The 135,239-nt window shown below is 60.3% G+C and overlaps 5 protein-coding genes and 2 long non-coding RNA genes across 26 annotated transcripts in view; 4 read left to right on the top strand and 3 right to left on the bottom strand.

The window, feature by feature from the left end:
* SRMS (src-related kinase lacking C-terminal regulatory tyrosine and N-terminal myristylation sites) overlaps positions 1 to 4,406 on the top strand; it is an 8,580-nt gene extending 4,174 nt beyond the window's left edge. Inside the window, exons 2-8 of one of the 3 annotated variants that reach the window (XM_001492784.5) lie at positions 397 to 518; positions 1,151 to 1,317; positions 2,053 to 2,194; positions 2,298 to 2,456; positions 2,918 to 3,099; positions 3,192 to 3,348; positions 3,582 to 4,406. In XM_001492784.5, the coding sequence (XP_001492834.1) occupies positions 397 to 518; positions 1,151 to 1,317; positions 2,053 to 2,194; positions 2,298 to 2,456; positions 2,918 to 3,099; positions 3,192 to 3,348; positions 3,582 to 3,775 (1,123 nt within the window). In that variant the 3' untranslated portion in view covers positions 3,776 to 4,406. Of the gene's footprint in view, positions 1 to 396; positions 519 to 1,150; positions 1,318 to 2,052; positions 2,195 to 2,297; positions 2,457 to 2,917; positions 3,100 to 3,191; positions 3,349 to 3,492 lie in introns of all 3 variants that reach the window. The other 2 variants (XM_070247530.1, XM_070247529.1) reach the window with 2 other exon arrangements.
* Positions 4,407 to 7,011: 2,605 nt separating this feature from the next.
* PTK6 (protein tyrosine kinase 6) lies at positions 7,012 to 24,242 on the top strand. Of its 2 annotated transcripts, none has more exons than XM_070247524.1 (8): positions 7,012 to 7,369; positions 16,551 to 16,672; positions 17,037 to 17,197; positions 17,802 to 17,955; positions 18,583 to 18,744; positions 19,973 to 20,154; positions 21,714 to 21,867; positions 22,180 to 24,242. In XM_070247524.1, the coding sequence occupies exons 1-8, from the start codon at positions 7,140 to 7,142 to the stop codon at positions 22,182 to 22,184; spliced, it is 1,170 nt and encodes a 389-aa protein (XP_070103625.1). In that variant the 5' UTR covers positions 7,012 to 7,139; the 3' UTR covers positions 22,185 to 24,242. The 2 variants fall into 2 exon arrangements, with proteins under 2 accessions (XP_070103625.1, XP_001492818.1); XM_001492768.5 differs by having other exon boundaries at positions 22,095 to 24,242.
* LOC138920184 (uncharacterized) lies at positions 9,103 to 15,289 on the bottom strand. 2 transcript variants are annotated; one of them, XR_011430945.1, is made up of 3 exons: positions 14,326 to 15,289; positions 10,450 to 10,719; positions 9,103 to 9,992 (listed from the first exon to the last, which is right to left on the bottom strand). It is a non-coding gene; the product is annotated as an uncharacterized lncRNA (long non-coding RNA). The 2 variants fall into 2 exon arrangements; XR_011430946.1 differs by having other exon boundaries at positions 15,088 to 15,279.
* PPDPF (pancreatic progenitor cell differentiation and proliferation factor) lies at positions 24,090 to 25,746 on the bottom strand. The gene is made up of 5 exons (XM_023626929.2): positions 25,537 to 25,746; positions 24,996 to 25,076; positions 24,703 to 24,780; positions 24,525 to 24,621; positions 24,090 to 24,447 (listed from the first exon to the last, which is right to left on the bottom strand). Exons 2-5 carry the CDS (start codon positions 25,048 to 25,050, stop codon positions 24,333 to 24,335), a joined length of 345 nt encoding a protein of 114 aa, XP_023482697.1. The 5' UTR covers positions 25,051 to 25,076; positions 25,537 to 25,746; the 3' UTR covers positions 24,090 to 24,332.
* A 6,196-nt stretch (positions 25,747 to 31,942) lies between these two features.
* LOC106782444 (uncharacterized) lies at positions 31,943 to 45,485 on the bottom strand. Of its 5 annotated transcripts, XR_011430942.1 has the most exons (5): positions 44,912 to 45,485; positions 42,847 to 43,014; positions 41,588 to 41,771; positions 39,346 to 39,612; positions 36,391 to 38,653 (listed from the first exon to the last, which is right to left on the bottom strand). It is a non-coding gene; the product is annotated as an uncharacterized lncRNA (long non-coding RNA). The 5 variants fall into 5 exon arrangements; XR_011430944.1 differs by lacking the exons at positions 36,391 to 38,653; positions 44,912 to 45,485 and adding an exon at positions 31,943 to 32,224 and having other exon boundaries at positions 42,847 to 42,981; XR_011430941.1 differs by lacking the exon at positions 44,912 to 45,485 and having other exon boundaries at positions 42,847 to 43,165.
* Positions 45,486 to 47,026: 1,541 nt separating this feature from the next.
* EEF1A2 (eukaryotic translation elongation factor 1 alpha 2) lies at positions 47,027 to 56,314 on the top strand. Its single transcript, XM_023626927.2, has 8 exons — positions 47,027 to 47,296; positions 48,661 to 48,882; positions 50,517 to 50,696; positions 51,157 to 51,453; positions 52,573 to 52,723; positions 54,121 to 54,377; positions 55,041 to 55,275; positions 55,921 to 56,314. Exons 2-8 carry the CDS (start codon positions 48,739 to 48,741, stop codon positions 56,046 to 56,048), a joined length of 1,392 nt encoding a protein of 463 aa, XP_023482695.1. The 5' UTR covers positions 47,027 to 47,296; positions 48,661 to 48,738; the 3' UTR covers positions 56,049 to 56,314.
* A 12,241-nt stretch (positions 56,315 to 68,555) lies between these two features.
* KCNQ2 (potassium voltage-gated channel subfamily Q member 2) lies at positions 68,556 to 133,142 on the top strand. 12 transcript variants are annotated; one of them, XM_023626918.2, is made up of 18 exons: positions 68,556 to 68,999; positions 87,286 to 87,376; positions 88,507 to 88,633; positions 89,006 to 89,181; positions 90,340 to 90,465; positions 93,886 to 93,996; positions 95,149 to 95,244; positions 101,234 to 101,328; positions 102,557 to 102,586; positions 105,011 to 105,079; positions 107,966 to 107,995; positions 113,808 to 113,861; positions 117,447 to 117,670; positions 118,397 to 118,502; positions 118,935 to 119,066; positions 121,337 to 121,444; positions 124,161 to 124,284; positions 126,573 to 133,142. In XM_023626918.2, the coding sequence occupies exons 1-18, from the start codon at positions 68,704 to 68,706 to the stop codon at positions 127,299 to 127,301; spliced, it is 2,724 nt and encodes a 907-aa protein (XP_023482686.1). In that variant the 5' UTR covers positions 68,556 to 68,703; the 3' UTR covers positions 127,302 to 133,142. The 12 variants fall into 12 exon arrangements, with proteins under 12 accessions (XP_023482686.1, XP_023482685.1, XP_023482687.1 ...); XM_023626917.2 differs by having other exon boundaries at positions 118,394 to 118,502; XM_023626919.2 differs by lacking the exon at positions 102,557 to 102,586 and having other exon boundaries at positions 118,394 to 118,502.
* Positions 133,143 to 135,239: the final 2,097 nt, after the last annotated feature.

The raw sequence follows: 135,239 nt of genomic DNA, 5'->3' as shown, positions 1-135,239 counted from the left end.
TCTGCCTGTGGCCAGGGCTAATTGTTAGTTCATGGCCAGGGCTGGTGGTCACTTTATGAGCAGGGCTAATGGAGAGCCCATGGCTGAGGAGAGTGGACAGTCTCACCTGACGCAGGTCACTGCTGGTGGCTGTCAGCTCGGTGCCAGCCCACGCAGTCCTTCTGTTCAGTCCCGATGACCCCAGAGTGAGCACTGGAGGCTGGGGCAGGTCCAGATCCTGGACTGCGATCCCAGCATCAGGCACCTGGTGCCCCTTCTCTCTGAGAGACAGTGAGACAGTTGGGGCTCCGCCCTGCTGCCTGCATGGAGCAGGCCTCTGGGACCCCTGACCGGTGTGGGGGCAGTGGTCACTCAGGGCTGGGCCTGTGTGGTGACCGCCACGCCTGTCCCTTGCAGCTGGTACTTCAGTGGCATCAGCCGAACCGAGGCCCAGCAGCTGCTCCTGTCCCCGGCCAACGCACCAGGGGCCTTCCTGGTTCGGCCCAGCGAGAGCAGCCACGGGGACTACTCGCTGTCAGGTATGGGGGTGGCCCTCGCACCCCCGTCCCCACAGGAGGCACCTTGCCCAGCCCCCGCCAGGCCGGAATACCCTTGACCCGGGGGTGGTGGCTCCCCAGGTAGTCCAGCCCCCGCATGCCCGGCCCTACCTCGGGCCTGATGGCACCCACGCTGGTCTCCCCCAGTTTGCTCTCTCACTCACTCACTCATTTATTCACTCATTCACTCATTCACTCATCTATGGGTTCACTGACTCGCTCACTCATTCCCTCATCCACGTGTTTACTCACTAACTCTCTCACTTGTTCCCTCATACACATGTTCACTCGCTCACTCACTCACTCTTTCGCAGTCCCCCCTTGTTTCATTCACTTAGTCACCGACTAGTTAATTCACCAAGAATCCGTTGAGTGCCTACTCTGTGCTCTGTGCTCACTGTTGGCAGAGCCTCCCAGGGCCCCTCTCACTACCCCTCTGGCCTGCACTGCCCACGCTCCCTCCTTCTCCACGCAGCTCTGGTCATCTCAGGGCCCACAAGGCCAGATCTGAGCCAGGCCCCCCGGAACGTTGTAGGGCTCATCTGGCTGGGATGGCGGGAGGATCCGGGTCAGGCTGCAGCCAAGACACGGCCTCCATCTCTGTGCCCTCCCAGTCAGGGCTCAGGCCAAAGTCCGCCACTACCGCATCTCGACGGCAGCTGACGGCGGCCTCTACCTGCAGAAGGGCCGGCTTTTCTCCAGCCTGGAGGAGCTGCTCACCTACTACAAGGCCAACTGGAAGCTGATCCAGAACCCGCTGCTGCAGCCCTGCGTGCCCCAGGTGGGCCCAGCCCTGCCCCTGCCACCTGCCAGGCTGCCCCTCACCAGGCCTCAGACACTGCCCAACATGCATCCAGGGGGGTGAGCAGGGCAGCCGGCCTGGGCCTGACTCTGGGTGCTGCTGCGGGGTCTGATAAGGCCTGGGAGCACCCGGTGTCCCAGCAAATCCTCCGCACTCCGGTTGGGGGCCCTGTCCCAGGGTTGGGTGTGCTCTCTGGGGATCCGAGGGTGGAGGGAGATGGGACTTGTGGTATGCCCTCCCTCTCCATGTCCACCTCTGCAGGGGAGCAGCAAGAAGAGCAGGGGCGAGTTTGGGGAGGTGTCTGGGGAAGGTGCCCACAGCAGCCCCGGGCCCCAGGGTGGAAGCTGTGGGAGGAGACGCTGATCAGGACGATGCCGCACCTGGGCTGGAGCTGCAGTATTCCCACGACTGTCCCTGAGGAGCAGTGCTGTCGAGGGGCCGGGATAGCCATCTGGTTCCTCTGGTCTCTTAATGACAGCCAGGAAGGGGCAGTAACGAGTGTTTGTGGGCGGATGTCCACCTCCAGCAAAGGTGCCACTTGGCCCGGAAGCAGGTGGGGCCAGGCCTCTGGCAGTCGGCACCCGGCCAGGGCCGGCGTTGAGCCTGTGGTGGGGGCGGAGGTGCCAGTGGCCTGGTGCCCCCAGGAGACACTGCCTGCTCTGCCGGGGGAGCAGCAGGCAGAGGCAGAGGCGCTGAGTGCCCCCACCCCTGCAGCAGCCCCCCAGGCAGGACGAGTGGGAGCGGCCGCACTCCGAGTTCACCCTGAGGAGGAGGCTGGGCGAGGGCTACTTCGGGGAAGTGTGGGAAGGTGTGTGGCGTGGCTCCGTGCCAGTGGCGGTCAAGGTCATCAGATCAGGTGGGTGAGGGCCCGCCCACCCCTGCTGGTCCCACCCTCTGACCCCAGAAGCCCTGGGGACGGTGGCGATGGGCAGGCTCTGGAGCGGTGCCCTCTCCCGCAGCCGACATGAAGCTCGCTGACCTCGCCAAGGAGATCCAGACGCTCAAGAGCCTGAGGCACGAGCGCCTCATCCGGCTGCACGCCGTGTGCTCCACTGGCGAGCCTGTGTACATCGTCACCGAGCTCATGCGCAAGGGCAACCTGCAGGCCTTCCTGGGCAGTGAGTGTCCGCCCCTGCCGGCTGCCTGGGGTGGCCTGCATCCCTGCCGCAGCCATAACCACCCGGCCCACGGTTGACGGTGGCACCCGCTTCCTTCCCTGCAGGGACCTGCAGTGGTGCACCAGGCCTTTTGGTTGGACGTTTGACTGTCCAGGCCCAGAGGGCTGTGGTGGGCTCTGGTCAACAGCAGGTTCAGGGTCCCGGGTCTGGGCCGGGCCTGGGCCTTACAGAGGGACAGTGAGAACACTGCGGTTCCAGGCTGGGCAGAGTGCGGGCGGGGAGGGCCCAGTCCCCGAACAAGGTCAACGTGGACCCAGCCCAGCCTGGCGTGCCCCCTCTCTGCTTTGGCCGTTCTCTGTCCCTGGTCCCTGCTGGAGGCCCGGGCAGGTTAAGGAGCAGCTTGCACAGAAGGACGTGACGGGTGCAGACGCCTGCCCCTGACTGTCGGCCCTGCCCTTCAGGTCCCGAGGGCCAGGCCCTGAGCCCGCCTCTGCTCCTGAGCTGTGCCCGCCAGGTGGCCGAGGGCATGAGCTACCTGGAGGAACGGCGCATCGTGCACCGGGACCTGGCCGCCAGAAACGTGCTCGTGGGCGATGACCTGGCCTGCAAGGTGGCCGACTTTGGCCTGGCCCGGCTGCTCAAGGTCAGTGCGAGTCGCTGCCCCTGCTGGGTGGCAGAGTGGCTGGGAGAGGAGGGGCCACTCCGCCCACCCCTCCCCTGTCTCCCCTCACCCAGGACGACATCTACTCCCCGAGCAGCGGCTCCAAGATCCCTGTCAAGTGGACGGCGCCCGAGGCGGCCAACTATCGCATCTTCTCCCAGAAGTCGGACGTCTGGTCCTTCGGGGTCCTGCTCTATGAGGTCTTCTCCTATGGCCAGTGTCCCTATGAAGGTGGGTCACGAGGCAGCCCTGGCGGGGAGGTGAGGCCTCTCCTGGAAAGGGGTAGTGTGAGGGAGGAAGCGAGGGGTCCAGCCCGAGGGCGGAGGCACACCCCACCCTGGAGGTCGCTGACCCTCAATGCTGCCCACTTGACAGGGTCTGGCCAAGGGCTGGGGGGAGGTCTCCACGGTGACCCCGGGCAGAAGCAAGGCAGCCCCTGCCTAGCCCCTCTCCTCGGCTCCCAGGAATGAGCAACCACGAGACGCTGCAGCAGATCATGCGAGGGTACCGCCTGCCGCGCCCAGCAGCTTGCCCGGCTGAGGTCTACTTGCTCATGCTGGAGTGCTGGCAGGACAGCCCCGAGGAGCGGCCGGCCTTCGCCGTGCTGCAGGAGAAGCTGGGTGCCATCTGCAGTTGCCTCCACCCTGCCCTCATGTGACCACCCAGGCTGCTGAGGCTGCGGCCGGGCCCCTCGCTCCCGTTGGGCGTACCCCTGCATGGTGGTTGCCGTCAACATGTACGGGGGTGCCAGACCGCCTGGAACCATTGCCAGCCTGTGGAGCCTCTGGCTGTGGCCTCACGCCCTGACACAAACACTGACATGCACATGTATGTGCACAGGAGGCAGACACACAGACACCCACTCAGACTGGGGACAGGCTCATGTCCTCTGTGCAGTGTGACCATTGTCCCTGGTGAGGGACAACTTCAGTATAGAAGGCCAAGTGGAGCCCAAATTTTCCTTGGCCTCAGGGAGATGCTGGCGGGAGAAGCCCTGGGCCTGGGCCGAGGCCCCTCCACGCGTGCCTGCTGCCCTGTGCCCCCTTGACCCCTCCCAGGGTTAAGAACGAGGGGCAGGGCTTCCCAGTTTTCTCCAGAGTCCTGCCATGGCCTTGTTGCAGCAGTGGTGCTGGGCTCCCAGGCAGCCCTGGGCACTGGCCCACATGGCACATACTGGGCATATGCTGGGGCGTGGCCACCATCTCCCACGGGCACACAGGTCCCCGTGTGCAGACCCCAGCACGTGGGAAGGCCACACTCAATAAATGTTATCAACTGACTCAGACGCATGCAGGCTTGGCTCACTCATGGGCAGCAGCCACCCGCACGAGAGCAAAAGCTGGGGCTGATCTGGGGGCCCTCCCCCCAGCTGCCTTATCCTGGCGGGGGGCAGCCGACCCTCATATGGTCCAGGTTCCCACCCAGGGCATTTTGGTGTCCAGAGCAGGGACCCAGAGGCAGCACTACCCCTGGGCCGTGGGCAGGACCCAGGCATGAACAGCCAGTTCTGTCTCCCTGGGGTCTGGAGCAGAGACGACCGCTGGGACTGGAGGAGGGGCCTGGGTCAGGCCGCAGGGAGGTCAGTGGTGGCCAGGCGGCTGTTTCTGGGGTCGGGTGACCCTTGAGGTCAGTTCTTTGGGGACGGGGCAGAGGTCAGAGAGGCAGAGCCTTTGTCTCCTGGTGCCAGTCCGGGAGCCGCCCGGGCTGTGCAGAGGCAGGCGGGGTCAGGGTGGAGGCCGCCGGGTGGGGGCAGCTGGGTGACAGCTAGCTCTTTGAGAAAACGGAAGCAGCCTTGATGCGTGGCTTTTGGGGTTTCCGGGGTGTGACTGCTCCCCCCGGGGGGATTTCAAGCCACTGCTGACACCACCAAATGAGGAGTTGGGCAGGACGTGAGCTGTTGGTTGTTGCTCACCCTGCCTGGCTCTGGTCACCACGAGATGGACAAATGGAGGGGCCGGGGGACTGGGCAGGTGGGGTCTGTGTTCAGGGTCCCGGACCACCACCCTCCTGGGAGCCCCACGCTGGCAGCTGTGCCCCAGAAGGCCTGTGGGGATTGAGGGGCAGAGCATGCAAGGCCTCACTGAGCTCACTTTTCCCTGGAGAGAACAGGCACCATGTGCAGTTTGGGCTCAGCTCTGGGCCGTCAGAGGCCGGTCAGCCCCTCACCACTGACCACAGGCCCCGCCCATGGGCTGGCACTGGAGGGAGCTGGGACCCTCGAGAGATAAGTGACCCACCCAGGGGCCACTTAGATGCTCCGAGAACAGTGGGGGATGTTCCCAGAGGGGAGGGCAATGGGGGAACCACAGGTGGGGACGGCACCCACGGGTGAGGCCACTTCAGGGCCCCCATGACCCTGGCTGTGGGTCAGGGTCGAGTGGGGAGAGGGCAGAGCCCCTAGGAGCCCTGGGCGTCGGGCCGGAACTGCTGTGACTGGGGCAGATGGTCAGACCAGGAGAATTGAGCCTGAGACTTTTGGGACCCCGGCAGCTTAGCTGAAGCCATGCCCTGGCCTGTGGCCCTTGACCCCTTCCATCCTGTCCCAGGACAGCTGAGGGCCAGCTCTGGCTGGTGGCTGAGAGTATGAGGGCTGGAGCTGAGCTCCTCGGTTCTAGGCGTTTCCTCGACACGTGAGCAGCGGTGTGGGACCAAGGGGCTCCAGCCTCCGCGAAGGGCTGGCCTCTGCTTCCTGCAGCTGCAGTGCGGAGTGATGGGCTGGGCGGGCGCCTCCAGGGAGGGGATGTGCTGGGCGCGGACCAGCTGGAGAGGCGGTGTGCGTGGGGGTCACTGGCTCATTCCTGGGGTGTCTCGTCAGCCACAGGCTGAGCAGGTTTGGTGCTCTGGCCTCCGGGAGGGGCCGGGGACTTTCGGTCCTGACGCTCTCCTGCTTCCTGGTGCAGCTCAGGCAGAGTTGGGGCACATCTGCGCCCAGCGACACGCCTCGGCCCCCTGGACATGGGCTCCTGGGCCAGCCCGAGGGCTGAGGGGACTGGAGCATGTTGCTGAGCGGTGAGGGCAGGCACGCAGCAGCCGGGGGGCACCTGGGAGCCCCCTGGGCCCCGACACAGGGCCCAGCTGTCTGTCCGCCCCCTCTAAGCCCTCCCTGCACCTCCCTCTGCTGCCCCTTCGCCACCTGGGGCAGAACTGAGCTGGGCTGCCCAGCTCATAGTATGTGCATGAACTTGTTAAATGACACACTGTCCTTAAATAGTAATTCCTGTCCTTAGCCTCGAATGGAGTGAGTGGCGCCACTGCTGTCTTTTCAGTCAAAGGGAAGGTGCCAACATGTAGGTTTCATAGGTGATGCTCCCCTGGCCATTTGTCCTCACGGCCCTCCCACCTGGGGGCAGGGTCTCTGCACGCCCTCTCCTCCAGAGGCTGGTGCACAGGACAGCTGCGAGTGGGGTGGGCTCCGTGGGGGAGGGAGAGGCAGCCAGGACGCCGGGAGAACCTTCGGGGATGGGAAGGGAGGCGGCGCTCCTTGGGGGGCTTCTGGCAGTGATTGCTGGGAGCTTGCTGTCCTCTGTCTGGATCAGGCCCAGCAGCCCTGGGATGTTTGGGAAGGGCCTTGTCTCTCCCCTCGCCCTCCAGCTCCAAGATGCACCCCGCCTGGGTTCCATTTTCACCTGAGTGCCCACCAGTCCCAGCACTTACTCCGCCCTCCTTCCCCCTGGCCTCAGGTCCAGCCGTGTGGCCAGGGGCAGCTTAGTGGCTGGTTGGTGAGCAGGTTTCCCACAGCATATGTGCAACAGCAGTGCCAAGACTGACCTGGACATGGTGGGTAGGAGGACAGGTGGGGCTGTGGGGCCCTTAGGGTGGAGCTAGGGTGCCTGGGGAAGCCCTGGAGAGGCCAGCCCCGGGGCATGGGTGTGGCCGACCTGGCTTGGCTGCCTTGTCACAGGGAAGTGGGCTGGCTCCTTGGCTGGGTGGGGATGGCCCGTCACTCCCAGCCAGTGGTGCCGGCAGCCGGCACAGTGACAGGTGGTGAGGCCAGGTGACCAGGTCCTGCCACTGCACCCACCATGGCGTCCTGGGGCCAGGCACACCTGGGACCCAAGTACGTGGGCCTCTGGGACTTCGAGGCCCGGACAGAGGAGGAGCTGAGCTTCCGGGCAGGGGACCTCTTCCACGTGGCCAGGAAGGAGGAGGAGTGGTGGTGGGCCACACTGCTGGACGAGGCGGGCATGGCCCTGGCCGAGGGCTACGTGCCCCACAACTACCTGGCCGAGAAGGAGACCGTGGAATCTGAGCCGTGAGTGTCCCTGTGGCCCTCGTGGCTCACTCCAAGGTGCCCCCACTCCCTGGGCCCTGCGGCCCCTGGAGAGCTCTGGGCAGGGTGACCATGGGACAGAGCTCTGTGCCGCTGTGGCGGTGCTTAGGGCAGGGCAGGTGTGCTGGGCTGGCCCCTGGGAGGCCAATGAGGGTAGGGACCCATAGCTCCATCTCCCTGTGTCCCCCAGTCAGGACTGGACCCCTGGGAGCGCTAACTGGGCTTTTGCTGAGTGACATATGGGGATTGGGGGCTGTTGAGGCATGTGGCTTCTTCCCTGGGCTCCACCAGGGTGCCAAGACCCAGAGAGGACAGAAGGGTTGGCAGTGGGCTTCCGGGTGGCTGGCTGACAGAGATGAGGTACGCAGGGGAGACTGAGGCAGGAGTGGGACTTTTGGGGAGGGAAGCTTCACTCACCTTCCAAACAACCCAAACCAGCTGTGTGACCCAGTTGGAGGGAGCCCAAAGGCCATTGTGCCAGGTCCGCCCAGGGCGTGGGCCAAGGCGTTTGCTCCCTGCATCCTCACAGCTGCCTGGTACTGGCTAGGCGGCTCCCGGAGGCGGTGGCCAGCCCTGAGGGTCTGCCCAGGAAGCTTGGACCACAAGGGGAAGCCTGGCAAGGGCATGTCCATGGCGACCTGAGGTGGTTCCTCTGAGCTCTGGGTGGGGTGGGTCCAGCAAGAGGAACACTCGTTGCCTGCCAGTGCTCCTGTGATCCCCATTTCACACTGATTGAGACCAGCTGTGTGCTGGGAGAGCACGTGAACACATGCAGGGGCTCCCTCCTACTGAAGGGAGATGAGCAGAAAACAAGCACAGTCTTAAACAGGACAGTTTCAGAAGGTGGAGTTCCATGCAGGGGTAATGCAGGGTCGCCATGGCTAGTGCAAAGGCCCTGAGGCCCTGAGAACCCAGCACATTTGAGAAGCTGGAAGGAGACAGGGTGGTTGGAGGGGTGAGTCAATGAGAGAGATTCGAGAGCACTGGATTGGTCAGGGGCAGGGCGTGGACCCCCAGGGGCTCTGTACAGACAGTAGCCTTCTGTGAAGGGGCCCAAGTTCCAGTGATGCCTAAGAGAGCTGGCGGACCAAGGACAGAGCAGCGGGCAGCAGAGGTCACCTGGGGAGCTCCAAAGCCCTCACCCTGTAGTCCAGAGTCAAGAGCTCATTCATGCCCTGGGGCTGGGAGCTGGTGTGTGCGAATTCCTGTGAGTGTGTGTGCGCGAATGCCTGTGAGCGTGTGTGTGAATGCCTGTGAGTCTGCAGGTGCATGTGTGTGAATGTGTGTGTGAGCGTGTGTGTGAATGCCTGTGAGCCTGCAGGTGCATGTGTGTGAGTGTGTGTGTGAATACCTGTGAGCCTACAGGTGCATGTGTGTGAATGCCTATGAGTCTGCAGGTGCATGTATGTGTGAGTGTGTGTGAATGCCTGTGAGCCTGCAGTGCATGTGTGAGTGTGTGTGAATGTCTGTGAGCCTGCACGTGCATGTGTGTGAGCATGTATGTGAATGCCTGTGAGCCTGCAGGTGCATGTGTGTGAGCGTGTATGTGAATGCCTGTGAGCCTGCAGGTGCATGTGTGTGAGCGTGTGTGTGAATGTCTGTGAGCCTACAGGTGCATGGATGTGAGGATGCGGGTGGGTAAGGCTGCACCACCAGCTGGGCTAGGGTAGCGGCGTATCGTGCCGAGAGACTGAGGAAATGACCTGGAGACAGCGGGCGAGACGCATAGATTTACTGGGGCTTATGTATAGGGAAGGTGCAGTGGCAGCCGGCTGGACAGGCAATGTGCACCCGCTACCGCCCCGCAGAGAGAAGCCAGCTTAAGCAGGCAGAGGAGCAAAGGCTGCGTGCTTGCCAAGGGGGATTGTCCCTGTATCCTGCATTCCGAGGACCAGAGCCCCCCACCCTGCCCCCTGCTCCAAAGGGCCTCTGCTTTCCTTCAGACCTTGATGGTCTCTGTGCCAACTATCACAGGAGAAAGCCGCTGGGTCGGCCAAGCCCAGGACTGTTGTCATCGTGAGTGCTGGCACATAGGCCAGATAGGAGCCTCATGGACACATGGTTTTTAAAGGGGCACGCCAGCTAGTGCCCCTACGCTCCATCCCCCACGTGTCCAGATGGCCCTTACAATCTCATTGTGCCAGTCTTCTGTGGTTTCCCTCAAGTCAGACACAGAGAGGAGCACTGTAGGCAGAGTCCACAACAGCAACAGAGAGCACAACATGAAAATAAAAGAAGCGGTAAAAAGGCAAGAATACCAATGAAAACATGTCACCAGCTGGAGGGGAGGGATTGTGTCCAAGTGGATGCTGGGTCGGTGGACAGGTTGTCAGTGACCCGTATGTGACCAGTAAGGAGGCCATTGCGCAGGAAACATTGTGGGCATAATCAGGGATACATACACAACATTCTACTGTGATCAGGGCACAGGTCCCCCCTCGGGCTGCAGTAAGCATGTCCAAGGCCATCTCTTTTGCAACACTGCTTCTCTCATCTGGGAGGTTTCTTCCTTTAGTAGAGTTACTGCATGTCCAGTGTCATTGAGGGCTGTTGCCATATTTTGGGCTAAGGCAGACACTTGCCGTTCTGCATCCACAACTGCAGCCTGTGGAGAGAGGATGGCGAGGGGTAGAACCACTCTGCGGTGTGTTGCACACGATGGTGTGCACGGACTGCCTCCCCGTTAGAAGGAAGCTGTGAAGGGAGACAGGATGCGTGCAGGGTCGTAGGGGCGCCCCATGTGCATCTGCCCGTCCAATTATAGGGCAGACAGGGCCAGCCGCGGGTGCCACAAGCCCACAGCCACCCCGAGGAGAGACATAGGCTCCTCTGATGGTGTTGCCTTGTTTTCCCAGCCACATTTCAGCAGGAATGATAACTGTTTGGTTGCACATTGCTTTAGGTGTCCACCCCACATTTTTTGAAATGCTTTCGTTTGACGGTGCAGAGTTGTTGTGACGTTCAATGCACCAGGGAAAGGAAGCACTTAATTCTATTTGCACAGCAGTTAACCATCCTATGCCATCAGAAACAGAGCACCCCACCCTTGGGGTCGTACTAACCTGCTCACACACAAGCTGGAGGATATACTTTCGAGAGGCGGCATAAGAGGGCGAGGACAGGTCGCTTGGCGGGAGAGGAGTGGGAATGGGAAGGTGGGCGGCATTCCTCCACTCTCGTGGGCTCTCCAGGGGGAGGTGCGGGCTGCTTGGAGGTGCCGTGGTGACCCGGTGGCTGAGGAGAGGGAGCTTGCTGCATACCAGCCGCTGGAGGGACTTTGTAAGTCAGCAAAGATGTGTGCCCGGGCAGTGAAGAGGTTGGCAGACATCATCCTAAGGACAAAAGTAAGATGTTTAGAGGGGACCAGAACAGGGAGGTCATGACCGTCCAGCAGGACGTATGTAGTTGCAGTGTCTTGGGTCAGTGTGATACCGGCCTGTGGTTTCAGACGAGGCTGACAATACCACACCGCTTGTCCAGTTGGTGTGGGCACTGCAGGGGCAGTGGAAAAGGATAAGGGAGGAGCAAGAACACACCAGAGGCAAAGGATGAATGTACCTTGGGGAATCGGAGGCCCTGGAGTGGTAAGTTTGGAGGTTTTGGGTGGCCCCCCCACAATGAAGTGTCTCACTGTGATATCCTGTTCTAAGCCTGTCCCCAAGGGGCTAAGAGACCACACCAGCAGGGCCCCACCTGCCAGTCCCAGGGCCAAGTGACCGCGTGGGTCCCGGCAGCGAGTTCCCGTGGCAGAGGCCGTAGTAAGTTGTTCTGAGTGCCCCTCTGTGGTTACCGTTTCTCTCCTCAATGAGCTCTTGTCTGTAGACGTGCTGTCACGTCAGGTCCTCGTGTCAACATCTGGTATGTACTGGGTTGGGTGTGGCTCTCACTTTCATTCAGTTGACTTATTGCCGTTGTCAGGCGTCTCATCCAATGAGCTAGGGTCCTGTCTTCTGTCCTTAGTTGTTTCATTTGTTCCACTAGTCCCGCGGCTGTGGGGTTGTATGGCAGGTGGAAATGCCAGTGTACGTCCATTTGATCAGCCCACGTCTGTACTGGGTGGCTAGGAAAATGCGTCCCTCAGTCACTGTCAGTGTCGGTGGGAACACCGTATACAGCACAGAGGTGTCCCAGGCCTCTCATGGTGGTCTTCTGTGTGGCCCTCTTGCTGGGGTACGCCTGCAGCAGTCCTGTGTACGTGTTCACACAAGTGAGGGCATACCAACATCCATCAGAGAGAGGCAAGGGCTGGATGTAGTCCACCTGCCAGTGTTGGGCAGACTGGTTACCTCTGGCTATTTGGTCTGTGTCCTGGGGAATGGCCTGGGGTCTCTGCAAGGAGCAGGAAGGGCACTCCTGACAGACCTGCACCACGTCCGCATAGCGCAGGAGGAGGCCCCAGGCCTTGGCAATAGCCCAGAGGGTTCTTCGTCCTTTATGTCCAGACTTCTTGTGTAGCCATTCTGCCGCTGTCTCGGCTCATGCTTCTTCCAGGAGGTGGATCTCAGCTAACTCGTCCACCTGTTGGTTTCCTGGCAGTATTTTTGGCTGATGTGCAGACACGTGGTACACTGTTATCGTCATTCCCCGAACCCGCTGCCAGATATCACCCCAGAGCTCTAGCCCACGCAATGGGCGACCATTAACAGTCCACTGTTGTCATGCCCACTGGGCCATCTGCAGGGTGAGCCCTTAAAGACCGCCTGACTGTCCGTACAGAGGCACATTGGATGGGACTCACAGGTCAACACCATCCAGGCAGCCCACAATTCAGCCTGTTGACCACTGTTTCCAGAGCCAGAGTCCAACCACATGCTGTTGGTCGAAGGCTAGCCGGCCCCTGCTGTCCACGTGGCTGATGGTCACCCCTTGTGGAGCCATCCGTCTATGAGGCCTCTGCCGGGATTGGCCTTGTACGTTGGGCAGGGTTTCAGGCACGGACACCCCGTCTGACGGGGTTGTTTCCTCCGGTGTATGTTCCTGGCCCGAGAATGTCATGCAGTTCTGCAGAGGGGACGACTGGCCAGGGTCCCTCGTTGTTGTAAGCATGCCACTTTGTTAGTGTCCGTGTTTGGGCTATTCCGAGTGAGGCTTCTGGAAAGTGGCCCGCAGCCACCCCGCAATGGGCAGATGAGTGTGGACAGTGACCGGCAGGGCACGGGTTGTGGGCTCCACCTGCTGGAGGGCTGGGTAAGCTGCACACAGCTGTCCCAGGCGCTGTACCAGGTGTCAGCCCCTTTCCACACTGGGACCAGAGCCAAGGGGCACCCGTTTGTTGCCTTGCCTCTGCCAGAGACCCCATCTGAACCCCTCTAGGTGACTGGAAACATCCAATTCACATGGCTGTCCTTGTGTTGAAACACCCACGGACAGGATTTGTCTCACTGCTACTTTGGCCTGGGCGAAGGCCTCCTGCTCGGTGGTCCCCCAGACCCAGATGGCCCCTTCCACACCGACTTATGAGGGGGGCGAAGCAGTTGGGCTGGATGAGGCATGACCTCCTAAGCCCAGAAAGCTCTGCGGTTGTTTCGGGGTGTTGGATGGTGGGGAGACCTGTATCTTACCTACAACAGCAGCAGGAGCCACTTTTGTCTCCCCGACCAGACAACACGCAGGTTCTGGACAGACAGTCCAGGCCTTTGCACTTTGTTGTCCTCCCCAACCCGTCCTCACTGGCTTAGGTGGGCGGCGAGGGAGCGGGAGGCTTCCCGGAGGTCTGCAAAAGACTCAGAGGCCAGCATGGCATCCAAAACATAATGAAACCAGGCGACATCAGGGGGTTTTGTCCATTGAGCCAGGTCAGCAGCCACGAGACCATGACAAATTGTGGGGCTGTGGAGACACCCTTGAGGCAGAGCAGTGAAAGTCCCTCGTGTGCCCTCCCAGGTGGAGGCAAGGTGGTCCTGGCTACCTTCCTCCAGGGGATGCTGAAAAAGGCACCAGCAGGGTCCAGGACAAAATGATGGGTCCAGGGTGTGCCCTCTGTGCTCTAGGAGGGAGGCTATCTGGGGACAGCAGCAGACACAGGCCGTGTCACTTTGTTCAGTTCCCTAGAGCCCACAGTCAGTCGCCAGGACCTGTCTGGCCTCCACACAGGCCACACTGGGCTACTGAATGGGCTGTGTCTGGGTCTAACGGTTCCTACCTTTGCCAACTCCCGTACGGTTCCTGTGATTTCGTCTTATGCCCCTGTAGATGATGCTACTTTATCGTCCCACACGATGCAGTTGGGGCAACCTCACTAGAGTCCACCTGGCACAGCCCCTTATTACAGCTTTTAATCGTGCGGACCCAGAGGCGGGATTCTGCAGCAGTAGTCTGAAGAGTCAGGCCAGCGAGGACATCCACGCCCGATGTATTCCGCTGTGGGGGCCATACGAACCATGTACCGTCTTGGCAAGAGACGCCCTACCTGCAGCATCAGTGTCACCTCGACTGTGCCCCCACCATAACCATCTATGACAGAAATAGGGCCATCAAAATGGGATAGATTGCCATCAACCAAAGCACATTCTGCTCCTGTGTCTACTAAGGCTAAAACAGTCTGTTTATTGTTGGCAGACCAATAAATTGTCAGCTCTACATGTGGCCTCCACTCCCTCGAAACTCGTGCTACATGCACACGGTTACAGGGATGAGTCGGGGTCCCTTGGCTTGTTCCCTGGTCAAGGGGGCTGGGATGTTCCCATGTTGTCACAGGGGCTGCCATGGAGTGGGCAGCCCAGAAACTTCCCCAGAGGGTGGCTTGGTGAACCTCTATTTTGGCCCTAATTTCTGCCACAGTGCCACCAAGACAGGATTTGGCTGCTTATCTATTTTCTCCAGAGGGGCGCCCATGGCCACCAAGTCTTGCCACATCTGCCTGTGAGTCACCCTAACTGGACCCTTTGCACTTTGCCCCCTTTATCTTCCTTCCCTCCGGGAACCCTGGTAGTGCTTACCTTCTTCTTTCTGATTTTGTCTGTTTCTCCCAGGTCGGCTGCAGCTTGGGCCACCTGGACACAGGTTGACCCACAAAGGACTGAGCATAGAAACCAAGGCCCATACATTGGTCAGGTGCTGTGTGCAGCACAGTGTCTTTTGTGCCTGCTGTAAAAATCTCATTGTCAGCCCCTCGGACATATTCGGCATAAACAGCATGTTTAATTCCCACTTCCCTCATGGTTCCTGTGCTGGTTCCATGGTCTGCCCACAGGGACGGGGCACGGGCATGTTCCTCTCGTTGGGCCAGGCACCCCTGCAGGCAGTGACTGGCCAGGTCAAGAGAGAGACGGCCCCGTGCTCATTTACCGAGGCTTAAGGGCATTGCCGCAGGTCAGGGTGGGAGGTGACAGAAGCCATTTTGCTCATCTCCACCCCCGATGACAAGATGCCTTTTGCACCGGCGACCCAGAGGTGCAGAAACCAGCCAGGGACGCTTTGTCTCTCCTTCTGTCTGAATTTGTTCCCCGGTTCCAGCAGTTCTGTGGCGGTTCAGTCCCTCGTGGGGGAATGCACACGCCAGACAGGCAGAGGCAGGTCCAGGGCATCTACCCCACGAGCGGGGGCTGGTCAGACTTTAACTGTCAGGTTAGGACGAGTGTGGGGCCAGTACGGGACCTCCAAGGGTCCATCCCAGCCAGCAGCTCCTCACCGTCACTGCTTGAATCTCACGAGTCCCATTGTTCTGGGCTCCAATCTCGTTGTGTCACGAGAGCTCTCACCTTTGCCTGGGGCAGCTGTTGCCCTTTCATCCTGGCGAGGCGGCAGGCTAAGGCCACTGTCCTCCCGTCAGACTCCGTAGGTGTGCTGACAGAGCCCGGGTAGTTTCGGCTTGAACCAGCCCTGCTTCCCTTTCTAATGTTAACTCCCCTGGCAGCTGCCTCACCGTCGCCTTAGCTTCCATTTCAGCTTCTGTTGCTAAGCGAACAGCAGCAGGGAGGGGCCACCCCACTGCAGCAGCTGCCACCCGGGCTTCTGACTTTCAGTTCCTCACATCGGCCATGCCCAGGACTTCCCCAAGGCCCTTTGGCATTTTTGGGGCGTCCCCGTACTCATGCGGTGAGCCCCGTCCATCTAGGATGGCAGTGACCCACTCCCACATGGAGGAGGCCTGCCAGCCGGGGATTCCCTCCCTGGATTTCCCCTTCCCATCCCCCATAGTCTCGGTGCTCACGGGGGTTTCTTTGGTCTCCTGGCTGGCTCGCCAAGTGTAAGGCTGCACACCCAGCTGGGCTAGGGCAGCAGGGTATCGTGCCAACAGATGGAAGAAATACTCTGGAGATGGTGGGCGAGACGGATAGATTTATTGGGACTTACGTACAGGGAGAGAGTCTAGGGGTGGCTGGCTGGACGTAGACCTGCACACGGCCACCGCCCCCTGTGAGAAGCCAGCTTAAACAGGCAGAAGGACAAAGGCTGCATGCTTGCCATGGGGGAACGTCCCTGTATCCTGCATTCCAAGGACCAAAGCCCCCTCCCCAAGGGCCTCTGTTTTCCTTCAGACCTCAAGGGTCTCTGTGCCAACTATCCCAGGAGAAAGCAGCTGGGTTGGCCAAGCCCAGGACTATTATCATTGTGAGTGCTGGCGCATAGCCCAGACAGGAGCCTCAAGGACATGTGGTCTTTAAAGGGGCACACCAGCTAATGCCCCTGCAGGGTGCATGTGTGTGAGTGTGTGGATGCATGCATATCAGTGCAAGTGCACATATGTCAGTGTGTGGGCGCATGCATGTGAGCAGGTGGGTGCACGTGTGAGTATGTGGGTGCATGTATGTGAGTCCAAGTGCACGGGTGCATTTTCTTGCTGCTCAGACACCCAACCCTAGGTCCCACAGAGCAGGAGCACTGTGTCCATGGCCCAGGTCACAGGAGGTGGCCACAGAATCACAGAATGATGTGGTTGCACACGATGGGACGGCATGTCTCTGGGATGGGGCCATCAGGGCAGGTGGTGGGAGGTGTCTGCCCTCTTCTGGGCCACTAGGGCCTTTCCTGGTGTCCAGAACTGGCCATTTGAGACATTTGGGGTCTATGATGGGCAGGGAAGGGGTCTCTGGGTGGGGGACTATCAGAGGGCAGCTGTGGGTCTCGGCTGGGAGCACAAGGAGGCAGAGGGTCAGGTGAGGGGCTGGGATTCAGGGTGGGCAGCGTGGGGGTCAGCAAGCTCAGGACACACTCCCCCCAGGTGGTTCTTCGGCCGCATCTCCCGCTCAGAAGCCTTACACCGACTGCAGGCCGAGGGCAACAAGCCGGGTGCCTTCCTGATCAGGGTCAGCGAGAAGCCGGGTGTGGACTACGTCCTCTCGGGTACAGTCCCTGCTCCTCCCCTCTGTGGCCCAACCCCGCCTGACTCTGGGGCTCCTTGCCCCTGAACCCTCCCTGCATGCAGAGAGCCCGGCTCCCTCTGGCCTGTCCCCTCTGTCTTGCTGTGGCATCTCCAACATCCCGGCCCTCCTCAGGGGAGCTCTGACCCCTGCCAGTGGGCATGGCTTGCCCCTGGGGTCCGGGGTCTGCGTTTTGTCCTTTCCCTGTTGGTAGCACCCTGGGGGCAGAAAGTTGAGCATGGTGCCCACTTTGCCCCTTGACCTGCAAGCTCCTTTCTGAGGGGCCCCGGGGTGCGCGCGCCTGCTCACGTGTGTCCCTCCTTCTGCCCGTGCTCCCTGCGCTTCAGTGCGGGACACGCAGGCTGTGCGGCACTACAAGATCTGGCGGCGGGCCGGCCGGCTGCACCTCAACCAGGCCGTGTCCTTCCCCAGCCTGCCTGACCTCGTGGACCACCACAGGGCCCAGAGCCTGTCCCACGGCCTGCGGCTGACCGTGCCCTGCTGGAAGGTAGGGCTGCCCTGCTGGACCCTCGCCCTGCCCGTGCCCACCCACAGCCATCTCTCCTCGACAGGGACCCTCAGGGTTGCACAGGGTGGGTGTGGGTCCTGATGCACTGACCCCCTGGAGGGGACTGGGCCCCGGGGATCAGGGCTGCCTGGAAGCTGTGGCTGCACAGAGCCGGGTGTGGGAGCAGGAGGGTGTGCAGGAGAACTGCCCTCCTTTGCCGGGTCACTCTCACCCCCGGGCCAGTGAGAGGTCAGCTGTGCCGCTGTCATATGCTGAGTCTCTCTGGGCTGGTGGGAGCCTGGGGACAAGGGCTGTGTGCCTTGGCCAGCAGGCGGACAGTTTTGTCTCAGTGGCACTCAGGCCAGTCACTGGCCCAGAGAGGGCGATGAGGGTGGCGTGTGTTTGCATGCACAGCAGGGGCAGCCAGGCAGGGGCAGCCCCTAGGAGAGCCCAGCCACATGCAGCACTCGGGGACCATCCAAGCTGAACGACCCAGCTGACAGAGCGGGGCACCCCCTGCTGGAGGCAGAGTGGGCTTCCTGGAGGATGGGCTGGGTGACTGGACAGCATTCCCCCGCCCCACGTGCCCTGCCTGTCCCTCCAGCACGAGCCGGAGCCCCTGCCGCAGTGTGACGACTGGGAGCGGCCGCGGGAGGAATTCACGCTCTGCAGGAGGCTGGGCTCTGGCTACTTCGGGGAGGTCTTCGAAGGGCTCTGGAAGGACCAGGTCCGAGTGGCCATTAAGGTGATCGCCCGAGGTGAGTGGGCCTCAGGCCGGGGGGCCTGCTTGACCCCACGCCTCCCTGCCAGTCCCACCAAGAGGGACTTCTGGCCTCGCTCACCGGGGTGGGGGCAGCCAATCCAGCCCAGGCCCTGATGTCCCACGTGCTGCACGCTGCCTTAACTTGCGCCCTACGTGGCATCTACAGCGGCATCAAGGTAGCATTTTCCTTTCAATTGTGTCTGTTTTTACCTAAACTCATTTATTTTAAAAGGGAATTTTAAATCCTTGATGTAAATGGAAAGCCAGTAAAATAAAGAGGTCACTAGGAATCTGAAAAGGCTCATCTAATGTCTCCTTGGGACCCACTGGAGTTTGGATCCCACTTCAGGAACCAGGGCCCAGGGGGCGTGGGGACACACTTGGGGGTGTTTAGGCCCTGCATCTGGCTCCAGCAGGTGCTGGCCACGCGGGGGCATTGGAGGTGCCCGGGGTGTGGTGAGCGCCATCTGCTCCTGTGAACATGAGGCTGTGGCGCTGGGTTGCCCTGGGGCTGGGCTGCGCCTGCCCTGGCATCCTGGCCTGGGGGCTGCCGCGTATGGGGGAGCGACAGGGGCTGGCCTTCTCCGTGGGGCCGCACCCACTGAGGCAGCCGGCCCTGCAGATGACCTCCTGCACCAGCACACATTCCAGGCGGAGATCCAGGCCATGAAGCAGCTTCGGCACAAGCACATCCTGGCGCTGTACGCCGTGGCTTCCGTGGGAGATCCCGTGTACATCGTCACGGAGCTCATGCCCAAGGGGAGCCTGCTGGCGCTGCTGCGGGGTGAGCAGGCCCCTTCCCGGGGATGGAAGTCACCCCTGCTCGCAGCCGGCAAGGGGACACATGACAAAGAAAAAGGAAACCCAGACCACCCCCTGCCACGTGCAGACAGCCAGGGACTCAGATGCCTTCGCCAGCCCTTTCCCGTTTAAGGAACGACTTACAGTATGTGATAAATGTACCATCTGTTCATTGTAGGAATTTGAGAAGACACGGATAAGTACAAATAAGACAAGAGCCACTCATAATTCCTGCACCCACAGTTAATGCCTGGAGCGGCCTGCCCACCCCCACTGCTTCTGGAACTTGCAGGCCTGGTTCTCACTGCTTTTCTCTCTTCTTAGAAGGCACCGCCCCTCCTTCTTGGGTTTGAGTGTGCATGTACACTTAAACAGCCACCTATACTCACACACACGTACACACGTGAACACTCGCATGCGCACCACACACGTACAGATGCACACAAGACTCACTCACACACATGCACTCACACCACAGTACACACTTACACATGCACACTCAGACATGCACACTTACATGCATGCTCACACACTGGACGTATCCGTTGGCTCAGAGACCTCATCATCCGTAACAAACCCCATTATTTTATTTAACTCCCAAACCAAAGACAACAGCTGTGGATGAGTGGAAGTGCCAGTGTGTGTGGACGCCACCCGTGTCCTGAGACGGTAAATGGGAAGACGTGCAGGGCCGGGTGAATGACACCCAGGACGTGTGTGTGCACATCTGGGAATATACTTAGACATCAACATTGGGAATATTCTGAATGGAAAATTTTTCACATAAGCTTGATTGCCGCAGTTTCCCGTGTCATTAAATGTTCTTCAGAAATTTTTGAGGGTCTGTACACGACCGCGTAGATAGGCTGCGTCCATTTAGCTCGTTGCTGGAGGCTGCACCTTTTCAAGGTTCGCAGCTGTGTAAACGATGCTGTGATGAACACCTCTGTCCTGACGTCTTTGCGTTCCTGTTGCTTTCGTGTAGATTCCCGGAAGGCAAAATGTGGGGAAAAGCACATGTTTGCACCGTGCTTTGGCTCAGATACCTAACTGCCTTTCAGAAGGGCTGCAGCGGGTCCACTGTTCCAATTTTAAATCAGCCAACTGCCCTTTGCCCCAGCCCTTCCCGAGCCCAGGAGCCTGAAGAGCCCATGGCAGAGAGAGCTTGGCCCCAGCCAGCCCCGCTGACCCTGGCCTCCTCTTGTCTCCAGACTCTGACGAGACAGCCCTGCCCGTCTCAGAGCTGGTGGACATCACATGGCAGGTGGCCGAGGGAATGTGCTACCTGGAATCACAGAATTACATCCACCGGGACCTGGCTGCCAGGAACATCCTCGTGGGGGAAAACCACATCTGCAAAGTCGGGGACTTCGGGCTGGCCAGGCTCGTCAAGGTGGGGCCCTTGGAGGGTAGAGGGCAAGGGGCAAAGGGTGGAGGGTGCGGGGCTTCCTCTGTGCATGAAGCTGGGGATTCCCGTGGGTTCTCTGCCCTTGGGGAGCTGAAGCAGCTGTGGCTCTGACAGGTGAGTCACAGGGCTGCGGAGCCACACAGACGACTCCAGGAGCTGCAAAGGGAAAGGGGAACCACCCAGGGCCAGAGGCTGGGGTGGGGGGTCCACGGAGCAAAAGGTCTCTGCTGAGTGGTGGGCTGTGGTGTAGCAGGGGCCGGGTGCTAAGGGTCCCACTCATTTGCTCATTCGTCCACTCAGTGTCACTGCCCCGGCCTCCTGCAGGCTGGTCTGTGAGCTCAGGGTAAACATCTCCCCAGCTGCCCCCCACATAAAGGAAACTTGTTTCTTACGGAGGATTCTGAAGACAAATGGGGCCAGAGGAGAGCAGCGAGCTTCAGTACCACCAGGGGACAGCCCGCACGGCCCTCCTCCCTCCATGCTTACACCAAAGTCCCGCGCAGGTGCACACCTTGGCATCTCTATAAGGACTCCAAACAAAACAGCCACAATGCCATCATCACACTGTTAACATTAGTGGGGACTCCTTAAAGTCATCACGTCCCCTCAGAGCCAAGTTCCCAAATTCTTGCAAATGTGGTGAGTTCACTTCAGTTTGCCCCTCGAGCAGACCCATGTGTCACAGCTGCTTGACTGCCTGTCTCTCAAAGCACCGCTCTGCTCCGTCTCCTCGAAACTCACGTTTGAGACTCGTCGCCCCTCCTCCGTGAAGCCCTCTGCTCTGGGTTTGTCATTCGGTCCTTTGGGGTGCGGTCTGCTGGTATCCGGGGCACAGTCTGTTGGCTAATGGGGTGCGGTCTGTCGGCTGGTGGGGTGCGGTCTGTTGGCAGATGGGGAGCAGTCTGCTTCTTTTTTTGTGACACTGCCGGCCGGCCGCGGACAGCAGGCATCAGGTTGCTTCGCTCACGGGGGTGAGGTGCTGATGCTGTGGTTTTTTCCTCATCGTGAGCTGGATGCTTCTAGAAGACACACGACTCTCCTCCACTCTGCAGCCAGTAGTGGGCCAGGTTGGATGGAAAGGCAGGCTTTTCTGAGTTCGTCCAGTGGTAGCCAGTCCACCTTTTTTGGCATCTCTGTGAACTCATGACTTTGAGAACGTCTGCGGACTCCACATGATGGTCACTGTCCACCTCTGGGCTCCTCTGACATGACCCAAGAGGGCCATGCTTTTCCTGACCCCAACTTCCCAGCTCTCTCCTCCTCCTGTCTCCCCCACACCTCCTGCTCCCTCCCTCCACCAATCTGAGGGAAAGCAGCTCTTCTTGGGGCCCTGGGCCTGCTTGTCTCCAAGTGAAGCAGCAGCTGCCTGTAGTGGCAGCCGTGATGGCGGTGTGTCCTGACAGCATGTCATCAGTGTCCACTCTCCAGGCGAGGCGGCCGCACACCTCCCACCAGGCCCCTGCTCCCCATGCCTGTCCCTGCTGGGGGAACGGGAGGGGTGCAGGCTCCCCCAAGGCCCACCTCCAGCATGTGTCTGATCACAGGAGGACATCTACCTTTCCTATGACCACAACATCCCCTACAAGTGGACGGCGCCCGAGGCACTCTCCCGAGGGCATTACTCCATCAAATCTGATGTGTGGTCCTTCGGGATTCTCCTCCATGAGATCTTCAGCAGGGGTCAGATGCCCTATCCAGGTACTGGGCCCCCAATGTCCCCCACTGTGGGCAGGGTGGGAGGGGCCACCTCCCAGGGGCAGCCGTCCAAAGGATGGTGTTAACAACGTGTGCAGGGGATGCACGGCAGGCCCAGGCTTCCTGGGAGGGGCCGCAGGCGGCAGGGCAGGACTTCCTGGTGGTGGGTGGAGGGCAGATGGGCACGGTCCCTCAGCCCCCGAAAGCCCCTCTCATCCCAACGCTGGCAGGCATGTCCAACCACGAGGCCTTCCTGAGGGTGGAGGCAGGCTACCGCATGCCCCGTCCCCCCCAGTGCCCTCCCACTGCACACAGGCTGATGCTCTCCTGCTGGCACAAGGACCCGGAGCAGAGGCCCTCCTTCAAAACCCTGCGGGAGCAGCTCTCCAGCTTCACCAGATACGAGAATCCGCTCTGAGTGGCCCTCCCTGCCACTGCCTCCCGGTGAGCAGGGGCCTGGGGCGACAACATGGACCTCGGATCAAGGGCCTGGCCTGACCCTCTGATTCATGGATTTGCCTAAAGTGCCAACAGCGCCCAGAGCCAGGCTGTGCATTCCTTAGGAGAAGATTCCTTAGTAGGAGCTCCTCGGGCTGTGGGCCTGCCCGGTCCTGGGGTGGGGAAGCGCACTCTGTAGTCTGGACTGCAGGGGAAGTCTGCCCCCTCCTCCCACTGGCCCCAAGACACCAGCTCCTGGAAAGCACCTGCCCACCCGGGCCAACTCCAAATCTGGAGCCCTCCAGGAGCTGGGCTGCCCCTCTCGCAAAGGGAGCGGACCCATCCCTGGTCCTGACCCGAAGCCCACTAGCTCAGTCAGGACCAGGGCTGAGCCTCCCTGGACCACACACGGGCACCACCTTGACTTCGGCTGCACTGGCCCTTTGTTCCCTGGACCCCGCCTGCCCCGTGATTTCAGGGAGCACAGACTCCCCAACACTCCACGGAGACGGGTCATTTGGTGGTGGGGCACCACCGCCTGGCACCTGGGTCCAGGCAGCTGTCCCTGGCCTTCTGCCACACCAAGCAGCCGCTGCTGCCAGGGGCTCTGGGGCCTGCTCTAGACCCTGGCCAGAAAGACCGGGTGGGCCTGACTACACTTCGGGGCACCACTCCCCCAGGCCCATCCAAGGGGATGGGAATGAGGGTCTCCCCTACCCAGCCTCAGCACTGACCACTGGCCTCGGGGAGCCTGGGAGAGGCTGTCCACCACCCTGCAGCCTGCTTGGACATGCCGAAGGCAGTAACGGACAAAGGCTGAAGCCTTTTGGGGTCACAAACTGCAGACACCTGGAATGGACTCGCTGCTATTTATAGCACAGAGCAGGGCCAACTGGCAGGAAGAGGACGGCCCCCTCAGGATACCTGAGCTCTGCCCACCAACCAGTGGAGGCCACTCCCCTCACTGAACCCCAGACCTCACTCCAAGTCTGTCCCGTCCCCCAAGCTGCCCTCTTCTGGGGCCCTCGCTGACCAACAGACCTGGGTCAATCTCTGCTGGCCACTGGAGGCATGTGGCACAGGCAGTCCTCCACCAACACCTGCCGCTGAAGGAGTCCAGCAGAGAATACACAACCACGCCCGCAGCTCCCTGAGCTGGACTGTGCCCAAAGGTGGGGACTGCCTGTGGCGGGGAGGGCCCTCTGGAGCGCCCCACACTCCTGCCCCTCAGCCCCAGGGTTGGGAGCCCTGACCAGTGAGCCTCACCCCAAGCTAGAGGAAGTGACACCCTTCAGGAACGGCAGCTGGCAGGCAGTGTGGCCCAATGCCTGCCCCCATGAGCTGCCTCACCCAGCTGGGACACACATGGCATCTGTCGTGTTCCCTCATCTCCCTCCCTGGTATCAACTGGGGCCTCATCAAGGTCCCTCCAGCTGAGGGCTCCTGAATCCTTACCCAGAGGCCCAGTCTCCAACGGCGGCCACGGGAAGCAGGGATGAAGCCACTTAAAAAACCGTGACCTCAGTGGCTGCCCTCGAGGTTCCCTGTCCAGTTCCTAAACTGCCTGCTCTCCCATACTCCTCAAAATAGCAAGGCACCCCAGCCCTTCTCAGGAGCAAGACCCTACACCTGTGAACCTGGGCCAGGCCTCAGACATGGCCTCCAGCGAGGGGCCCCAGGAAGCAGAGCCCGCTCCCCACCCCCAGGAAGAAGTGAGAAGGTTGGGTGGGGTTCAGTGACTTCACCCACAGGCCTCGGGGCACACAGCTCACACACACCACCAGGGCTGCTGGCCACTTGGAGTTTATTTTGCACTTGGGGCAAGGCACACGGTCACTGGGTGTCAGGAAGGCTCTTGTGCGGCTGGGGTGGTAAAGAGCTGGGTTCTCTCATTTTCCTTTTTGGTGTTTTGCTGTTTCAATATACAGGAACCCAACTGCTTCTGCTTCCACCAGCCTGCCTAGTGTAGGGGGTGGGCGGGGCAGGGAGGGGCTCTGAGGAACCCAGGGCCTCTGGAAGGTGGCGGTCACTCAGGACCGGGGCCCAGCATTGGCTTTGGCAGGCTGGCCACCAGGCTGCTTCCTCGAGGCTTCTGGAGCCAGGTCACACGTGATGGTGCTGCTGGAGGCCTGGGGGGACTCCGAGCTGGGGGAGAACCGGTGGTCAGAGCCTGCCTCCGCCTGCCCCCTCTCCCACACTGGCCCCCAGAACGGGGCACTCACTGCTCTGGGGACTCCAACACTGTGGCCATGAATGGGAGAGTGGACTTCCCAAAAAAGAAGCTCGTCCACCAGTGACCCGGGTCGGCCTTGGGGAGACCTGAGAAAAGCAAAGCGGGGTCACGGTGCTGCCGCCCACTCCTGGTGGGGCGCTCGGGCAGGACCGCGGACCTGCACTCACCGGGGTGGTGGGGGATGGCTTCCCCAGGGTACTCGGCGCTGCCGCAGGAGCTGTTGCTGGAAGTGGAACCCAGGCGGCCTGGGGAGGAGCCGCGGTCAGCCCCCAGCGCGCAGCCCAGGCCCACCCACCCCTCTAGGCCAAGCGCTGGCTCTGCTGGCAGCACAGGGGCAGGGCCGGGGGCCCGCGCAGCCCACTCTCCACCCAGACAGGGGTTCTCAAGGGGCTGCAGACACCACAAGCTGGGAGAGGGCCCGGAGTCAGACCTGTCGGGCGGCGGGAAGGAGCTCACTTACGCCGGTAGTAGTCGTGGGTGGCCACGAGCGAGCCGCTGGAGGGGATGGCTGCCATGCTCCTGTTTGTGGGCCGGCGGAAGCCTGCGCAGGGCGTCGGGGAGCCCCTGCGGTCACCGGCTGCCCCCCGGAGGGAGCGCCCACTCCGGGGGGACCCCGGCCGGCCCCGAACTCCCGGGCGGGCGGCGACCCGGGTTTGTTTACCTCGCGGGGGCGGGGCTCCGGAGCGCCCGGTCCGCCTTCGCCGCGCGGGGCGGGGCGGCGCCAACCGGCCCGAACCGGCCGCGCGGGCGGAACAAAGGCGCTTTGTGCGCAGGGCCGCCAGCCGGGGGCTCCCGGAACCGGCCCACGCCGGCCCAGCCCGACCACCCGCCCCGACCCGCGCCCCTCCTCGCCGCTGCCCGGTCCCCCGCGACCCCGGCTCGAGTCCCCGCCCGTCCTTCCGGCCGCCGCTCGGTCCGTCCGGCCGCCCGTCGCGCTGAGGGCCGCCCCCGCCGCCCACTCGGGCCCGCTCGGCCCCACCACGCGCCGCCCCGGCCCTCACCTCGGCGGCGACCCCTCGCGCGCCTCGGCGCGCGATCACGGGTGGCGGGGACGGGGACGCTAGGCCACGGAGCCCATTTGCAGAGAAGACGCGAGAGGCCGACCCACGACCGGGACGCGCCGGCTGCGCATGCGCGGACGCGCCTACTTATATCGAGGCGCCGTGCCGGCCCCGCCCCAACTCGGCCCGGCCCGCCCCCAACCCCCGCGAGGCCCCGCCCCGGCCCGCCCCCAGCCCGCGAGGCCCCGGCCCCGCCCTCGCAGGCCGGTCCTGACGGAAGTGCCCCCCCGGCGTCCGTATGACCTGTGCAGCTTGGGAAGCGCGTCCGGCTGGCCTGGGATTGGAGCCGTTAAAGGAGCCCCCGTCCCTGTCCTAGAGAAAAGCCTGTCTCCCTTCCACCTCCCCTACCCTAAAGGAGGCCCCGCGCTGTCCTAGAGCAAGGCCCACCCGCTTCCCCTGCCCCGGCCATCCTTTCCGATCGGCCCGGCTGTGTAGCCTGTCTCGACCTCTCCAGCCCTGTGGAGGTGGCGAGGACCGTGGCCGTGGTCCGTTCCTGTGCCTCTCAGCACCCAGGGTCAAGCCCTGTAGGCGCAGCCTCCACTCAGGATGGGGCCTGCTCCGCTCTCACCCAGGACAGGTGGGGGCATCTGCTGGTGCGCACCCAGCCTCCCAACCAGTAGTGGGCTTGGGGCGTAGGCCACCCCCAGCTGTGGGCACTGGTGGCACCCAGAAGTGTTATGTGCCTCCAGCTCTCCAGCCACGGGTCTGGTGGACTCAGCCCTTCAGGGACCTCACAGTGGATAGAAAGCTGAGGATCCCACCCGTCTCCCTCGCAGCTCTGGTGGCTCTTGAACCCACATCCTGGGTGCCCAGCTCCACCCTGCACCCAGCTGCTGCAGCCAGGGGCAGCCTTGTTCGAGTGGGATGGGGTAGAGAGCTGCTGTCTGGGGATGTCTCCTGTGGCTGGAGGCAGAGGCCCCATGTTTTGGGCGGCCCCAGAATGTTCACCTGCTGGGAACAGGTGCCTGGGGTCCTGCTACACTCTGGCTTGTCAATCAGGAGGAGGACTTCCTTCCTGGTGTGGAGCCCCACTCCCAGCCTCCTCAGCAGGCCCCAAGCCTCAACCTCCCTCTGCAGGAAGGGAAGTTCACAGCTCCAGCTGGGCAGTCTCTTTCCTGGTGGTTGGGAGGGTCCCAGGAGGTCTGTAGTGGTTTCAGGGGGGAGCCACCAGGAAGATCCCATAAATCCCTCTGCTGGGCCCTCCACATCTTCAAACCCCCTCAAGGACTCCTCCAGGATTCCTGGACCTCACTCTAGCTTCTCACTCAGCAGAAGCAGGGGGAGAACCCTGGTCACCCCTGGATACGACCCTTTATTGGGCTAGGTGGGGGTCGAGGCTGCCAACCTTCTGACTGTGACCTGGCTTGGGCAGTAGTAGGGCCTGGGGGTCCCTGGGAGAAGGTGCAGTTGCCTGTCCCAGGTAACTCTGGTTCCTTCTCCACCTCCTCCATCTCTTCCTGGTGTCCCCATGGACTGGGCCCCTGCTGGTCCACTGGAAAGAGGACAGTTCCAGGGGCTCTTCTGGCCACTCATCTGGCCAGATCTTCCAGGGCTTCCAAGATAACTGTGTCTCATGCAGGGGGTTCAACTGGATTGCACACACGAGTAAGACAATGCAACCATGCAGGAGAGGCGTGTGGCATCCGCCAGCCTGCTCATGGAGTGCTGCAACCCCAAACCTCTCTTTATAGCCCATGAACTCTCATTACTTCTCAGTATCTCCAGGTCAGGACCCACGACCATGCCCCAGCCAGCTTCCTGCTCCCCTCTAGGGGTCAATTCTGGATCATAAAACTGGGTATGACTTTAGAGCAAATCGAATTTAATTCTTAAAGGGCATCTGCCACCCCCACATCCCCCCACACTCACCAAACCCAGAGCCTCGCAGTGGGCCAGACGCACCAAAGCCACGTTGTCGGGTTATTGGCTGTCTAGGGCCCATGCAAGGTTTGGGCCATCAGCTCTGCTTAGGGCCTCGCGCAGCTGCCTGCTGTGCAGAAACAGCCTCTCCTTTCTAGTCTCTGCCCTGGTGACGGTCCTTGACCGCATACTGGCCTGGGATGGGTGGCATAACAGCCCCCTAGCAGGCCAGCGTGTGCCCCCTGACTTACTGGGTGCCTGTGCATCTGTGGTGCGTGCCCCACCCTGAGATGCATGACCAGATGCTGGCACTGTCTAGGCCTCACCCCCAAATGAGAAGCAGCCCTCAGTGGCTTGGAGTGTGATTGGTTTTGGGGTTTTGTGGTTCATAGAGATGGCTGGAGTGCCTGAGCAGCAGCCTGGCGCTGCGTGCTGTGGGGGAAACAGGCCAACAGCACCTGCCTGCACAGGGTGCACAGTAAGGACACAGAGAGCTAGGCAGGGACACTGGGGCGGGGTGTCAGAGGGAGACATGAGGAGGAAGGGCTTGCGTGCCCCTGAGGATGAACACGGGGGGGGGGTCCTGCCTCGGACCTTGCCCTATTCTGTTCACTCAGTGCGTGGGCTTGTGGAGCATCTACCATGTAGAAATGGCTGAGTCGAGTGAGGAGGGTTCGGTGAACTAAACGGGAGCTCCTTCCAGGGGACCGGCCAGTCCAGCAGGCAGAGGGACCCACTTGGTGAGGCGGGACAGGAGAGGGGTATCGAGTGAGAGCTGAGGCCTGAGGAAGGGGGAGTTGGGGGGGGGGGGACCTGCACAGATGCCCTGAGACCTGGTGTGCAGTGCTGCTCGGAGAGGCCCCGGGCCTGGATGTGGAGCACAGTGGCATGACCTGTGACAGGAGAGGCAGCCAGGCCTGCTCACCAGGGCCACCAAGGGGTCACCGATAAGGCAGATTGGTCAGTGTGGTGGACACCAGGAGGGCGGAGCATTCGAGCAAGACCCAGGCCTTCTCTCTCTGAAGGACCCTCGCCTGCAGGGCCCTGCCCCTTCGCTGGACTCCGTGTCCCTGTGGTGCACGGCCCCGTGTGTGGCGTCTGGTGGTGTCTCCAACAGGACTGTGGTTTCAGGGCCTGAGGTCCGAGAAGCCTGCGTGTGCTCAGGACCTTGGACAGCTCTCACACACAGGAAGTGGGGTTGGGGTGTGGGGCCAGGGTGGGGGCCAGACCCCCATTTCTGAGGCAGTGAGGTGCCCGCTCTGAATCCTGGGCACGGTGGTTACTTGGGAGGGGTGCAACTGGGGGGATGAGGGCTGGTGCCATCCCTGGGGCCTGAATGGGATGCAGAGTACTCCTGGGCAGAGAACAGCAGTGTGACAGAAGTGGGAGGACGCGGTCAGGTTCCCTGGGGCAGACCCATCCCATGGGGTATCTGAGCAGAGAGAGCTGGGACTTGGGGCTGTCCTGGAGAACAGGGCCAGCTTAGGGGCCCTGTGGGGCAGGAGGGCCACCAGAGTTTCTGCTGGAGGGACTCGAGGTTGGACGCCGGTGCTGGCCTTGCTGTTGTGGCTTCTGTCCATCCAGAGCTTATCAAGAACCTACTGTGCACCAGGTATGCAAGGCCTGGGTGTGCTTCTGTGGGTGAGCAGGAGCTCCCGCCTTCTCCAGGCTCAGTCTTCGGAGGCTGAGAAAGTGCTGTTGCAGCACCGTCCCAGGGAGGTGCAAAGGCCCCAGGGCCTGAGGGAGCCCTGGTAAACTGGGCTGTGGGTGTGGGGAGGTTGAACCTAGCTCCACCTCCTGTCAGGAGCAGAGGGCGAGGGGTCCCGGCCACTACCCAGGAGTGGGCATGTTTACAGCACAGCGGTCATTCCTCTTGGGCCTCACAGTCTGGGCAGTGCTGCCTCTGGGCCCCCTGCAGCTCCTCTTTCTGTGGGGCTCACAAACAGTGCCAGGCCCCTAGGGTGCCCTGTCGCGCCGCATCCAGCATCTGCTCCCTGGGACCCAGGCCCTGTGCCTCCCTGGGGCTCCCTGGGCCCAGCCAGGCCTGGCAGCTGGGGGTGGAGGGCTCTGGGGGAAAGGAAGAGGGCCAGGCAGTTGGGGCCATGACAGCCCTGCTCCGGACCTCAAGAAACCATGGACCCCCCCACCCCCGGGCAGAGCCGCCCCTCCTTGGATGGATGGGAAGCTCCAGAGCTTCGGGAGAGATGAGAAGTTCTCAGCCAGTCTTCTCTCCAGCGGAGCTGCGACTTCCTGGGGCTGTGTCTTCTTCCACATTCGAGAGCCCATCATGCCACTAACTAGTGACAACCCATTCGATGCTCTTCTATCTGATTTGATTAGATTCGGTTTCGTTCACTGACCCCTATCTCCAGCCGGCCAGACTCTTCCTTAGCCCATTCAGGCCACATGACACTCTATGCTCGCTGGGTGCAGACGTGTGCTGGGTGCGGACACTTGGCAGAGCCCACGACCCCGTCCTCCACGACTGAGGGCAAGGCCAGCTGTGCCCTGGGGTCACCTTGTGGCAGGCCAGGTCTGGCAGCCTGGGCAGGCAGGCACTCAGCCACGACCTGGCTGTGGCCACCTCCCACCCGAGACTCCTGCTTGTAGAAGTGTCACAGTCAGGCCTCGGGAGCAGACGCTGAGATGGAGGTTGGGGTGCAGGATGCCTGTTGGTGACCAGTACCTGGGAAGGGAGCCGAGAGGATGGAGGACGGGCAGGGGGAGGGGCCAGCTCGGGTGGCGGGGCCAGTGGGCTGGCCCAGCGGGGAGTCCTGGAGCCGGGAGGGACCACTGGGGTGACCTGCCTCAGGCCCAGGTGGCAGGGCCTCTATCCCACCTCACTAGGACAGATGCAGCCGCTCAGGGGAGGGAGCCTGTGGGTGAGGCAGCTCTGCAGAGGAGGCCTTCCCTGAAGGAGCACTGAGGGGTGCATCTCCCTTCTCTCAGGTCACCCTCCAGCCCGCTGGGCCAGCCTGACCCAGTCCACCCCATTCTGAACCTCACCAATGACTTCAGTAACAGAAAATCAGAAAAGGGGGTTTTTCTTTTAAAGTGAAAATGTAAAAACTGCATTTATCAAGCCAGGAAGATGGGGGCTCTGCCAGTCCCTGCCCATAGCAGGCGTCAGGGACCCTGAAGAGGGGATCATGGGACATCTTGGTTAGAGTGGGGAAAGGGGTGTCAGTCTCCATCTGGCCCACCCCCAGCCTTGGTGTGGACCACATGGGATGACCCCAAGACGGGCTGCGCACCATGGGTTGGTGTCCTCCGAGGCGCCACTGGAGGAACCAGGGTCATTGTCCTGCTGGCCGGTCCCCCTCGTGTGGCTCCTACGGTTGGGGGACTCAGGCTTCAGAGCCATGAGGTCTGGGATGGAATCGGCCTCCACGTGCTGCTGGCTGCAGGACCGGCTGAGCCAGCCGCCCTGTCTGTAGGGTGGGCAGTAACAACAGTGTCTGGAATAGGGGCCTGAGCTCAGGAACGGCCAGGCCTTACCTTCTACTGGCTCCGAGGGGTTGGTGGCCTGTGTGCTTGGGGGGTTGTCGGGGGCTCAGGGTGGGCAGGGCTAGGCACTGCGTCAGGAAGCAGCACCTGAGCCTCCAGCCACCAGGTAAATGGTGACAGAAAACCATTCAATGGGCCGGAGACCTGCTTGCTGCACCAAGCTGGTCACACCCAGCTAGCTCCCTGCCTGGATGCCTCTGCTGGAGAGGAGACCTCGTAGCTGGACCTTGGTGGCTGACGGCCACAGGTTCCCACAGGGCGGGAGGGAGAGGCTCCGGCCCTGGAGTTGCTGGGACTGGGGTTTGAGTCCCAGTTGTGCAGCAGCTGTGTGGCCTTGGCAGGTCTCCTGCCATTCCTGAGCCTCCACTCCCTCCTGTGCAGAATGGGGGTAAGGAGGTGCCTTCCTAGCAGGTGTTCTGTGAAGACAAGACGGGAGAGACAAGGTGCTGGTGCCCGCGTGCACTGGGAGCTGTTAGGGTTTCCTGTATTGTCCCTCGGCCGGAGGTATTGGGGGTGAGGTGAGAGGCCCAAGCCCAGGGCTGGGGCCCTCAGCCTGCTCCTGAGAATGGGCTTCCCTAGCAGGACCCGGGCGGCTGTTCCCGGCTCCCTTATCTGTAAAACGGGAGGTGACTCACGGGGCTATTTTGAGGTTGAGACGCTCATGTAACCGCTTAGATTAGCACCTAGCACAGACTAGGTGCTCAATGAGAGTTAGTTATGATCAATATTTACAACACTTTTTACTACTGGGAATAACCTAATCTATGGGAACAGAAATTGTAATTATTCTGTCCCCAGTGGCTAAGAAAGAATTCACCATGTCGTAGGCGTTCAATGAATGTGTTTGATGACAGTGAATCACCTAACAAAAGACATCACAGGTTTCCAGTGTGAAGGAGTGAGGAGGTCAACACACTCTCCAGATGCAACTGTAAATCTGGGAAAAACTGTCAGAAACAACCATTTCAGTGCTCTGGAATTCAACCTTAGTCGTACAACAAAACAGAGTGTTTATTCATCAAAAATACTGAACTTCATGGTAAAATCCAAAATTATTTGGCATAAAAGCACCAGGAAAATCTCAGGCGGCACAGGATGGGACACCCAAGCGCAGATGCGGAGACGACATGGACGCTGCAATGATCTGACAGAGGCTTCGAAGCAGCTGTTGTAACAATGCACCAACAAGCAACTCTGAGCACTCAGATGAAATGGTGGAGGATGGACTTCGGCAAAATTTAACGTCCGTTCATGGCAAAAACTCAGCAAACAAGGAATAGAAAAGAACGCTTTCAATCTTAATAAAGAGCATTGATGAAGAACTTACAGCGAGTACGGCCAACATTGTATGTGATGGAGGAAGACAGAATGCCTCCCCCAGGAGTGGGAACAAGGCAAAGATGTCCACATTTGCTACAGTTATTCAACTTCTACTGGAAGTCTTAGCCAGTACAATAAGGCAAGAAAAAGAAATAAAAGGCATGCAGATTGAAAATGAGAAATGAAGCTGTCCCATTCCTTGACGATGGTCTGTCACCAATGAATCTATGAAAAAGCTAACTGAACAAATTGAACAAATGAGACTAGCAAGATAAAAGGCAACACACAAAAACCGCTTGTATTTCTATACATTAGCAGTTTATAATTAGAAGAGACAACTTAAAACATACTATTTATAATAGCTACCCTCTGCCCGTGAAACACTGAGGTATAAATCTCGCGAGACATGTACAGGATTTATATGCCAAAAAAGAAGAGCTAATGAAAGAACTCAAAGAAGACCTAAGTGAGTGGAGATTCAACACAGTGAAGACGACTCCTGTGAGATGGGTGTGTAGACTTATACCCTTCTAATAAAAGTCCCAGCAAGATTTCTGAAGATATAAACAAGCAGATCCTAAAATTAATACGGAAAGCCAAATGAACTATAATAACTAAAACATTTTTGAAAAATAAGAATATCGAGAAATTGTAATACATAAATCTTTTTATTGAGGTAAAATCCCCATAAAACTAACCATTTTAAAGTGTTCAATTTAGTGGCAAACCTTTAGCACATTCACCGTGGCGTGCAGCCACCCCCTTTTATGTAGTTGCAGAACGTTTTCACACCTCAGAAGGAGACCCTGTACCCACTAAGCAGTCCGTCTCCCCCTCCCCTACCCCTGGAAACAGTTAATCTACTTTCTGTCTCTGATGATTAAGCTATTGCAAACATTTCATATAAATGGAATCATGCAACACGGGGTCCCTTGCGATTGGCTCCTTTCACTCAGCACAATGTTTTCAAGGTTTATCCACATTGTACCGTTTGTCAGTACTTTCTTTTTTAAAAAGTTTGGGTTTTTTGGTGAGGAAGATTCTCCCTGAGCTAACATCTGTGCCAATCTTCCTCTATTTTGCATGTGGTACGCTGCCACAGCAGGGCTTAAGCGTGGTGTAGGTCCATGTCTGGAATTCGGACCCACAAACCCTGGGCAGCTGAAGGGGAGCGTGCAAACTTAACCACTATGCCACCGGGCCAGCCTCTCAAAAATTTTTTATTGTGGTAAAATACACATAACAAAATTTACCATCTTAGCTATTGTTAAGTGCAGAGTTTAGAGGTATTAAATGCATTCATAATGTTGTGCACCCGTCTCCACCACCCGTCTCCACAGCTCTTTCATCTTGTAAAACTGAAACTCTGTCCTCATTTCCCTCCCCAGCAACCACCACCTGACTTTCTGTCCCTATGATTTTGATTAATCTAAGTATCTCATACAGGTGGAATCACACAGTATTTGTCCATACGTGTCTGGCTTATTTCATTGAGCATAATGTCCTCAAGGTTCATCCATGTTGTAGCAAGTGTCAGGATTCCTTTCCTTTTTAAAGCTGATCGATATTCCACTGTATAGATACACCACATCTTGTTTATCCATTTGTCTGTCAGTGGACACCGGGCTGCTCCCATGTTTTAACTATCGTGAATGATGCTGCTGTGCACACGGGTGTGCAAATACCTCTTCGAGACCCGGCTTTCAGCTCTTTCAGGATGTGCTCAGAGGTGGAATTGCTGCCGCATATGGTCATTCTGTTTTTAATATTTTGGGGGAACTGCCATGCTGTTTTCCATAGCAGCTGTACCATTTTACATTCCTACCAACAGTACACAAAAATTCCTATTTCTTCGCATCCTCTCCAATACTTGTTATTTTCTGTTTATTTCTTTTTTTGGATAGGAGTCATCCTCTTAAGGATGAGGCAACATCTCACTGTAGCTTTGATTTGCATTTCCCTGATGAGCAGTGATGTGGAGCATCTTTTCACGTGCTTATTGACCATTTGTGTATCTTCTTTGGAGAAATGTCTATTCAAGTCTTTTGCTCATTTTTGAATCAGGTTGTTTGTTTTCTTGTGGAGTTTTAGTAGTTCCTTATACATTCTGGATATTAATTCCTCATCAGATACATGGTTTGCAAATATTTTCTCCCATTCTGCAGGTTGCCTTTTTACTCTGTTGACAGTTTCTTTTGATTAAAAATTTTTAATCAAAAAAATTTTCATGAGGTCCAATACATCTATTTTTTCCTTTTGTTGCCTGAGTCTTTGGTAATGTATCCAGGAAATAATTGCCAAACCCAATGTTGTGTAGCATTTGCCCTATGTTTTCTTCTAAGAGTTTTATAGTCTTAGGTCTTACATTTAAATCCTTGATCTATCTTGAGTTAACTTTTGTATGTGGTGTGAGGTAAGGGTCCAACTTCATTCTTTTGCCTGTGGACATCCAGTTTCCCAGCACCATTTGTTGAAAAGACAGTTCTTTCCCCATCGAGCGGTCTTGACACCCTTGTCAAAAGTCACTTGACCATGTATGCAAAGGCTTGTTTCTGAGCTCTCTGCTCCGTTCCATTGGTCTGCCTGTTCGTCTTTATGTCATTATCACGTTGCTTAGATTGCTGTAGCTTTGTAGTAAGCTTTGAAATCAGGAAGTGTGAGTCCTCCACCTTTGTTCTTCTGTTTCAAGATTGTTTTGGATATTCAAGATCTCCTGAGATTCCAAGTGAATTTTAAAATGTATATTTTCTACTTCAGTAAAAAAACGTCATTGGGATTTTGACAGATTTCATTGAATCTGTGGATCACTTCGAGTACTACTGACATTTGAACAATATAAGGTCTTCCAATCTGTGAACATGGGATGTATTTCCATTTATTTATGTCTTGTTTAATTTCTTTCAGCAATGTTTTTGGTTTTCATTGTACAAATCTCTCACCTCCTTGGTTAAGTTAATTTATAAGTATTTTATTCTTTTTGATGCTAATGGAAATGAAATTGTTTCTGTAAAATTTCTTTTTCAGGTTGTTCATTGTTTATAGAAGTGCAACTGATTTTTGTGTATTGACTTTGTACTCTGGTACTTTGCTGAATTTATTTATTAGTTCTAATAGGGTTTTTTGTGTGTTTGTGTGTAGAATCTTTAAGGTTTTCTACATATAAGATCATATTATCGGCAAACAGAGATAATTTTACTCTTTGTTTCCAATTTGGATGCTTTTCTTTTTCTTGCCTAATTTCTCTGGCTGGAACTTCTAGTACTGTGATGACCAGAAGCAGTGAAGACGGCATCCGTGACTTGTTCTCGATCTTAGGGGAAACGCTTTCAGTCTTTGACCATTGACTATAATGGTTGCTGTGGGTTTTTTTCATATACGGCTTTTATTATGTTGAGGTAGTTTCTTCTAATCCTAGTTTGTTGAGTGTTTTTATCATGAAAGGGTGTTGAATTTTGACAAGTGTTTTTTCCACATCAATTAAGATGATCATGTGGGCTTTGTTCCTTCATTCTATTAATGCAGTGTATCACATTGATTGATTTTTGTGTGTTAAACCATCTTTACATTTCAGGAATAAATTCCACTTGATCATGGTGTATAATCCTTCTAATATGCTGCTGAGTTTGGTTTTCTGTATTTTGTCGAGGATTTTTGCATCAATGTTGATAAGGGATATTGGTCTGTAGGTTTTTTTTCTTTTAGTGTCTTTGTTTGGCTTTGGTATTGTTTGGCTTTTGGTATCACTATGCTCACCTCATAGAATGAGTTAGGAATTGTTCCCTCCTCTTCAATTATTTTGGGAAAGTTTGAGAAAGATTGGGAGTAGTTCTTTAAATGTATGGAATAATTCACTGGTGAAGCCATCCCGCCCAGGGCTTTTCATTTTTGGGAGATTTTTAATTACTGATTCAATCTCCTTACTAATTATAGATCTATTCAGATTGTCCTTTTCTTTGTGATTTAGTCTTGGTAGGTTTGTGTTTCTAGGAATTTGTCCATTTCATATAGGTTATCCAATTTGTGGGCATGCAATTTTTCGTAGCTGCTCATAGTTCTCTTATAATCCTTTTTATTTCTGTAAAATAGGTAGTAATGTCCCCACTTTCATTTCTGATTTTAGTAATTTGAGTATTTTCTCCTTTTTTTCTTAGTCTCTCTAGGTAAAGATTGGTCAATTTTGCTGCTCTTTTCAAAGAACCAACTTTTGGTTTCATGAATTTTCTCTATTTTTCTGTTCTCTTTACAATCTATTGAGATTTAATTTGTGACCTAACATACGGTCTAGCCTGGAAAATGCCCCATGTGCTCTCGAGAAGAATGCGTGTGCTGCTGTCGTTGGGTGGGGTGTCTGTGCGAGTCTGTCAGATCTGGCTGGTTCCATTATTGAGAGCAGGGTATTGATGTCACCAACTATTATTGTAGAACTATTTCTACCTTCAATTCTGTAAATTTTGTTTCTTATTTTTTGATGGTCTGTTATTAGGTACATAATGACTAATGATGTTGATCATCTTTTCATGTCCCTATTGACCATTTGTATATCTTCTTTGGATAAATATTTATGCATATCATTTGCCAATTTTTAAACTGGGTTATCTGCCTATTATTATTGAGTTGTATGAATTCTTTATGTATTCTGGATACTAGACTATTATCCAATATGATTTGTAAATATTCTCTCCCATTCTGTAGATTGTGTTTTCACTTTCTTGATAGTATCCTTTTTGATGAAGTCCAATTTACCTATTTTTTCTTTTGTTGCTTGTGTCTTTAATGTCATATCCGAAAATTCATTGCCAAATCCAAGGTCATGAAGATTTATACCTATGTTTTCTTCTAATAGTTTTATAGTTTTATTGGGCCTTGGATCCACTTTGAGTTAATTTTTGTGTATGGCATAAGGCAGGGGTCTGACTTCATTCTCCTGCATCTGGATGTCCAGTTATCACAGCACCATTGGTTGAAGAGATTATTCTTTCCACACACTACCTCATTTTAGCAATTGCTGTAAAACTTCAATAATCAAGTCAGGGAAGAGACAGACATATAAATCGATGTATCAAAACAGAGGGTCCATAAATAGCCCCGTACACATGTCCAATTGTGTTTTGAGAAAGTTGCAAAAGCAATTCAATGGGGAAAGTAAAATCTCTTCAATGAATGGTACTGGAAGAATTGAACATCCATACGCCAGAAAAACGAAACCTGGCCCTCACACACTATACAGAAACTAACTCAAAATGGATAATGAATCTAAATGTGAAATGTAAAACTTTGAACTTTTAGAAGAAAATATAGGAGAAAATCTTTGTGACCTGGGGATAGGCAATGTCAAACCATGATCCATACAAGGAAAATATGGATACGTTGGACTTCACCAAAATTAAAAACTTCATACTACGACTGACACTGTTAAGAGACTAAAAAGACAAATCTCAGACAAGGAGAGAATATTTGCAGATCAAATCTCTGACAAGGACTTGTACCCAGAATACACAAAGAACTCTCAAAGTTCAACACTAAGAAAATAAACAACGCAATTAAAAATTGGGCTGGAGGGCCGGCCCCATGGCCTAGTGGTTAGGTTTGGTGCACTCCACTTTGGTGGCCTGGTTTGGTTCCCGGGTATGGACCTTTATGACTCATCGGCAGCCATGCTGTGGCACGGACCCACATACCAAATAGAAGAAGATCGGCATAGATGTTAGCTCAGGGTGAATCTTCCTCAGCAAAAAAATAAAGGGCTAGGGATCTGAATAGACATTTCTCCAAAGAGGACATCCATATGGCTAATGAGCACGTGAAAAGATGTCCAACATCATTAGCTATTAGGGAAATGCAAATCAAAGCCACAGTGAGATACTATTTCACACTCATACAATAACTCTAATGAAAAAGACAGACCAGGGGCCCGCCCAGTGGCCGAGTCGTTAAGTTCGCGCGCTCCACTTTGGCTGCCCAGGGTTTTGCCGATTCGAATCCTGGGCGATGACATGGTGCCACTCATCAGGCTATGCTGAGGCAGCATCCCACATGCCACGACTGGAGGGACCCACAAGTAAAAATATACAATGATGTACCGGGAGGCTTTGGGGAGAAAAAGGAAAAATAAAATCTTAAAAAAAAAAAGACAGACCACTAACAAACGTTGGTGAGGATGTGGAGAAACTGGAACCCTCCTACGCTGCTGTTGGGAATGTAAAATGGTGCAGCTGTTTTGGCAAACAGTCTGGCAGTTCCTTAAAAGGTTAGATACAGTCGCCACATGATCCAGCAATTTTACTCCTAGATGTCTACGCAGGATAAATGAAAACATGATCCACACAGAAAACTCCGACATGAATGTTCATAGCAGCATCATTCACAGGAGCTAAAAAGTGGAAACAACCCAAATGTCCATCAACTGATGAATGATAGATGAAATGCGGTATAACTAGACAATGGAGTATTATGTGGCAATAAAAAAGGAATGAAGTGCTGACACATACTACAACATTGACGAACCTTGAAAACACACTAAGCCAGTCACAAATGGTCACAGAGAGTGCGATTCCGTTTATATGAAATGTCCAGAATACGCAATGGAGACAGAACATAGGTTAGACGTAGCGTAGGGTGAGGTTGGGGGTAGGGAGGAGTGAGAGTGACTATTAAACGGTGTGAGGTTTCTTTCTGGGGTGAAGAAACGTTCCGAAATGAGATTTTGGTGACAGTGGCATAACTCTAAATATACCAAAACCCATTACACTACATCCTTTAAGTGGATGAACTTTATGGGACGTAAACGATATCTCAATGAAGCAGCTGTTTTTTTAGAAAAGGGTAAAAGACTTGAGCAAAACTTCACTAAGGATGATGTGCCAGTCAGCGCATGGAGGGCCTGCATTATCCTCAGCCATTAGATGTCGTTACACACCCATTCATACACGGAGGTCAGTGTGGAAGTTTCTTACAAAGTTAAACACACAGCCACCATACGACCCGGCAACGCCGCTCCTGGGCATCTTATGTTCACACAAACACTTGTACACAAACGTCTGTGGCAGCTTTATTCAGACTTACCCAAACTGGAAACAACCCAAATGTCGCTGAGTGGGTCAATGAATAGATGCACAAACTGTGGTCCATGCACACGTGGAAGGTTATTCATCGATGAGACGGAGTGAAGCACCGATGCACGCAACCACCTGGATGAGCTGCAGAGGCGTCACGCCGAGTGAAAGCAGCCAGACCCAAAAACTGACACACTGTACGCCTGCACTTACACAGCAGTCTCAAGAAGGCGGAGTGATGGAGAACAGACCGGCGGGTGCCAGGTGAGAGGACGGTCTGAGTATAAAGGGAGAGCCGAAGGGGGCTGTTAGGGTGACAGAACATTCTGTGTCCTGAGTGATGTGCCTACAGGAATCTATACGTGTGTTAACATTCATAGAACTGCACACCTTCCAAAAAGTCAATTTTCTGTGTGATAATTCAGAAAACAAAAATAGGTAGATAAGTGATTTAAAAAGCGCAACCATCACAGTGAAGATTGATTTAGGTAAGAATCACCAATGCGTGCTGACGTGAGGGAGGGGTTCCCATGAGGAACAGGATATTTACAGAATCCAAAGTACATCCTCATTAGCTACTTAATAATCACAAAGGAGGAAACAGTAACTTCACTGTAGAGAAAGTTGTGGACACCTTCACGGGTGGTCAAGGATAACATCACCACTAATGGATAAACTGACACCTGGCACCTGCCTGTCTGATGTATCAGGAAGGATACACACTGCTCTGGTGGTATCTCTGCCAGAAAAATAAACTGTGAACCGATTCATGCAGAAACATCAGAAAACCCAAATAGAGGGACATCCTACAAAACAACTGGCCTGCACTCTTAAAAAATGTCAGTGTCATAAAAGACACAAGTGGCTGAGGAACTGTTTCAGATTAAGGAGACTAAGAGGCTTGATGAGTGAAACCGACATGTGACCCTGGATTGGGAAACAACAGAGCTGCGAAAGTCTGGTTGGGACAGCTGACGCGGTCAGAACAGGGACTGTAGGCAGAAGTACCGTGTCCACTGGAATTATACACTGAAGCAGTAAGGAGTAAAGGCAATGATTTATGCAACCTTTTCTCAAACAGTTCAGAAAAAAGAATATAACCAGACACACGCAGAGAAAGAGGATGGGGAAGGCAAGGGAGCAAAGAGGAAGAAGCGGTGCGTGCGGACGGAGGGCACGAGGCAGTGTCCTCGGTACGACTCCAGCAACTTTTCTGTAAGTTTACATTCCTTCAGATAACCGTGGAGAAGTGGCAAATAGCAGGCCATCCCTGTTCCATAAAGAGCGCTGGCACTGGACCCAAGATGGCAGCAGCCGCTCCAGTGGGGAGAGGGTAAGGTGGACGGGGAGGGAGCTCTGGTGGGCCCACGCATGCCGGCCCCGGGGGACAGTCTTCTGGCCGCGCTGCTGCAGCAGAGCATGGTGTGCAGGTGAGCCCAGCGGCTGGGGGTGGAGTCCTGGGCAGCTGAAGGGTGGGGAGCTGCTCAGGGGCCTGGAAGTTCATATGGGGTCCCCTCCAGTCTGTGGCTGAGGGTCAGGGGAGGCCACTGGAGGCTTACCAGACAGCAGCCACTGTGGGCTGTGCACTAGTTGTCTATGACTGCATAGCGAATTGCCACAAATTTAGTGGCCTTAAAAACATACAGGGTCAGGGGTCCAGGTGCGGGTTTCAAAAGCATGCAAACAAGGTGTCAGTGTTTCTTCTGAGGCTTGGGGTCCTCTTCTAAGGTCATGTGGCTGTTGGCTGATCTGTTTCCTTGTGGCTATGGGACAGAGGTCCCTGCTTTCTTGGTGGACAGCTAGGGGCCACCCTCAGCTCTCAAAGGCTGCCTGCAGCCTGACACGTGACCCCTCACAGGCCTTCTCACAACCTGGTGGCTTACTTCTTCAAGGCCAGGAGGGAGTCTCTTGTTCCAGTCTGCCAACGTAGGCCAGTCGGGGGAGTGATGGCTCACCACCTTGGCCATAGTCTGTTGGCTAGATGCAAGCCACAGGTCCCTCCTGCACTCAGGGGAAGAGGTCATGCAAGGGCAGGACTCCTTGGGGGTTGCCATGCATTGAGATGGGAACAAAAATGCTGCAAGACAAGCTGTGCTGGGCAGCACTGGCATGTGGGCCTGGCCAGAGTGGAGAGACCTTCTTACTTACTTTTTAGGAGAAAAGACTACAACTTACTCCAGGCCCATCTAAGAAAAGTTAAAGATGAGCCTCACAAGGAGCCGTAGGGGAACCAGATTGAAGCTGAATCTTACCAAGTTGAGGGGCTTTGGAAACACCGGGCGTTCCACAGATCGACACCAACAAAGCGTGAAAACAAGCCTACACAGGTCCAGTGATCGAATGGCTGCTAAAAGAAGAGCCAACAGTCTTCAGAGGAAGACAACAGAATCCAGAGTCTTTACAGAATGTGCAGTATTCAGCCAAAAATCATTAGACCTGCAAAGAAATAGGAAAATATCCTCAGAGTCAAGGGGAAAAGTCAGTTATCAATTAATTTCCTCTCAGCTGTAAATTCACACTTCATTGCCTGCCCTGCAAAGATGGATCTGCTCGTTCTAACGGAGAAATGCTTAAAGTAATTTTGTTCATCATCACAGAGCAGGTATTGAAGGCTGAATTTAGAGGCAAGAGGCGGTAAACAAGTGACTGGCATGGTGCACAGACCCCATGGCTCGAAGCTCTACCCCTGAGGGTGGAAGCCAAGTAGAAACACTCGCACAAGTGACACGCACAGGAGGCTCCCAGCAGCGTTATCTGTAGCAGCTCAAGACTGGAAGTGGCACGCTGCACCGCAGGGAAGACAGACAACGGACGCCCAGTGCAGCAGCATGGATGAACGGCGCAGACACAATGGCAAGTGAAAGAAGCCAGAGCAAAGAGCACAAGCCATGTCTACCATTTGCACAAAGACTAAAAGCAGGCAAAGTGACCTTGGGTGTGAGAAGTCAGGGCAGCGGTCCCCTCGGGGCAGGAGGGGGTGCTCTGTTTCTTGATCTGGGTGCTCAAGCACATTTGTAATTTGTGCACTTTTCCCTCAGCACCTTCAAGGACAAGGCTGAGCACTGTCCCCTCAGTCCCCGGTCCTTCCCCAGCCGAGGTCCAGGCTCCTGTCTTGCAGGTGTGGGGAGAGTCTCTCCTGGGGCAGGGGAGGCTCCGGGTTTCTGCCACCCATGGGGAGAATGGTGCTGCCCGCAGCCTCCAGTGTCAGCTCATCCCACAGATGCCCACGAGGGCTCCAGCTGTTGAGGCAGGTTATTCCCAACAGCCCAGCTCTATTCAAAGAGGTGAAAGCAGGGGCTCCGAGTTGCTAAAGAGCTTCAGGTTCCCCAGGGCAATTCCAGCCTGGAGATGCCCCCACTGGGTGTGGGGAGGCTGGGGGAGCACTGTGGACTCTCCCGCTGCCACTGGAGGCCAGGATCTCAGGAGGGCAGCTCTGCTTTCGGTGAGCCCCCAGGGGAACCTGGATCCAGCTGCAGAAAGAAGAGCAACCCATGACGCAGCAAATGCCCACCTGGCCTCTCTTTCCACCCGGCCTGGAGACGACTGACTTGAGCCGGCAGTGGGGCCTGCAGACCCTCCCGGGGTTTTTCCTCTGTCGCTGGGCGGGATTGCAGTGGCTGCCCCTTCTTGGCCCCTAGCCGCTGACGGCTCCCCTGGGCTCTCTGGTTGGCCTTCCAGCCTGCAATGGGCCAAACGGATGGGGGGGTGGGGCCTTGGCCACTCCCTCCTCCTGGCGTCAGGCTGGAGCCCCCGATTGTGTGCGGCGCAGAGCTCAAAGCCCCAGACCCCCTCCCCCGCTACCGCAGCAGGGAAAGCGCCGCCGGCGGCTCTCTGCTCCCCGGAAGCCGTGGGCGCTGGGCTTGCGCGGGGCCGGGGCCAGCTCCGGCGTTGGCAGCCGGCTGCCCTTCGGAGCGCAGGTGCCACCTACCGCGCCGCTGGGAGCGAGGGCCTTGAGGGAGGAGCCCGCGGGGCTGCCTGCGCCCTCGCCATGGCAACGGGCCGCGCCGCTGCGGCACCGCGACAGCTCCCGCGGCCGCCCCTCCCCCTCGCTGCGGGCTGTGTCCCCTCCGCGCCTTCCCCCGAGCCCCGCCTTCCCAGGCTGACTCAGGTCGGCCTCATACCGTCCCAGACACGCGGGGTTTGGTGGGGTGGCGTGTTTGGGGGCCTGGAGTGTCCGGTCACCCCAGCTCCCCCTGTCACTTGGGCCCGGCACCGAGCACAGGGCTGGCCGGCTCGTGAGGCCCTGGGCTGGCCTTGGGGTCTAGCTGATGTGCATGTGGCCCGACCCCCCACCCCTCGTCTCAGCCAACCTCCCATCTGGACCTGAGCCCAGGCCCCATCCGCACCCCCCACCCCCCAGCACCATGACAACTGCTGGGCCTGGCCCCACCCGGGACCCCAGCCCCTCTGGGCCCGCTTCTCTGATTTAGGGCCTATGACCTTGCTTTTCCGGAGAAGCTCCATAGGTAAGAGCTCCTATTCGCCATGGAGACTGATTAATTTGCAGCCTTCTGGGCAGCTCAGTGCCCTGGGTGCCCGGCTCAGAGAGCTGGGGGAGGGGAACTTGTCCCCGAGGCCATCCAGAGTCCTGCTGCCCAGATTGTCTGGGAGACGAGATGCAACTGCCATGGACGTGAGGGTGCGCACCAGTGCCCTGGGGTCAGAGGGCAGCCTGTGGTCATTCTGAGACACCCAATGCCGAGGGTGCCCCGGGCCCTGGTGCCCACTCTGCCCTGAAGCTGCCATCTCCATGGTCATCTGGGTTGCCAGCCCCCTACCCCCACCCCCACTCCCCTGCTCGGGAGGGGGCCCCCCAGAGGAAGGCACACGCACAGGTGGTTAGTTACGCATTCACAGGTTATTATTAACTGGCAGTGACATCACCGGCAGCCAATGGGAAACGGGTTTATTTCCAGGGCTGACAGCTTGATAATGGTTAATTTTAGCTGGATCTTCTTTCTCCAGGCTCGTGAAACCCCAGCCAGCCAAAGAGGGGGCTGCCGGTGTCTTCCCGAACAGCTCCAACAGCTCCTGGCTGGGCCAGGTGGTGGGGGGTGGGGCGCTACGAGGGGGCTGGGGGGACGTGTTCTCCTTCCTCCTGCCCAGCTCCCCACCTGGTTGGCTGGTGACCCTTCCTTGTTTGTCCTGCCCCCATGGCCTTGGCTGCAACATGGGCCATTGTGGCCAGTGGCTCAGATGTGGGAGAAGGGAGCCTTGGGGGGGCAAGCCTGACCTGGGGGGAAGGGCGGGGAGCACAAGTGGGACCTGGGCAGGCTTCCATCCAGAAGTCACACTGCCCTGGCTCAGCCCTTCCAAGCGGACTGCGAGCTCTGCCCTCCTTACTTGGTGACCTTGGGCACTGTGCTCTGCCTCTCTGTGCCCAGTAGGCTCTTGGTCCATGGGTCCTCGGGTTACCTGGTAGCCCTGCCTGGCACATGGTAAACTCGCAAGACTAGGCGACTGTGGCTGTTCAGTACGTCACATGGCATTAGTATTGGTTAGCATTTCCTAGTCATTCAGTGCTATTCTGTGGTTAGTGGTTATCCCGTAACATTCAGTGCTTATCAAGGACTAACCAGTGGTCAGTGGTCGTTAAGCACCGTTCAGTAGTTAGCAGTAGTCCAGCAGTTGCCTGGCCCTCTGCAGGGGGTAGCCGCTGTGGCAGTCCCATGCTGCTGCTCAGCGAGACACCTCTCCAGATGGCCGCGTCCCGGGCTCCAGGGCCTCGGCGCAGCTCGGCCGTGAGGTAACAGAGCGCATCCTGGGGACATGGGGCTCTTTGGAGAAACCAGCTGAGACCCTCCCAGGGTCGGTGTGCAGGCCCTGGGGAGGACGCCACCTTCCACCAGCAGTGGCTGCGGCTCTGGGCAGCAGGCCTCCCAGCACGGCCGGCCCCTGGTGCAGGCACCTCACCGTGATCTGGTTCCAGGCAGCTGACAGCTGTGGGGGAGCCAGGAGCGGAGGGTGAGGCTCAGACCTGTGCGGTGTGTCTGACAAACACCCTCTGAGGCTGCACGCAGCCCAGGGTCCTGGGCGTTCGTGGTTCCTTGGGGGACGTCGGGGTGGGCATCCCCAGGGACCCTAGCCTCCTGCCCTTTGGTCTCGCCCATCCCAGCCTTGGCCAGTCACAGCGTCTCCCAAATCCCACCTAACCTTCAGGCAGGACAGGACGCATTAAATATAGAGACCAGCTGGGCAGGGGTGGGGTGAGTCTTGCTTTCTCGCCAGGCGGTTATTTTTAATTCCTGGCTCCTGTTTGACGGTATCAGCAGCACTCCAAAGTGCCAGGTCATCCTCGAGCCCCTCCCTGCCCGGGACGGCTCTGAGTCCCTTGGTCTGTGGGTGCCAACCTTGGTCCTGGGGCAGACACAGGGAGGGCTCGTTCCCTCCCTGAGACCCTCCTCATGGGCTGGGGAGACCTGCTTGGCCCCAAACACTGCCCTGGGCCCCCCTCTACTCCTGCCCCGCTGGGGGTCCCATCTCTGGGGGCCTCCATCGGGCGTCACCCCAGCAGGAGGTGCTGCATGCTGGCTTCCTCTCTCACCCACTCAACACAGGTTTCTTGAGACCCCGCCCACCTTCTCCTGGACCCTGGGTCACAAAGATGAATAAGACCCACATGTCCTTGGGATCCAAGCCAGATGGGGAGACGGCCATGGGGAATTGTGATAACGGGTGAACTGACAAGGTCAGAGGTCCCAGGGCCTCACACAACACACCGCTGCTCCATTCCCCTCCTTAAAACCCAGTTTAGTCATTACCCTGGTCTGCCCGGGACCCTCAGGGACCCCCACTTCCTGCAGAGCAGGGCTGTCTGTGGCTCCACCCTCTGACCCCACCAGGCCCAGGATGAGGGGAGGCCCCAGGGCCACAGACTGGAACTGTGCCTGGGAGCTGACCTGGGGCAAATTCTGCTTGCCTGGGAATCCGTGCCCATAGTGTACCTAGGGCCACCCTCGGTATCCGGGCATTCTGGGGACACACTTCAGCTGTTCCCCACACGAGAGGGGCTCAGGGTGGAAAACAGCCCTTTGTAGGGGCCTCAGAGGGAGGATGATCTGGGTGGATCTGCTGGCAGAGCCTCAGGCCATTTGGCCAAGCTGAGGGGACCCTGGAGGCACCCTTCTCTGGCCACACCATGGGCCAGGTGAGGAGAAGCCTGGTTTTGGGGGCCTGCTGGGGTGAGCCCATGTGGCAGGCACCTGGGGGCCAGGGCCTTGAAGCAAGCAGATTCTGGGTCCTACCGGGAGGGCTGCACCCCTTGAGCCACATCAAGGAGACCCACAGAGTACAGCTGCGTTTGTTCACAGGGCACCAGCGACACGCAGGGCCAGGCCCAGCTCTGGGAGATGCCGGCTAGGACGGCCGTGTGGGCCTGACCCACACCCCCTCTGCCTCACTTGCCCATTTCCCGGCCCTGCAGACTGGCCCCGTCCCCGGGGACCTGCTTTTATGTTTGGAGGGTCTTTCCGTCCTCTCTCCACCCCTGTTCTCTCCGAGTGTGCCTGGGCCTGGCCTCTCAGTCTCTGCTTTAGCTGTGCTCCGTCTCTCCTGAGTTTCTCTCCTGGTGCCTTTCTCCATCTCTGCCCCTCCCTCCTTCCGGCCTCCTTCTCCAGGCCCCCAGCCCTCCGCCCCCCGCCCCCCGCCCGCCTCCGCCTGTTTTTCTGTCTCTGCCTGCGCTCCCTCCGGGTGCGTCTCGTCTCCGCGCCTTTGTAGCTCCCTCCCTCGCCGCATCCTCCTCTCGCGTCCCCGTCGCGCCCGCGCGCGTCCGCTGGTCGCCGTCCCCGTCTCCCTGCCTCCCTCGCATCCCCGCCCCCGGCCCCGCCCGCCGGTACCGCAATGCCGTACTGCAGGGGCGCAGTGCATTGCGCTCGCTCCGTCAATAGGTGGACCCCCTCCTGGAGAGATAAAACCGGCGGCGCCGGCGCCACCAGTCCCTCTGGCTGAGACCTCGGCTCTGGGTAAGGACGCTCGGCCTCTGGGTCCCCGCCGCTGCCTCCAGCTTTCCGCAGAGGGTTCCTTCCCCGGGGACAGATCCTGGAGGCAGAGAGGCACCCGGCCCCGGCGCCCAGGGAGGCTGCACTGCTCGCCGCGGGGATCAGCCACCCACGCCTTGCGCCCGGACCTGGCACCGGGGTCGGTCCCTGCGGGCGGCAGGGGTGGGGTGGGGGCACCGCGGTGGCCCTTGTTTACACGGCAGCGGCGGCAGCGGAGCCGGTCTCCTGAGCGGCGGCGATCGCCCTGCAGCGGTGACCTTGGGACCGCCCGGAGCTCTGCGGGGTTGGGGCAGGGTCGTCAGTACTGGCGGCTGGTGGGTTGCAGCCACTGGGGGTGCCCGGGAGACGGAGCTGGGGACAGGGAGTCGGTGAGATCTGGGGGGCCCTCGCCACCCCGCCCCCACCCAGAGTCGGTCCAGCGGTGTCCACCTGGTGTTCGCACCCTAGGGTGCGACGCTGGTGCCCACTTTCCCTCCCCCAGCCACCTGTCCCCTCCTGTGCTGCCTTGGTTTCGCCAGGGACCTCCAGGATGGGGCAGGGGCTGTGAATCTGGGCCCTGACCAGAGGGAAGGGGGAGGGGTGCCCCCCTGTCCCTACCAGGCTGAGAGCATCCCTGTCTGGGACCTGCTGAGCTCGGCTGCTGGGGCCAGATTCTCTCTCCTCTGGACAGAGCAGAGACCCCCCACCTCTCTGCCCTGCTGTCTGCCCCCTGCCCAGATCTGGGGAGGACCTGAGCTATTCTGGGTCCCTGATCCCAGCACTGCATTGCCCTGTCGGAGCTCTGGCCCAGCCTGTCTCCCCAGTGCCAGCCTGCCAGGCAGGGATGAGAGGAAGATGGCGCCCTCGCTGCTTGAGGAGGGGAATGGGGAGCACTGACCGTCTCTCCACCATGGCAGCTCTGTGGGTGGGGGTGGGGTAGGGTGCAGCGTCCTGGCCCAGGACTCCGGGTCGGGGAGCATCGGGGACAGAGCAATGGAGAGCTGGGCAGGGTGAGTCATCACCAGGCTCCTGACTGGTCATGGGGCTCCCCCAGCCTCATGCTTCTCGGTCTTTCCAGATGGGGGTTAATCTCCTTCCCTGGAGGGGGCTCTGGGGGCATGACTCCCAGACGTTTATGGCAGATTGGGCTGTTTGGGCTTGCCACCTGTCTCGGCTGGGCCGGGCACAGGCTGGGGGGCTCTTCCCTCCCCACCAAGAGTGGGGACTTGTCCCCAGCCATGGGGCCCGCGTCTGCGGGCAGGCATGTGCTCTCGACCTCGGCAGGGAGTGTCTCTGCTGGGCTTCCCTCTGAGGCTCTCTGTTACCTGTCCGCCTGCCCCGACCCACAGAATCACTGCTCAGCATCCCCCTCGTCCTGAGCCAGAGCACCCCAGGCCGTGCCAGCCCCTCCCCGCAGCCCGGGCAGAATGGGCAAGGAGAAGACCCACATCAACATCGTGGTCATTGGCCACGTGGACTCCGGCAAATCCACCACAACAGGCCACCTCATCTACAAATGTGGGGGCATCGACAAGAGGACCATTGAGAAGTTTGAGAAGGAGGCAGCCGAGGTGAGCCCTGGGGGGGCTCACACCTTTGCCTCCACCGTGAGGACGGTTTCCCATGTGGTGGCTGGGCTGGCACTTATCCAGCTCTGGGGCATGTGGCTCAGGGCAAGAGGGGCGTGGGCCCTAGGGGCCCCTTCCTGAGGGACAGGTATCTCCGAGGGTCCCGATGGGAGTGGTGTGGTGGGGAGCGTCCTCTCTCTGCAGATGTGCTTGGTGGGTGGCGGTGGGATGGCCTGCTGGATTTGCCCCAGAGTGGGAGAGTGGCCTGGAGGCAGCATTTCTGCTGCACAGGTGCACAGCAGGCTCGGGGACTCTGCCACATTGGACTTGAGAGCCCTGCAGCCTGTCTTTGCACCCCCAGGGTCGGGTTCCTGTGTTCCTAGGACTGAGGTCTGGGGCTGGAGGTGGCGCTGCCCTCACTTGTCCCAGGGCTGGGCCAGGACTCAGGGCGGCTATTAATAGCGGACTGATGGGCACGGGGCCTTCAGCTGTACTTTCTCGTGCCGGGCTGGAGAGGGCTGCTTGTCCAGGGTGGTACCCTTCGGGGGTTCCTGGTTGCCTGGTGCGGATGAGAGGGGCCAGGTGGGCTGACCTCCCCTGACTGAGACCCTTGGTGATAAGTGGCTGTGGAGTGGGGGTCTGCTCTCTGCGACCTCTGCCTCCACCTGAGGACAGAGGGGCTGTGGCCAGGGCCCGGGAGGAGCCCGTTGCTGGCCTGGGCTGAACCCTGCTCAGGGAGAAAGGGGGAAGGTGGGGTGCTCTGAGCTACCTCCTCTGCGCCGGGGCCCCAAAGCTGCGTCATCCCTCCCTGTGGGGCGGGAGGAGGGGGGCTGAGGGTGTTTGCACAGTGTCTGTTTTGGGTCTAGCTGGGTCCTGTCTGGGTCCTGTCTGGGTGGCCCCTCCTGGAGGGCAGAGCCCCATCTGTGCACGGCCCTGGTGGGGAGCTTTGCCCTGCTGGGCAGCCATAATGGCAGCCCTGGCCCCAGGTAGGGGGTCTCGCGGGGCGCTGGGCACAGGTGTTTGCAGAGAGCAGCTGCTCCGGCTCAGGTGGGGCGAGGTAGGGGGGAGGGGCTGAGAGCTGCTTGGCAGCCTTGGCGGCTGTAGAAAGAGCTGGAAGGCCAGGCCCTTCCTTGCAACCTCATCCTCTTTCTTTTTCCCTTAAAAATAAAATCACAGAGGGTTTTTTTGTTCTGACAGCCTGAACCCCAGTGGCTGAAGCAGGGATGGGGGCGCCCCGGCTTCAGATAAAGGGGAGCCATCAGCCAGGGGAGGGGTTTAAAGCTTCTGGCGCTTCGTTGTAAGACCCGCTCCCAGGCCCTTGCGCCACCTGCTGGTGGATGCGCAGTGGCACCCACTTAGGCGGTGAGAGGCTGGACCTGGGGAGACAGGATGGCAGGGCTGGGCAGGGCAGGGTGGAGGTCTGGATGTCCCTCAGGGGTCCTTGCGTCCGGCTGCTTCATTCCAGAGATGGGCCCAGAGTCACAGGGTCCCAGCTGGGAGCAAGGGGGCCTGGGGCCCTCTCCTGCCTTGCGCCTGGGCCTCTCTACTGTGACCTGCGGCTCCCACAGCCCAGGGGCACCCGCTGGCCAGGCTGGCTGAGTCCCGGTCTTGTCCTGAGCTGTGCCCCACCCCTCCAGATGGGAAAGGGCTCCTTCAAGTATGCCTGGGTGCTGGACAAACTGAAGGCGGAGCGGGAGCGTGGCATCACCATTGACATCTCCCTCTGGAAGTTCGAGACCACCAAGTACTATATCACCATCATTGACGCCCCTGGCCACCGCGACTTCATCAAGAACATGATCACCGGCACCTCCCAGGTGAGTGGGCCCGCAGGGCACCCAGTCAGGGCCCCTGGACCCGGAGCCATCGCAGGGTAGCTGGTCTCCTCTGCTTCCTCGCCAGGGCAGGAGGTCCTCACCTTTGTCACCATTTGCCCCACCTGGAGCAGAGCCCCCAAATTACTGACTAAGTGCCTGGCATCTCAGCCAGGTGGGGGTGCCTGTAAGGACAGCCAACACTGTCAGGGCCACCTTCGCAGACAGACAGACACAGAGGCCAGGATGGGGCACCAAGGTGTGGGCAGAAATAAAGACAGACAGACTCAGACAATCAGACTTTGCCAGGCATTGACACAGACAGATGGATGAGCTCCCGCAGCAGCCTCTAAGGTCCAGACCTCCAGGTCCCATCCCCGGGTGACTGCTCAGGCCCCTGTCTGCTGCCTGGAGCGGGGGCGAGGCGGGGTCTGGGGCTCACTGTGCCACACGTCCCGGGCAGGCGGACTGTGCGGTGCTGATTGTGGCGGCGGGAGTGGGCGAGTTCGAGGCGGGCATCTCCAAGAACGGGCAGACGCGGGAGCACGCGCTGCTGGCCTACACGCTGGGCGTGAAGCAGCTCATCGTGGGGGTCAACAAGATGGACTCCACGGAGCCTGCCTACAGTGAGAAGCGCTACGACGAGATTGTCAAGGAGGTCAGCGCCTACATCAAGAAGATCGGCTACAACCCCGCCACCGTGCCCTTCGTGCCCATCTCAGGCTGGCACGGTGACAACATGCTGGAGCCCTCACCCAATGTGAGTGCTGCGACGGGCGGGCATGGCAGGTGGACCCCTCCCTGGGCCCCAGGCACTGGATCTCTGGTCAGGCAGGGTCAAGGCGGGCTCCCCTCGGCCCTGCTGGGCTCCTTTGACCTATATGAGCATGGGTACTAGCCTGGCGAGGAGCCCCAGCCTCCTCGGGGCCGCCCCTCAGCTTGGCCTCCCCACGAGGCCGGCACGGCCTCTGAGGCCCCTTTTCTGGCAGGGACACTCACCACAGGTGGACGGTGCAGGGGCAGTGGTCCCTGGGGCCCAGGCCCACGTGACCCAACTCTGGGGGCTCTGCTGCGGTTAGTTTTTGTCTCCTGCAGGAGCCTCCCGGGGGCCCTGAGCGGGTGGGGCTCTGGGAAGGGCCAAGGGCTGGTTCTCGCTGCTCCATTGGGAAGCTTGTGGCTCTGGTGGCCTGCGTCCCAGGGACTCTGACTCGGCAGGGGGTGATGAGTGGAGCCTGAATTTTTGGACCCCTGTTGATCTGGGCTGTCCAGAGGACACGGTCCCTGGGAGTGGACCTGGGCACAGTGCTGCTAGCCCCTTCCCTTCTCCTCGTCTGTGGCCGGCACAGTGGTCTTCTGGGGCCAAGACTGGACTCTGTGTGCCTCTGGCCGGGCCATCGGCTGGACTCTGTCCCCTCCTGCTCTGATGCTTGTCCTGCCCAGGGATCTGAGGCTCGGGGCCTGGGGCTGCGGGGAGGAGGGCTGGGCTGGACTCTACACGGGATGTTGGTTCCGAAGCATCAGGATCACCCTCCGTCTGAGCCCCAGCCCGAGCCCCTGGCCCGAGCAGTCTGGGCTGCGGCGGGGCTCTGCTTCTTTGTGCCTGCCTTCCTTCCCCAGGGTCTCTGTGATGTTGGGAGTGTGGACTGGGGGGGGGAGGGGGCACTTCAGCTTTTCAATGGGCATGAAGCGACTTAGTGTGAACAGTCAGACATTAGGCAGTGGAGGGGGTGGGTCTGTGCTCCCCTGCCCCCCAGACCCTCCTCAGGTCAGATGCCTTCACCAGGATTCCTGGAGAGTCCTGGGGAGGCCGTGGGGCTGTTGGGCAGGGTAGGGTGGGCGCTGTGGTCTCTATGATTGGTGCTTTCTTCCTCCTGTCCAGATGCCGTGGTTCAAGGGCTGGAAAGTGGAGCGTAAGGAAGGGAATGCCAGCGGTGTGTCCCTGCTGGAGGCCCTGGACACAATCCTGCCCCCCACACGTCCCACGGACAAGCCCCTGCGTCTGCCATTGCAGGACGTGTACAAGATTGGTGGTGAGTGAGGGTTCAGTGGTCTACGCTCGCAGCTCCACTGTAGGCACCTGTCCCAGCCCACCTTGGCCACCTCTGCCCCTCAGACCTCTCTCCTGAGACCAGGGTCCTGAAGAGGGAGCTCCCAAGGCCAGGTTATTTCTGGGGGACCATCCAGCTATCTGCCCATCCCCCATCCATCTACCCACCCATCCATCCACCATTAATCCATCCATCCACCATTAATCCATCCATCCATCCATCTGTTTATCTGTTCATCTATCCATCCATCCATCCATCCATTCATTTACCCATCTATTCTCCCAACGACCCATCTATCCATCCATCCACCCCCATCTGTCCACCCATCCGTCTATCTCTCCATCCACACATCCATCTACCCCCACCCATCCATTTATTCATCATCTATCATCTACCTATCCATCATCCATCTACCATCCATCCATCGTCTATCTGCCCATCCATTCATCCATCTATCCACCCATCCACCCTTACACATCCATCCATCTATCCAGCATTTGCTAGGGTCTTCCCTCAAGTAAGTGTTCAGCCCTATGCCAGGAGCTGGTGGCACAGGATGATGGCACAGGGATGACTCACATATCCCGTGGTCCCCCAGAGATCCCAGTCTTATGGGAGACATGATGCACTCCAGAGATGAGAAATGCTGTCATGAGATGATATAGAAACCATAAGCAAGTGTGAGACCCATGAGGGGGCTGTGGCCAGAGATGTTGGGGGCCTGTGTGCAGGGCAGGGGATGTCATGTTCACCCAGCATAGAGAACAGCTGTCACCATCAGTCTCCATCATACCATAATGTCACACGAGCCTCCATCACAGCCGGGGAGATGGGGATGGAGCCACTCCCCCCACACCCTGGGGGGGACCCGACGCCCATTGAGCAGCCCATTGCCACACATGTAAGCAGATCCATGAGAAGTGCTGGGTGCCAGTGGCCCTTCGGGGATAGCCCCCAAGACCTGCAGCATCAAAGATAGGCTGGGCAGTCCCTGGCAGGCTGGTCCTTGACCCACTGATGCTGCTGCCTCACAAGGAGGGGCCTCAGAGAGGGGAGGGGTCCCCACAGTGCCTCCTCCGGGGACAGCCACCAGCTGGGGCAGGGATGGGGTCCAGGTCCAGATGGCCCTCTCCTTCCCATCTCCCCTCCCTCTGCCCCCCGTGTTCCTTGTATTCCTGGGAACTCTCTGTTGTTCAGTTCCTTCTTTTCCTGACGGGGTCTGGGGAGCTCCACTTCTGTCTGAACCGCTTAGTGTGCCCTGCCTGGGCTCGTCCCTTCCCCTCACCACTTCTACGCCCCCATGCCCCCTGCCTGCCAGAGACTACCGGGGTACCCCCGGCCCCCGTCTGCGCCTCATAGCCTCCTTCCTCTTGGTCCAGGCATTGGCACCGTGCCTGTGGGCCGAGTGGAGACGGGCATCCTTCGGCCGGGCATGGTGGTGACCTTTGCACCCGTGAACATCACTACGGAGGTGAAGTCAGTGGAGATGCACCACGAGGCGCTGAGTGAGGCCCTGCCTGGTGACAACGTTGGCTTCAATGTGAAGAACGTGTCTGTCAAGGACATCCGCCGGGGCAATGTGTGCGGGGACAGCAAGTCCGACCCGCCCCAGGAGGCTGCCCAGTTCACCTCCCAGGTGGGCAGTCAACTCCTGCCAGGGTGGTAACGGGGCTGTCGGCTGTCCTCAGCCAAGTGGCTGCCCAGCCCCAGCTGAGCACTTGACACCCCGCAGTCTGGTGCTGGGGGGAACTCAGACCCCTGCTTTACAGATGAGGCCAGTGGGGCCTGGGGGGCAGGAAGAGCAGATGCTGGGATGGCCCCAGGCCCTGTCGCTCCAGCCTCATCGAGGGCCCACGTGGGTCCTGAAAAGGCTTTTATTAGTTTATTGCCGGAGCCATCTCTGTAAACTTTCCTTCTCTACAAGTTCACGGCACCCTCTCTGATCACCTCTTCACGTGACAGCACTTTAACAATTGGCTTTAATAAGATAACCTGAAAGGTGACAGTCGAGGTCCGGTGTTGTCACCCACCTGCCTCAGCTCTGTTCAGGGTTGGCAGGTGAGCTCTGCCCGCTGGCCCTTTCAGACAATGCACTTGTTAGCTGTTTATCTCTCGTGGTTGCCAAGTGCCTCATGAGGACCTGGGGGTCCATGTCTGGAGGGGGTGGTTCCCCATAGCCTGACCTTCCTCCATGGTCAGCACCCCGGGACCCGGCAGGTGAGCCCTGTGGCCGGAGCCTCCCCCAGCTCTGGTGCCCACCCAGGGCATGCCTGACAGCATCATGCAACTCTGCCCGCAGGTCATCATTCTGAACCACCCCGGGCAGATCAGCGCCGGCTACTCCCCGGTCATTGACTGCCACACAGCCCACATCGCCTGCAAGTTCGCAGAGCTGAAGGAGAAGATTGACCGGCGCTCCGGCAAGAAGCTGGAGGACAACCCCAAATCGCTGAAGTCTGGCGATGCGGCCATCGTGGAGATGGTCCCAGGGAAGCCCATGTGTGTGGAGAGCTTCTCCCAGTACCCGCCTCTCGGTGAGTGGGCGGCTGAGGGAGGGGCAGCCCCCGGGTGGCTGCCATCCAGGCTGCAGGCAGAGGACACTGCCGGGGGGTGGGGGTGGTGGGGGTGGTGGGGATGGGAGAGCGTGTGGTCCTTTGCTGCACTTGGAGCTTAGCAGGAGACCCCTGGCCTCTGTCTCATGGAGCACAAGTGGCCCTGGTGTCCCCCTCTGCAGATGAAGGCCCCTAAGTGACTCGCCCAAGGTCCACAGCTAGTCTAGTGGCAGAATTAGGACTGACGGCCCGACCCCAGCTGGCCTGCCCACAGATACCCACGGGATAACCCACAGACCTCTATCAGGGAGCTGCCTTATGCAGGGGTGCCAGCCGTCTGATAACAGCTAAAGGGCTACTCTACCAGGCCTGCTCTAAGGGCATTTCGCGTGCCATTCACTTCTCACAACAACGCCTTGGGCTAGGCCTATGTGCCAGTCATTCCTAGTGTCTCTCAATCCTCAAGCTGTGGCCCCACCGCCCCACCCAGAAACATGGCTAGCGGGCCCAAGGCTGGGGAGGATGCTGCGAGCCCGAGTGCGCCTGCGCGCCGCATCCGCCGCCCGGCGGCGGGACCGGGGGCGGGCCTGGGAGCCCCCGCCCGCGCCTCACTCCGCCTCCCCTCAGGCCGCTTCGCCGTGCGCGACATGCGGCAGACGGTGGCCGTGGGCGTCATCAAGAACGTGGAGAAGAAGAGCGGCGGCGCCGGCAAGGTCACCAAGTCTGCGCAGAAGGCGCAGAAAGCGGGCAAGTGAAGCGCGGGCGCCCGCGGCGCGACCCTCCCCGGCGGCGCCGCGCCCCGCCCCCGGCCCCGCCCCCGGCCCCGCCCCGGCGCCCCGCCCCCCCGCCAGGCGCATGTCTGCACCTCCGCTTGCCAGAGGCTCTCCGTCAGCGACTGGATGCTCGCCATCAAGGTCCAGTGGAAGTTCTTTAAGAGGAAAAGCGCCCCCACCGCCCCGGCTTCCGCGTTCAGCCTTCCACGTGCTCAGTGCCTGTTTTACCAATAAACTGAGCGACCCCAGAGCCGTGTGCGCCTGCTGCTGGGGGGTGGGGGCTGTCGCACTGCGAGGGGACTCTCATTAGGACCCTCTCCCCGGCCCCGCAACGGGCCCCTAGGCCCTGCGCTCTCCTCAAGCTCCTTCCTGCTCGGGTGCCCTGCCCAGCATCCGTCACCCCTGCGGGTGACCTGACCAGGTGTCCTCCGTGCTGCCAGGGTAGGCGTTGGGGCCAGTGCACAGCAGGTGCTGGGCCCCCCTGCTGTGGCCCAGCTCAGGAGGCCGGATGCGAAGTCTGGTTTGCCTTGAGGGGTCTTTGGAACGGCCCTCATGGGGGCATCTGGGACAAAGAATCGGTCACTTCACATCCGCACAAGGGGGGCTGAATGTTTTGGGGGGTCTCTCTGAGAACCAGATGAGAGCTGAGGGCTCCTCCCCCACAAATGCCTGTCTCACCCACTGTTCCTCGCCCCGGTCCCTGGGCTCCCAGGCCCTGGACTCCGGTCTTACTCTCCTCCCCAGCCGATCGCTTGTGGCTGGAGGCAGCACCCCTAAGTCCCAGGCCCTCAGCACACCCGGGAGCTCCATCTCCAGAAATGCCGGAACAGGCCCTGACCTTGGTCAGCAAGGACGGGGACACTCCCTGCCCAGCCACCCCTGTTCCAGGAGAGCAGCCCCAGCCCTGCCTGGTGTTGGTGCTGCAGACAGAGCTTGGGGTGGAGGTGAGCAGATTCCTCGACCACGCTCCCAGTGCAGACATGCCTGCCTCCAGCGGGGCTGGGCTGTGGGGGCTCCCCTGGGCGAGCAGCAGGCCCACCACAGATCCCATGGTGTCCCAGTCTCCAAGCTGCTGTGACAAAGGGCCTCAAGCTGACAGCTTAAAACAACAGAAATGCACTCTCACAGCCCCAAATCAGTATCACTGGGACCAAATCAAGGCGTGGGCAGGGCCCCGCTCCCTCCGTAGGCTCTAGGGGAGGATCTGTCCTGGTGGCACGGAGTTCCCTGGCTTGCAGCTCTGCCACCGTGGTCACATGGCCTTCTCTTAGTATCGAGTCCCCCCCGGCCTCCCTCTTACAAGCACACACGTGATGGTGCTGAGGGCCCGTCTGCATAATCCGGGATCGTCTCCTCATCTCCAGATCCTTAATTTAGTCACCTCTGCCAAACCCTTTCTTGCCACCCAGGTCACATCACAGGTCCCAGGCCTTGGGGCCTGACGTCCTTGGGGGATGTCCAGCCCACGACACTGGGTGAGGGTGGAAATGATGCAGCCACCTAAGGGGCAGTGCTACCAGCCTGAGAGATGGGTGCCCACGGGTCAGAGGTGCTCATGGAAGGGCAGCTGGTCCCAGAGTGGGGATGGGCCCCATGCAGCCATGTGAAGGGAGAGTAGGACAGGAAGGAAGACCCCCATAGCTAGACATAGTGCTGTCTGGGATCCACTTCCCAGAGGGCGGTTCTGGCAGCCTGCAGACCCATCCGGGAAGGGTCTGGGCTGACCCACAGGGGCCTTCAAGGAGAGTGGCCTGAGGTAGCAAACGCCGACCCAGGATGCCCGGTCAAATGTGGATTTCAGATGACCAGTGGGCACTTCTGATGTCCCACTCAATAGTTACACTGAGAAAGTATTTGTTGTTTATCTGAGATTCATACTTGCCTGTGTAGGCTCGGGCGGACCCACCCAAGGGAGCCTAGGGCTTCCCCCCACTCTCTGAGCCCCTGGCCTGTCCTGGGCCTCGCCTGGGCCACAGCTGCTGGCAGGAGGGAACTGGTGTGACCTTGCAGAGCCTGTCTGCCCCAGGAGGTTGTCTGTGCACACCTGGCCCAGTTAGAATTGGGGTCAAACTGAAGAAAGTTGTCAGCCAGAGACGGTAAGAGTGGAAACCAGCCCCTGGCTGGGGTTGAAGGAAGCCACCTCCGTGGTCCCCGAGGGGGCCTCACACTCCAAGTTCCTGGGCCTGGTGCCTGGTGGGGCTCCTGGCCTCACTGCACCCCTGGCATCTGGCTCAGAGGGGTGTCCACGCGGCAGGGAGAGGCACCTCTGCCTGGTGGGGATGTGCAGTAGCTCCCGGTGTCCACGTGGGGGCAGCACACACAGGCACCTCCCAAGATTTTCCGGCTGACCTGAGGGTGGGCGCCCCTGCAGCCAGCACCCTGCCAGCTGGGGGTGGGCGGGGCCTGGGGTCCCTGGGCTGTTCCTGGAGCCACCCGCACTCAGCGGGAAGGGCTTCTGGGGGATGGAAGACGCTGGCCACACCTGGAGCCTGAGACACAAAGGGGCGACATGTGCCCGGTGGCAGGGGAGCGCCAGGCGGGAAGCGGGAGCCCTGCGGGTGTGCGCTGAGCTGTCGTTCTCGTTCTCAGCCCTCCCGCGGCATTCCAAGGCTGCATTCTGGACAGTCAGCGCACTGGAAATGGAAACAGAAATATTAAAAACACAAGAATACGGTAGCTTGTGGAGCAGCCACATGTCACGTGGCCTCTGGAGAACTCCGCCGCAGAGAGAACAGGAGTAGGGAGGCCAGCCGGTGGCACAGTGGTTAAGTTCCTGTACTCCACTTCGGCAGCCCAAGGTTGTGGGTTTGGATCCCGGGTGCAGAACTATACACCATGCTGTGGCGGTGTCCCACATACAAAAAATAGAGGAAGATGGACAGAGAATAGAGAAGAGCACAGATATTAGCTCAGTGACCATCTTCCTCACCAAAAAAAAAAAAAAAAGAGAGAGAAAAGTTAAGAGAGCAGAAGTGGAAAGGACAGTGCCTTGGCATTATTGTGAAAGCAGTTTTGACCTCGAGGTCTTCTGGAAGGTTCTTAGGACTGGGGGGTGCCTGGATTACACTTTGAGAACTGCTGATTTTGGCTGCAGTGCTGTGGCAAGGGTGCAGGTTTGAGGCCCAGCTCCACTCGCTACGTGCCAGGACGGAGCAGGTAGTGTGGCTGCACAGCAGCACCTGCCCCGGCGGCAGGGAAAGGTTAGATGAGCTGTGTGGTCCAGCTCCCAGAGCTGCCCGGGTGGCAGGGTGAGATGACATGCAAGCTCGAGGCCTGGAGGGAGCTGGGGGCCCCTTCCCACCGCAGGCAGGCAGGGGAGCGGGGGAGCAGGCAGAGTCCGCCAGGCCTAGCGGGGGCATCAGCTTGAGGAGCCCTGTGGGCAGCTGGACAGGGCTGTGGGCAGGTGAGGGCAGGCATCACAGCCGGGACAGTGCCCCTGGGGTGGGGGCTATAGCCTCAGGGCCAAGGCCCAGGTGGGGCACACAGACTAGCGCTCACACCGGGAGGATGGAAGCCCAGCGAGGTGCCCTGCCCGCCATCTCAGGGCTGGTGCTGCTCCGGTCTCCGCGAGGCAGCCCCTGAAGCCAGGGCCTGGGGCGGGGGCTTCAGCCCTCTGCTGGGCTGGTGAATAATTTAGAGCAGGATCTGCCAGGACTTGACTGGCAGCTTCAATCTGCACTTTGGGTGCCTCTAAAAAATTCATGAGTCCTTGAGGCTGCCAGGTCCTGCTGAGCTGGCCGAATCTGATCTGACTCCTGCCTTGTCTCCCCGCGGCTCCCGGCACACTCCCCTCGAGGCAGGAGGCACCTTCCCACCCTGTCCCAGGGTCCGAGGTGGCCCTGGCCATGACAGTCCTGTGTCTGAATAGTGGCTTCAGACCCCAGCGATAGGACCCCAGGGTTTCTCTCTGGGGAGTGACCATCCTTGTGGGTGACTGGGTGTGTCTCCTCCCGGGCTCCCTAGTGTGTCTCTGAGTGAGGCTGTGGGTGTGCTGGATTATGTGCGTGCCCCTGGAGTTTGTACCCAACGTAGGCTGTGCATATCTGTGTGAGTGTGCCCTGGGTGTGGAACGGTGCGTATCTGTGTGTTGCTGTGTGGAGTGTGGGGGAGACTTGGTGGGTGTCCTGGAGCCCTTGGGAGCTGGGGCAGTGAGTGTGTGCATGTGTGTGTATGTGTGTCAGTGCCTGCAGGCGTGTGTTTGTGCATGTGCACACGCACGTGTGTATGTTGGCATGGGTATGCATGTGTATATGCACGTGCATTGTGATGTGTGTGTTTGTGCATGCTCAAGACGGAAAGCATGTGTATGCGCACATGTGCACATGTGTGTGTGCATGTGTGCATGTGAGCATGTATCTTGGCTCCACCTGTGCTGCTGGCTGCCTGGAGTCAGGGCTGAGCTCCTGGGGGGTGTCCGAGGGTGGCTGGACCCCGGCAAGCTGGGCAGCTTTCTCTGTCCTGCAGCCATGCAGGGAGAAGCCAGCCAGGGTGGCTGGACTGCCAGGGATAGGAGCTCCAGGCTGCTCCTGACTCCGCTGGGGTGTGTCAGGGAGGAATGGCCAATGGGGTCTGGAGGAGCTGTGGGGCGCTGGCTCCCTTCCTGGCTCCGCTTGCTGCTCCTGGTGTCGCACTGTGGGGTTGGCTGGGGAGGAGGTGGATAAGGGCTGGGGGAAGCTGTGATGCCCATCAAGGCTGCAGGCGGCGAGAAAAGCTCAGACGTGGATTCGTGGGCTGGGAGCCCAGCCCGGGCCGCTGCCAGCATGGAGGTCCTATCAGCCTCATCACCCCAGGGGCTAGGCCTGGACTGTAGGCTGAGTGGGGCCCTGAGGCAGGGGTGGGGAGGCGCCCAAACTGGGAGGAGATGGGAGGGCATCCAGGGCAGAGTGGGCGGGCCAGGAGTGGTCAGTGGGGTAGGGAGTGTCACGTTCTTTGGGCCATTGCCCTGAAGACGCTTGACAAAGTGGCCCCAGGCCTCTGACAGCCTTCTTGTCCACTGCCAGCACTGTTTCAACTTGGGCCCATGGAGCTGGCTTGGGGTTCTGGGTTCCAGGGCCCAGCTGCCTGGAAAGTGGAGGCAGTGCTGAAGTGAATGGGGAGTCGAGGACACACTGAGAGAGGGAAGAGGGCAGGGAAGAGGGGCCATGCCCCCAGTCCCATGGAGGAGTGTAGAACTTCCCCTTGCATCCCCCAGCCTCTGAGCGAACCGCTCGCCCTGAGAGGGCAGGGCCTGGATGGATGTCCCTTTGGGGTTGGGGTCTGGTTAAATGGCTCTTCCCTGTGCCCAGCTCTCTCGGAGGGCTGCAGCCGCCTCTGCCGGGGGGTGGGGGGGAGGGCTCCTGAGACATTAGGTGCCTTGGTGCCTTCTCTGTTCCCTTTCTTTACTCCGTGTGTCTCCTGACACCCAGCGGCTTCATCTTGAGTGTCAAGGAAGGCAGTGCATGTTGGAAATGCAGTGCACTCAGTTCCAGCCCTGGAATCGAGTCACTTATTTTTACTTTCACGCTTATACAATGCTTATTCATGCTGAGCATTGTGCTAAATGCTTAACAAAGCTCAACCCACTGCACTGTCATAACAAGCCTGCTATGTGCTTATCACTATCTCAACCCCACTGTACACGCTGAGAAACTGAGGCACAGAGAGGCCCAGCAAATTGTCCAAAGTTCCCCATGTGAATTAAGCTGGTAAGCTGTGAAACACAGCGAAGGTCCCACGGTTCTGTGATGGTGTAAAAGTAGCATTCTGTCAAAAGTTGGAAAATAGCAACATGAAGACCTAGGGTTACTTTGTTGAAGGCTGATGATGAGGGCATCCTGTTGCCACTTGGTGAGTGTGGCAACCCTCACACAGACGCCTGCCCACCAAAGCCCTTCCTGGGGGAGCGAGTGTTGCCCTGCTTCCAACATCCCAGACTCCTGCCTCCTTTCCTGTGAAAATTTTCATCCTGTGGCTTGGGTATTCCAAGGAGCTTAAGGGAGAAAATCCATTTGTTTGCACTATTTCATGCTAAGATATGAATGGCTAACATCAAAACATTTGCATTTTAAGAGAAGGCCTAGCTGTCTGCTGTGGGGGTGGGGGAGCTGTTCTGCGCACAGAGGAGGCCTCTACCCACTAGCTGCCAGTAGCTTCTGCCCCTGTCGTGACAACTAAGGACGTCTCCAGACATTTCCAGATGTCCCCTGGGGGACGAAGCCATGCTGGGGAATGGGTCTCATCTAACGGCCTAAAGGGGGTCTCATCTCTGTGGGTGGGCTACTGGGAAAGGATGGGGCATGTCTGAGCTGAGGGGACACACGGATCATTCTCTCTTCAACTGCAGCCACGGGAAGGTGTGTGAGAAATCCAGGAAGAGGGCGTTTCTAAGCTGAGAGCTGCTCGCTGTGGCACCTTCCTGCCGTCTCCCGGACACCACCCCGTGCTGGACGCTGCTCAGGGCACTCTGCTCCTCGACAGGGGCATCAGTTCAGCATCCTGGCAGCCCCACGAGGTGGGAGCCATTTCTCTCCACTTGACCAATGAGGAACCTGGGGCTTTGCAAGGTTCCCTGACCAGCTCAAGGTCGCACAGCTCAGACAAGCCCACAGGGCTCACCTCGGGGCTGTGTCCTGCAGCCAACAACACCCTACCTCCAGCGACCCCGTGGGTGGAGCCTGGTGTTTGCCGGCAGAGCCGTTCATCAGGGGTCACCCCAGCAGAGCCCTTGGTGCTGGCTGGGGGCTCCACCTCGGTCCAGGCTGATGTGTCCCTGGTTTACTGGTCAGAGAGTCCAGCCTTTCTGTCCTATCCCCCTGGCTTAGCATGTGGTCACCTTGTCCTGGGCGAGAGGGTGGGTGGGGGCAGGGACTCTGACAACCCACAGGCTCTGCCCCAGGCTGGACAGCTCTGTCCCAAGCACACTGGACATCTGCCCAAGCAAGCAAGGCATCGAAGTGAGCCTGGGCCGGCAGTGGGCAGGCAGCCAGGGCCCCACTGCCGACAGCCTGTGTGTGGGCAGGGCGGCTGACCGCTCTGCTGGCGGAGAGCCCGTCTCCACGGCACCAAGCTCCAGCTTCCAGCCCACATCTTCCCAGGGTCTACCTTGGCAGCCCCTGAACCACACAAGCCCCAGGCCGGTCATCGGGGGCACACAGTGGCTGGAGGCTCCCGCGATGCCCAATCCTACAACAAAGTGACTGTCATTCATTGAAGGAATGTTGACGAACACCTTCTGTGGACTGGGCGGGGCTGTGAGTGTGTGCACAGGGCTCTGAGTATGTGCAAGGGGCTGTAAGTGTGTGCACAGGCTGTGAGTGTGTGTGCGGGGCTGTGAATGTGTGCAAAGGGTTGTGAGTGTGTGCAGGGCTGTGAGTGTGTGCACGGTGCTGTGAGTGTGTGTATGGGGCTGTGAGTCTGTGCATGGGGCTGTGAGTGTGTGCAGGGCTGTGAGTGTGTGCACGGTGCTGTGAGTGTGTGTATGGGGCTGTGAGTCTGTGCACGGGGCTGAGAGTGTGTGTATGGGGCTGTGAGTGTGTGCACAGGGCTGTGAATGTGTGCACGGGGCTGAGAGTGTGTGTATGGGGCTGAGAGTGTGTGCACGGGCTGTGAGTGTGTGTATGGGGCTGTAAGTGTGTGCACAGGCTGTGAGTGTGTATATGGGGCTGTGAGTCTGTGCACAGGGCTGTGAGTGTGTGCACGGTGCTGTGAGTGTGTATATGGGGCTGTGAGTCTGTGCACAGGGCTGTGAGTGTGTGTATGGGGCTGTGAGTGTGTGTATGGGGCTGTGAGTGTGTGCACAGGCTGTGAGTGTGTGTATGGGGCTGTAAGTGTGTGCACAGGGCTGTGAGTGTGTGCATGGCCCTCCTTGCTGAGCTCCAGGTCTAGTGGGAAGGTGAACAGGAGGCAAATAAATATTACAGTTTCAGATTGTGATGAGGAACCAGAACTGAGAGGGAAGGCAGGGGTCCCACTTCAGGGAAGACTCACCAGCAGGGCCTTCCTGAGAAGATGCACAGGAGCCTCCTGGTGCTAGTGGAGGGAACAGCATTCCTAGCCGAGGGAACAGTACGTGCAAAGGCTCCTTCATCTGCTTGGGGGTCACTGAGGCTGTTGTGTGTAGGGGGTGGGGGTGCGGGCAGGTGGGGTGGTCAGAGAGCTGCAGGGCCAGACCACACAGGTGAAGAGACTAGGAGAGGAAAGCTTTCAGATGTTGTCCTAGTGCCATGGGAGCGTTGCCACGTGGAGATGCTCGGTGGGGCCTGGGTCGCACCTCAGCATCAATGTCTGCGCCGTGGGGCCTGGCTGTTCCTCACGTTTTATCTGCCATGGAATGGGTTGACTGCCAGTTTCTTCATTTGCCCAGAGGTGTGGGAGGGGAGTGTGGCATGGCTCATAGGAAGGCCTGTGGACCAGAAATGACAAAATGCACAACCTCCTGAGCAGCACCCTCGCTGGCTCCTGGAAGCTGGTGCACAGAGAGCCACGCAGGGCTTCCCTTGAGGGCCCACAATCTGCAGACTGATTTCTGCCCTCCAGACACGTCCAGGGCCACCTTCACTGCCCAGCCCGTCTTGGCCATCACAGGTGACCATGGACACCTAGTGTCAGGTGCTATTGGTGGCTGAGAAAGACAAGTCAGCTCCCTCATGCAATTAGCTGCCTTGCCAGAGGCTGGGGAAGCTTGTTGAGAGCTTAGATCCTTTAAAAAGAAAACCCATAAATTAAATTTTTATTGACTTTAGTGTAAGATGTTTTAAAAAAATCAATGCTTTCACATCTTAAATCTTTTCCTCATTTCCTTGCTCCCCATGACCTGGGTAAAGGCGGCCTTCTTCCTCCTCATAGCGGAAAATTCCTTGTGGGGAGGGCTGGGACCTCTGTCTGGTTAGGCACTTCCTGTTCTCCAAATTATAGGATTAGCTCAGCAACAGCCCTGACCCAGGTTAATTGACTGAGAACCTGTCTCTTCTCATTCCCCAAATTAAGTCTTGTCTCCCGGAGGCTGGGTGGAGCTTCTCCTCGGGGCCTCTTCCAGAAGCATCTGTGCGGTGTGGTGGCTGGGGGGGGGGGGGGGGGGGGGCGGGGCTCGTGCCTTTTCTCCTGGGAGAAGACGGGGTAGAGGTGGAACAGGAAACTCTGATTCTCAGCATCTGCCCCCAGTGTCCACGTGGTCCCTGGCCCACGGAAGTTGAGTGTGGCTGAACACCTGGACATGAGAACGTTTGATGTGACCACAGGGTGTCAACAGAGCCTCAGACCCGGGCTGTGTGGAGAGGGCTCCCTCAGCCAACAACAGCTCCGCCACAGGGACGGCATGCACAACTGCTGCTCTCGTCCCTCGGCCGGAACGGACAGCCAGTGGAAGCCTACTTCTTGACTCACTTCCCCTGCGCTCCGACGTCTTCTCTCTGGTCCACTGTCCGCTGTGAAGTCTGTGACTGGAGTCACAACACACCAGGGTTTCGGAGAAGTGGGTTTCCAGGAGATGCCGAGTCCACTTCCGACCCACACCACTGTGGCAAGAGTCACCATGTGGTTCCCAGAAAGGGAACGACCCAGATGGGCTTCGAGTTGGCCTCTGCAACCAGCAGCTTCGATGTCCACTGACCACATTTCGTGGGTACTTCTCCATGCCAGGCTCTGGTGGGACACTGTAGTGGACAAGATGCACACAAAGGCAGGGGATCCAGGCTGGGAAGCAGGCCACAGCCTGTGCAATGAGCCCCCAGGTGCGGAGGGGATGCACAGGCATGCTTCGGAGGGGCGTGTGGGGATTTGTGAGAACCCTGGGCTGGTCTGGGAGACAGTGTGGCCAACCTCGGTTGTGTCAGCTCAATAGTCCATTCTCGGCTGCTTAGTGTAGACAGCGATGTTGGGGACAGGAGGAGGAGGCCATGAGGAGAGGGCAGGAGCAGGGCGCTGGGCTGCGAAGGTTCTGGAGAGTGTTCACTGCTGGAGGTGCTGAAAGGACAGCGCCCAGCTTGGCTGGCCGCTGTGCCAGGCATGGGTCACCCGAGTCCGGTGAGAGCCGTCTCCTCAGGCAGGAGTTGGGCGTCATGTGCATCTGAATTTTTCCACTTCTCTTCTCTGGATCCGTCAGTGCAGTCTTGGCAAAGATGGCTTGAGCCTGAAAGCTTTTCCCATCTATTTTTAAATAAATGGAATTCCTGTCTCTTGCACGAAATTCACCCCAACTGAACGTTTCACCACCTGCTCCATCTGGGCAGCAGGGTGGGGGCACTGGTGGCCAGACTGCTGACAATGCACAGTCCATAGTGTGCGTGACACAAAGTTGAAAACATAAATGGTCAATGAGCCAGCTCACCAAAAGGACACCCAGAACAGAGGAAGCAAGGATTTTTCAGAACTTGATGTAGGATTTGCCTTCCAGAACATCCGAGAGATGTGGCAAAGTGGCTGGTGCAAGAACCATGTGTGGACCGAGAACAGAGGGCTCCAGGACTCACGGGCCACCACCTCTGGAGCAGGTTCCCCTCAGAGGGGCGTCCCTCTCAGCACTGACTCACCCCCCAGGAGACTGTGAAGGCAGCCGTGGCTCCCAAAGGCCTTGGGGATGTGTCCTTCTCTTTCCTAAAAAAGATGAGCAAGTTTGTCTCTCCTCAGTGTCCTGGAATGCCAGAGAGCCCACCTTGCTCCCATCTCAGTGCTCCTGCATCTGCAAAAATGACACCTGGGAATCACTCTGCATTCATCCTCTGTGGACCAGCCCTAACCGTGGCCCGTGTTGCTCTCCCATCACAGCCTGAGAAGGGGCTCCCCAAGGAGGGGTGATGCCAGTGCAGGTGACACCCCATAGTGTGGAGCTTCCCCTTAACAGGAGGAGGTGGCCTGGCCCTTCCAGAGTTTGTGTTTGAGTTGCAGTCCCTTTGCTCGGTCTTCTGAAGAGCGAGAACAAGGGCTACCAGAGGCCAGTGAGCAAAGCCAGCCAGACGCCACCAGCTTGCAGATCCAGCTCCTGAGGGGAATGAAGGTAGGCCCTTCTTTCCTCTGTAGCCCAGACCCCCTCCTCCTCTTGAACTGACCAGGCTGGTGCCTCCTTCTTCATCTGGGCTCGTGGGGGGCACACACTCAGAAAACCTGCAGCCACCTGAGGCTGGTGAGTGTAGCTGATGCCTGGGCATGGAGGCAGGGAGGGGGGCTCAGGAGTGTGGCCCCTGGGACCTACCTGTGTGGAGAGGTGTGTGTGGCATCAGCTGCAGTCCGTCCCCAACATTCCAGACGACTCACAAATTAGCACTGTGCCTGCATTGACTATTGTGTTTTCTGCCCAACTAAAATAAATAAATAAACACGCCACATGGCCACTAGCTTTGGAAACCAAAAGGTGGGCAGCACAGCTGAACCGGCACCGGGGGGCGTGCTCTGTTATGAGCCGATTACCAAGGAGGACAGCGCCAACTCCCGTACAGGGTCCTTCCCCTGGTGGAGCCCAGGGTGCCAGGCAGCTGCTGGAAGAGGCCGGACAGAGTCCACAGAGGCGCCTGCAGCCCCACCATCCCAGCTGTGGAGCGGGAGGCTCCAGCGGGGGCCTGGTGGGGAGCTGAGAGCGCCAAGTGTGCAAGGGCCCCTCTTCGGCCTCCCAGCAGCAGGTCCTAGAGGCCCCCCAGGACATCCATGGCTCCCTGGCTAAAATAGCCCACCTCTGCCCACTCCCTCCCCAGGGGACACCCTGCCGTCTGTGTCCAGAGCCTGCCCTCCTTTGTTCTGGACTGTAGCACCAGCGTCCCCACCCGCCTCAGGCCTCTGTCTTGCCCTGGGGTCCACCCTCCCCCCTCTTCCCCTTCTGGGCTCTGCAGAATGAAGTCCAGGCCTCTTGGGGGGGCTTCCAGGGTGAGCCTCTCTGGCCGTCCTTGCCCCTCTCATGCCTCTGCAGCCTCCCTTGCCCCTGCGGCCTCCCTTGCACACTCCTTCTCCAAGGCCCAGTGCAGGCCACCTCCTCGATAGTCTCCCCAGACACCTTCCTGGACACCCTGGAAACCCAGGTTTTGGGGGCCTCATGCCTGGTCCCCCCGAGGCCAAGAGCATAAGGTCCACCCGGGCTGGGCCACACAATGAAGAGCCGGCAAGAACCGTAACCTCTCCCCGCTCTGAGGTGTCCAGTCCTGGGGCCCAGCTAGTAGGAATCCAACCAGTCGCGCGCTCGGACCTCTTTGGGATCCCAGGGAGAGCCGGGGGCCGCTGGGGCGGTGCGCTTGCCGGGTCCTGCCCACCTCAGAAGTGACCAGGGGACCGGGTTCCCTCGTCAGGGCACACGTGGCAGGCGGAGCTCGAACGGGTCTGCCCGGGCAGCGGGACGCCTAGCCCAGCCGGGTCCTTGCCTCCTCTCGCTCCTTCCCCTCCCCTCCCCTCCCCTCCGGCGGCCTGCGCGGCGTCGCAGGGGTTAACGGGGGGCGGGGCGAGGCGGCAGGCGGAGCCGGCGCGGCCTCGGGCCAGGCGCTGAGGCGCGCGCGGAGCGAGGTGGCCGCAGCGTCCCCGCGCGCGGCCCGGGCCTGGCAGGAGCGCGGAGCCGCCGCCGCCGCCGCCGCTGCTGCCGCCACGGCCATGCGGCTCCCGGGCCGGGGGCCTGGGCTCGGGCCCGCGCCGCCCCCCGCGCGCCGCCTCCGCTGAGCCCGCGCCCGCCCGGGCGCCGCCCGGCACCATGGTGCAGAAGTCGCGCAACGGCGGCGTGTACCCCGGCCCGAGCGGGGAGAAGAAGCTCAAGGTGGGCTTCGTGGGGCTGGACCCCGGCGCGCCCGACTCCACCCGGGACGGCGCTCTGCTCATCGCCGGCTCCGAGGCCCCCAAACGCGGCAGCATCTTGAGCAAGCCGCGCGCGGGGGGCGCGGGCGCCGGGAAGCCCCCCAAGCGCAACGCCTTCTACCGCAAGCTGCAGAATTTCCTTTACAACGTGCTGGAGCGGCCGCGCGGCTGGGCGTTCATCTACCACGCCTACGTGTGAGTGCCCACCCGCGGGCGGCTGCGCGGGGGTCGCGGGGCACGGCCGGATACCCGATCGGCCGTGAAGGCCCGCGGGCGCACAGCTGCGGGCGATGAGGGGTCCCTGTGTGTATGTCCGAGCGCTCGCGTCGGTCACACCGTCTGCGTGGGGTCCGAGTCGGAGGACTGCGTCCTCTGGCTAAAGCGAAGGGCGGAGGTTGGAGAGAGATTTCGGAGAGATCGGGCAGAAGGGAGTTCTGGGGTCCGGGAGTTCAGGTCGTGGCGGGGGCGCCCGTTCCCCTCCCCCGCCGGCGGCCTGGCTGGGTTGCATCAGCCCCTCCCCCGCAGGATGGGGAGATGTGCGGGCGCCCCAGCCTCCCCTCCTCAGCCCGAGAGGCCCCTCCCCAAGGCCGCTGCATCGAACAAAGGGCCGGCCAGGGAGGAGGGCGGCGCTGCCGGTCCTGCCACTGGATCTGGACCCCTGTAGTTTGGGCTCCCCCAAGGAAGGGGAGACTTCCTACCCTTCCCCTTCTCTCCAAGCCACTCACTCTCCATCTGGGCTGAGCTTCTGGGTTGCTGAAATGGGGGAGGGTCCTAATGTTTCTCCCCTCCCCCAGCCTCAGCTGAGGGCAGTGATGTTCTGCCCGTGGTGCCTGCACCCATCCCTGGCTGCCTTCGTGCCCCCGCTCTCCCCTCCACCCAGCACAGCCCTGACCCCTCTCTGCAGCTGCTAGCTGGAGGAGCAGGTGTGTGCGTGGTGCCCCTGGTGCACGTTCTGGGCTCTGGACTCCCTCCCTATTAGAGGGGACACCCAGGAGGAGGGGTGCCACGGTCCTGGGCCCACCAGCCCTGGCTCTAGAAGGGGCTGTTGGTCTCCCTAGGCCTGGTGTTCCCAGAACTCCTGGTCCCTGGGGAAGGGCAGTGGCCTTGGCCTGGTGGTGTGTGCACATGGGTATTTGTGTGGGTATTTGTGCAGAGTCGTGTGTGTGCGTGTGCATGTGCAGCCTCTGAGCATACAGGCGCTCTCTCCCATTCCAGCTAGACCGGGACCAGGACTCGGCCATTTTGTATGAAAGAGGCATTTTGGGATGGGCATGAGGGGCGGATTCTGGGAAACCGTCTCTGACCAAGGACCTACCTGGATGGAGGGACATGTGTGCCCTGAGTGTGCCCGTGTGCCATGAGTGTGCGCTCTGGACGGACCCTCCGTGGGATGAGGGAGAAGACCCCGGGAGGGAAATGCCAGGCTGCTGGCGGGGAGGGTGTCCTGAGGGGAGATCACAGCCCTGGGGGGCGGGGGGCCCTGGGCCCTGTCCCCAGCCTCCGCGCTGAGCCACTCTGGGAGTCCCGAGAGGCAGGGGCTTCCCTGGCGCGGTGAGAGTCACCCCCACCCGCCCCAGAGGGACGGCTCTGGCTCTTCCAGGGCAGGAGTGCTCTCAGAGCTGTTTGTGCTTGGAAGAACCCCGTGTCTCCTCACCAATGGCCCCCCACCCCCGCCTCCCTCCCCCCTGGCTGGGGGATGAGGGGGCTCCCAGGGGGGCTGGCTCTGGTCAGCCAGGTCCTGGCCTCAGGTGACCTCTGGTACGTGGACAGAGTCTGCCCCTCAGTCCAGCGGCTGGGCCCCCTAGTCTGACCCGTAGTGTGCCTGCCAGAGGGTTCTGTGCTTTGGGCACGAATGTCCCCTGGCTGGCAGCATTTCCCTGGGGTCCCCGCTGTGTGGCCCCGTCCCAGCCCTGAGTGGCCTTTCCCTGCCTGGGCCTGAAGTGCTCAGCCCTCTGTGCCTCCTGCCTCCTGAAGCTGCAGTGTCCAGCCCCGGAAGCGGAGTTTGGGGAGCCCCGGTATGGCTGCTGCTCTGGCGGGTACGGGGTCTGTGCCATCTCCACCTTGGAGACCCCTGAGTCAGGACAGGCGGGCCACAGCGTGGAACCTTAGAGGTGTCGCCCCACCCCTTCAGCCTGCTAAGGATCCTCCACCCAGGGCACGGGGCTTCCGTGAGCACCCTTAGCCCTCAGCTCACCAGCTGAGGGGCTCAAACTTGGGGAAGGCAGCCCCACTAGCAGGCGGGTCTCTTCCGGGGAGTGGGGTACGCAGGAGGGGGCAATGGTTAAGAGCAGGGTCTGTGGCCACTGTTGGGTTAGGCACGTGAGCCTCGTCACAGGAGCTCTGCAGGCCTCAGTTTCCCGTCAGGAAGGTGTGCACAGCTGCTCCTTGCCCCCAGAGCGTTGTGCACATGAACTTGTGGGCATCTGCTCCCCCAGGGCTGGCCAGGGGGCTCTCCCCGAAGGTGACACTTCTCCAAGCTGCTGACGTTGCTCATCGCCCTTCCCCCAGGTCCCCAGCAGAACTCTCCTTGGGGCCTGGCCCCACCCTGACTCGGGGGGCCTTTCCTGCCCCTGTACTGGGCTCCTTCCCGAGGCCTGCATTTCCAGAGGGCTTGGCCGCCCCTGTGCATGGACTGGCCCATGTTTGTGCATCATTTTGTTTGTCGATTCATTAATTAAATGAAGTTGAGGCCGCTTCTCCCCTCTGGGTGCTGAGTTGGGCCTGGGGAAGCCGGCAGGGGGCAGGGACAAGGCCCTGGGGCTGGCAGGCCTGCTGCTGCAGCCCATCCTGGCTGGAAACGAATCCTCGGGTCTGGGGCTGCCCTGAGCCCTCCTGGACCACCTTTCTTCTACTTGTTGCCGCCAAAGCCTGGCTTCTGGAAGGCGGAGGTGTGCCAGCCCCTCTGGGTGTCCCTGCGGATCCTGGAGGCAGCTGCTGTCAGAGGGGAGGGAGGCGGTCTCCCTGTGGCCCCCGGGCTTGGTGGGCATCAGATCAGGTGCCCCCTGCCCTCTGTGGGAAGGGCCTTCTCTGCAGATGTGCCTCTGGGCGTGGAGCCATGGCCATCACCCCCTCCGCCTGTGAGCGGCTCCAGAAGCACTTCTGGAGACAGGGGGCTTCCCTGAGTCAGGAGGGATCTGAGACCAGCCGAGATGTGGGCCCGCCTGGGCAGAAACAGCTCGGACCCGCTCCTCCCAACCCTGAGCTGGGAGGGTCCCTTCCTTTGCCCGCAGGTGGATGGAGAGCAGCCCTGGTGGGCAGACCACACTCTGCGTGGCTGCTCACCCAGGCTGGGCGGGCGGCTCCGGGTGGTGCGTGGACCCAGGGAGGAGCCGCCTGGGGCCTGGATGGGTTTCTGGGTGGGCAGGCTGAGTTTGGACGGCTCCCACCGGTGCTGTCAGCAGTGGGTGGGGCCCTGTGGCGAGGAGCTGGGCCGAGTGGGGTGAGGAAGGAGTGCAGCTGAGCCGCAGGCAGCTGTGTAGACCCTCCCCACCGCTGCCTACCCTCACAGCTCGGGCAGGGCTCAGGGTTCAGAGGTCTGTGTGACCCTAGAGCAGAAGTCTCTGTGCATGAGAGGATTTTCTAGGTACGAGGTCTAGAGTTTCCACGAGATTCTCAGAGGGGGTGTGAGCCGCAGAAAAGACCCCAAACCGCCATTGCAGGGATGTGTCTGGGCAAAGGGGGCTGGTGGGGTTGCTTGTCTGCCTCAGGGAAGCCTGTGGGGGGAGTCCTTTGAGAGCCTGGGTGAGAGGTGTCAGCCCACCCCTGTGTTGGATGGGAGCCAGAGTTACTCCATCACGGGGACGTCTCTTCTGCGTGATCTCTGCTGCTCAAGGCAGGAGTGGGAAAGGGAAGTGCACTTAGCATGCACCTGCTGTGTGCTGGTCTCCGTGTTTCCCGCTTGAGCCGGTGAGAGGCTCGTGTTGCCTTGCTTTCGCTGGTGGGGTTGAGTGAGCTCCAGAGTTGTCCTCTCCAGCCAGAACGGGGTCTCTGTGGGGGCTGGGGGTGCAGCTGCTTGACCTCTCCAGTGTCTGAGAGCTGCTCTGAGTTGCCAGGATGAGGCTGCGTTTGGAAGAGGCCTGACTGAAAATGCCGTGAGGTGGGGGTGGGGTGGGGGTGGGTGGCAGGGCCTGCTGACAGCCTCGCTTTGTGAGTTGTTTTCCCTCCGGCTGGGCCAGCCAGCCCTCGGTCCTCGGGCAGCATCCAGTGCGCCTTCAGAGACCTCAATGTTCTGGGGCTTGTGGCTGGGGCTGCAGCCCGGCCTTGTTTCCTGTTTCACAGCAGGGGGCTGGGGTCCAGGGCCTTAGGGCCCTGCTACAGTCCCTGTGGCCTCAGATAACCCAGGTGGGGTCATGCTTTCAGTCACCCGCAGGCCGGCTGCCGCCCCCTCTCTCCGCCCTGGCCTGCCTGCCTTTGAGGGGCAAGTGCGGCTGGGGGAAGTGCCCGCAGTCCCATCTCTGGAGGTTTCCGGGGAGGCTGGGGTCTGAATGGCCATATTCTCCACTTCTTCTAAGCCCTGGACCTCCCGACAGTCCTGAGGAGGATGTTCTCTGATTGAAGAGGTGGGAAATCTTACAGAAATTTCACAAAAGGTAAAAAGGCCAGGGGTGGGGGGGGCTGTGGTTTCCAGGGAAACACGGGCTCATCAGACTTATCCTCAGGCCTCCGGGCAGGACTTCTCACCCCCACCAGACAACTTAAAGTGAAATTACTCTGTGACAACGAGCTCCTTCTTAATCACTCTGTCTCGTTACACTGTGGAGTAAATCTGCACGGACACTCTGTGTCTAGGTAGCGGGGGGAGGGGTGGTGGGGGGCATGCTTGGCCCTGACAGGTTCACGGACTGCAGCAGGGGACACCTCGGTCCTATTAGAAATCGGTACAAGTCAGGGCTGGCCCCGGGGCCGAGTGGTTAAATTTGCGCGCTCTGCTTTGGCGGCCCAGGGTTTCACCAGTTTGGGTCCTGGGCACAGACATGGCATCGCTCATCAGGCCACGCTGAGGCAGTGGCCCACATGCTACAACTAGAAGGACCTACAACTAAAATATGCAGCCATGTACTGGGGGGCTTTGCGGAGAAGAAGGCAAAAAAAAAGGAAAAAGAAACACTAAGAAGAAAAATAGAAATTGGTACAAGTCAGATACTCAGCCTGGTCTCGACGGAACGTCAGGAGGACTGGGCTCTGCTGGCTGGGCCTGCAGGGCCTTCGACGTGAGTGCTGCTGTGCGTGAGGGTCCTCGGAGCCCACCTCACAGTGGGAGGCCCCACTCCAGTTCTGAACATGCTCACGCCCTGGAATGTTTCTGAAGAAGCCGGACACTTAGGCTGCGTCCAGGGGTGGGTTGAGGTTTTCCCAGTTTTTCTTCGTCCCGCAGGTTGCTAGTCTCTGCGCACCTGCCTGTCTGCCCTGCAGGCCCAGCACATCTGTGCATCGCAACAGGCAGCATGATATGCCACATCCCTGCTGGTTAGAGCTGCCGGGCTGGTCTCCCCTCTCCAGGGCTTGGCATTCCCGACGCCCTGCAGAAGGAGTGGGGTCCAGAGTGCTGAGAGCCCCTGGGTGCATCGCGTGGAGGCCTGACCACAGGGTGTGGGGTTTGGGGAGGTGGAGACCATGCGGAGGATGCAAACTTCGTGCAGAAGGAGGGGTCAGACATGCAGCTCATATTCTGGGCCCCCAGAGCGTCCATGTGAGGTTGAGTGGGTGGCTCCGGCTGTGAAAGTCTCAGGACCGCAGGTGGCCCTGGGCTGGAGGCTGCTGTCCCTTCGAGAGGCAACGCTTATGAGGGAAGTTGGTGTGTGTCCCATTTCTTGTTATTACCAACAGTGCTGCCGGAGTTTCCTGGCAGGTGGGTCATTTTAAATATTGGCGAGTCTAGAGGTGGGCTCCGTCCTCGGTGGAGATCGCGGTGTGTTGCTAGCCGACATCGCCTGGCTGCCCCACTGAGGCCGTGCGGCCGTGATTCCACCCTCGTTAGGTGTGTTCCTTGAATGGTTCGCTGCATGTGGTGTGAGTTTATGACCCATGAAGACAGTTCAGGGGGCACGTTTGGGACAGACAGTGAGTGGTGGGCACTGCGGGCTCTTGGGGCAGCCCGATGCCCATCTCCTTGTCTGTGACGTGGGTTGACTGCTCTGTGCCTACCTCCTGTGAATCATGCACACGGTGCTTCGTGCCTGTGACGTCCACGAAGCTTGTAGCCGTCGTTGTTATGTCCCCATGACTGTGGGTCAGCAGAGGGAAAGACCTCGTCCTGAATGGAGAGTGGAGGGCCAGGTGGATGAAGGTCAGCTTGTCCTGGGCAACACCCTTGGCCATCTACCCCTCAGCCCGACCTTGGCAAGTTCTCACCCCCCTCGGACAGTGGCTGGGCCTGGTGAGGAGGTCTGGGGCTGCAGTTAGTGAGGCCGCGCGTTTCAGCATGAGGCCCTGGTCTGACGCTTCAGACTCGCGCTTTGTGTTTATCCAGAATGTTGGCCGTCTCCCTAAAGAGAGCTCGCTCTGCAGCTGCCCGGGTCCTGGGAGATGTTCACGTCTGAATGACACCCGTTCCCGGTATCCTGAGGCCACCAGCACGGAGACAAGACCAGTTTTGGCTTGAAAAACACCATTGCAGGCAGATTGTACCAATGGACCCCTAGACCGTACAGAACCCCCCCAGGGACACCAGGTTTGCACACAGCCTGCGTCCTGATGAGCCCTCCACTCTTCTGGTCTAAGTCCTCTGGTGACTTAGCTCCATGTGGGCCTCGGGGTCGAGCTCACCCTCAGATGCGGGACCCCGGAGCATGGGAGACTCTGGCCAAGCACGGCTGCTCTCTCCTGCAAGGTGGGAGGTCCGCTGTGCTTTCTGACAACGCTTTGCTGACAGCTCCCACAGCCTCTCATAACGGCACCTCGTGTGTGGCGAGGCCCCGGCTGGCGCCCGAGGAGGAAGTGCGCCTTCCTGTGATGGCTGCGTGGCACCTGTCCAACCCGCCCGACAAAGCCAGAGTAGCTTAGTAGGATCTGAGGCAGGAGGAAGAGGAACGTGCAGCCTCAAGGTTGTCCCCAGAGAACGTCGTCTTCGTGCTGTGGAGAGGGTTTTGAGGAAGCAGCAGTGGTTTGGACGTGCCTCAGGTTTGCCCTGCCCCGGCCCCCTCCAGTGCCCAGCCTTCCCTTCGGCTCAGTGCCGCTCTGTGCTGACATGCTCTCTGCAGGGGCTGGTGGCAGAGCAGCGAACCCGCAGAACGAACCCGCAGAACGAGTTTGTGGTCCTGAACTTGTTCTCGGCTAGGTGGGTGCACGCAGGAGAGGATCAATGGCAGAAATGACTGTTTCTAGAGCCTCTGTTCCTCATGTGAATTAAGATAGCCATGGCCCCAGGGTTGGAGGGGAGATCACCGAAGGCTGTTCAGCAAACGGGCTGGTCTGGAGTTAGGCAGAGGGAGGGTGGAGTTTCTGTTTGAAGCTGGGAGGGACCCTGCTTTTAATTCACCCAGAAGGATATAGGGCTGAAGCCCTTGAGGGTCCTGGTGCCCCTGGATGGAAGCGCTCTGGATGCACTGGGACCTGCATTCCAGACGCTCTGCTGGACCCAAGGCCTCACTGTGGGAGCTGTAGGGTCTGCGTGTCCAGAGGAATAAGGTGCTTCTAAAATGATTTGCCTTAGTTTGTGTAGTTTTCTCTGCAACCCATTCAAAGAGTCGGCTCGCTGGGCGTGCAAGGCTTGCTTGGTGCCAGGAGCCGTGGGGAGGGGGCTGGGGCCTTGTTGTGGGCAAGGAGGGGCCCCTCCTGGTGGTCACACCGAGGAGCACAGCCTGCAGATCTGAATGCTGATTAAGGAGCCTCTTGTTTCTAAAGCAGCCCTCACCAGCCCTGCTGAGCCCCCTCACTGGCTGGGTGGCCCCTTTCCCAGTGGGAAAGCAGAGGGAGTGCCAGGAAAGGCAGGGACGCAGGTCCCATGCGGGGTCACAGTGTCGAAGGTAATGCTTCCGCCTGTAAAGCAGGCCTGGGCTCTCGTGGGGGTGGGATTCGGTCACAGTGTGTGTGGGGAGGTCTCTCCAAGGGGGTTTCCTAACCCTTGGACGTGTGTTCCTGAGAGAACAGGTGCAAGTGCCCCGTCTCTGGGACAATGCACGTCGAGCGAAAGCAGGGATGGCGGCAAGATTCCTCAGGCGCTTCACACGCCTGTCGTCATCCTGCCCAGATGCTGAGGCGAGGGGCACAGTAATGGACCCAAGGCCACGTGCTGGTCAGGGCCGCCAGGATTTGGGCCCGCAGGCTCTGAGCTGCAGGAGCCACGGCCTTCTCCACGTGTGCAGCGAGGAGACCGCAGGCTGGGGGAGGTAACCTGCCTATGAGGCCCTGGCTTCTCTCCGGCCGCCAGCTGCCCAGAGCCTCGGTTCCACTGCCCAGAGCAGCTGGGGCTGGCCAAAAGGAGGGGATGCCGGGCGAGCAGGACCCTCCTTTTCTGGCAGCTCCTTGAGAGGCCGTGATGGTTGGGGGCTGTGGCCACTCCACTTGGGGAAGTGGGAGGGTGGGTGTGTTCCAGGCGGCCGGCCCTGAGTCTGACCTTCGTCTCCAGGACGTGCTCCCGAGTGGAGTGCGCTGGTCTCTACTAGTTACCTGGCTGGAGTAAAATTAGGTCTTTGATGTTTTTGGATTTCTCGGAATAATTTTGTAAATGTACCAAACAGCGTTTGTTCCAGAAAGTCTTAAATGGAGTCGTTGGAAACGCGGTGTCTCCAGAGATCCTTTATCATCTGTGACGGCGGCAGGTGGCCGCTCCCAGTGGGTGTACGGTGCCGAGTGAGCCTGGCCGGCGGGGAGAGTCCTTCTAGATTGTTCCTGGCTGTCTGCAGAGTGCGGCTGTCCCCTGCCCAGGCCTGTCCCGCCTCCCCGTCCCGTCCGGCCTGCTCCTTCTCCTCATGGAGCCTCGGTCTTGACCTAACTAGAGAGCTTAGAACTTTTGAGTTTGCTTTCCCATTTAGGCTTGGAAAAAGTGTTTGAAGGTTCGTAGGAGGAAAAGACCAACTTTGGGATCTCAGGTTTTGGGGGAGGTGTTGAAAAGCTTCTGGAAGCACAGAAGCCCGTTCACCAGAAGGGGTGTGGAAGTGAGAGGAGCCAGGCGAGAGCTGGGCTGGTCGGCTCTGCTTCCTGGGCAGGGTCCTGCCCGGGCCCATCGGTGGACAGGTCACCACAGGAACCTGCTGGGTCCGTGGGGGTTTGGAAGTTTGTTCCCTCCCAGAGATGGAGCCTCGGTGAGGGCTGTGCTGGCAGCACCGGTTGGTGTGTTCCAGCAGGAGGGCAGGGCCCGCTGGGTTTCACCCCGTGGCAGCACGGGAGGCAGAGCATTTCCCAGCTTCCCCCAGCACCGGGTGGGAGGCCGGCCAGCTGGGTTTCCCTGGGTGGGCAGGGGCCCCGGGGCAGGGGCGCTGGCCGTGGTGCTGACTGTGAGCCCGTCAGGCCAGGCCCATGGAGCGTGGGGGGCTTGGCCCACCACTGGCTGACGCTGGGGAAGGTGCCGGGCTTGGGGGGGTGGGGCGGAGACACAAGAGCAACACCACTCCTGCCTGCCACTTGCTTCCATCTCAGTGCTTGCCGGATTCTTTCCTCCCCAGTTAGCATTCTTGCCAGCGTTTCCAAGATGGTCCTCTCCCACATGTGCCGTTTAATTATCCCAGAGCTGAATTAATATCATGTGGATGGAAATCAAGTGTTCTGACCCAGACAGTGGGCAGACAGCGCTGCGCTGTCTGAGCGAGGGGGCCTCATAACACTTGGTTATGGTGTGCTATCTTTTCTGATTACAAAAATAGTACATGTCCATCGTAGGAAATTGGGAAGGTGCTGAAAAGCATAGGAAGCACATTTGTCTTTCCTGGTTTATTTTCAAGCCCCTGTGCCCATCTTTGCATTTCTTAGACAAGATAGGATTCAGACTCTAATCCTTTTTGTGTTAATGGTGTGTTGTGGGATTTCCTCGTGGAATTAGATGTGCCTGCCTGTGGTGAGCGCTGGGCTTTGTCTGCTCGTAGGGGCTCCCGGTGCTCCCTGGGCCAGGAGACAAGGAGGCCCTGTCTCTGGGTCGCCCTCACCCTGTGCCCTCCTGGTCTCAGTGGCTTGGGGAGGAGATAACGGCCATGGGTGCTGGCCTGGAGAAGGGACCTGAGCGAGCACACGCCTGGTGGCCACCCCAGGGGTCAGGACCAGGGCCGGCCCGGGAGAGGGCGTGTTGAATCGAGGTCCTGCCTGTGGGTGAGCCCTCTGTCACTGGAGGTGTGCTACTGGAGGCTGAGAGAACACTCCCTAGTGACGGTTTTGAGGGACCAGTCTGCCAGAGTGTTGAGTGATGGGAGCAGGGGGTGGGCCAGCCTGAGAGCCGGGTGGAGGGTCTGCAGAAAGAGTCTGGGGGAGACTGGCATCGGGGGGCAGCAGGGTCGGGAGGAGGGTCTGCGAGGGGCCCTGGGTCAGGAGAGCCATTGTTGGGGTGCCCTCAGCCCCTGTGATGGGGCTCCTGTGCCCACGAAGGGGACGAGGAATGCCACGGGGGGAGAATGTGATCCAAGCTGAGCCCCTGGTTGAGGGAGAGAAGACCGCCTTCTCTACAGCTGACGTCTGCTCAGCGAATCACAGGCTGTGCTCCCCACGTCCTGATCCCAGAGCCCGTGCCCACAGCAGCGCCACCCCTCCACCTCCCAAGACCGCGTGGGCTTCCACGGGCCGCAGCCGAGGGCGCAGCAGGTGGGGGATGTGAGACCCACAAGGACAGGAGTCAGCTGTGACTCAGGCCAGCTCCTCGGGCACAGGGGCGCTCAAAGGACTCAGAGGTGCTGCAGTTGGGGGCACATGTGGCCGGGGAGCTTGGGATGGGCAGGCCCGGGGCGCCCAGAGTGAGCCGGGGCTGGGGGGAGACAGAGGCTCACAAGACAGGGCCCAGTGTCAACCATGGAAGAAAACACATTCTGGAAGAGGAGCCCCCCAGCTCACTAAATCAGGAGCGAGTCTCTGCCCTCCCTGTGGGTGCAAACACGTGTGTGGATGTTCAAGCTTCACAGGACGAGGTTGGGGCCCGTTCTGCGCTGCCCCCGGCCTTGGAGCAGGTGTCCTTCCTCTGGTGACGGGGATGGGTTTCCAGCAGGGCTGGGACGTCTGGAGGGAACAGTGTGTGTGTGGGCGTTTGGCTCTCCCACCCAAATCTGTCCTGTCACAGAAGGAAACTGAGGCACAGCTGGGGAGGGCACTGCCCGGCACAGAGCTGCCAATGGATGGGCAGATCAGGGGGTTTAGCCGCCGCTTCAGACCTCGACAACTGGCTTTGTTTCTTTTCTTTAATTGAGGTGAAACTCACAGAACACGCAGTTAGTTATTTTACAGTGAATGCGTCAGTGATGTTTGGTGTGTTCACAATGAGGGGTGACCACTGGCTCTCTCTAGTTTCAAAGCTTTTTTTTGGTGGGGAGGAAGATTCGCCCCGAGCTAACGTCTGTTACAGTCTTCCTCTGTTTTGTATGTGTGATGCCACCACAGCATGGCTTGTGAACCATGTGTAGGTCCATGCCTGGGATCCGAACCCGTGAACCCTGGGCTGCCAAAGTGGAGCGCATGAACTTAACCACTGTGCCTCCATGCCAGCCCCAGTCAAAGCTTTTCTGTCATCCGAGCCCTGTCAGCCCCTGTTTCCCCTCCGCCAGCCCCTGGGGCAGGTTTGCAGGTTCTGGACATTTCACGTAAGTGGGATCACGCAGTACGTGGGCTTTTGTGTTTGGGTTCTTTTTCTGAGTGTCGTGTTGTTAAGATTCGTGCAGGTTGTCACGTGACTCAGTGTACACTCCTTTTTAAGGCTGAATGATATTCCACCGTGTGGATGGGCCTGGTTATCTACCCATCGTCTGCTGACGAGACTGGGCTGTCTCCACCTCGAGGCTGCTGTGCATGGCGCTGCTGTGGACACTCATGCACGAGCCTCTGTTTGGATGCATGCTGTCATTTCTCATGGAGTGTGGCCCTGTTTTTAATGAGCTTTGTTCGCCCCATCGTGGGCTCACATGTGGCAGGCCCCTGGGTGGCCATGCTCCTCCTGCTCTCAGGACCCACGTTGTGCCTCTGGATGCCCTCTGGGTCCCCCCAGGACACAGGTCTCCTGTCCAGGGCCCCTTCTTGACCCCTTGCTCTGGCCCATCTGGCAGTGTTTGGAAGCAGGGCAGGCTGTGCTGTCGAGTCTTGCTCTGGAGCTGGATCAGACCTCAGTGAGGGCAGTCTTGATCATCACCCATCAGGACACGTGGGCCACCCCGTTTGCGGGTTCTGGCTGTGTACTTGGGGGGCCAGGTGAACAGAGTGGGCAAGGAGAGCGAGTGGGCCCTGCTCAGAGGACCCCAGCCCTGGGAGGAACAGGAGCCCCAGCAGAGTAAACTGGAGGGAGTTGGGGCCAGGCAGACTCTCAGAGAAGGTGACATTGAAAATGAAACCTGGAGGACAAGGAGGCGGTGGCCCTGAGATGGACATGCGGGAAAGGAGACTTCCAGGCAGCAAGAGGAGGCTGTGTCAAGGCCCTGGGGCAGAGAGCTGGCTTGGGGAGGCTGAGAACAGGCAGGAGGGGAGTGGGTGCTCTCCCTGTGGTCATTGTGGTGAGGCGGTCAGAGGTGGCTGGAGTGGAGCACAGTCGGGGCACCTGGGATGGAAGAGCTGAGATCAAGTCTTAGCAGAGAGAAGGACACCCAGGAGGATCGCCTTGCGGGGGCTTTGAGCCTGGGCGGTTGCCGTCGTCTGTGTGAAAGATGTGGGTAGGAGGCGGAGGACACCCAGGAGGGCAGAGGTGGCGCCCGGTGTGGGCGTGGTAGGGACAGGTGTCACAGGTGCTGCCCTGGGATGTGGCTGGAGTAGGGCACCCAGGTCCTGTGCTGGGGTCCGTTTGGGGACAGGTGACGTGGAGAGCCACGTCTCCCGGATCGAGTGGGCGGCGTCTGGGGAAACGGCTTTCTCATGTGCTGAGCCAGCAGGTTTCCTGCCAAGGCCTGGAGTCCTGCCAGCCTCGATCCCGTGGGGACAGCTCCTCCCCACAGCCCGCAGCTCCCGGAGCATCACCTCGGATGACTGCTCTTTCTGGGGGGCTGAGGTTTGCAGCAGGCAAAGCGGGAGCTGGGGGTCCCTGTGACCCTGGGCCTTCTGATGGGTGAATTGTTAGGGAGCGACGGCCAGGGACAGTAGGACCCTTGATGTCTACATCCCCCCTGCCCTGAAGAGAGCCCAGGGCCAAGGCTTCGGAGGGACACTGGCCACCCCAGGGTCACTGGCCAGCGGGGGGCATTGAGGAGTCCCCTGAGAGCACCATCTGCCCTGGGTGTTGGGAGAGGGTGGGCTGGACCGGGTGGGGTTGGTGTGAAAAGGCTGTGGGTGTGGAGTGGCCATCAGGGTCAGCTGGTGGAGGTGGCCAGAGTGGGGTCCAGGCCAAGGCTGTTTGTGGAGGCCTCGAATGCCGAGTCAGGAGCTGGGCCTTCTGGGGGTCTGGGGCAGCCTGAGCTGTGGCCTTCACTGAGCACTTGCTGTCGAGGTGCATCCTGAGTGCCCTCACCCTGTGGCCCTCGCCTCAGGGGGTGCTGCCGAGCACCTGTCATTCTCCGATGCGCGGGCTCAGCCAGGGGCCCGGCTGACGAGGGGGCGCTGGGGGTGGGCCGCTCGGCTTCAGGAGAGGGATCTGCGAGCAGCCGTCCCACGGGGGCAGCCTCCTCCTGCCCCCTTGGCCCCTGGCAGATGGTGCAGGGATTTCTCACGTCTGGTTTGCGCCTGGAGCCGCCGTCAGCTGCCCGGCCTTTCCGTCGCACCCAGACATTGGAAGTGGCAGTGGGTGCTGGAGGCAGAGCAGTTTATTAGGGGAGAAATTAAATTCCAGGCTGCAGTGCCAGCGCAGTCCTAATGGACGAGGCGGGTGGGTGGTTCCCGGGGGAGCCCTGGCGCGGGTCTGGACCAGAGGGACCTGCTTTGGCCTCACGCTGACTGCTCACCCACCCCTGGCCCCGCTGGGCTCCCCCAGGTCCCCCTGGCCCCCAGGGAGGCCCAGGCTTATTGCAAGGGATGTTACTCTCGGGAGAGGGGGTTTCTGCGGGGGATGCCCGGGACCCCTCCGTGGAAGGGGGTGCTCAGCCAGGGCCTCCGCCTTCCCATCTGTACAGTGGGCGAGAGCATCTTCCTGCCTTGAGGGTCGTCGGGGACCTGGCACGTGGTAGACACGCTCCCCCCGCCTCCCTGCTCTCCCTGAGAGCAGCCGCAGGGCTGGGGCTGAGCACGCGAGGCGCTGAGGGCACGACTTGCCTTCCCCGCCCCCGCCATTCGCTTGTTCAATGTTCATTTCATTAAATATGCAAAACGGGATTAATAACCCAGGCATCTCCTGAGTCAGCCTTCGGAGGCAGCGAGGGAGTCTGGGCCTTGATCGACTGCGTGGGGCTCTGTCCCCGCCTGCGCCCTGGAGCCCTCCCTGTAGCCCCCCACCAGCAAAGACAAGTGGGGAACGAGGCGGCAGCGTCATCGATGTTTCTCCAGAAAAGAAATATTCCTGCAGTCAGATGGCGGAGGGGTGCGGGGGGAGAGACGAAGCAGAGGGGCCCCTCCTTGGAGGTGGGAACACCCTTCCAAAGAGCGGGGAGCAGGCAGGTGCACACCCATGCACACACCTGCAGGGGCACGCGTGCATCCCGGGACCCGCCGTGTGGCTGTGGGCTGCCCACCGTGAGGGGTGTCGTCACCCCTTGAGTGGGAGCTCCTCTGGCCAGTGCCTGTGCCTCCACCACCCTCGGTCCCTCCCATCGCCTCCCGCCTGCCCTGGGCCCCCTCCCTGCCCTGTCTCTCTGTACATCAGAGTCCCCTTGAGAGCCTCCTGTGCCTCTGCCTGTTTCAAAAGAGGGGTCCTGCTTCTGCTTGGAGCTCAAGCTGCGGCTCGGAAGTCCCTCCTGACATCTGGCTGTTGTCTCTCCTGCTGCTGGCTGAAGACGCTCTGTTTGCTGTGGGTCCTGGTGTGAGGGGTCAACCCCCCTAAGGACACTTGTGAGCTGGGTGCTCTGGTAGGCTCGGAGCCTGGTGTCTGCTGGGGGCGTGGGTGGTTCTGGCTGGTGCTCACTCTCCAGGTGGCCTGTTTCCCCACGTTCAGGTGAACGCTGGCTGAGGTCCCTTCCCCTCAGCCCATCCTGGCCCTGGAATCTGGGGCTGGGGACCAGCTGCTGGAGGTGCATCTTATCTCCTTGGTAACCGGGGGAAGCGTGTGATGCTGAATTCATTATCATAATCAGCCCTGGGCTGCAGGAAAACCACCCCCTCCAGCAGAGGTGCCTTCATCGTTCCTCCTTTCTTTCCTTGCAGCCTGGATGGTGCCCAGGCTGCGGGGCACCAGAGCAGCCCTCAGGGCCCCGGGACCTTGGCCTGGTGTTGGAGAGACATGGCGGGGGTGGTGCTGGGCGTTCAGCCGAGGCTTTCAGCTGAGGGACAGGGCTCTGGCCTGTGGGGCGGGTGGAGCTCCTCAGGTGTCCCCTCTCGGGAGGAAGCAGACCCAGCCGACCCGGGCGAGTGGAGCAACGATTTCCAGGCTGAGTTTCTCCTCACGAGCCACCCGCATCCTTGGGCCCTGGGGGAGTCAGCACTCTAAGTGCTCAGGGCGCCGCACAGGGCCCACGGTGGTGCTCTGGTGGTCCCCACGCACATGTCCCCAGTGCCTCTCCCGAAGGGGAGGAGAGGTTTCTTCTAGTTCACAGCTGTCAGCACCCGAGTCTGTTCAGGAGACAGAAGCTAGGATGCTGGGGACCACTGAGGCACGAAGGCCTGCAGGAAGGAAGGTGGGAGCCCCTGCCACACTCACGTGCTCGAGCGACTGCAGGAAGCTCCAGGTCTGCCCAGGGTCCCGGCATGAGTGTAGCCGGTGACCCCGCCATGGGCTGTGGGGCTGCAGGGGATTATCCCCTGTCGTCCTGGGGGAGGGTGGCACCTCAGGTCTGAGCTAGCCCCCTGCCCTGGCTCCCTGGGTCTGGGCCCCAGTGAAGTGTCCTCCGTTGCCAAGGATGCTGTGAGGCCAGAGCAGAGCCCCTACCAGCCTTGCCGAGCCTCAGTTTCCCCATCTCTGAGATGGACATGAGCATCGGATGTCTTGGGGGGCCGGGATGCCACTGTGCACTGGGCAGGGTGGTCGCAGGTCACCGAGGTGCCCGCAGACAGGAAGTGGCCAGGAGTGGATGTGTCTGCTCTGGTGTCCAGCTGTTGGAGTGGCCGAGGCATGGAGGGAATTAGCCACAGTCTGGGGGCATCTCTCTCCTGCTGTGTCAGGCACCGTCCCTGGGCCTGGAGTATGTGTGGCTGGCGTGTGGGTGCCCTCTCACCTGTGAGTCTGTCCTTGCGCTGGTCGTGACAGGGAGCCACGCGCGGTGACCCCTCTCTCATTCGTCTTCCTCCTTGCCTGGGGGCTGTGCTGAGCCTCTTTTCCAGTGTCCGGCCTGTTGCCCCCCTGCGCCCCCACTTCCCGGTGCCATCTGTGGCCTTCTCTTCCCAAAACTTCAAAAACAAGCGTGGCGCGGTTGCTGGCACTTTCTGAGGTGAGGCTGCTGGGGAGGGTTGGCACCCAGGGCAGCTTCTTTGAGTCTGCTCCCCTCTGCCCGCTGAGCGGGAACGTTCCCAGGGGCCGGCTGTGGGTTTGTCTCCTCCTGAATTGCTGGCATGGATGGATGTCCAGTCGCTGCCTGCTGGGAAGGGCTGCACATCCGTACAGCATGGCCAGGCCATTCCGGAATGTTCCGAGATGCCGGGCAGAGCTGCCCTCAGGAAGCAGGGCTAGAGGTGGTCACCTTGGGACCTGGGCCTTCTCTTTTTTACTTTAGAGGAAGTTTTTAAACTGCATGAGGAGCTGGCCTTCGTGGGTGCAGCGCACTCAGAGTCTCCCTAACGTGAGGATGACCCGTTCTCTGGTCGGCTCAGACTTGCCCTCTACAGTCCTGGGACGAGCCATCCTCTCTCCCTCTGGGCCACCCGACTTGCTCTGCCTTCTCCTGTCTTGTCCGCTGTCTTGCCAACTGCTCTTCACCTTGCAGGACTGGTCCCTGTGGACACCTCCTCAGGGGAGCCCACTGGATTCTGTGTCTCCCCTGGGCTCCCTGCATCACCCGCTGAGCCAAGCTGGGTCTGGGTGCCCCCTGCGATGGGTGATGGTTTCAGTCTCTCCCACAGCCCAAGCCCCTAGGGTCCTGCCCGCAACCCTGGAGTCTCCGGGAGCTCCGTCCCTGCAGACCCACTGTGTGCAGACGCTCTTCCCCACTGAGTCAGGAGAAAATACCCCAGGAGGGAATTATGAATACAAGGCATATGAGATATCTGGACTTTTTTTTTCCCCAGGGCTCAGTTAATTGAATAAATTGGCTAATGAGCAAAGGAAATTAATTGTGGTTTTGAAATGTGACCGTTTCTGTGCGTGCACTTTGTCTGTGCCAGCAGGCACTGTGCGCCTTTGTATCTGCCGTCAGCACCTCTGCTCAGGAGCTGGGAGCAGCTTGGGAGACGGGCCTCGCTCCTGGGAGGGGCCGGGTCACCCGTGGGGAGGGTCTGGGTGTTTGTGGCCGTGTTTCTGGGCCTCTTCGGCGTGTATGGGGCCGGGCAGCTGGACTTGCCCTGGGTCCGGCCGAGGCTCGGAGTCCCTGGTGCCAGGTGCTCTAGGTGCAGCCTGGGCTCCTGTGCTGCAGCACAGGCCGGGCTCCAGTCGGACCACGCAGCGTTGGCCCTGATGTGTCTCAGCCCCCTCAATGGGGAGGCTGGTGGTCTCGACTCCTGGGGCTGGTGGAGCTGGGGCGATGGGGTGTCCAGGGCGGTGATGACACACAGGAGGGGCGTGGTGTGGGGCCCCATCCAGCTTCCTCACACCACGTGCTTTATGCTTCTCAGGAGCCCCGGACCCCTGTCCTCAGCCATCAGGGGCTCTGCTTCTGGAGACCCCACCCCCACCATGTTTGCTTTGGCCCGACCCTCTGGCTGGTGGGTCGGATGGGGCCTTAGCGTCCACGCTGGCTGCACAGTGGCTCCCAGTTACCATTAGCTGGGCACTGCTGGGGCCCTCTGGGCAGCTGCACAGTGTGGCCAGCAGACGCAGGTCCGGGGGGTGAGGTGCTGGGCCGATGCTGAGTGGGAGAGGGGAAGGTTTCTGCCTCTGTACCTAGAAGGAGAGAATGTCCATTGGTCACCTTCCCTGGAGTTGGCTCATTTCTTGTTCTCGCAGCGTCCAGGAGGCCGGCTCTGCACCGTCTTTACTCTGAGAGTTTGGGGCACTTCCTCAAAGCACGAGCCTGGCAGGCGAGATTGGGGGTGGGTGTCCTGGAGGGCATTGGGCGGCCCCAGGCGTCACGCAGAGCCCTGGGGGGCGGCTGCCGGCCTGTGCCCTCTGCTCTGCCCTGGTGGAGGGCATGAGGCTCTGCTTCCGCAGACGCAGCCCTGGGCCCGGCTCCCAGTGTCCTGCATCTTCTCCTCTGTCCTCCAGGTTCCTGCTGGTCTTCTCCTGCCTCGTGCTGTCCGTGTTCTCCACCATCAAAGAGTACGAGAAGAGCTCGGAGGGCGCGCTCTACATCCTGGTGAGCGCTGTGCACTGGTGGGGTGGGGAGGCGGTGGATGTGGTGGATGGCCCCCTGGCCCCCCTCCCAGCCCCAGCCCCCTGTGAGCCAGGCTGCCCCCCACAGGGACCCCCCCTTCCTCCTTGCACCCACCAGCCCTGATCGTCCGGCTCTAGCCTGATGCCCCTTCCGGCCTCACCTTCTGACGTTGCTGGCGGTTCAGCATCCTCAGCCCCCACGTGCCCCTCCCCCAACACCCTCACTGGGCCTGGCCCCCCCCCATGTTGTTACAGCACCTGGCGGCCCAGCCCCCATGCCCTATGCCTGTTCCCACCTCCCATTCTCTCTAGAGCCCGAGGGGAGGTGTGGGGTGTCCCCGGCAGATGTGGGCGCCAGGCGAGGGTTGTGAAGCTCAGCAACCCCGTGGTGGCAGAGGCGGGCGCCATGGCAACCACAGCGCAATTTCTGTATTGCTGTTGGTAATGGAGGGGTGGCCCCTCCAGGAGGCTGATCCCGAATCCAGAATGTACCCCTGGGGAGCCCCACCCCTCGCCCACCCTGACCTCTGTCCTGAGGCTGCCCCAGGCCTGGGGGAGCCCACACCTCCTTGTAGTTACCTGGGATCCTCCCTCAGCTCTGCCTTCTGTGCCCACCACACCAGCACCAGCTCACACAGGACAGGATGGGACCCCCCACACCAACACCAGCTCACACAGGACAGTATGGGACCCCCCACACCAACACCAGCTCACATGGGACAGGATGGGACCCCCACACCAACACCAGCTCACACGGGACAGGTCGGGACCCCCACACCAACACCAGCTCACACAGGACGGGACCCCCACACCAACACCAGGTCACACAGGACAGTATGGGACCCCCACACCAACACCAGCTCACATGGGACAGGTCGGGACCCCCACACCAACACCAGCTCACATGGGACAGGTCGGGACCCCCACACCAACACCAGCTCACATGGGACAGGTCGGGACCCCCACACCAACACCAGCTCACATGGGACAGGTCGGGATCCCCACACCAACACCAACTCACACAGGACGGGATGGGATCCCCACACCAACACCAGGCCAGTCCCCACTCCTGCCCCGGCTGGGCGCTGGCTCAGATGCAGGCCTCCCCTGCAGGAAATCGTGACCATCGTGGTGTTTGGCGTCGAGTACTTCGTTAGGATTTGGGCCGCGGGCTGCTGCTGCCGGTACCGCGGCTGGAGGGGGCGGCTCAAGTTTGCCCGGAAGCCCTTCTGTGTGATCGGTGAGGCTCGGGGGGTGTGTGTGGGGGGGGGGCCGGAGGGGCGTGCCACGATGGACACAGGCCCTGGGAAGGAGCAGGCATCCGTTTTGGCCCGGGAGGCCGGGCGAGATCACAGGACCCACTCTTTCGGGAAGTTTCCTCCCACCTGTCCACTTGGCCTCAGAGCCCGTGGGGAACACAAGCTGAATGGAGCCTGCGCCCAGAGCAGGGCTGAGTGACAGTAGTGTCTGTCCCCACGCCGGGTGCGCCACACACACTGCCCACCCATCCATCCTCCCGGAACCCTGGTCAGGGGGCCCCCACCCCCGTCTGCAGCCAGAGATGGAGGCGCGGAGGGGCCGGCCCCGCCTCGAGCTCCGCTGTGTCCCGCAGACATCATGGTGCTCATCGCCTCCATCGCCGTGCTGGCTGCCGGCTCCCAGGGCAACGTCTTCGCCACGTCGGCGCTCCGCAGCCTGCGCTTCCTGCAGATCCTGAGAATGATCCGCATGGACCGGCGCGGCGGCACCTGGAAGCTCCTGGGCTCCGTGGTCTACGCCCACAGCAAGGTGAGCTGGCGGGGGACGGCCTGAGGCCCAGCGCTGGGGTGAAGGAAGCTCCTGGGCTCCGTGGTCTACGCCCACAGCAAGGTGAGCTGGCGGGGGACGGCCTGAGGCCCAGCGCTGGGCTCCGTGGTCTACGCCCACAGCAAGGTGAGCTGGCGGGGGACGGCCTGAGGCCCAGCGCTGGGCTCCGTGGTCTACGCCCACAGCAAGGTGAGCTGGCGGGAGACGGCGTGAGGCCCAGCGCTGGGGTGAAGGGGCGGCGGGCCGGCTGGACGCAGCCCAGGAGGGCTGGTCAGACAGGAGCCAGCTCCCCCTTCCTTCTGGGCATCTCTCCATGATGTGACGGCCTCGTCTCTTTTCAGAACAGCTTTTCTGCGTGGCCCAGTCCTTGTTGCTCCCCCGCCCCGGAGCTGGCTCGCTCTGTGGTCGGTGGGCGTGCTCAGATCAATACGCCCCGAGTCACCTGCCCGCTTGGGCTACGGCTTGAGGTGGCCGCTGACCATGGGGAGGCTGCAGTCCTGCATCCCGTCCTGAGCCCCTCCCCATATTCCAGGGACCCCCCCCGCCACGAGGTCCAGACCCCACCCTGCCAGGCTGTACCGTGAGGCCACCCCTCTCGTGGGTGGGTTTATTGGCCCAAATGGCGCCCCCCCCACTGTCCTTCCCGTCTGAGCCCTGAGGCCGGGGCTTGGTTGGCAGGATGGGGCAAGTGTTGGTCCTCTGAGGTGCTGAGGTGCTGCCCCCGAAGGAAGGCATCCAGTCCGGGGGTCTCCCCCAGCCTCAGGGAGGTCAAGGTAGGGACTCAAGTCCCAAGATTCTTGGGCCTGAGGGCTGCCTGGGGACACTCCCAAACCTGAGCAGATGGGGCGTGCTGGCCATCCTCAGCCACCGTCCTCCCAAGTGTGAGGTGCACAGGTGCGGGGACCACCCAGGGCCGGGCTCGAGACCAGCTGCCCTGCCCCGCCCCCTGCTGCCTACCGCCCGCCGCCCGCCTGCCCCGAGCTTGAGCTCGGGCTGCACAGTGGGCAGCTGCTGGCCTGGGCTGCCGGGGCTCTGTGCACTCAGGAGGGGTGTCCTGGACCTGGGGGCAGGCCTCCTTGGGCAGCAGGGCCCTCGGTCCTCCTGCGGCAGAGTGGGCTGGATGCTGGCCTTCCCTTCCAGGAGCTGGTCACCGCCTGGTACATCGGCTTCCTCTGCCTCATCCTGGCCTCGTTCCTGGTGTACTTGGCGGAGAAGGGCGAGAATGACCACTTTGACACCTACGCCGATGCTCTCTGGTGGGGCCTGGTGAGTCCCTGCCACTGGGGTCGCTGTCCTTCACTGAGGATGTGCTTGCCTGCTGTGGCCTTCCTCGGGGGCCTTCCTCCTGCCCCAGGACGTGCCCCCTGAGCCTCAGAGCCTGAATAGTAGACTCAACGGCTCTCTCTGGGGCCGCCTGCTGGCCACTCATGACCACGGTGCCGTGTGGAGGTGGTGGTCCAGGCCGGATGGTGGCGGGGGATGTGCTGGCCTGTGTTTGGGAACAGAGAAGCCAGGCCCCCAGGGAGCCTGCACCCTACCATGGCCAGCCATCTTCTTTCCCGTTGACCATGTGTGTGTGACACCTGTGCTGGAGGGGAGGGGGGCAGTCCTGCCCGTCACACTGAGGGACAGGAGAGTTTTGAAAAGGGAGACTGGACCCCCTGGCTTCCCCGGGCTTTCCTTCCTGGCTGCCCCCACCCAAGGTAGGTCTGGAGCCCTCCTTTGGTGGCCCGTGCTCACCTGGCCCCCTAAGGGCCCCTCTCCTCTCACCCAGGGCAGGAGGCCTTTTCTGAGAAATCCTGCCGGGCCACCCTCTGATGGGCCCCCCTGCTCCGTGTGGGGTGGCTGGCTGGGGAGCGTGCTCCTGCCTGGCAGAAGGCGCCTTGGCCCAGCTCTTCTTTGCCCTTTTCCATGGATGCCGTGGGTGGCTGGAGCACCCCTCTTGCTGGGGGCCAGTGCTCAGCCTGGCAGGCACTTGGCCCGGGGTCGCGTGGAGGTCGTGTGGAGGTCGTGTGGGTCTGGGAGGGCAGAGTCCATTGTCTCATGGGGCCCCAGACCTGCCTCTGCAAATGCTGGCCGTGTGGCTCTGGGCAGATACTGCGTGCGAATCCAGTTGCTGGGAAAGGAGTGCGTAGCTTTTCCCGGCACTTGAGCCAGAATGCAATTTATTCGTAATTATTTTACTAATTGCGGGGAGGCCCAGAATCCGTGTCCTTCCGTCCGACCACGCGGGAAGCAGGGCACCCAGGAGCCTGGGGCACGGCGGGGGTGGGGCTGAGGCTGGGGGCACAGAGTGCGGTGCACTGGAGCCCGCGGTGCCTGCCCTGTGGTCCAGACAGTCGGGGCCCCTGCTGGTGAGGCGGCCGGCCCGCCCCAGACTTTTCATGGGCTGCAGCATCTTTAAAATTGAATTTAACTTTTTATTTAGGCATTTTATCAAGGTAACACTTGCACATATTTAAGCACGTGAATGGTACCTAAATGTTACATGAAAATGCCGCTGTGCCCCCTCCCGCCCTCCGGGGCAGACATGGCGACTCTTGTGGCTTTTCTGTGTGGTTTACCTCAGTGTTGCCAAATGCACACTCACACCAGCATTTCTCGGTTTAAACTCTGGACGTGGATTATTTGCTTTCTACTGGGATAGGATGAGATTTAGCCCCTCCCCGTCTCATCGTTGTTGGACAGCATCCTGCGGGAGCCCCCTCTCTTCTGCACTGCAAGCCTGCTCCGGTGTGTCCTCCGGGGGCCGTCACCAGCGCTGGGGGAGTTCTCCCGCGCACCTCCCTCTCAAGCCGGCCCCCCGAATGCCGGCCCCCAGCTTCCCGTCTCTTGGATCAGCCCTCCTTTTGGAGGAGGACACTGCTGGCTTTCCGAGGGAGAAATTTTTGAGACCTGCAGGTCTGACATTGTCCCAATTCCACGCCCTCCTGGACGTGGGGCCCTGAGGGCGGCGCGGCTCTCGGCGTGTGGCTGTTCCCTCTGACACTCGGCCCCGGTGCTCTCCCGGGACGTGGCCTCAGCAGCAGCCTCTGCTCCCTGCCCGGCTGCCGGGTGCTCTGAGGGGCTTTGAGTCTGCGGCCGCAGGTCGTCCAGTTCCGACAGTTAAAGACGGCTGTTTCTCGGGTCACCCCTCCCTCCTTCCGTCCTGCGGGCGGCTCCCGGTGCAGGATGACCTGGGATTCTGATTAGACGGATGGACCTGGGATTTGTCCTCTCGGTTTTCTCAGTTTTCTCATCTTTTTGTCTAACTCCCAAGAGACTCCTCAACCTTATTTCTTGGTCTTTGATTTTAATTTCATTTTTAAGATCGCTTTGTTTTACGGATACGATTTCTTCTATCTGTCCGAGGACACGGAGTTTTTCAAAAGTCCTCTGCTCCCTGCCAAGCTCTGGGGTCCTTGCACAGAGCAGGGCCGGCGTGGGGACCGCTGGGTGGGAGGAGTCTCTCTGTCCATCTCTCTGTGGACTTTCCCTCAGCTCCTCCCTGGACAGGGACTCGGCTGCGGGGACAGTGCCCGTGCCCCCGTGTCCCACCCCTCCTGCCGAGCCCCTGACCCTGCCCCTGGCCCGGTCATCATGGGTCCACCGCCCTCTGGCCCCCCTGTTGCTCCTTCTCACAACCGTCTGGCAGGGGAGGGACCGGCGATCTTAAGTGTCTCACGTCCTTAAATGGGTTTAGTTGTGTTGGGAACAGTGGCACAGATGATCCTGCATGGGGTGGAGTGTCGACTGGGGTTTAACGGTGAGGGCTGGGCATCTCTCCTGCCTCGCCTGGCTCCCGGCTGCCCTTCCCCAAGCTTCCTGTGCCCAGCTTGCTGGAGCCTTTCCAGAACATTCCAATTTATTCAGACTTTCCTCAGACTACACAGTGGGCTTCAGGTGGGCTCCCTGCACGATTCCCAGAGTCCGGGGAGCAGACTGCCAGGGTGGACGGTGAGATGCCCTTGCGCCCAGCAGGCATTCAGACCCCGTGGGCAGGTCTTGTGGGAGCTGCCTGCAGACACGTCTGGGCCGGCCACCCTTCTCATCACCCAGTGCCCCATCCATTCAGGTGCTGCTCTGCTCGCGTGCTCCGGCCTCCGTGTTGCAGGAGGAGCCCGCGCTCCCGCGCACCCCTGGGGGCCCCTTCCTCCCCGTCTCTCCCCTCCTGTCACCTCCTCAAGACCGCCTGGCCCCTCCCCCTCTTCTGGCCTCTGCTCGCGTGTCACCCTCTGAAGGCCCCCACGTGGCCCTGGCCCGTTTCTCTGGGCCCCGTCCCTGTTCCTGGTGGTGCCTCTCGGCACTGTCCCCTCTCTGGCTCCAGGCTCTTTCTGAGCTTCCTGGCTGTCTTGCCGGCCTCAAGCTCAGACCCAGAGTCAGTCTGTGGCCTCCGTCCTGGGTGAAGTGGCCCTGCTGGCCTCCTTGGCCCTCCCGAATGGGAAATGGGAGCAGAGCCTTCAAAGGACCCCACCCCCCCGGCGTGTAGGAGAAAAGGAGAGATTGGGGGAAGTTTTGGTTTGGTTGTTACAGGGAATAAGGATGGCAGTGCTGCCCTGGCCTCGCCGGGACCCCATGGGGGAGGAAGTGGCCTCTGTGTCTGTCCAGCCTGCCCTGACAGGTGCGGGTGGCCCTTGGCGTAAGCCCTCCGAGGGCTGAGGAGGAGCGTCCAGGCCTGGCCGAGTGACCAGGCTCGCTGTCCCGCAGATCACCCTGACCACCATTGGCTACGGGGACAAGTACCCTCAGACCTGGAACGGGAGGCTCCTGGCGGCCACGTTCACCCTCATTGGTGTCTCCTTCTTTGCTCTTCCTGCGGTGAGTCTTGCTGCCCCTCTGGCCTTTGGTGGGGACGGGATCTCGGGCTCCCTGAGTGATGGCAGGCTTCCCGGGGCACCGGTCCACTCAGAGGGATGTGAGACAGGAGCAGGAAGCCCTGCAGGGTCCACAGCCCCCAGGAGCCGGAGGTGGCAGCTCGAGTGCGTGGAGACACAATCCTGAGGCCGGGCGGGCTGCTCTGGCCTGGAGCTGGTTGCTTCCATAAGGCTCCACTGGAGCACGCCGAGAGTGCCTGAGCTGTGGCCTCTGACCTGGCGTCTGTCGGTTGCTGTCACCTCCCTCCAGACTGATGGATTGGCCAGTAGGGTCCTTGCGACCCTTGTGACCAGGAGCAAATGCTGCGTGGTGACAGGGCTCCCTTGTCAGATCTCCAGGGACCCAGGAGCCCGTCTCCTGCAGAAGTGATGTGAGCTCTGTTAGTCATGCACCCACGGCGGGCAGGGCAGGGTGGTGGCAGAGAGGCTGTTCTCCCAGGTGGCCTCTTCGTCCTGGCCCTGCACTCGCTTCAACGTGGACAGATCATGGGGAGGGGTGATCTTTGGGCCCAGATGTGTTCAGTGTGAGTACTGCCCGCTTCTGCAAGCTGTCCTTTCCTTTACCCCAAACCCTGGTTTTTCCCCCAGCCTGTCGCATGGTGATTAGGGACTGAGGAGGTGGGAAGGCAAGGAGGGGGCAGGGGCCGTGGTCCCGGGACGTGGTCTGACCCTGGTCAACTGGGGGCCATGGTCCCGGGACGTGGTCTGACCCTGGTGAACTGGGGGCTGTGGTCCCCAGAATGTTGTCTGACCCTGATGAACTGGGGCTGTGGTCCTCGGGCCATGGTCTGACCCTGATGAACTGGGGCCGTGGTCCTCGGGCCGTGGTCTGACCCTGATGAGCTGGGGCCGTGGTCCTCGGGCCGTGGTCTGACCCTGATGAGCTGGGGCCGTGGTCCTCGGGCCGTGGTCTGACCCTGATGAGCTGGGGGCCGTGGTCCCCGGGACGTGGTCTGACCCTGGTGAACTGGGGGCCGTGGTCCCCGGGACGTGGTCTGACCCTGGTGAACTGGGGGCCGTGGTCCCCGGGCCGTGGTCTGACCCTGATGAGCTGGGGCTGTGGTCCCGGGTGCCCTCTGACCCCGATGACTTGCAGGGCATCTTGGGCTCCGGCTTTGCCCTGAAGGTCCAAGAGCAACATCGGCAGAAGCACTTTGAGAAGAGGCGGAACCCAGCCGCGGGCCTGATCCAGGTGAGTCCGGCGGCCCCCACTTGGGGCCTGGTCCCACCGTGTCCCTAGCAGAGCTCTGCCTGGCGTCTCCCCGTGTACGCCTGGACCGCAGCCCTCGTCCCTCTGCAGGAGCGTGTCGGGCGTGGGGGCGTGGAGTCAGTGTGCTGAGAACCCTTTTAGACGCCGAGGCTGTTGGCAGTGCAGCACAGGCAGTGAGGAGCTGGGCCTCAGGCCTGGCTGCCTGGCTGCCGCGGGTGCCCCCGAGCCTGCCCTTCCGGCTCCCGGGAGGTGGGCGTGCCGCCACAGCCATCCTGCATGTTGGGGTCCGGGCTCAGAGATGCCACTGAGGTGGGTGCCCGTCCGGGCCTCCAGCACCAGCACTGCTTCCGGAGCTGTCCCAAAGGTCGGGCCCAGCGGCCGGCTGCCCGAGGGGCCCAAGGTTCCTGCAGCCATTCCTGAAGCCTGGGACCCCCAGGCCCTCGGAGCCGACCGGGATTATTGCTGGCTGGATGCGGCTGTGCCGCTCACGCGTCTTCCTTTTGTCCATGCTGGGTCTCGCCCCTGGTGTGGCCTGCTTTTACATCTGTACATGTTTACCTTTCACTGTGAGAACTTCAGTCGGCTCCTTAAATGCAAGAGTGCAAAGCGGAAGAGAACTGTCCAGTCTCACACCACCGCTGACGATGTGTCACCACGCATCCCCGTGGCTCAGAGGGTGGACGGCTCAGGGGAGAGCGTGGCCCGAGCACACGGCCACTCCTCTGTGAAGGTCACCCTTAGCAGCAGCTTGCGCACCACCCCAGAGGTCGGTCGCACCTCTGCTTTAGTCCTTTAAATGTTCGCTACGCTGGACGGCGGCAGAGCCACCCAGCTTCTCCCACGAGTGTCCTGGACCCTTTCCCCGTGGGGACTCGGGAGCAGCTCAGGTTGAGGCTTGCGTGGTTTCCCTGTGGAAGGACATTGCTTTGTCCCCAGGGCTGCAGGAGTCCCAGTTCATGTGTGGTGAGTGGTTCTGGGGCGGTGTTTTGCAGTGGGATTGCTGGTCAGAGGGTCATGTCTTGACCCTCCTGTGGAGGCTGATGGTGAGCCCACGGTCCTGCTGCGTGGGTTCGAGGGTGGAGCAGGAGAGCTGAATAGCTGCTTCCTAAGTGGTCCGCAACCTGGTGTGATTCCTGGCTCCCAGAGAGGAAAAGGCCAGACCCTGGAGGGAAGCCCTGGAGGAGGGCCCAGACCCTCCCTGCCCCGGAAGCATCTGAGGGCCGATGTGTGCATCCCTGTGGGAGCCAAGGCGCCTGGGCCAGCACCCCGCTCACTGCCTTCGCACACGGTCCTGCCAGATGAGGCCCCTGCCCAGGGGAAGGCATGTCTTCACTCGAGGCCCCAACGTGGGCTCTGGACAGCAGCAGGGGGAGGCATGGCCAGCCGTGTGCCCAGGTCCCCAGGGGTGTGCAAGGTGCCCTCTGTGAATCCAGGGTGGGGGTGGGCTCAGACAGGGGCCTGAAGCCGAGGAGTGAGGTCCTGGCCGGACGCAGAGGTGCGGGAGAGGGTATAGTGATGCCGTGGGACCGGGTGAGGCTCCTAGTGAAGTCTGGGGCTCAGGGCTGAGTGCTGGGCCCCAGACTTCAGAGGTGGGACAAGGAGCAGCATTTGGGCCCTGCAGGCGTGGGGAGCCTGTTCGGAAGCCGCTGGGGCTGAGATGAAGATCCGGAGCTCCAGAGCCTTCCTCCCAGGACCCTGCCGTCTGGTCGAGGGATCTGGATGAAAGTTTAGGGAACAGGGACGTCCCTGTTGAAGGTGGTGGCGTGGAACTCCAGAACCTCGTTCCTCCGCTAATGCAACAGTGAAGCAAACAGTTGTCAGATCACCTTGGTTAGAACTCCAGAGCCTGGTCAGAGTTCTGCAACAGCCGGGGGGCTTCAGTAAGAGTGCGGCGTTTCAACTTCCTACCGGCCACCCTGCTCCTGGCTTGGGGCGGCTGTGGGGTGACGGCCAACACTCCCAGTGCAGCTGCCGCTGTCAGAGGGCAAATGCACCTTGTTCCAAAAGAATTATGGTTGTTGTTGTGACCTGTCTGGTGGCTTCAGAGGGATCAGCTCAGGGGCTTGCCTTTCTTGTCCCCATCTGGAAACCTCCTTAGGGCTGGAGCGGCCTCCAGGTGGTATCTGTCACAAGCAGTTGAAGGGGGTCCCCTCGCTGCAGCCAGTGGGGCAGGGATGGCAGACAGATTGGAAAGCCTGGGAAGAAAGAGGTTTGGGAAAGGAGACACAGAGGAATTAGGGCTTGAGAAAGAGCCCCCCAATACTGGGGGGGCCTAGGAGGCCACACACATGTCCAGGGCTGGACGCAGGCTCAGGAGTGACCGGAGAAGACCCTGAGGCTTTACCTCAGGCTGAGCTCTGGGGTCTGTCCAGCAGGAAGTGAAGGCTAATGCAGAGTCGTAAGTGGCCGCACCAGGTGTTGAAGGGGTACCCCACACAGGGCCGATCTGCAGGCTGGGCGTGTTTGTGTCCTCTTCAGTTCTTTGGGTTTAAGGAAACCTCTGTCAAACCAGTAGCTGACCACCGAGCTAATGGAGCAGAGACTTGAGTGACCACACAACAAAGAGCATGAAATAGTTTAGAAAAGTCACTAAATAAACAGCTACAGTCGACAACAAGCAACAACAACAAACCCTGGGGAGGGGACGGAATCTGACTTCCACGTTATAATATTCTAAACAACCAGTTTTCAACAAAAATTATGAGGAAGAAGAAGAAGAGAAGGAGAAAAGGACAAAAGGAATATTTGAAGAAATAATGGCAAAACTTCCCAAATGTGGTGAAAGGCATGAATCGGTATATTCAAGTAGTATAAACTCAAGGGATGCAAACTAGGACACTGCAGCTGCACCGTCGAAACCCAAGATACAGAGAGAGCCTGCGGAGTAGCAGAAGAGAAGTGACTCTCCACGTACAAGGAGCCTCAGTAAAGATGAGCGTCGACTTCCCACCAGGAACTAGGGAGGCCAGAGGGCAGCGGGACGGCACACTTAGAATCCTGAAAGAAAAACACCGTCAGCCAAGAATTCCCCATCTGGCAAAACCGTCCTTCAACAGTGAAGGAGGAATGGACCTTCCCATGCCACCAAAGCCGAGGCAGTTCGTGGCTCACAGACCTGCCCTAAGAAACACTCAAGGGAGTCCTCCAGACTGAAACGGAAGGACAGTGGACAGCAGCTCAGGCTGTGTGAGCACCGGCAAGGCAACTGCACAGTAAACATGAAAGCCAGTGTTATAATTTTTTGGTTTGTAACTCATCTTTTTTTCCTTATATGATTTAAAAGACAAATGCATCAAGTAATAGTCACAAATCTATATTTCTGGGCACACAATGTATAAAGATGTAACTTGTAACAGTAACAACATAAGGAAGGGGGCGGACCGTATGGGAGCAGAGTTTTTTTATACTACTGAAGCTAAATTGTATTAATTCAAACTAGATTGTTATACGTTTAAGATGTTAGTCATAATCTACAGGGTAACCATTAAGAAAATAACATAAAAATATGCAGAAAAGAAAAATAGAAGGAAATCGAAGTGATACACTGGAAAAAATGAACACTGAAGAAGGCAATAATGGAGGAATTGAGAAACAAAAGACATAAGGCATACAGAAAACAAAAAGCAAAAGGACAGAAGCATGTCCTTCCTTGTCAGCAATTACTTTAAATGTAAATGGATTAAACTCTCCAAGTAAAAGGCAGAGATTAGAAGAATGAATTAAAAAAAAAACTGTCTGACTGTATACTGTCTATAAGAGATTCATTTTGGATCCAAAGACAATAGGTTGAAAGTGAAAGAATGGGAAAAAAATATTCCATACAAATAGTAACCTAAAGAGAGATGGCTGCACTAATATCAGACAATAATCAACTTTAAGTCAATTTTAAAAAGAAAAAGAAGGGTATTACTTATTGATAAAAGGGTCAATCCATACAGAATATGTAATAATTATAAACATGCATACACCAACAACAGAGCCCCAAAAATATATGAAGCAAAAACGGACAAAATGGAAGGATGAAATATACATTTTTACAATAACGGCTGCAGACTTCAACATCCCACTTTCAAGAATGGATAGAAAAGCCAGACAAAAGACCACAAAGAGAGCGAGGACTTGAACAACACTGTGACCCGGCTAGGCCTGCAGACGTCCAGAGAACGGTTCACCCAACAACTGCAGAGCGCACTTCCCTCTCAAGTGCCCACGGAGAGTTCTCCAGGATGGACCATTTGTTGGGCCTCAAAACAAGTGTCAATACTAGGGTGCCGTGTACATGCAACGGGGTTAGAATGGTCTCTTCAACAAACAGTGCTGGGACTACTGGATACCCATTTTTAAAAGAATGAAGTTTGACCCTTACTTCACTAAACTAAAAATAGGTCTAAAACCTAAATGTAACAGCTAAAACTATAAAGCTCTTAGAAGAAAACATAAGTGTAAATCTCCATGACCTTGGTTTCTTAGCTATGACACCAAAAGCACAAGCAACAAAAGAAAAAAATACATAAATAGGACTTTATTAAAATAAAAAACTTCTGTGCATCGAAGGACGCTATAAAGAGAGTGAATAGAAAACCCACAGAAAGAGAGAAAATATTTGCAAATTGTATATCTGATAAGGGATCTATATCCGAAATATATAAATGACTCCTACAGCTCAGCAACAAAAAGACAACCCAGGTAAGAAATGGATAAAGAATGTGAATAGGTGTTTCTCCAAAGAAGATACACAGGTGGCCAACAAGCGCATGAAAAGGTGCTCGACATCCGTCATCATTGGGGAAGTGCAAATCCAAGTCACAACGAGACACTTCCCATCCGCTGGGACGGCTAAAATTAAGAAAATAGAAAAGTGTGGGTCAGGATGTGGAGAAATTGGACCTCACACACTGCTGGTGGGAATGTGAAACGGTGCAGCCGCTCTAGAAGATGGTTTAGTGGTTCCTCAAAAAGTTAAACATTCTCACGTAACCCAGCAATCCGACTCCCAAAAGAGCTGAAAACAGGTGTTCAACCAAAATCTTCTACGCGGGTGTTTGTAGCGGCGCTGTTCGCAGTCGCCAAAAGGTGGAAATAACCCACACGTCCATCAGTGGATGAATAGATAAACAGAATGTGGTCCGTGCATACAACAGAACGTTCTCAAGCCACTAAAAAGAGTACGTACCGGGACCTGCCACCACGCGGGTGGGCCTTGAAGACACGCTAAGTGAAAGAAGCCAGCCACGAAAGGCCACATGTTATGTGATTCCGCTGACAGGAGATGTCCAGAATCGGGAACGCGTGGAGGCTGATGCGGACTCCCGGGGCCTGGGTGGTGACTGCCCAGTGGATGCAGGGTTGGAAGGTGCTTCCTTCTGAGGTGTGAAGATGTGAGACTGGACTGATGGGCGACAGCAGGGCAGGTGTACTGAGGGCCACTGAATTGTTTGCTTCCGAATGGGTAAAAGGGTGAGTGTGTGTCAGCTGTGTTTTACTTCGCGCAGAAGTCGGGCACAGAAGCCCAGGCCAGGCTGAGGACAGTCTACACGGCAGGCCCAAGACCCTGCGCTGTGCTCAGGTTCATTTCCTCTCTGGCCACTGGGCCAGGGAGGATGGAGGCATGCGTCCCCCGCCCTGCCCCCTGCCCTCCAGCTCCTGAGGTCCCACAGGGCCCAGTGTAGTGTCTCCACGGGGACCGGGGCCGGCAGGAAGGTGACCACCATGACAGGGTCTAACCGCCAGCCTCAGGTAGGACAGACAGTGGCAGGAAAAACCCCTGAGGCTCCCTGCAGACTCACTGTGCGCCTGACCTGCGCCCTCTCCTCCAAACCACCAGCTTGGGGGCTGATGGTGTGTGCTCATGCTGAAGAGGGCGAAGTGAGGTCCCTGTGGTGGGGCAGGGCCGTAGAGAGATGGGATGACCGCCCGCGTGGTCGCCGTCCCCTTACCGCTGGTGCCTGACCCTCTGTCCCTCCGTCCGCAGTCCGCCTGGAGGTTCTACGCCACCAACCTCTCGCGCACGGACCTGCACTCGACGTGGCAGTACTACGAGCGCACGGTCACCGTGCCCATGTACAGGTACCCGTGCCCCCGGGGCTCCTCCGCCACCGGGCCTGGGCTGTGTTTCCATTTTCTGTTTGTCCTTAAACCCCATTTTTTGTTGTTGTTTATTATTTTGATTCATTTTTGTTTCTTTTTTCCTTTAAAGCGTCTGCACTTTCAGGAAGGGACTCTGTGTGTGATTTATTTCCAGCATTGATTCTGTTCTTGGTTTCATGGCTGTGGCTTTTGTTTTTCACTCCATCTGCCCCTCAGCGTGGTTTCCTCGGGGCGGGGCTTGTGTTGTGAGCATCCCAGAGATGGCCCCTCCCCAGAGGGCCCGTCCAGGTCAAGGCCGGGCCGCCCCGTGGGAAAGGACAACCTCAGCCCCCCTTCTCCACCAAGGACCAGGTCTCTGTGTGACCCAGACCATAGTGAGGCGTGAAGAGCAGGAGGCCCACATTATTCTGGCGTCCCAGGCACCCCCAGCAGGACGGAGCACAGACACCCCCGGTGTCCTCAGGTGGGAGGGAAGGGCCTGAGGCCCTCTCCGGGGTGCAGTCAGTGAAGGCAGTGCCAAGAGGCCCATGAGGCCATGTTGTCAGCAGGCGGCTTTCCAGGCCCTGGTTTTCAAGGGCAGGTGGCCGCCCGGGGCAACAGTGTGGCTGCCCTCAGGATTTTCTGCTCTGGGCTTTGCCTAGAAAAAGATCTGAGGTGAGACAGGCTGGGGGCCTCCTAGTGTCCCCAGGCCTGATGCTCTCTGGTGGGCTATGCTGGCTTGTCCATTCCCCCCTACCCTCCCCAGGAGTGAAGCTGAGCCCGGGGGCTCTGAGCCCAAGGATGTCCCTTGCTCGCCTCCAGGGGGTTCCACCCATGGAGCCCTCACCCCAGGGTGGGTGGGGCTTCTGGGCTGGGGCAGTGTCCTCCCAAGCGTCCTGCAGTCAGTGATGGCTGGAGGCCGTCCCCACCGGCCACCTGCCTTGGTAGGAGTTTGTCACCTGGGAGGAGGGTGCCCTCCGCCAGCATCCCCTCCCCCGTGTCTGGAACACCTGGCTGGGGTGGCTGCGGCCCGGCTTCCCCAGAGGCCTGGGGCGTCCGCTGCCGGCAGGCTCTGTGCCTGGTGGGTAGGCTGACCCTCCAGCTAATTCTCTCTGTTCTGTTGTTTCCCCCACTTTCCTTGACGGTTTTTTTCATTTGCTTTTTATTATCCCGTTCTTTTTAAATTTCCGTTCTTTTCCCTTTGTGTGTGTGTGAAAACACTGGAAAGCTCGCAAACTCAAACCTACGGGGCCTCCAGGTAGGAACGCATGGGCAGAAGTGCGTGCTGTGGTTCCGTTCTGTCTGGGAGTGTCACGGGGCCGCCCGGACCCCACGGCCGCCCCACCGAGCGCCCCCGCACCGAGCCCTAGCCTGTGGTCCCACGCCGGCGGCGGGCTGCCCTGTGGCCCTGTGGCCCCTGCTGGACCCCCGTGTGCCCTCACCTCCCCACCCTGGTTCCCTCTCCACTACCTCCCTCAGCTGCTTTCCTGTGCTGGACGTCTGCCCAGGTCGTCCCTGTTCCTCGTGCTGCTTCTGCCTCGTCTCAGTAGCTGGGGTCCCTCCCTGTCTTCTGCCCCACGCCACGGGCCCCACTCACGCAGGCAGAGGGGGTGGGGACGGGGGCGCCCTCAGCCACAGCCCCCGTGCCTGCAGGCAGTTCTGCTTTGCACAGGGGCCTCTGCCCAGCCAGCTCACCTCTGGTCCCGGGTGGGGTCTCCCTCTCTGGATCCATCCCCCCAGGTCTTCCCACTGCAGTGAAGGGAGACACAGGCCCTGGGAGGAGGGCGGGCCTGCGGTCCTTCCATGCTGCCCCTGGTTGCTGTGTCTGCACCGGGGGCTCTCTCCTGCTGTACCTTTAGCTGCTGCCTCAAGGAGGGAGACGGGGTCGTTTGTCCAGATTGGGGGACGCTGAGCTGCTGCAGGAAATTTCACCCATGCCCAGTGCCCAGGTGCCTGTACAGGCCCTCGCCTTCCGTGCAGAGTTGGGGGGGCACTATGCTAGACATGACATCACTCACAGCCCTGCAGAGCGAGGGGCCACCTTCTCCCCGTGTAGACAGAGCCAGGGCTCCCTCCAGCATCTCTCATCCTTCCCTGGTGCCCAGCATGGGACCATGTTAGAAGGTTAACCTTCCACTCCCAGAAGGGAGAGGGCACCGTGCCGGGCAGTGAAGGGCCCCACGGTGGGAGGGACCTGAGTGCCCACAAGCATCTCCCCGCCCAGCGCCTGCCTTTCACTGCTGGCCTCAGACCCCAGAGGCCTCACTCAGAGGAGAAGGGGTGATGGGTGCGGCGTCCATCCCTGTCTGCTGACCCTGGGCTTCTGGGGCTCCAGGCTGCTGGGCAGGAGGGCAGGCCCTGCTTCAGGCCCCAACAGGCTCCTCCTAGACCTCAGTGGTCCCTTGGTCCATCCTCTCCAGCCACCCCAGACCCCCCAACGTCTGTGGAGGCGCCCCCTCCCCACCTCACCCCTTGGCCTGGGAGATGCTCCCTGATGTGTCCCCCACTCCTGTCAGCACGCTGCACCCTCATCCTCCATGGCACCCCCCGGAGGTGTCCGGGGCTGCGTGTGCACACCCCTCACGTGTGGTGCGTGCACAGCCCTGCCCGCGGCCCTGCCCTCTGTGTCTGTCCCCTGCTGCTGTGTGTCCGAGGCATGACGTCCTATCTGTGTGTCTCTAACCTTGGACCTGTGTGTGTGGGTCGAGCGGTGAGGGCTGTCAGGGTCTCTGCTCCAGGTCCGTGGGTGAGTGGTCGAGGGTGGTGGGGAGACCAGCGCTGCACCCGTGTCCCGTCCTGGGGGCTCTGCTGTGCCCATGGCGTGAATTGACCCGACTGCCCAGGCCTTCTGCTTAGTCTTGACCATGAGGACGGGGGACAGCCTGGAGGAGGGGAGAGAGCTCACAGGATTGCCCTTCCCACCAGCGTTTCTGGAGCACTGCCCACCCGGGCCTGGCTCTGCTGGGCCACACAGGGAATGGAGCCGGCCATGGGGTGCTGCACCTGCTGGCAATGGGGATGGCAGTGACAGGGCAGGCCGGGAGGTGGGAAGGGCATTCTGACCGCTGGGGCTGGGGGGCATAACTGGACAGAGGAGGAGTGCAGAGGAACAGAGCAAAGCCAGAGACTAGTGGGCAGACTGTCAGGCCGTGAGTGCAGTGGACTCAATGGTCTTTCTGCTCTGGGGGCGTGGGGAGCCATCAAGTGTTTGAGTGGGAGGATGATGAAGGAGTCGCATGAAGGGACGGTGGTGATGGTCCGAGGCTGGTGGGCTCTGGCCTGGCCTTCAGAGGGAGAGAAGGACGTGAGGCTGCGAGCAGAGCTGCTGGGAGGAGAGGCGGGAGGGAGGAGCAGGTCCAAGAGGAGACCGCCGGGGTCTCCGTGGGTGGCCTGGGCACCACTCCGGCCCCTCTGCTCTGCATGCTGGTCACTGCCCACTTCCAGGGCTGAGGTGCCCAGGAGAGGTGCAACCCAGAGAATGCAGACAGTGCCCCAGGGCCCTGGAGGTGGAGACATGTTGCCATGGAATTCTCCCCCTTTCTGCCTGTGACAGGCCACACCCCATGTCCTCCGGGCAGTAACACCACCCCTCCGTGTGTGAGGTGGATGCTGGAGAGGGCTGGGTGAGGTGTCCCTGGGGCTCGGGCGGGCGGGCGCTCACTCACCTCTCCTCTTGCCACAGACTGATCCCTCCACTCAACCAGCTGGAGCTTCTGCGGAACCTCAAGAGTAAATCTGGACTCACCTTCAGGTCAGCAAGGGGCTCCGGCTGGAGCTCGGGGGGTCTCAGTCCTCCCGAGAGGTCCCTGCTGCCACGAAAACTCGGCGAGGGGCAGGCGGTTGCAAGATGCTCCCAGCAAGCGCCTGGTGATATCGGGGTCTAGGCTCCCATCCCTGGAGGGTGGCTGGCTTGGGGGTGGGCACAGAGAGTGGGCTGAACATGGGGCTGGGGGGCTCCGCTCGTGGCTGGTGCTCCGGCCCCAGGCGGGAGGAAGAGTCCAAGCCTGCATCTCCCTGGGGAGTTGGGTGGACATGCATGCGGTGGCTGCGGCTGGTGCTCCTGTAACCGCAAATCTGTGACTCTTGGGCACAGTTGGGTGTGCGGAGAAGGGCTTGCCTGCGGGAGAGTGGAGAGGAGAGCGCCCCCGGGCCCCCAAGCTGAGGGCTGCCCCCAAGCTGTTTGCCCACTCCGAAGAGCTCGCAGCCGGGCAGGGCAGCTCTGGCGGGTGGGCTGGCGGCCCTGCAACCTGCGAGCGCCGCCTCGTTTGGAGGAAGCCTTTGCAGATGTGATGTCAACACGAGATCGTTTTGGGTTAGCGTGGGCCCTCACTCCGACTCCCAGTGTCCTAAAGGAGGCAGGGAAGACGGCCTGGCGCAGACGGAGGCGGAGGTCAGAGGGACGCGGCACAAGCCCAGGACGCCTGGTGTCCCCGAGAGCTGAAACAAAGCTGGATCCTGTCCCAGAGCTTCCGGAGCGAGGCCCTGCCGACAGCCGGAGCCTGGCCTCTGGCCTCCAGAGCCCGGAGAGAGATTTCTGCTGTGAAAGCCCCAAGTGGCGCTTGTCAGGGTGGCCCCGGCAGGCTGCTTGCTGCAGATTCTGGCGCTGCAGAGTGTGTGCTGTGTGACAAACACCTGGAAGTGTGGACGTGGTTCTGGAATTGGGTAACGGGCAGAGGGCAGTTTTGGAAGAATTTTGAAGAGCATGACAGAAAAGGCCTCGATTGCCTGGAAGAAATGGTTGGTGGAAACAGACAAATTAAAGGCGACTTGGCAAGAGTTCGGAGGAGGGAGGAGCGCGTCATGACATGGATCTCGCTGTGAACAGTGTGTGGCTGGAAACATGGACAGTGAAGCTGCCCCTGTTGAGGGCGGAGGGAAACACGGAACGTGTGGCTGGGACATGGGGGCCGGGGGCAGGGGTCGCTGCCATAAGTGGCAGAGCACGCGGCTGGGTCGTGCTCTCTTGTTGGGCGGGAAGCAGGACTCGTCCGGGGAGATTCCAAGCGCAGTGTGGAGGCTGCGGCCTGGCTCCTCGCCGCTTACAGAAAAATGTGGGAGGAAAGACGTGAATTGAAGGACCTGCTGAGCAAAGTGAAGCTGGCGCTTGAAGACCTGGGGGTGTTCTTGTGCTGTCCGTGGGGAAAGCATGCTCTGGCGCAGGGGCCATGGGCGTGGCTGGATGGCTTTTGCGGGAGAGCTTCTGTGTGTGACCAGTGGGCCCAACCTGCCCTCGGCAGAAGCAGGACTAGAGATGGATCATGAGGAGAGAGGTGTGGGGACTGCTGGAGAGCGGCCTCTGTCCCTGTGACGTGCACCGGAGGTCCGTGATGTCCTTGGAGTTTTGCACCAGCAGAAACACTGCCAGCCTGGACCGGAAGAGACAGAGGGGGGAAGCAAGGAGGGGTGTCGGGCTGCTGGGACTCTGCAGCAGGAAACAGGCTGACAGAGCCGCGCGGCTGCGAACGCGTGCAGCCCTTCAAGGAGAAGGAAGATGGACCAGAGCCAGAGGAGCGGGCATGCAGGCCCCGGGGGCCGAGTGGCACTTGTCCTGTTCGATTTCAGACTCGGCGCCTGGCGACCCCATACTCCCTGCAGCGTCTCCCTTTTTGCTGGGGGTGTCTACCCCAAGTGTATTGTTCCTGCTCTTGCGTTTTTGGAGCAGACCACCTGTTCTCTAGTTTCAGGGGTCTCTCCCTGCAGAGGACCTGCACCCAGGATGGCTCGTACCCAGCGTCACAGTCACACTGACAGGTGACTGAGGGGGTGAGGTTTGGGACGTAGAGCTGATGCTGTACTGGGTTGAAACTTTGTGGGGTGTTGGGATGGGGTCAATGTATTCTGAACGGACCATGAATTCGGGGGGGCTGGGGGCAGTCTGCGTGGGGTTGAATGGTGGCTCCCAAAAGATATGTCCACGCCCTGGAACCTGGAGTGTGACCTTATTTGGGAAATGGGGATTTGCAGACGTAGTTAAGGGTCTGGAGATGAGATCATCCTGGGTTATCCGGGTGGGCCCTGGGTCCAAGGACAAGCCTCCTGCCACAGACAGAAGCCAAGGAGAGTCCAAGCCACCGACCTTTACTCAGTTTATAATGCATGTTATAAACCAGTGGAAGTTGTCAACCCAAACAGAACGGGTGGCGGCCAGAATCACCTTGAATGTGGACCTGCGAGAGCTAGCCTCTGTGAGACTGGACAGGCCCTGTGCTGCGGCTGTGTCAGCCCTGCGTGAGAAGACCACACAGAAGTTCCATCGAGTCAGAGCCGGGGAGGAGCGCGGCGGCTGTGTGTCCTGCTGGCTGGTCCTGAAGTCGACGCCCTGGAGCTTCTCCCGGCCCTCACTTCTTTTCTGAGATTTTGTTAATATTGGCGATTCTGATTAAAATGAACGTTGGTACACAGAGTGATAATGACCCCGGGGTCAAAACTTTGTGCGGCCCCTTCCGAATTCCCTTTTTCCTGCAGGACCTGCCTCCTCGGGCCCTCCGGGGTGCTCCTGAGGGGGCGGGCTATTTCTGCGCCCCCTCACTCAGCCCCTGGGCACGGGTGGACCCCTGGCGGGGCGGGGTGGGCGGCGGGTCCCATGTGGAGTCTGCCTGTGGGCTGGCTGCTAACGTGTTGTCGCTTCTGTTTGAAGGAAGGAGCCACAGCCGGAGCCGTCTCCAAGGTCAGTGCCGCATGCCTCTGCCGTCCTGTCCCGCCCCCATGTCTGCGCACCGCATGTCATCAGGGGAGCCGGCGGCGGCGGGGGGCGGGGGGGGCTGCTGGGGTCCCGCGTGCTCCTGTGTGAACCATTTCTGGACCCCGCCTGGCGGTGACGTGGGCCCTTAAATCACTTCCTGTGGTGCCACCCTCCCCTGGAGCTGGGTCTGCCTCGCTGCTGGGGAAGCTCCCCGACTGCCCGCCCGTGGGTGCAGCCCTGGGCCCCTGAGGAAGGCGGGTTCTAGGAGCACGCCCTCACCCCGCCCAGCACACGATGGACTTGCAGCTGTTCTGAGTGAAAACTCACTGGGGGTCTCCCCCCAACCCTCCCTTGGGTCAGGCCAGCTGGAGGGAGGAGGGGCCACTCTGAGGCCCACAGGCCTGTCTTGGTTTGTTGGAGGTCTTTGGAGGGAGTGGAGAGGTTCCCCTTTGGGGCAGGGTCTTCTGTCCTCTGGGAGGAGGGTCAGGATACCCTCCCCCACCTCCCACCCCCTCTGTGGAGACACATCTTGTTTGCCCCTCCCCCGCAGGTCCCTGCAACCTGTCTGTCTCAGGCAGGTTAGAGACCCGGACCCCGTGAGGGACTCCTGCGGGCGGTCTCTTCTGGGGCAGAGAAGGGTTGGGGGCAGCCTACCACTTTCCTGGTAGGAAAAAGAAAGTCCTGGTCATTTCACAACTTTCAAGTCTGATGCACTCCACCTGCATATCAATGAGCTCGTGGTCCCCCCAGTGCCCCGTCCACACACTTCAGAGTAAGTCCGGTCCCCCAGACCTTGGGCCAGAGGCTCCTGTCCACCCTTGTTAGTGCCCTCCTGGACTGTGGGTGGCTCACCCGGCTGCTCAGGCGGGGGAGATGGGGTTGGGCTGAGCCCACCGTCTCCATCCATCAGAGGAGGGCACCCTCCTCCAGCCCCCAAACCCCCAAAGGGGAATGGCAGCTGGTGCCTGGAATTGAAAAGACTGGCAGCGTTTTTGCCCCGAACCAGCCAAGAGAACGTGGGTGACGAGCTCCCTCAGAGAGGCTAAGAGAACTCACGTCAGTCAGAGTTGGTTTGGCAGCAAGATGGGAATGAGCGGGGTGCCAACCTGCTGTTGTCCACACGGCCTGGCACGTGAGGTGCCCCATTTCAGCAGTCCCGTCAGTGCTCCCTGAGCCTGGGGAGGTGGGGCCGTGGCTCTGCTCCAGTGGGGTGCCTGCGGACGGGGCGGCCTCCCTGGCGCTCTGGGTGCTGCCCCCCACCCACCGCCCCGTCTGTCCATGGCCCGCCCGCCACCCGCCGCGCTTCCTGAGCTCGCGCTTTACACTTGCGCCCGACAGTGTTCGTCTCAGCCTGTCTCTCTCTCTCTCTCCTCTCCTGCCCCCCCCGCCCCCAATCTGGAAAATCTTGCCTGCCCCCACGTGCCTTTAACCATGTCACTGCCCTTCTCGGGGCCCTTTCGCGTCTGCCCTGTCTTTGGGGATGAGGTGGCTGACCTGAAAGAGGACTCAAGGTGAGGACACACGGGCGCCCTCCCCCGGGCTCTCCGGAATGTTCCGTGGCTCCCCTCTCCCTGCGTCCCACACACCGCTCCTCCATCTCCTCCCCGTGTGTCCGTGTGTCCCTGCCTGCCTGTGACCCAGTGCTTCCCCAAGGGCCACCCTGGCCCGACCTGCTCTTGCAAGTCCCCGGGTAAGGGCGTGTGGCCGCCGGATGGGGGCCTCGTCCGTAGGCAAGAGCTACTGGACCTTTTCACGGACAGTCGGCTCCTCTTGGGTTCGAGGGCTTTGGGAAGGCGCTGGGCGCTGTGGGAGTGAGGAGCAGTTTGTCAGTGAAGCCCCTGTCCCGTTCCCTGGGAGCAGAGGGCCTGCTCTCCTGGGGTGCATGCCTGTCAGCCAGGTGATGGAGGTGGCATTCCTGTCCCCTCACTTGGGGCAGCCACAGACCTCCTTTTTAGCACCTGGTGCGTAGTAGGTATGCAGGACATTGTTCTGCCATTTGTACCCGTGAGAGGGTGGGGCTGTTCCTGGGCTGCCCGGGGAGGAGACCCTGTTCTGTGAAGTGCTAATGGGAGTGTGGCTCCCCAGCCCCTCCTCTGCCCCCGTGGTGGAAGGTAATGGCCGTGCCCTGCCTTCCACCTACACACCAGGATCCCACTGGCCCTAGCCAGCCTGGGCAGGTGGACAGGGTAGACGCAGGGCTCTCAGCTTCCATGAGGCCCCCTCCCGGTTGGTCCCAGCTCACAATGGGCACGCCCCCTGACTGTGTTGGGGTCCTCAGCTCCTGGCAGGACCCGCTGTGGCTGCGCTGGTGTCAGACCAAGGCTGTCTGTGGTGGGGTGGGGAGGGGCGGGGCTGTGCGCCTCCAAGTGTGTCTCTGATTTGCCTTTGTCCTGTCCTATTTCTCACTGTTCCCACCCCTGTGCCTGGAGGAGACCCCTGACCCTGGCTGCTTCATCCCCTCATCCCTGTGGGTCCCCTCCTCGTCACAGGTAGCAGTGTGCCGTGTTGGGTGCCTGTCTGTCCATCTGTCTTGGTGTCTGGGTGCCTAGTCCACCCTCATGAGCCCTGGGCCCCCTGGGCTTGCTGCCCGCCCCGCCACAGGCTTGCTGTCTGTCCTCAGACCAGATGAAGCTCCACTTTGCTGACCTGGGCAGGAAAACTCCAGTGCCAGCCTGTAGCCCAGGGGGATAGGCTCGAGTCGGGGTCCTCACACCCCCAAGGTGGTGCCACTGGTCACGTGTGGCTGTTTGAATTTTCAGTAAAATTAAACACAATTAGGAGCATTCCTCAGTCTCTCGTGTTTAGGAGCCAGGCGTGGGGTGGTCGCCATATCAGGCAGTGCAGCCGGGAGCATGGGGAGTGGGGCCTTGGGACCTGCTTTCAGGGCAGGCGTCTGTGCTGGGAGTGTGGGAGGCAGCAGAGCGGTTTGGGGATTGGCTGGAGCTGGGATCCTTCTAAGGTGCTGGAGGCGGAGACCATCCCCCTTCCTCCTCTTTCCCAGGGGCGGAGCCTCCAGGCGTGGCCCCTGTGTGCAGGCCTGGGGCCCTGGGAGGAGCCGGCTGGGAGGTCCTGGTCTGTACCACCTGGTGGGACTGTGGCTGATTGAGGGTGCGCTCTGGGAGAGAACATTTGCCCCAAATTTGAGGGGCTTCTGTGAGCAGCCAGAGCTGCCCTGTGGGGAGTCCAGGTCCTGGGGATACTGAGTCACAGGGAGGTCTGCCCCCAAGTGAGAGCAATTGCCACACAGCTGGACCCCAAATCCCTCCCTCTCGCCCTCCCAGAAACCAAACGCAAACACAGGCTGGCTTGCCTGAGGCCCAGGAGGCCCAATTAACCAAAATGCCAGGCTTCTGGCTAGGAAAAAGGTTTATCACCGAAAGGCAGACAGACGAGGAGATGGGAGTTGAATCTCAGATCTGCCTCCTCGAAGGGAAAAAGGCAGGGGTTTCTATCTGGGGTTCTAGGTAGGGGAGGGGCATGGGGCCTGGCTGTGGGTGCCTTCCCACCAGCCTGTGTTTGGCCCCGTGAGGCTGAGTCTTCTTTCGTCTTGACCGTGTGGACGTTGGTTTCCTGGGAAAGACACTCCCTCTCATGCTAAGGAGGGACGGAGAGACCTGGTTAGTTCTGAACAGCTGCTGGTTATGCTGAGGATGCACAGCTGCCGTCAGCAGCACTCGCCTCGAGGTTCTTGCTCTCTTCTCCCCCAGAGAAGCTTTTAACTTTTTCACCCTTGGCTTCAGTCCCCACTGTCTCAGGGTCTTTTCTCAATCTTGGGGAGTGGGGGCAAAGACTAGGGTCAGAGGAAGGAACTGCTCCAGCTTTATTTTAAATGCTTCTGGGTACCAGGTGGTGGGGCGAGGATGATGTACGTGACTAATGTTTCAGCCCTCTGATCAATGTCTTTGCAACAACACTTAAGTCCACGTTTTATGATTATGTACGTGACCATACATATTAGGGAAATAGCCCAAATTTTACTATCCCCTCCATAATGGACCTCAGTCCTGGGGGAATCCAGGAGCTGAGGCCTGTGCACCAGTCGAGGTTGGCACCTGGAACTCAGGTGAAACCTGAGGTAGCCGAGAGGCCGCTGTCTAGAGCCCAGCAGGTGAGGTCAGCACCTGGGAGCCATTCACTACTTATCTTTAGGGGACCGTGTTCTGAACAGCAACTTGCGGTCTGTCGGGGGTTAATTTGTCTGTTCAGAGAAGTCAGTGTCTAAAGTGTGAACCAGCCACGGTTTGGGTGATCCTGGTTGTGATGTACTGTTATGGCCTAGTTCCCATTCCCTGTGGCGTTTTTCCCTGTTTCTCGTCATCTAGTCAGTTTTGTTCTGCATCCTGAAGTGACTGGAAAGTCCCCCAGGGAGGAAGTGCACTTCGTGCGCGGGGTCCCCTCAGAGGTCCAGGATGGGCAGGTCCCCTCAGGGGTCCAGGGTGTGCAGGTCCCATCAGAGGTCCAGGATGCGCAGGGTCCCCTCAGAGGTCCAGGGTGCGCAGGTCCCCTCAGAGGTCCAGGGTGCGCAGGTCCCCTCAGAGGTCCAGGGTGCGCAGGTCCCCTCAGAGGTCCAGGGTGCGCAGGTCCCCTCAGGGGTCCAGGGTGCGCAGGTCCCCTCAGGGGTCCAGGGTGCGCAGGTCCCCTCAGGGGTCCAGGGTGGGATGGTCGCCTCAGAGGTCCAGGGTGAACAGGTCCCCTCAGAGGTCCAGGATGTGCAGGGTCCCCTCAGAGGTCCAGGGTGCGCAGGGGTCTGGCGCCTCTCAGCCCTCAGGCAGCACAGAGCCCTCTGAGGAACCCTGACCTGCTTGCCTACCAGAGTTAGCCACGTGCATCCCTATACGTGCGTGGAGAGACCCTGTCTGGACACCAGCAGGTGCCCCTGGTGTTTACATGGATGTGTGGGCGTTGAGCATGTCCTTCCCAGTGGAGCTCCTTTCTGTGAGTTGAGACCATCAGACACATCTGGGTTCCTTGGGTTCACAGTTTGAGAACTGCTGTCTCAGGGGCAACAGCTGCGAAGACGGAGCGAGAGGCAGAGGCCCCGGGAGAGTGAAGGATTCCTCGTCGTTCTTGGTTGCTGTTTTCATCTTTGTTCAGAAGTTCGCACGTTCCAGTGCAGGATGGGTCTTGGGGCTTTGGGAGTTTCCTGGGGAGTGCTGGCCATGCACAGAGGCTCCCTGAGGAGCTGCCCACAGCGCCGCATCCGCTCGGCCAGGGCTCCAGCTCTGCGGGTTCTCCTGAGCTGGGGTTGCACTGCCTGTGGCTGTCCCTCTACGTCCCGGTGCTCCCGCCCCCCTCCTTGGCTTCCCTCCAGGTGGAGGCACCGCTGCCTCCTGGGTAAACCGAGGCCGGATTCCGATAGGCAGCTGGCTGGGCTCTGTGAAACCTCGGTGATTGGTTTGTGAAACCGAACTGCACATTTTTCCTCCCTAAAATGTGTGCTTTCCGGAATCCTGTCCATCTAGAACAAGCCTTTGCAAAGTCTTAGCCCATGTATTATTTTTTTGTTGGCATGAATATAGCAAAAAATAATACATCTTTTAAAAGACGTGGCCCTGAACTCTGACTCTGGAAGGAAAAGGTATTTTTGGAGAGAGAAAACAGGGAGTTTTCTCTCTCCAAAAATAGGGGACTGTTTTCTTTTCCAGGCCGGCGGAAGACTTTACGTGCAGCCTGTCCTTGCTCGGCTGCTGGACCCCGAGCCCAGAACTACCCTGGGGTGGTCACGGTGCCTCAGTTTACCTGCGCTGTCTGCCCCCGCCTGGGCCCCCGGGACTAACTGTGCTCTCCTCGTTTCCAGTAAAGGCAGACCGTGCAGAGAGTCCCTGTGTGGATGCTGTCCTGGACACTCTAGGTACCGCGGACGCGCCGCACGGACCGACCATTGCTGCACGGCTCTTCCTACCCTGCCCGCTCCTCACACCCTCTGCTTATTAGAGGTTCTAGATGAGCGAGGGGGGGCTGGTGCCCCCCCGCCCCAGGCCCAATTCTGATTGGCAGCTCGGCCTCCGCGGGCCCCCATGGTGGAGCGCTAGGCTCCAGCCGATTCCATATGACCTCCTGGGAGACGGCGGTCGCGGGGCGCCAACGCCTGTCTTTCTCCAACAGCCCGACAGTGCCCTGCTCTGAGCAGGAGGGCGGCCACGGGCACTGAGACCCAGAAAGGGCGCCGGCGCCTCCTGGGGTCCTAACGGCCTTTTCTCAGGGGCTCATCAATCTAGCACCTCTATTATGCACCTGAGGACGGCCACTCCCTAACCTGCCGCCTCACCTGTGGAGGCAGCTCGCCCTGTGTGTGCCGGGCTCCCCGAGGCCCTGACACCCGGACACACCAGAAAGCCAGGGTCCACCGCTCCCCGTCTCATGTGCAGGCTGGTTTAGGGCAGACTGGAGACTGGAGGATGGGAGGCTGCCCCAGCCCTCCGTGCTGCGGGCTGCTCACTGCTCCTTTCCTCTCTCCTGTCCACTGTCTGCTGTTGGGTGCGTGGAAGCATCTATCCTCCTGCTTGCTCTGGTGTCCCCTCATCGCCCTCCTGCCCGCCTCCCTCCCTGACCGGTGCAGCCCTGCAACGTGTTGGCAGCTGTGCTCACCTGTCACCGTGTGCATGCGTTGGTGCTGGCCCTGGAAGTGGTGGTTCAGAGCAGTGGGCATGGGGTGGGGGCCATGCAACAGGACCAGGGCCCCGGGGCAGCATGCTTATGCGTCTGCATCCGTGCATGCTGCGAATCCTTCTCCAGCCCAGAGGGGCTCTGAGGGTTGCCTCCCCAACCCTCCACGCTGCCTGTGTGTCCCAGAGGTCAGCGCTTGTGGGGAGACTGTTGCAGCCCTAGGAGGGAAGATTTTGGGCCCTGGCAGAAGCTGTCTTGCTTGCCCAGAGCTTGTGTCCAGGGTGCTTCTGGCCAGACTGGTCCCTTGGGTCAGGGGCTATGGTCAGGCTTCTTAGGGACCAGAAGGGCTGGAGGTGCCCACGGCCAGGCCAGGAGCCCAGGCCAGGTTTGGCCCTGCTGTGCGCAAGTCCCACCAATGTCACTTTATCCTCCCCACTCTCCCTGGGCATCTGTGGTCCGGCCGTGGACCAGGCAGACCTCTCCTTGGATGCTGGCTCCTGCGCCGCTGAGCTGGGCCCTAGCCATGCAGACTGGGGAGCAGCCAGTCTCAGCTGGGGCTTCCCACTCACCCCGTCCCTGTTTACGGCTGGCTCCACGTGTTTGGAGTTTCATCCTGGGGAGCTGGCAGGCAGGGGAGGAGAGGCTGGGCCTTGGCTTTCTCCCCTAGACCCTCCTGAAGCTGCTCTCCTGGCCCTGTGTAAACGCCAGTGCTCAGAGGCCACAGGCTACCTCTCAACAGGGGACTCTGGCTGCGGGCTGTCTCCGGCAGGCAGGTGGCTGGAGCCCCTCCACACATTTGCTCCTGCCCTTGCCTTACGAGATGAGGGAGGGGCCTCTTGACACCTGCGGGACCACTCAGCCATCTGGGCACCCCGAGTGAGCCAGGTCCAGTGTAGCTGGGTGGGCTGTGAGCCTGTGGGCCCTGAGCTGTGACAGCGAGGTCCAGGGGTCCCCACCGTGGGCTCGTCCAGCAGGGTGCCTCTCCCTGGCCTGCCCTTTGGAGAGCTGGGCACTGTGGGGCCAGGCCAAGGCCAAGGCCAAGGAAGGCTCCTCCCTCGTGTCCTGGGGGCCCTTGTGCTGCACGGGGCAGCAGGTCCAGTGGGGACGCCCAGCTCTCCAGGCCAAGCGGGCCGTCGCTTCTCGTGGTCTCCTTGGACCAGCTGGTGGTCTCTGTTGAGACGGGAACAAAGGAGAAGGTCATCTGGACAGAGGCCCCCGTGGCGCCTGGCTCCGGGTGTCCCTTGGCCTCACCTGCCCATCGTGGCCTCATTCTGGGTGTAGTGGTTATAGTCTCACATGATAAGGGCTGCCTGAGTGGGCTCCAGGCCTCCGGCTGTTTGCCCAGGGGCTCTTTTCTTCCTTTTCTTCCTGTCCTGCAGAGACCTGTGAACAAGCACATATGGTCTCAGCTGCCCAGGGCCTGGGGAGGGGGTGCTAACCCGGCCACAGTGCCCAGGCTGGGTGGGCTGGGCTGTGAGCTTTCTCTCTTCTGTGGCTGTCATCTCTTGCTGTCTGATGGACGCGTCTCGGCTGTGGGTCTCCTCTGGGGCTGATGGAAGCGGCTGACCCAGGGGGGCTGCGGCGGGGGCGGACAGTGTCTGAGGGGTTAGCTGGCGGTGGTGGCTTCCCAGTGACAGCAGAGGCCTTGCCAGGCCCCCGGAAGGCTTGTCACAGCCCCGTGGGCAGCGAGCGGCCTGCTCAGAACTCATTCGGGGAGGTTCTATGGCTCCTGCGTGTGGCTGGGTGTGAGCAGGTCGCAGGTCACAAGAGTCCCACTCTCCTCTCTTGGGCAGATGGTGGGAACTGCCCAGTGGGAGGAAGTGAGTGGCCGCCTGGCCCTGCAAGCCGCAGGCAGCTCCGGACCACAGGGCCATCATGTCTCTTGGTCACTGCCCAGAGGTGCGAGAGCCGGGCAGACTGGGTGCCAGGCCCATCTCTAGGGTTACTGAGAGACAAGGAACAGGGACGTCCGAGGACCCCCACAGGGCTATGGCTGGCCAGCCATGATCACTTCCTTCCTGTGGCCTTGGTCCAGGGCTTGGGCATCAGGCCTGTTCAGCCGAGGCGGCCACCACGGAGGTGCATCTGCTTCATCCGCCCGGAGTGTGGACACCCAGCTCCTGGGCACTTCTCGGGGTGGCACCCGCACATCTCTGGGCAGAGGGGAGGTGGGGCGGGCCCAGGCGCCAAAACCAAGGGGAGGGCCCTTACCCTCCACAATGCTTCTCGTTTCCCTGCTGCTCTACCCACTCTGTCCCACCAGGCAGCTCCCCGGGGTGCTCTAGAGGGGCCCCCGCTCAGCTGCAGACCTTGCCCTTCCTGACCCTGGGGCCGGCGGTGGAGGGAGGAGGAGAGGAGGAGGGCTGACCCCGGGGCTGGCATGGGGGTGGAGGGGCAGGCAGGAGACTGTTGGAGTGGCCGGGGCCCGCAGGAGGTGCCCAGGGAAAGGCCTCAGCCACGGGCGCTTTGGGACCTGTCCTGCCCTGGAGTGTCACACGGAGAAGGAGGCTGGCAGGACAGCATGGAGAGGGCTCCGGAGCCTTTTGGTGGCAGCCAAAAGTAATTTAAGCGTCCACTGACCCCTCCCCGGCCAGGCTGAGCCCCCGAGCTGCCCCGGGGAGCTGTGGTAGAGCTGACCGTCCAGCGCCGTCCCTGCTCACCCAGCGTCGGGTCGTTTCCCTGGGTCCGCGTCCCCCTCCCGTCCACAGGGACGGCATCAGCCACGAGCAGACGAGGGGTGTGGGCATTCTTCCGGAGTGACCTCTCTTGCTGTGTTTCTCTTGCTGTGTGTGTCCGTTTGTCCGTCTGTCTGTGGGTTCTCGCGGAGCAGTCAGAAGGTCAGTTTGAAAGATCGTGTCTTCTCCAGCCCCCGAGGAGTGGCTGCCAAGGGGAAGGGGTCCCCGCAGGCCCAGACTGTCCGCCGGTCACCCAGCGCTGACCAGAGCCTGGAGGACAGTCCGAGCAAGGTGCCCAAGAGCTGGAGCTTTGGGGACCGCAGCCGGGCGCGGCAGGCCTTCCGGATCAAGGGCGCCGCCTCACGGCAGAACTCAGAAGGTGGGTCAGCCTGTCGCCCTCCTCAGTGGAGCACTTCCAGGGTCCTCCCCGGGCCCTGCGGCCTCTGAGCAGGGACCCCCGTCGTGGCCTCTTCTTTTATTGAGGTGACATTCATGGAACGTGAAATTAATCCTCTTAAAGTGAACGACCCAGTGGCACCCAGTGATCCACAGTGACGTGCACCCACCACTCTCTGGTTCCAGACGTTTCATCACCCCAAAGGGCGCCCCTGCTTGGGAGCAGCTGCTCCCAGTCCCCGGCCAACGCAAGTTGCTCTGTGTCTGGATTTACCTGTTCTGGGCAGTTGGCACCTGGGGACTCACCCGGTGTTTGTCCCTCGTGTCTGGCTCTGCGTGCCCAGCACGGCGTTCTCCAGGTCCACCGCCCGCAGCACAGCGGTGCTCCACTCCTTGCCAGGGCTGAGTGATGTTCTGTTGTTGTTGTGTGTGGATGTATCACATTTGGTCTGTCCCTCGGTCCATTCACATTTTAAACCCTCAAAACAGCCACTCCTTTCAGGCCGCAGGGGCGAGGAGCCAGCTGAGGAGGGCAGGATGGAGGGGTGGGTTTCTAAAGCATAGTGGTCCTGGGGGGGTGCCCCAGGGAAGCACCAGGGGGTCCCTGACACCCTCTCTGACAAGCGTGCTGCAGGACCACAGGGCCGGGTCCCCTCTGTCCCCAGGGTGGCCCGTCCCCTCACAGGCTGTGTCTCCTTCCACCCAGAAGCAAGTCTCCCTGGGGAGGACATTGTGGATGACAACAAGAGCTGTAACTGCGAGTTTGTGACCGAGGACCTGACCCCGGGCCTCAAAGTCAGCATCCGGGCTGTGTGGTGAGGGACCCCGGGGCACCTGGGGTGAGACCCAGAAAGGGGCGTGTCCACCCCTCCCTGGGATGCCAGGCCTCTGGGGGGTTGGTGTGTGGGCGCAGACTCTGGTGGGACGGCTGACATCCTGCAGTCCTGGCTTCTTGTGGCTGGTAAGCAGCTCGTGTCACCTGCCCGTCCCGGGTGCAGAGCCCCAGAGCTGTTAGCAGACGGCCAGGAGCCACCCCCACCCAGGGAGGTCCTGGGTGGACAAGGGTCTGTCTGTGCAGCCGGGCCCGAGTGGCTGGTGGCCACGGCAGGTGGGTGGCCCAGACAACTGGTGGACGCTCTCGGAGATGCCGGGAGGCCTCAGGCAGGCGGATGTTGGGTTGGGGTTGGAGTGCAGCCTGCGGTGGGCACCGGCCTGCGGCTCACCGCCCTCTGCACGTCCCCTCTCAGTGTGATGCGGTTCCTGGTGTCGAAGCGGAAGTTCAAGGAGAGCCTGCGGCCCTACGACGTGATGGACGTGATCGAGCAGTACTCGGCCGGCCACCTGGACATGCTGTCGCGCATCAAAAACCTGCAGTCCAGGCAAGAGCCCCTCCCCTGCCTGCCCAGCCCTGGGGCGTGGCGGCCAGGCCGTCCTGGCACGAGTCAGGGAGTGTCCGTCAGGGGCCAGTGCGAGAGGAGTGCAGTGCAGGAGCCCACACACGCCCTGCCCGAAGTGGGGTGGTGGGCAGGGCTGCAGGGTGTGCGGTGGCTGGCCCTGCCTGCTGCCACCTCCGGGCCCTTCCTCTCTGGCCCCAAGACAATCCCACAGGGGCTTTCTGCCATGTCCTCGTGTGGTCTGTCTGTTTCTAACATTTCTGTTGTCTCTTCCTTCTCTCCCCTCCTGCCCACACTGTGATGGTCAAGCATGTATGTGTGTGTATGTATGTGTGCACACATGTATGTGCACGCACATGCATGTAAACACGTGTATGAATGCACATGTGCACTCGTGTACAGGTCTTTGCACACGTAAAAGTGCATGCATGTGTGTACACACTTGTATGTGTACAAGAGCAATGTGCACACATGTGCACACACATGTTATGCATGTGTGTGGGTGTGTCTCTTTGTGTTGTCCTGTGTATGCAGTATGTCCGTGTGTGTGTGCACAGGTGTGTGTGTGTGCTGGGAACAGAGTAGTTCTATTGAAAGATGAAGCTGTAGGGTTTCGTGGGTCCATCAGGCAGCAGTTACTCCACTTGGCACCTCATCTTCCAGCACAGAGGGGCTTGTCCACCCTCCCCGCCTCACAGGTGATTCTCACATCCCGGGTAGGAAGCGGAGCTGGGGTGTGTCTGAGGCGTGGCAATAGCAGGACATATGCTGACTCCACTGTCTCCGGCCCCATGTGTGTAAGGACTGACTGGCTTGCTCACCCCAGCAGTCACCTGTGTGTGTGCATACACAGACCAAGCACAGGCCCAGGACACACATGAGCACACCCATGTACAGGTGTGTACAGGCATGTGCACACAGACCGTGTCCACTCCCATCTGCACACGTGTGCTGGCATGAGCGTGCACACACATAAGCATACTTTTAGCCTCCTGCCTGCATACGTATACCCTGTAAGTCCATGCACACACATGCACACCAAGGACACCTGTGCTCACAGGCTCATGCCCTCTATCACAAACAAACATGTGCACACACGTGTTGGCGGTGCCTGTACGGAGGCCATGGGCTGTCGTGGTGGGTCTCTCCTGAAGTGGGTCGCATGCTCTGCCAGTCAGAGCTCCTCCCTTGCGCAGGGCCTCCAATGAGGCTGCCACAGGTGGGAGGTTCTGGATGGTCAGGGACAATCCTGGGGTCAGCCCAGCTCCCAGCGCCCTGGCAGGAGCCAAGTCCTCAGTCAGGGGAGGTCGGCATGCCCACCTTGGGGCACCTCCCCTGTCCTGCTCCAGGATGCCAGCAGAGGGGTCTCTCTGGGCCTTAAGCTGCTCTCACAGAGGGGTGCCAGGAAGCGACCCCTTCCTCTACACGGGCTCAGGCTGGGAGGCCCCTTGCTCAGTGTCCTCCCAGAGCGTTCCTAGATCTGTGGGTCTGTGTGACAAACGTGCAATTGTGCACATGATCAAACGTGTGAGAAAATGTGTGCGAGTGTGCAAATGTATGTGGGTGCACATGTGAGCAAACACGTGTGTGCAGATGTGAGCAAACATGTGCCACTGTGCACAGACGTGTGAGTGGGCATGTGTGGGAGCAAACATGAGTGTTCGTGTGTGTGCAGATGTGAGTCCACGTGAGAGCATGTGCATCTCGCCTGTGTACACGTGTGCATGTACCCACGTGAACAAACGTGTGGGTGTGTGAGAGACAGTCCTATGTCTCGACTACTGGACCTGTTTCCACGTCTCTCACTACAGCTTTCTGTTCACCAGGCTCTTCTGTCCTAAATGTTCCCTTTTCCTTCCCTTTCTGTCTGGGAAAAAAAAAACACACAACCACCCCAAGGAGCTGGGACGTTCTGTCCTAGCTGGTAAAGCCTTACTGTCGTTCCGAGCCGGCGCCCTGGTACTTTGCTGCCAGCCGCCCTGCGTCCCGTGCACATGCATGCTCGCCTGGGCACACCTGGGGCACTTGGCTCCCGGTCGCGCTCACTTGAAGACAGGAAAGCCTGGGCACAGCCAAGGTCACACGAGCGTGGCGTCCACTGCGTTCTGTTTTGAGCGGAACATGTTTGTGGGAAGTGTCACTGTGTTACCGTAAGCTGAGTGGTTCCTTCTGTTTCTGCCAGTTTCCAGCCGACTCCCCTTTCGTGTTGCTTCACGATGCATTTGCTGGTGTCTCTTTTCTTGTTTACTCGCCAGGATAGATATGATTGTGGGCCCCCCACCCCCTTCAACTCCCCGGCACAAGAAGTACCCCACCAAAGGACCCACGGCCCCTCCGAGAGAGTCACCCCAGTACTCACCTAGGTCAGGATGCCAACCCTCCCCTCCTTGTCTCTGTGGAATGGCCAGCCCCCTTCGCTCCAGGCCACATGACGGCAGCTCCCGCACTGCTCTTCCGATGGACGGAGGGGACGTCTCTGTCCCTGACTAAGCAACACTGGGGGGAGGCCGTCCCTGCAGCCCTGGGTGGGCTGTGTCAGGTGCCCTTGAGCTGCTCCTCTGATGGGGTCCTGGGGAAGCTTTCTGTGGGGGATCCTGTCTGGACATCCTGCATGATGCCCGCCTGGCGGGGGGCTCCCTGGGCAGGAGCAGAAGGCAGCCCCCGGAGGACAGATGCCTTCAGACTGCAGGGAGGGCCTGTGGGCCCAGGGCCGTCGGTGGCTCTGCCCCGGCACCGACTCAGAACCCCAGCACCCGCCTGCTGCTGGGGTCAAGCTGGGCTGCTGTGTGGATCTCGGAGGTCCTGTCGCTTTTCTTGCCTTTAAACTCCTGTGAAGAACAAAGAGGAAAGTCCCTGCCAGGTTCTCAGCACCCAGTGGGTCTCCAAGGGTGTGTTTACTTTAGTCGCCATCATAGTTGGTGTCATTCATGAGGACGGCCCGGCCAAGGGGCAGGATGGGACGGGACAGTTAGGCAGTGATTGGCAGACGCAGGCTCTTTGGGGACGGATTCAGACTTGGGAGCCTTCTTGCTTTCCAGGGGCTGGGCAGGTGATGGTTGCAACCCGCCCCACTCTGAGCTGGCCGGTGGGGATATGAAGGTGAGAGCAGACACACCCCAGCCATGCTGGCAGCTCAAGGACAGTGGGGCCCAGGGGCGCCCTGGAGGCCAGCAGGGATGCTGGAGCTGGGTGCGTGGAGCGGGGCCCAAGCTGCCCAGTGGAGCGACTGGAGTGTCTGACCTGTACTCCCCAGGAGCCAAGGTTTCTGCACAGAGGCCAAGGGTCAATGTGCTGGGCATCTCAACCCAGTGGCTCTCCCATGAGAAAGGAGTTCCCCCGGGAGCTCCAGACTCTGCCTCTGGCCCCCCGCCCCGAGGATGCTGAGCCTTGAGACTTAAGCCTACCTTTCTGGGCACTGCTGCAGGGGATGGCGGCTGGGCCGTGAGCTGGGAAGACCCTGCCAGCCCTGGGAGCCCCCAAGACCCCCCGGAGCACTGCAGCCACAGGACACGTGGATTCACTCAGAAACGGGGCTGGAAGGACAGTCTGCGCACTTGGGGGTTAAGCCCGACTCCTTAGCCTGAGGCCTAGGGGAGGGGGTGGCACAGGCTCTTGGAGGACCCTCTCCCAGCCCCCCATCAGCAGCAGCCCTTGGCTAAGGCTCCTAGTGGGACCGGCCGGGCAGGCGACCCGTCATGTGGCAGGGGTGAAGGCGCTGAGCACCTGTGTCTGGACTGTGTGGACACTTGGACACACCAGAGAACCCATCTCCCTCCCCACGTCCTACTGCGTCTGCTTGGAGCCCAGGCCCAGCCCCTCCCGCCCTCCCGGCCCCTGTGCATGAGTCCAGCATGGAGCCCAGTGGAGCATGAGGAGGCTGCACCGTGGCTGACGCAAGCCTGACCCTTCTGCTTTATGCGACAGAGAGAAAGGTCACCCCTGAGGCCCCCGTCAGAGGCAGGCAGGGTGGCCCTGTGGGTGAGGAAGGAAGCCCGGCTGGCTCAGGTGGCGCCTGCTGGGCCGTGGGAGCTGGCAGCCTCCTACACTCCCACACGCACGTGAGAAGTGCGTTTCGTGCTCAAAGCTCCAGGTCGGAGATGGGGTGGGGCTGTGTGGCCTCCGCCCGGCCCCTCCTGCTCAGCCGACTGGCTCCAGTGTCGTCTGCCCCGCAGGTCTGGAGCAGCTGGCCCAGCAGCTTGCAGACAGTGGGGCCTTTGTTTCCGAGTGAGTGTCCACAAATGTGCTGCTCACCAGCTCGGAGCACTGGGAGCCCACATGGCTCCTGCAGCCCCTTCCAAGCCCCTTGGTGCCCTTCCTGTTCAGCACGGGGATCAGGGGACGCCGTGCTCCCCGAAGGAAGACCCTTCCCCTCTTGTTGGCATTCGTGACCCATGGCCTCGTTTGAGATCAGCTCAGCTGCTTCTGCATTCCACACGTGCACGGTACACACATGCACACAGTAAGCACACACGTGCCACAGCACACATTTCACACGTGCACACAAATGCACACACATGCACACTGGCAGAAATGTGCACACGAGCACACAAGCCACTCTCTGGTTGGCAGTGCTCTGTCTCCCCTCCTTTGGTCGTGCGTTGGTTTCCTGTGTTGGTCTGTTTCCGCCCCCCTCCCCGTCCTGGTGCATGGAGCCCGAACTCTCACTGCCTCCCTGCTTCTGTTGTTCCCGCCGCAGATATTGAGCTCCGTCCCCACCAGACCCCAGTCGGGCCTCGGCCTCGGTGGCACATTATGTAGGAGTAAAGCTTGGGCTGGGGCAGGGCACGGGCGCAGGGGGGCTGAGGGGTGCGTGGCCCCAAGCCCCTTCTCTTTACTCCTCACTAATGTGCAGCCCACTGGAACGGAATGGACGGGACAGGCCCCGAGGGGGTCAGAGCACAGGGCGGCTACTGGCGCCTGGCATCCATCTGTCCTGGCACCCCGCTGCCCCCTGGTCAGCTCTGGGCTCAGCCTGGAGCCTGGATCTGGGGGAGCTGTGGCCTGGCCCAGGAGGAGAGGGCCATGGGCTCCATGGCACTCACCTGAACTCATGCCGGGGGGTGGGTCTCTTCCCGGCAGAGTGGACCAGATTGTGGGCCGGGGCCCAGCGATAACGGACAAGGACCGCACCAAGGGCCCGGCCGAGGCGGAGCTGCCGGAGGACCCGAGCATGATGGGACGGCTGGGGAAGGTGGAGAAGCAGGTGGGAGAGGCTGTGGGGAGGGACCGCCCCCGCCCTGGTAGCCTGGGGGCATCTGGGCTGGACGCTGTGGGGGTCCTCAAGCTTTGGTGGCATGAGGCCCATCAGGGCTGAGGGCTGCCGCAGGGCACTGCGTACTCTCGGCCCAGCGGGTAGTCCTCTGTTGCAGCCGGCTGGCCTTGCCCCCACCAGCCTCTTTGCCTGACTCTCGCTGCTCTCCTGGGAGCGAGTCCTCAGGAAGCACGCACAAGAACTTTGTCCCGGGATTCATCTCTGGGAGCCAGGGAAGGATGGCTGGGTCCTTCCCTCTGTAGAGTTTGCTCTAAGGGTGGACCCACCGCGGCAGCAGGGCCGCCCAGACAAGCAGGAGACTCCAGGGCCACATGGGAGGGTGGAGTCACAGCCCGGGCTGCTGTGGGTCCGCCTCCTGATACCTCTCCACCTCAGGGAGCAGCCTGGGTCCCCCCACCTCAGGGAGCAGCCTGGGTCCCCCCACCTCAGGGAGCAGCCTGGGTCCCCCCACCTCAGGGAGCAGCCTGGGTCCCCCCACCTCAGGGAGCAGCCTGGGTCCCCCCACCTCAGGGAGCAGCCTGGGTCCCCCCACCTCAGGGAGCAGCCTGGGTCCCCCCACCTCAGGGAGCAGCTCAGGGTCCCCCCACCTCCGGGGAGCAGCTCAGGGTCCCCTACCTCAGGGAGCAGCCTGGGTCCCCCCACCTCTGGGAGCAGCTCAGGGTCCCCTACCTCAGGGGGCAGCCTGGGTCCCCCCACCTCTGGGAGCAGCCTGGGTCCCCCACCTCAGGGAGCAGCCTGGGTCCCCCCACCTCAGGGAGCAGCCTGGGTCCCCCCACCTCAGGGAGCAGCCTGGGTCCCCCCACCTCAGGGAGCAGCCTGGGTCCCCCCACCTCAGGGAGCAGCTCAGGGTCCCCCCACCTCCGGGGAGCAGCTCAGGGTCCCCTACCTCAGGGAGCAGCCTGGGTCCCCCCACCTCTGGGAGCAGCTCAGGGTCCCCTACCTCAGGGGGCAGCCTGGGTCCCCCCACCTCTGGGAGCAGCCTGGGTCCCCCACCTCAGGGAGCAGCCTGGGTCCCCCTACCTCAGGGGGCAGCCTGGGTCCCCCCACCACTGGGAGCAGCCTGGGTCCCCCACCTCAGGGAGCAGCCTGGGTCCCCCCACCTCTGGGAGCAGCCTGGGTCCCCCACCTCAGGGAGCAGCCTGGGTCCCCCTACCTCAGGGGGCAGCCTGGGTCCCCCCACCACTGGGAGCAGCCTGGGTCCCCCCACCTCAGGGAGCAGCTCAGGGTCCCCCACCTCAGGGAGCAGCCTGGGTCCCCCCACCTCAGGGAGCAGCTCAGGGTCCCCCCACCTCAGGGAGCAGCCTGGGTCCCCCCACCTCAGGGAGCAGCCTGGGTCCCCCCACCTCAGGGAGCAGCCTGGGTCCCCCCACCTCAGGGAGCAGCCTGGGTCCCCCACCTCAGGGAGCAGCCTGGGTCCCCCCACCTCAGGGAGCAGCTCAGGGTCCCCCCACCTCAGGGAGCAGCTCAGGGTCCCCCCACCTCAGGGAGCAGCCTGGGTCCCCCACCTCAGGGAGCAGCCTGGGTCCCCCACCTCAGGGAGCAGCCTGGGTCCCCCCACCTCAGGGAGCAGCTCAGGGTCCCCCCACCTCAGGGAGCAGCCTGGGTCCCCCACCTCAGGGAGCAGCCTGGGTCCCCCACCTCTGGGAGCAGCTCAGGGTCCCCCCACCTCAGGGAGCAGCTCAGGGTCCCCCCACCTCAGGGAGCAGCTCAGGGTCCCCCCACCTCAGGGAGCAGCCTGGGTCCCCCCACCTCAGGGAGCAGCCTGGGCCCCCCACCTCAGGGAGCAGCTCAGGGTCCCCCCACCTCAGGGAGCAGCTCAGGGTCCCCCACCTCTGGGAGCAGCCTGGGTTCCCCCACCTCAGGGAGCAGCTCAGGGTCCCCTACCTCAGGGAGCAGCTCAGGGTCCCCCCACCTCAGGGAGCAGCTCAGGGTCCCCCACCTCTGGGAGCAGCCTGGGTCCCCCCACCTCAGGGAGCAGCCTGGGTCCCCCCACCTCAGGGAGCAGCCTGGGTCCCCCCACCTCAGGGAGCAGCCTGGGCCCCCCACCTCAGGGAGCAGCTCAGGGTCCCCCCACCTCAGGGAGCAGCTCAGGGTCCCCCACCTCTGGGAGCAGCCTGGGTTCCCCACCTCAGGGAGCAGCTCAGGGTCCCCCACCTCAGGGAGCAGCCTGGGCCCCCCCACCTCAGGGAGCAGCCTGGGTGCAGCAGCCCCTCCTGCAGGTCTTGTCCATGGAGAAGAAGCTGGATTTCCTGGTGAACATATACATGCAGCGCATGGGCATCCCCCCAGCGGAGACTGAGGCCTACTTCGGGGCCAAGGAGCCAGAGCCAGCCCCACCGTACCACAGCCCTGAGGACAGCCGGGAGCACGGCGACAGGAACGGCTGCATCCTGAAGCTCACTCGCTCCAGCAGCTCCACGGGCCAGAAGAACTTCTCGGCGCCCCCGGCTGCGCTCCCCGCCCAGTGCCCGCCCTCCACCTCCTGGCAGCAGTGCCACCCGCGCCAGGGCCACGGGGCCTCACCCGTGGGGGACCATGGCTCCCTGGTGCGCATCCCACCACCACCCGCCCATGAGCGGTCTCTGTCCGCCTACAGCGGGGGCAACCGGGCCAGCACAGAGTTCCTGAGGCACGAGGACGCGCCGGCCTGCAGGTCCCACGAGGGCGCCCTGCGGGACAGCGACACGTCCATCTCCATCCCGTCCGTGGACCACGAGGAGCTGGAGCGCTCCTTCAGCGGCTTCAGCATCTCCCAGTCCAAGGAGAACCTGGATGCACTCAATAGCTGCTACGCGGCCGTGGCGCCCTGCGCCAAAGTCAGACCTTACATCGCGGAGGGCGAGTCGGACACAGACTCGGACCTCTGCACCCCGTGCGGGCCACCGCCACGCTCTGCCACGGGCGAGGGCCCCTTTGGCGATGTGGGCTGGGCCGGGCCCCGGAAATGAGGCCGCCCCCGGCCTCTCCCTGACTCTTGGCCTTCCGGGTTCGGAGCGGGACCCTGCAGGGCCTTTCTTAGAGTAATGCGGGTGGCGATGCAGAGCTGCAGCCGGTGGGGACAAGAGCTCTTTTCCAACAAGGGGCAGCTGAGCCAGCCCTACCCACTCTGCAGGCCGTCGGCCCAGCTGTGAGCCCGGGCTGGCGTGATGGCCAAGCACAGGCCCCTGGCTGCTGGGTGGAGGCGTGGGGTCAGGGAGCAGGGCCCAGGTGAGGGTGGCAGCAAGTGGCAGGGCTGTCTCATGAGGGATGGGTGGCCTTGAGGCCTGGTGGGGAGGGACCCAGGGCAGGTGGCTGCAGGAGGTGTGGCCGGCCCCTTGGGCGTGGCTTGCCTTTGTTCCTCCGTTCCTGCCCCCACCGCATCTGTCCTTTCTTCCCTCCTTCCGTCCGTCCGTCTGTGTGCACAGCTGAGGCAGTGCCTCCTTGCCTCATGGGTGCCTGTCCAGAGAGCTGCCGGTCCGCGTCGTCTCCCTCCTTCCCCTGGGTTCCGAGTGTGCTGTGATAGGAGTGGGACCCAAGTCCAGGACCCTGGCCTGGAGGCAGGGGCACCAGACCTGGAGACCACACCGCAGGACCAGGGACCCTTGACTCCCGGCCACTGCTCCGTAGATTTCTGGAAGGGGGCCCTTGGGGTGTCCCGGCCACAGGAGATCTGGGGGGGTCACCCCCGTGTCCTTTCTGCTCTGCCCTGGCTGGGTGCCCGTCACCAGGCCTCAGCCCCACTGTGAGAGAAACCCGTGTGCAGGGAGGGCTGCTGTGCAGCTGGGGGTGCCGCCCTGAGCCAGGCTCACGTTCCAGGGTCCTGGGGCCAGGTGGGCTTTGGGGAGCAGATTCACACCCCGTCCTTCCCTGGGGGGCCTTGCTTCACCTGTCCCCTGTCGGGGCGCTGACAGGACCCAGGGCTGGGCGGGGCCGTAACCGCTGAGGAAAGCCCCCGCAGCCGGCAAGGTCGGCAAGGCCCCTGCCATCTGGAGACAGAGGCCATCTGTCTTGGGGGGGCCTCTTTCCTGTCCCCACGGGAACTGACCACCCCCACCCTCTCCTCCACTGACCAGTCCCTTGGCTGTGACTCTGGGTGTCTTGGAGTCAGGGACACCCATTCTCGCCCTGGGCCCTGGGGAGCAGGTCCCCCCTCCCTCCTGTCGGCACCTTGGCCAGAGGAACCGCAGCTTCGAGCCGGGAGCCCAGCCCAAGAGGCAGAGGTGGGATCCGTCTGGGCCCTCGGCAGTCAGTGTGTGGGGCGTCTGGTATTGGGGGTGACAGAACTGCAGGCCTGGGTGCCTGGGCGCATGACCCCGCATGCGCCAGGGCTGGGCCCAGCTAAGCCCGCCGCGTGGCTGCCTCCCCCAGAGCACCAGGTCCAGGGAGGGCTTCTGCCCCTCCTTGCAGGGCTCGTTCAAGTCCGTCCTGAGGCGGATAGCGTAGTCAGCAGGAGAGTCCGTCTTACCCTCTGGGAAGGACTGTGGAAGCCGTGTCTGAGGGTCGCCTGCCCTGGTGCACGGAGGTCTCTGGAGCTACGCCTGCCGTCCACGGCAGGGGCCAATGCTGCAGCCCCTGCGCCTGCCAGGACACTTGGGTCCCACCTTTGGGCACCTCCATGCTGGGGCTGCTGACCGGGCAGCTGGAGGGTGGGCTGGGTCCTGTGCCTGCCCGAGGTCAGTGCCCGGGGCGGGAGAGTGCCATCCATTCTCAGAGCTGCAGCAAGGGCACCCTTTCCTTCCAGCCTTGCAGGAGGGGTCAGGCATGGAAGGAGGCACCCAGAAGCCCTCGACTGGCCCCCCACCCCGATATGTCTGCTCTGCACACTCTCTTGTTCTCAAAGGCAGAGTTTCTAAGGCCCTGGGCCCCATGGTAGTGAGAAAACTCCCTTCCAGTGTAGACACTGTGGCACTTGGCGTGGCTGGTGTGAAGTGGCCCAGGCAAATGGCCACTGCTGTTGCCACCTCCCTCTGGGTGAGGTCGGGGCTGGCGTCGGAGCCGCCTTCACCTTCCCGCCATAGGAGACGGAGACTCCAGCCACCAGCCCCCCTGACCAGCAGGGCCCCCCGAGCCAAACGTGTCCACGCCTGATGCCAGCCTCAACCAGCTGCTCGCACAGCCCTGGGAGAGTTAGATCCCACTGCCAGCAACAGGGACCTGTCTCTGCTAGATCTTGGCTGTCGTGGGCCCCAGGCCTTGGGAGGGGCCCTTTGCCCCTGAGGAGAGGTTTGTGTCCTTTGCCACGCGGCCCCTGTGCTGTGTGCCTGGCGGCAGGAGGAGCTGGCCTCAGACGTGCCTCCCATCCCCGGAGCTGCTGAGCCAGACGCAGGTGCTGAGAGCCACAGCCCGGGGGTCTCTCTGGGTTGCAGTGGGAGGAACTGAGGCCAGACCATCGACATGCCCCCATGAGCAGGGGGAACGTGTGGTCTCCTCCAGCATCTCTGGTCCCCAGAAGAGAGAAGGCACACATCTGTTTGGGGGTGCAGTTTGGGGAAATTACAGGGAGGGGCTCCCTCTCAGGACCTCCAGACCCAGGCCTGAGCAGCTCCTTACCCCTTGGTGCCCATCGGCTGCCTGGGCTCCCCACCTTCAGAGAAGTGTCACAGGGAAGGGGCTGGACGCTTCCATGGGAAGTCTCTGCACTCTCTTGGGTGTGCATGTGTGACACAAGCGTGGCTGAGGGCAGCCCCTGCCCCGTGGCAAGTGCAGCGGACATTTCCCCAGACAAGTGCATCTGTTAGCTAGAGCGTGTGGTCCCTGCATGCCCACTTGTACACACCTGTTCTCACACATGCCTGTGTACACGTAGCACATGCACACTCACACATGCACACCCGCAGGCACACACACCACACATATGCTTGCACACACAGGCACCCACATGCATACTCATGCACGTGCCGATGCCCACTCACACACGTGCACAGGCACATACATCACACAGTACTTGCACACACAGGTGCCCACATGCATACTTACGTGCACACCCACAGGCACATGCTCCACACATACACTTGTACACAGGTGCACAATGCATGCTCACACATGTGCCCACATGCACACATACATTTCTACACACATGTGCCCACGTGCACACACACACTGTGTTTCTAACCTCTCTCTGGCTCTGCCCGCTTTTAGCCACGAGGAGTTGATGATTTCAGGAGTCACAGGTGGTCCTGGAATGTGGGACCCAGGGAATGTAGGACATCCAGGGTTCCTGGGCAGCACTCGCAGAGGGTCCGCTGGAGCCCACCCAGGGTCTCACACCGCCCCCTCCCTGCAGCTGGCTGGGCAGCCATCCAGAGCATGTGGTCAGCCTGATGCCAAGAGATGGCCTGGGCTAGGCCGGGAGGTTCTGGTGTCTGAGGGGTGTCCAGATGCGATGCTGGGGTGCTGGTGGCTCCCTCTGCCCTCGGCCATGTGGCCTGGCGGCACATCACCGTCTCCCTTCACTGGTGTGTTGTGATCCAACGTCTCCCTCTCGTGTCCACGTAAAATCGCGAGCCACGGCCTCAAACTGGGCGGCCCTGGAGGGCGGAGGGACCTGACCAGGTGGCGGACACCTCCCCAGGGTCTGCCAGCAGGAGGCCACGGCTGCCCCCTCAGTGACACCGCCTCCTTTTGTGAGGACTCTCCTCAAACTCCCTTTGGAGGCTTGGGAGTCTCCCCAGGCTCTGGGAGCCTGCACGGCGAGGGCTGCTGCTGGGGGCCCACCTGGTGAGAACGGGAGCCTGGCACTGTCCTCCACTGTCCCCCGTCCCCCAGCCCAGAGCAGAGCGCCGGCTGCAGCATTGCGCGTCTTCCATGTGCTAATTTATTTAACTGATTGTCCCCCTCACCCCGGCCGGAGACCCCCGGTCGTGGATTCCAGCTGTTAACACGGAGAGATAGGCAGGAGCAGCCTGTCCTCTGCCGCCCCCACATTTGGGGGGCTCCCAGAGAAGCAGGTGCTCCTGTCCTGCTGTTGGGGGACAGAACTTGGTCCCGAGACATTTCTAGATGCTTCCTGAGGCCCAGGGGTTGGGGGGCTGCTGGGGGCCTTTGTAGAAATGCTGCCTTTTATCTATTTCATACCCACCCCGAGCTGTAAATAATGTACAGAGCTGCGGGCGCGGCCCGGGCCTCGTGCTGCAAGAGCGAGGACAGCACAGTTTCCACACCCTCTGACATCCCAACCCTGAGACAAACGTGGTGTGAGGAGGGACAGCTGGACAGTGAGGACCCACCAGGGAGGGTTTGGGGCACCTTGCACGCCGGGGCAAGTCTGAGCAGTGGGTGGGGGTCAGTGTCCCAGGTGCCCGCGTGCACACTGGCTCAGAATCAGACGCTCCCATCCCTGACCGGCCCCGTCCTGGGTGGTCCTCAGCTGCCCTCCGTGGGGGTGCGCACGGACCTCTGTGCCCCTGGAGCAAATCTCCAGGCCTCCCACTGTGTGTACTAACGTGGGGTGTGGGCAGGGGTGCTGAGTGGCCCCAGCAGAGGTGGCTGCCTGCTTCCAGTGCCCGGGGAACCTGCTTGGTTGTCCCTGACCAGTTGCCCTCTGGTGTGCCTGCCCCCAGGGTCAGCTCCACTCGGGTACCTGCCAAGCACTAAGTAGGAGAGACAACCAAGGAGGGCTTCCTGAAGGCGGTGGTGTGGTGGGGTCAGGGCTCATGCCTCTCCTCTCTCCAAGGGTCCCAGGAAAGCTGGCCGCCCGGGCCAGGATCCTGTGGAGCCCCTGGGGTGTGCGTGAGTGGGGCCAGGTTTGCTGGATTCTGCCATCTTGTGAGGGATGGGGGACGAGGGCTGACCCCAGGAGGAGGTGACATTGGAGGAAGTGAGGATTTAGGGAACGAGGTAGAGCGAGTGAGGAGGAGGGGCTCCTCAGGAGGTGAGACCATCTGCACGACCTTGGGAGGGTGTGTGGGAGGCAGCGGTCCCTCGTCTCGGACACTGCGTGGGTGCCCCCGGCTGGTGGAGGACGCCGGGTCTGGCCGATGGCCTCGTCCCTGGAGACCTTCCAGAAGGCAGATCAGGTCCCAGGAGAGGAGGGGACTCGGGGGCGGCCTGGGTCCAGGGCTTCCAGGCAGCTGTGTGGAGTCACCACGCGCCGCACATCCGCCCCGACTGGGTTTCATAAAGTCGATGCCTTAATGCACGTTGACGGGAAGTCACCAAGGTCACCCTGTGCCCCCTTGGCGCCCGCCAGGCAGACAACTGCCTCCTCCTCGCCCGTGGTCCGAAGGACAGCTTCACGGACGGGCACAGAGGGGGCAGCAGATCTCACACCAGTCATCGCCTCTGCGGGGAGTCTGCCCGGGATCCCCTCGCGCCCTCGGCCCGCGCCCCATGCTTGCAGCGTGTCGCCCTCTGGCCCGAAGGCGGCTGCAGCTCCCCCTCCGTGCTGTTGCCTTGGCTGTCTTTGCACTTCTGTTCACGCTCCAAAGAACCCTCGTATGCCTTCAGCACCGACGCACACTCGTAACCCCGCGAGCACCCCTGTGCTGGAGCGATCGCGCCTTTCTTCGTGAATGTGTTGCCAACGCCCACTAGAGTTGCGGCCCGTGCACGGCCCGAGTTCTAGGGATGGACGCCCAGGGACGGACTCTGGTTTCCTGCGGACCAGCGATATCGTAACTCGCTCAGCCACTGTCAGGTTGATGCTCGTGCCGCAAGAATGGGGCCCAGTGCAGGTTTGCCCAGGGACTTCGGGTGTGGAGTCTGGCGGCAGGGACGCACGTGGAAAGTTCTGGAAAGTTCTGCTGCCACAGGGACGAGTTCGGATGCCAGTGGACCTGTGCACTTAGTAAAACGCAGTGATTCAATCTGGACAGCGTGTGGCCTCTTTCCTCTCGCCGTCTCTGGGCTGCAGGCTGCGTCACGGCCTCACAGTGGGAGGGGTAGTGATGGCCTCCCCAAGAGGTCACTGTGCCCCACAGGAGGGCCAGCGCTCTCCAGGGTTAAGGCGTTGGGCTCTGTCAGGGGCCTGTTGCTGCCATAACAAGGACCACAAACTGGTGCCTTAAAACAACAGAAATTAACGCTCACCCGCACGGTCCCGGGGCCTGAGGCTTCCTGCTGTGGCCCTTCCATCTGCCATCAGGAGCAGCTGGGGTCCCGGGACGGAGCCTCTGGCCTGGGGCCGGGCGAGCCCTCTGGTCCCTCTGGGAAATGCCGGGTGAGCACCAGGACGCCGGCCCAGGGGGTCTGCCAGGATCTGATGCAGATGTGGAATGTGCCGCTGGTGCCCAGCCTAGGCTCTGATGTCCTCGGAGCCACCCCTACTGTCCTTGGCACCTGACCGGTCACTCCCCCACCTCCTCTTCCACCTCATTCCCCTTGACTTCCAGCTCCCGTGCAGGCCCAGCAGGGTGAGGTGCAGGAGTGTGGGGTGGACACACCGTTCCATCTCCTGCCTGGGGCCTGGGCGAGGGCTGGGCTGCCATTGGGTTTGAGACTCAGCGGCAAGTTGAGCCCGTGGATATTTTCAGCTCTGCCCCTGCCCTCTGGAATTTTCCACCCACCAGACCCTCCCTGGGCCTCCTGGGGGGGTCAGCTGAGTAGAAGAGCAGCTCATCAGGGTTCAGTGGCCTGCGAGGCAGTGGCCAGTTCTCGGCTGGTGCAACTGACCGCAGCTCGAGTCCTGCTGTCCCCCAGCCCCTGTGCAGACATCCTGGCCCTGAAGCCATGGGGTGGGGAGGGTCCTGGCAGGCCCAGGCCACAGACCAGTGCCCACTATGCTGCAGGACTTCTAGAAAGTTCTGGGCTGAGGTGTCTTTGGGTTTTGAGGAGAAGGGGACTAGGGTCCTGCCTGCAGGGCTGGGGGCGGCCACAGGGCTCACCTCTGTCCACCCACAGCACGTACCATGGTCCTGCAGTGTCCGCTGCCTGTCTCTGCTAGAGCCAAGGGGCTGCGGGCCCTAGAGCCACCAGGACACCCGGAGCCTGTGCCGTGAGCCCTGGGGCCACGGGGCCGGCACCACCTGCCCCACCTGGTTTCTCCACAGCTCTGGGGGGTGGAGCTGGTGAACAACCTGGACCCAGTGTGCTCGAGGGGTCTCCAGCTGCCCCTTCACACCCGTGCCCTCTGTGTGCGTGGAGGGGGCTGCAGTGGGAGGTGGGACCCCACCTCTGTCCCCCCCCTCGGTCCCAGGAGAAGAATGTCATCTGCGGCCTCTGAGCTGTGCACCTTTTCTCTCTGTGCCAAGAAGTCTCTCTAGGAACCGTCACGTGGGATTAGGGTTAGGTTCAGGCTTGACTGTGATCAACAGAGAAACCCTAAATGACTGTGGATGCAACAGAATGGACTCATATTTGTCTCTCGTGGTTTTTGAGTCCAGAGGGAGGCTGTCTGGCTTTGTGTAGCCGGCGGCTCTGTGGTGCCAGGGATCCAAGACTCTCCTGTCCTGTTTCTCTGCTTTACAAGACTTCTTCCTCAGCCTAACGTGGCTGCTGGAGTCTACCCATTACATCTGCATTCCAGCTAGCAGGAGGGGATGTAACAAAGAAGGGCACCCTGTCCCTTTAAGGACTGGTCTCTGAAGTCAGACACACAGACACACACACGGCTTCCGTTTGTTTATTATCAGCTAGAAGTCAGTCTACAGGGAAAACTGGGAAATAGTTTTTATACCAGATGCCATGTGCCCATCTAAACCAGGATTTCCATGCTGAGAAAGCAGGAAAGGCTCCTGGGGGCCTCCAGCAGCCTATGCCTAGCAGGCCCATCCCGACCCAGGTTCTGCTCCTGCGGGGCACACAGGCCCGGACTGGACCCCAGCCTCCAGACGACAGAATGAGCAGAGCGGGGGGTGGGGGGAGGGGGGACTTGCATTTGAAGCCCTGCAACCCTGCCCATCCGGGGCTTTGCTGCCCATTCTGTGGCCACACGCCCACTGTGTATCAGGCCCACACCACATCCCTTGATC

Source organism: Equus caballus, chromosome 22 (genome assembly GCF_041296265.1).
Source record: "Equus caballus isolate H_3958 breed thoroughbred chromosome 22, TB-T2T, whole genome shotgun sequence".
Taxonomy (NCBI): domain Eukaryota; kingdom Metazoa; phylum Chordata; class Mammalia; order Perissodactyla; family Equidae; genus Equus; species Equus caballus.
The sequence above is the reverse complement of the archived record's forward strand: the minus strand, read 5'-3'. Positions and strand labels throughout refer to the sequence as shown.

Bases quoted from the DNA above. Each gene is read 5' to 3' on its own strand.
- PPDPF (XM_023626929.2), bottom strand. From the start codon at position 25,050: ATGGCAGCCATCCCCTCCAGCGGCTCGCTCGTGGCCACCCACGACTAC. The intron at 24,622-24,702 runs GTGAGTGCAGGT...TGCTTTTCTCAG, and splicing joins AGCCATCCCCCACCACCCCG to GTCTCCCCAAGGCCGACCCG. The intron at 24,448-24,524 runs GTGAGTGCCCCG...GTTCTCCCCCAG, and splicing joins GTGTTGGAGTCCCCAGAGCA to CTCGGAGTCCCCCCAGGCCT.
- PTK6 (XM_001492768.5), top strand. From the start codon at position 7,140: ATGGCGTCCTGGGGCCAGGCACACCTGGGACCCAAGTACGTGGGCCTC. The intron at 17,198-17,801 runs GTAGGGCTGCCC...CTGTCCCTCCAG, and splicing joins TGACCGTGCCCTGCTGGAAG to CACGAGCCGGAGCCCCTGCC. The intron at 20,155-21,713 runs GTGGGGCCCTTG...GTCTGATCACAG, and splicing joins GGCTGGCCAGGCTCGTCAAG to GAGGACATCTACCTTTCCTA.
- KCNQ2 (XM_023626917.2), top strand. From the start codon at position 68,704: ATGGTGCAGAAGTCGCGCAACGGCGGCGTGTACCCCGGCCCGAGCGGG. The intron at 89,182-90,339 runs GTGAGCTGGCGG...CTTCCCTTCCAG, and splicing joins TGGTCTACGCCCACAGCAAG to GAGCTGGTCACCGCCTGGTA. The intron at 113,862-117,446 runs GTACCGCGGACG...CTCGCGGAGCAG, and splicing joins TGCTGTCCTGGACACTCTAG to TCAGAAGGTCAGTTTGAAAG.
- EEF1A2 (XM_023626927.2), top strand. From the start codon at position 48,739: ATGGGCAAGGAGAAGACCCACATCAACATCGTGGTCATTGGCCACGTG. The intron at 50,697-51,156 runs GTGAGTGGGCCC...CGTCCCGGGCAG, and splicing joins TGATCACCGGCACCTCCCAG to GCGGACTGTGCGGTGCTGAT. The intron at 52,724-54,120 runs GTGAGTGAGGGT...CTCTTGGTCCAG, and splicing joins GGACGTGTACAAGATTGGTG to GCATTGGCACCGTGCCTGTG.